This window comes from Notolepis coatsorum (genome assembly GCF_963971535.1).
Source record: "Notolepis coatsorum genome assembly, chromosome: 14".
Classification (NCBI taxonomy): domain Eukaryota; kingdom Metazoa; phylum Chordata; class Actinopteri; order Aulopiformes; family Paralepididae; genus Notolepis; species Notolepis coatsorum.
Genome location: NC_140178.1, coordinates 50,810,351 through 50,954,529, shown reverse-complemented (window position 1 = coordinate 50,954,529; position 144,179 = coordinate 50,810,351). Strand labels below are relative to the sequence as shown.

General features: G+C 43.6%; 2 protein-coding genes across 2 annotated transcripts in view; both read left to right on the top strand.

Annotated features, from left to right (window-relative positions):
- card11 (caspase recruitment domain family, member 11) overlaps nt 1–30,185 on the top strand; it is a 217,199-nt gene extending 187,014 nt beyond the window's left edge. Inside the window, exons 15-25 of the mRNA XM_084329390.1 lie at nt 2,855–2,978; nt 3,564–3,765; nt 6,233–6,359; nt 8,136–8,379; nt 9,551–9,635; nt 10,810–10,905; nt 12,495–12,612; nt 15,234–15,416; nt 25,640–25,761; nt 26,380–26,495; nt 29,717–30,185. Of these exons, the coding sequence (XP_084185516.1) occupies nt 2,855–2,978; nt 3,564–3,765; nt 6,233–6,359; nt 8,136–8,379; nt 9,551–9,635; nt 10,810–10,905; nt 12,495–12,612; nt 15,234–15,416; nt 25,640–25,761; nt 26,380–26,495; nt 29,717–29,921 (1,622 nt within the window). The 3' untranslated portion in view covers nt 29,922–30,185. The remainder of the gene's footprint in view (nt 1–2,854; nt 2,979–3,563; nt 3,766–6,232; nt 6,360–8,135; nt 8,380–9,550; nt 9,636–10,809; nt 10,906–12,494; nt 12,613–15,233; nt 15,417–25,639; nt 25,762–26,379; nt 26,496–29,716) is intronic.
- A 16,720-nt stretch (nt 30,186–46,905) lies between these two features.
- Nucleotides 46,906–141,946, top strand: LOC311239971 (carbohydrate sulfotransferase 12-like). Its single transcript, XM_084328439.1, has 5 exons — nt 46,906–46,943; nt 135,481–136,169; nt 136,782–136,934; nt 140,581–140,760; nt 141,153–141,946. The coding sequence occupies exons 2-5, from the start codon at nt 135,792–135,794 to the stop codon at nt 141,699–141,701; spliced, it is 1,260 nt and encodes a 419-aa protein (XP_084184565.1). The 5' UTR covers nt 46,906–46,943; nt 135,481–135,791; the 3' UTR covers nt 141,702–141,946.
- The last annotated feature ends 2,233 nt before the right edge of the window (nt 141,947–144,179 follow it).

The window sequence follows — 144,179 nt, the reverse complement described above, 5'->3', positions numbered from 1 at the left end:
GTTAATCCAAAAAAGGGAGTAGGGAGTTTATATTATATTCAATATAAAAGTGAAATGGCTACAAAACATGGTGTTCCCAGCGTGAAATATCTATCGACCGTTGTTTTTGTGGTTGGGTGGTCTCTCTCCCTCCCGCAGCATCCACCTACTGTACTGAGCTGTGCATAACGTAGTTGACAACTTTGAGACATTTGTGTGGATGCTGATTGGCCAAGACTTGACCTCCCACCTCATCAATACTCATTGCCAAAATGAAGGACAAACGGGGAGTTTGGAGGGGCCGTTGTCTTTTGTGCGATTGCGATGAATGCGAGCCGGGTGGAATTCCTATTTACCATAGGAATCAGCCCTCATGTAATATACCGTTGGCTCCAGAATTTCATTGGCTACAAAGGTGGTCAATCATTTTGCCATCACTTGTCCGAATGGCTTGTCAAATGACGCTCATCGGGTGTTTCGTCTTGTAACTCGAGACTGGACGCACGCATGAGGTTGTGCACCTGGAGCACCTCACTGTCCTGCAGAGCAGCAGCAGCTACACCTACAATGTCTGCTTCCCACCATTTCGATTTTGACGATCACATGTATTTGGGAACTTTATTATTAATAAACAAACAAACACAACCTAACAGTAGCTTTGTCCCTGCAGCTCTCTCCTTAGTCGTTAAAAACATTATTGATGTCCCTCCCCCATTTTGGCCACTCCCTCAATTTCATAAATAACGCACAGTCCCTTACCTTACCTTACCTTACCTTACCTTAGCTTAGCTTAGCTTTCCTTATCTTACTTACCTTAGTGTAGGGGAGATAGGGGTTGGTTGTCACACTTTTTACTCTAGTGTGAATTGCTCATTGTTAAAACATCTTTCAATAGTCATTCAATTGAGGCTTAAGACGTTGGCTTGAAATGTGTATCCCTCTCATTTTCCAACATATTGGGAGAACGTTTCCATACAAACCAAACAAAAACAATCATCTTCATCTGATGAAGACTCCTCCTGTCTCTTTCTTTTCTGTTTCTTGTTCTTGCTGGCTGCCTTTTCCAGCTGGGGTGGAGTGCACTGGGATGTACTAGGCTTGGCAGGTGGTCTAGGCTGGGATGTACTAGGCTTGGCAGGTGGTCTAGGCTGGGATGTAATAGGCTTGGCAGGTGGTCTAGGCTGGGATGTACAGTACTAGGCTTGGTAGGTGTCATGGTTTTTTCCTTATTTCACCTTTCTGTGAGGGACAGCTGTCTATTTTTGCTTTATTTCACCTCTCTGTGAGGGATAGCTGTCAATCCCTGTTCCCTGTGGTTAATTGCCTCATGGATCGGCAGGTGTGTGGGCTTGATTGCACCTGATGCAGTGCAGCTGTGCCTATGGCCATGTGGAGTCTATTTAAGTTTGGAGATCGCAGTGTCAACTGCTTTTTCATTTCCTAGTGTTGGCTGTCCTTTTGGTCACGCTCATTATATTGAAGTGTAGTCTGATCTCTGATTCAGAATTGAGCTTTATGGTAGTCATTCTTATTTTAGGCTACTCACGTGATTCTACACATAAACTCCCTTAGTGGAGGTTTATTGTTTAACTTTTTCCAATATAAACTCCTTTATTAGGAAGTGTCCTTGTGGCTTATTTACTTTTATACTATACCTCTTTATTGAGAGTAGTCCTGTTTTTTGGGACTTGATTTATTTTCTTAATTACTCACTTTGAGATTTCCACCTGTAAAGGTTGTTTTCTGTTGTTTAATTTTTTCCCTCCTAAAATATCTGCGTAAGCAGTCTAGTGGTTGACCGTTTCACGGATAACTTTAAGAGTCCCTGTTATCTGCTCATGACCCACACACACACACACACACACACACACACACACACACACACACACACACACACACACACACACACACACACACACACACACACACACACACACACACACACACACACACACACACACAGCCCTCACAGTAGGTGGTCTAGGCTGGGATGTACTAGGCTTGGTAGGTGGGCTGGGGTGCATTGGGCTCTGCTCGGTCTGTCCTCAGCTCATCCATCACCTCCTCCAAGTTGGTGAAGAAATGGCCCATGTTGTGCTCATTAAAAGCACTGGCATGTGCTTGTCACATGTGACAACCAACCCGAAAAAGAATGTGACGACGAACCGCAACAGGAATGTCTTTCTAGTATCAAGGCTAACAACCATCTAAAAATGAGTTAGTTAGCCAACAACAATCTAAACTATAGCTTTCCCTTCACAGTTTTTAAGGGGAATAATTGTTTCATTATAAACCCATTGTGTAAAAGCCTAGAAGAAAAATACTGAGGAGCAGAATATTTACAATTTCATATGAAAAACACAAAAAGTCCTCTCACCTCAAGTTCAGCTGTCTTACTCCAAAGAAGACTATGTAGGTGAACTCTGACCCCAATTCTGGAAATGTCCATACCAAAATATGGGAGACAGCACTTTTTGGTGGTGAAATATAATGAATGTGACAACCAACCCGTGTGGCAACCAACCCTGTTCTCCCCTACCTTACCTTACCTTACCTTACCTTACCTTACCTTACCTTACCTTACCTTACTGTACCTTACCTTACCTTACCTTACCTTACCTTACCTTACCTTACCTTACCTTACCTTACCTTACCTTACTGTACCTTACCTTACCTTATCTTTGCTTAGCTTTCCTTACCTTACCTTACCTTAGCCTACCTTAATTTTTATTTTCTCTCTCTCTCTCTCTCTCTCTCTCTCTCTCTCTCTCTCTCTCTCTCTCTCTCTCTCTCTCTCTCTCTCTCTCTCTCTCTCTCTCTCTCTCTCTCTCTCTCTCTCTCTCTCTCTCTCTCTCTCTCTCTCTCTCTCTCTCAGAGGATGAGGTACAGTGTGGTCCTCCCTCTGTCCACTCATCCTCATCCTCCCATCAGTCGGAGGGGATGGACTACTACGACCAGGAGCAGGTCAACAACATCTTTAGGAAGCTCTCTTTTGAGAGGTACACACACACACATACACACACACACACACACACACACACACACACACACACACACACACACACACACACACACACACACACACGCCTACACACACACACACACACACACCACACACACACACACACACACACCTACACACACACACACACACCTACACACACACACACACACACACACACACACTCAGAGACACACACACACACATGCATACACACACACTCAGAGACACAGACATACACGCATGCACGCACACGCACACACACACACACACACACTCAGAGAAACAGACACAGCGACACACACACAAACACACACATGCATACACGCAGAGCTTCTTCAGAAGTATAACGAGTTTGTATTTGTGTTTATGTGTGTGTACATGTGTGTGTTTGCATGTGTGCACATGTCTGTGTGCGTACGTGTGTGTGTCTGTGTGTCTGTGTGTGTACGTGTGCGCGTGTCTGTGTGTGTACGTGTCTGTGTGTGTATGTGTGCGTGTGCCTGTGTGTGTACGTGTGCGTGTGTCTGTGTTTCTGTGTGTGTACGTGTGTCTGTGTGTGTACGTGTGTGTGTGCGTGCAGGCCGTTTCGTCCGTCCCTCTCGTCCCTCTCCAGTATCAGCTCGTCTCTGAAGCCGGTTCAGGAACTGTTGTTGTCAGGAGACCACCTGCTGAAGGACATCGCCCTGGTGGGCGGGAACGAGAGCGGAATCTTCATCTCGTCCATCCAGTCAGGGTCCAGCGCGGAGAAGGCGGGGCTACGAGAGGGGCACCACCTCCTATTGGTAAGTAACACTATGATGTCACACTCATTGGGTTTTAGGTTTAGCACGTAACAAGTCAGGATTTAAAGGCTTAGGGCTAGATCCACAAAGAATGGATTGCACGGTGCTAGTTGCACCCTACTTACAATTCATTATGAATTGAAAATGGGGGACCCTGGTGTAAACAAGATGAAAGACTTTCTCTGGTCTGCATCCCTTAACAATTGTGTGTATTGAGCCGTACTGTATTGTACCTATTCTGCAATCTGTTAATAAAATGTTCATTCAATCAATCTGCGCGGTAATGAATTGTAAGTAAGGGTGCAACTAGCACCGTGCAATCCATTCTTTGTGGATCTAGCCCTGAGTCTGTGCTAACCGAATATAGAAGCCATGTTCGCTGTATTTTGGGGGTAAACAATATATTTTACCTGTATTTGTCCCAGTGGTGTCATTTCAGTAAAAGCCAAGGTGTATTCTAAGGCGGGAGGGTGGGGGGTGAAGGGGGGGTTTCCCCCCTCTTGGTAGATTTTTTTGGTCAAATCAGTTGTGCAATAGTCACTTTTGGTGAGTTGTTTCTATACAATTCACTTATATGACATTTAGGTATGACACAGGACTACAAAAGCATTTAGTATAGAAATGTGCACTGTCAACAGACTAAAGCAGGGAACCACAATATTTTGCATACAAATTATGCTGAGCAGAATGTAATATCATAACTGTCTATTATTTTTCTTGCAATTGAGCCAATTTTCCTTAGGTACAGTTTTGAGGTGTGTGTTCAACAGAATGTAGTATCAAAAACATGTTCACAAAAAGTATGGGTTACTGAATGCTGAACTGCACTTATATAATCACTAAGCCATTGTAAGACCATACCTGTGTCCCTGTATCAAGTCTTGTCTCTGCTGCCTAAAAAACGTCCATACTGTATGTCCATTTTCCTTTTTTTTTTTAGCATATTTGAGATAATTGACAATATCAAAACATGCTATAGGCTGTACCGAATCTATCATTGCATTGCACATGTCCAGAGTTAATTATATTGATTTGTTACATTGTTTACACTGCTTTTTTATTCTATTTTATTTGTACTTCTCCACTGTACTATAATTATGTCACCTGTACCATGTCTTATACTACCTGTACCCCCCCCCCCCCTCCCCATGCTGCTATGATGCCTGCATTTCCCCAAGGGGATCAATAAAGGAATATCGTATCTTATCTTATTCATCATAGCTTAAAATGACAAGAACAGCTACAGTAGCTAAGTTAATAATATGCTCAAGTCACCAACAGTGTTTATGAGCGTTTGAAAAGCAAAGTGCATATTTTTAACAAAATGAAGCAATGAGACTAGACGATTGCATGTTAGTGTGAAAAACATGATAATTGAGTGTCCCTGTCCTTTACAGTTAGCTAGCTAGGATAACTGAAAATAACGTGAGACCTAGCTAGATAGCTAATGTTAGCTGGAGAGTTTTAACTATCTCACACATTAATTAAGGCTATACCATTACTAAATAAACAGTAGCTTTTATGCTCTACTTACCACTGTATTTCTTTCTTTTATCCTCAATCTTTTTTCTGCTCCAGATGGATAAGTCTTCTTCATTTTGCTTGTTTATTATACATAGGTCCTAAGTTATTGCTGGCTCAACGTCATTTTCATGCGAAGATATATATATTTTTCAAACACAAGTGTCATGGGGCCCCTAAGGGGGTTTTCTACTGTCGTTTCATTGCATATCATCCATTTGAATTGCTGTCGCTTTTGTTCAGTACAGTCATTATGTCAGCCCTTGGGGGGGTCCCTACTGGCGGGGGCTCCAGGCTGCTGCCTGTCGTCTTCACAGCGGGTAATGTAGCCTTTTTAGTAAGAAGGCCAAAATACGGGAAATTTACAGGAAAATATTGAAACGGGAGGACGGTGGGAAAAGGGTCAAATAAGGGAGAATCCCGGGAAAAACGGGAGGGATGACAGTTATGCTCATATCTGCTTATTTTCCCAACAACGTGAACAGCACAAATCACATTTTCAATTCTGATTTGAGCCACTTTCATATGTGGTCCTAAATCAGATCCAGGTTTTTTGCAATGCACCTCAGTCTGAACAGTCAGAACTTTTATTATCTTTGTTATTGTTCATTTGCGCATGCAGGTCAGTTCAGGAGTGTGACCAGTTCACACTGGAATCTGATATTGGCTACATTTAAAAATAAATACATATAATGTGAACAGCCAAACAAAAAAATCTGATCTGAGCAATACATCTGAATTTAAGGTTTGCAGTGTGAACATTAACAGTCCCTTAATTCAGCCATTGAAACATCAAGTAAACCATCAGTATCGTGCAGAAACCTTGTGTGAGAAAACGTTGCAGGAACCCTTTAGATTGAGGCTCAAGATCAAGACAATAGAGGAAGTGCACAGCATCCTATGCCTTAACCATTTGATTTGCCTTTGAATGTGATTGGTGGGCCAGCTGGAGGGGTGCATACGTGGGGAGAACCAAAAGATCTCGCTGGATACCAGCACTCAGGAGGAAGCCCATTGGACGCTGCAATATTGCTCTGGACCAGTTCAGCTGCACTATCGAGCCAACTATGACGGTGATTCAAATGTCCAACACTGTACAATGTCGTGTACAACGATACTTACGTTTTTTAGGTGATTTGACAAAGTTGTTGTAGAGTTGTGATATGCCATTTTCTTCTGGCATATCTGGCACTCAGCTTTTTGGGCATTGTCTTTGCATATTTTAAAGTGTAACCACACGTCTGATGACTTCTTCGTCGACATGTCTGCTGCACATGTCCTTGTTGTTTTCAACACAGATAATCTCCACGTGCTTGTTGTAGAGAGGTGGAGTCGAGGCGCCGCTTACTTTCGTTTCATTGGATGATGCAAGATTTTGGAGGCAAAAAAAAAAAATAAAAAAAAAAAAAAAATTTATTATATTTTTTTGTAACTTCGATATTTTTTTTTTATGTTCGAAGCTTGTGCCATCGAACGAAGCTTCGAAGCTTTGAAGTATTTAAGACAGCCCTAGCTTCAACACAAGTCTTTGTTTCCCTATATGTTAAGCTCATAGGGATGTAATGATAACACACATTTTTAGATTGAGGTTTCGATTCGATTTTCAATTCCTTATGTGTTAATGAGATGAACCTTTTCAGGCTATTTTGCTCATGATTAATGATTGGAGGAGGGCTTAAAACTTCAATATTCATTATTTCACAAGGAAAAAGATATACCAAAGTTCATAAACATGATAATGTGTTTGTATGTTTTCTCCTGAACCTCCTAAATCATCTTGCGACCCTCATTTGCATAAATAATAGGGCAAAAACACAGGTGAAAAGACAATAAAAACAAAGAGAGATACAATTTTAAACAGTTACACACGGGTAGGGAGGTTTGTGATCATGTTTTTAAATGATCCATAGGATAGTGGCGTATTGATTTTTAGTGTGAGTTGAAGATCATTCCAGGAAGCTGGCACATTAAAACAAAAGGCAGACTTACCAAGTTCCAACTGAACTCGTGGGACCAGGGACGTGCACAGGACTTTAGAGGGGCAGGTGCTCAAAGGCTGAAAAGGGCACTATACCTGTGTGCGTTTTAACCAAGCGCGCATAGTGTGCAAGCCCGATTTTTAAGGGCCATTTTCGGGTGGGGGGGCCCCCTTTTTATGCTTTTTGGGGGGTTTTGGTGATCAAATATTGAATATTGAACTATAATAATCAGTGCAGGAGCTCACTTATCCTTGAAAGACACTTTTATCACTGACTTAAAAGGCCCATACATCTCCATAAATGTTCAGGGGGGAGGGAATAAGTGCTTACCCTACAGACCCCAAGAGGTGCTGTATATTCTGTATTGTTTAATATAAATGCATTTTTTATTCCAATCCCGATTTGTATTTGAGATTCCCAAATCCCATCGGACTTGACTTCTTCGTGTCCCTCAGTGAGTGTAATACCAGCATTCAACTGTATGCGCCACAGCGGTTTCTATCATCATTTATCTATCATTACACCTTAAGTGTAAGCCAATAGTTTGAGGTTTGAGCCTCTCTGATAGAGAGGCTCTCTGATAGAGAAGACCAACCCACCTTAACATACAGGATGCAACAATGAGTGGCGTGACTATCACCAGTAATGAATCTAAGAGCAGAATGATAATAATAATATACTTTATTTGTATAGCACCTTTCATACAAGAATTGCAACCCAAAGTGCTTCACAGCATCAACATATTATGTGCATAAAATATAAAAAATAAAGTCTTTCTTCCCTGTTAGATGATCATAAAGAAAACACATTTGAAAACACACCGTCATGCGCCTATTATCTTGTGTTAATCTACATCTTTGTGCGCTCCAGCCTACCGGCGGCTCCAGAGGGACCTGGCAGATGGGACGCTGGCGTCCGGCGACTCCTTCTATATCCGGGTCAACCTCAATATTTCTGACCAGACGGACAGCTGCTCTCTGAGCGTGCTCTGTGACGAGGTGGTCCACGTCTTGGACACCAGGCACCAGGGCCGCTGCGACTGGCTGTGCTCCCGCGTCGACCCGTTCACTGGCGCAGACCTGGCCGACCGCGGCACCGTACCCAGCAACTCAAGGTGGGCCTAGTTTTTATTCACCTGGGAATGGTTCAATGAAGAGACAGCCACATACTTTCACACGTGGGAGCTGCCCAGAACCACCACATCCTTCTGTCGAAAGCCTCTGAGACATTCTACTGAAGCACTCTGGGAGTTAAAAGTCATTATCATTTTAATCATCTGAAATGAAAAAAATCAAAATAAAATTAAAAAACTCTACCCCTAACTAACCTTACTGTCCTAATATACTAACCTACACTGTAGCACTCAACACTTTGATGAACATTGTTACTCAGCTGATTTTTGTGAGTGAGACTGACAATCAAAAGCATCTAATTACTAAATATTGCAAATCAGATTCCTTTTTTTAGGAGCTTTTTAGCAATGATGTTACATTTTGAAAAGCCTGTTTACTATTTGGTTTGACTTTTCGCTTAAGTGTGTTGCTCAATTGTGCATTAATAAGATGGTGTGTGTGTGTGTGTGTGTGTGTGTGTGTGTGTGTGTGTGTGTGTGTGTGTGTGTGTGTGTGTGTGTGTGTGTGTGTGTGTGTGTGTGTGTGTGTGTGTGTGTGTGTGTGTGTGTGTGTGTGTGTGTGTGTGTGTGTGTGTGTGTGTGTGTGTGTGTGTGTGTGTGTGTGTGTGTGTGTGTGTGTGTGTGTGTGTGTGTGTGTGTGTGTGTGTGTGTGTGTGTGTGTGTGTGTGTGTGTGTGTGTGTGTGTGTGTGTGTGTGTGTGTGTGTGTGTGTGTGTGTGTGTGTGTGTGTGTGTGTGTGTGTGTGTGTGTGTGTGTGTGTGTGTGTGTGTGTGTGTGTGTGTGTGTGTGTGTGTGTGTGTGTGTGTGTGTGTGTGTGTTTGTTTGTTTGTTTGTTTGTTTGTTTGTTTGTTTGTTTGTTTGTTTGTTTGTTTGTTTGTTTGTTTGTTTGTTTGTTTGTTTGTTTGTTTGTTTGTTTGTTTGTTTGTTTGTTTGTTTGTTTGTTTGTTTGTTTGTTTGTTTGTTTGTTTGTTTGTTTGTTTGTTTGTTTGTTTGTTTGTTTGTTTGTTTGTTTGTTTGTTTGTTTGTTTGTTTGTTTGTTTGTTTGTTTGTTTGTTTGTTTGTTTGTTTGTTTGTTTGTTTGTTTGTTTGTTTGTTTGTTTGTTTGTTTGTTTGTTTGTTTGTTTGTTTGTTTGTTTGTTTGTGTGTGTGTGTAGGGCCCGGAAGTTGCTCCTGGTGAAGATTCAGAAGTTAGTGTGTCGGGGGGGGAGAGAGGAGAGTGAGAACCACAGGAACTTCAGGGTCAGTCAAGATTTATCAAACTGCACTCAACTGCTGTGGTTCTCAATGTGGGGTCCAGGGACCCCAAGGGGTCCTTGGGGGGGTTCCAGAGGGTCCCCTGAGAATTGAGTAACAGTTCATTTCACTATTTCATTCACTAGAAGTGAGAGAATATAAGAGATTATTCTGATTATAGGTTTCTCTTTCTCCACTGCTAAATCCTCAACTACAGCTCAGGGCAGCTCTGGCTGCAATTGTAGCTTACCACCACCGGTATGACTGTGTATGAACGAATAATGGACTCTGTGAAGCGCTCTGGGTGTCATGAAGAGCGCTATATAAATCCAAGCCATTATTATTATTATTACATGAAACAGTTATGGAATTCTGGATTAAATGGTCTAAAGGGTTTAAACAAGGCTAAATGAGAGCAACACGGCATGCGGAACAACAATCGTTTTATCTCCATTATCTTGTTTTCATGATTGTGGGAAGTCAAAATTGTAATTGAAATTGAAACCTGATTAATCGCCCAGCCCTATTTTTTTATCCACTTTTTCTCCCCATTTTCTATTTTTCTCCCATCCCAATTTCGTATTTCCAATTCTTCCCTCCCCTGTCTTGAACGTTGCTAGACTATGCCTCCCACTGGTCGGCTGTAGTGAGGATAGAAGCCTTGCATCACGTGTCCCCTCCGGTACACGAGGAGGCAGCCTGTCGCATCTTTTCACCGCAGTGGCGAGGAGTAACGCGTGGGATGCTCACGCTGCCCCCGATACTTCCTGTTTCCGCCGCACTGGTAGCAATGCCAAGAGCTGGGCTCGATACCAGCATCTCCTGCGTTAGTGGCGAGCGCCTTGCCCACTGCACCACTCAGCCGCCTATCGCCCAGCCCTATGAAGTATGAACTTGAGTGTGATGTTGCTTTTATATAAAGGTTTTACAATATTGCTATTATCACGTGACTTGATTCAGCTCTGCCAACAAATATAGGTGTTGTGTGGGTATAGATGAGGGGTTGCTACTGTTGGGCTCAGGCTCTGTCAAGAGAGGTCTGTGGAAATTCACCCTATAATAAGTTACAGGCTCCTTTGCCTAGAGGTCGCTGTTTGACGGCATTACAGGTTCTATCTTTAAATGATTAACTGGCTGTGTGTGTGTGCTGGTGTGTTGGTCTGTGTGTTTGTCTGTGCAGAACTCCTTACAGCCAGAGGAGGCCAGCCCCTCCCCTGACCCCAGAGCCAGCCCCCGCATGTCTAGAGCCAGCACCTTCATCACGCAGATACTGCAGGTGTTGTAATACAAATACACACACACACACGCACACACACAGACATACACGCACACGCGCACACACACTTGCGTGTGTGTGTGTGTGTGTGTGTGTGTGTGTGTGTGTGTGTGTGTGAATGTAATATTTGTGTGTAGTTTGTGAGCAGGGTGCATAATATAATGGATCCATGTGTTTGTGTGTAGTTTGTGTGCAGGGTGGATACTATAATGTTTGTGTGTGTAGTTTGTGAGCCGGGCTGATAATATAATGTGTATGTGTGTGTGTAGTTTGTGAGCAGAGTGGATACTATAATGTATCTACTGTATGTGTTTGTGTGTATTTTGTGAGCATGGCTGATAATATAATGTATCTGTGTGTTTGTGTGTGTAGTTTGTGAGCAGGGCTGATAATAGAATGTTTGTGTGTGTAGTTTGTGAGCAGGGCTGATAATAGAATGTTTGTGTGTGTAGTTTGTGAGCAGGGCTGATAATATAATTTGTGTGTGTGTAGTTTATGAGCAGGGCTGATAACATAATGTGTGTGTATGTAGTTTATGAGCAGGGCTAATAACATAATGTTTGTGTATGTAGTTTATGAGCAGGGCTGATAATATAATGTTTGTGTATGTAGTTTATGAGCAGGGCTGATAACATAATGTTTGTGTATGTAGTTTATGAGCAGGGCTGATAACATAATGTTTGTGTATGTAGTGTATGAGCAGGGCTGATAACATAATGTTTGTGTATGTAGTTTATGAGCAGGGCTGATAACATAATGTGTGTGTATGGGCGGCTAGGTGGTGTAGTGGGCAAGGCACTCGCCACCAGTGTGGAGACGCTAGGATTCGCGTGTTCGAATCCAGCTCTCCACATTGTTTTCAGTTTAGCTGGTCGTCCGCAGTAATACACATTGGCCGTATTACGGGGAGGGAAAACTGAAGGGTGGGGATCGAACGTTGTGAACAAGCGACTCCTACAAGTCGGTTGGTGCGCCTGCGCAGTAGAATCAGGAAGTGTCGGGGGCAGCGTGAGCCTCCCACGCGTTACTCCTCGACACTGAGAGATCGAGCTGCGCAGGTGAAAAGATGCGACTGCTGTTACCTCAAGTACCGGAGGGGACTTGTGCTATGTATGACTTAGTCCACATTGCAGCCGGCTTGTGGGAGGCAAGAAACAGCGTTCGTGACAGGGGAGGGTTGAATTGGATGATACGAAATTGGGATGGGAGAAAATATAGAAAAATGGGAGAAAAAGTGGATAAAAAAAAACATAATGTGTGTGTATGTAGTTTATGAGCAGGGCTAATAACATAATGTTTGTGTATGTAGTTTATGAGCAGGGCTGATAATATAATGTTTGTGTATGTAGTTTATGAGCAGGGCTGATAATATAATGTTTGTGTATGTAGTTTATGAGCAGGGCTGATAACATAATGTTTGTGTATGTAGTTTATGAGCAGGGCTGATAATATAATGTTTGTGTATGTAGTTTATGAGCAGGGCTGATAACATAATGTTTGTGTATGTAGTTTATGAGCAGGGTGGATAACATAATGTTTGTGTCTGTAGTTTATGAGCAGGGCTGATAATATAATGTTTGTGTCTGTAGTTTATGAGCAGGGTGGATAACAAGTATAAACGTATGAACAGCAACGAGCGAGTGCGGATCGTCACCTCGGCGAACACATCTCTACCCAGACAAGGCATTGAGGCTCGGAGACCAGAGGGTGAGTTCCATTGTTTCTCACCCTCAAGGGGGTCGCAGGAAGATACAACATCTTGTTTATAATTCTTGGTTTAGACTTTCTTCTTGTGAAATAAAGAATATAGTCCTCCAATCATGAATCAAGTAGCAGGGCTTTTTGTGTCAAAGTTCACCATTCTGTCTGATGCTGGACTATGTAGGGGGTCTGCAAACAAGTATCCCTCTTTTAGAGCTGTGCCCGAAGCCTGTTTTTTTTTTAATCATGCAAAAAGTGTGCTCCTAGGCACCAATGCAAGAGGCTGCGGTCTCGACTCCCGGAGTCAGCATTGCCTCTGGCTTTGGCTGATCGCTATACTAACCCGTTTGGCTGGGTTAGGGGGAGGGAAGTTACGGGTGGGAATCTGGCGTTGTGGACAGCGACACCTACAGGTCAGGTCTGGGCGCTTGCTCAGCGGAGGCAGGACTTGATGAAGGCAGCGTGACCTTCACCAATAAGAGTCCTCGCTGCCAGGTGAAAAAAGAGGCACTGGCTGTCGCCGCGCGTGTCGGAGGAATCGTGCGGAGGACTTCAGGTTTCCCTTGTACCGACCAGTTGGAGAACATGCGCACAACAAACAGGTAGGGGAGGGGGGAATTGGCACAACGACTAAATTGGGACGGGGAGAAAACTGAGAAAAATCTGAGAAAGAGAGGATAAAAAAAATAAAAAAAAATAAAAGTGTGCTCCTAAATACTTTTTTTCTCGTTCAGTACTGTCGAGTCTTGACTTTAGGCACATAGTGCAGATTCACGCATAACGTAGCTCATATGCGCATATTGCTGCAGTTAGTTACTGGTCACGGGAGGCTTCAATATAATTTGGATGGTAATCCATTTTGTGAATACATTTGTTGAAACAACATCTTTGTTGGCCGATGGCTCCTGCTATCTTAACATTAGCAAGCTAAAGGGCTGGGAAGTTCAGCATCACTGCATACACTTGGTTTAATCCAAACGTCCATTCGAAAACATTGTATTATGAAATAAGACGGGTGAGTGTGAGTCAGTCAACTCTTTTTCGCATGATTGATTAATTTCCTGATAATGTATGACGGTGACGACGGTGACCCCTCCTCATCCCGACTAGACTGTTGTTGTCCTGTGTTCGTGCGTGACTTTCAAATTATTGTAAACACAACATAGTACTGTGATATTCTGATATATATCACATTCTGATATATATTTTTCATATAAAATTATTATTATAATTCTTTTTACAATAAAAATAAAAATTCAAAAAAGCGGAGGTTCGAACCCATTCATTAAGATTCGAACGCCAACATAACGAACAAAGGTCCGAACGTTCAAACGTTTGGGCTCAGCCCTACCCTCTTTAGGGTTCTTGAACCAAAAAGGTTGAAAGTTACTGCTTTAACAAACACACACACTACTTTAACCTCTTAAGCCCGATCAGCCCGGTACCGGTATGAGATTTATTTCATGATTTCATCAATAGATCAATACAGTCCGTATTAAGTAATGTTGCGTTTCTTTTTCAAATGTAGCCAAGAGTAAAGACCGTAACCCTATCCAAACAGCAGTCAATGTGTATATTTTCAGCACCACGTTTGTTTATCTATGATTAGTATTATTAGCTAAATATAAGCTTGTAAAAATATCTGCACATTGCACCGGAAAACAGACGATTTAGACGCGAGAAGAAGCACTCATGAAATCGTAGTCCTAAGAAAGAGCAGACCCACGGCATTCAATGGACATCGACATTTCATAAAATAAAACTACACTACCCAGCTCATACCATATATTGTTTCTTTACCTTTCTGTGAATGTCTAGAAAAAAACTGCGTCGCAATCCGGCCAAAAATGGCGGAGCTATGGACACTATACAAAAGTAACTGTACTTACAGTATATTTCATTCACGGTCTTTGCTGCCCTGTAACGGGCACCTGGTGGTACTAAATCCAGATTTAACTCTGCCATTGGAAAGAGGAGATTTGGCCCGATCCATAGATGTATGACTTGGCCATAATAAGGTAATTTATAGGCCTGATATTCTATATTCTATATTAATTTCCAATTGCACGTGTCTGGATGGCAAGATTCAGTACTGTATCTACAAAAACCCCTGTAAATCATTTGCCCTTTGTTAATTTTAAATGTTTCACTTTTGGTCAATGTTAGCATGGTGTTATTCACCGTCAAAGATGGAAAATATATATGGCTAGGGCTTAAGAGGTTAACAAACACAAACGCAAACACACACACAGACACACACAGAAAGAAGGGCATCACGCATATTGAACATTTGAACCCACATGGGAATATCTCTCTCTCTCTCTCTCTCTCTCTCTCTCTCTCTCTCTCTCTCTCTCTCTCTCTCTCTCTCTCTCTCTCTCTCTCTCTCCATCCATCTCTCTCACTATGTCTATGTGTGCCATGTGTGGCTCTGTGTGTATCTGTGTGTATTCATATGCATACTTCCCTGCATGCATAATATACACATGTGTGTGTGTTATTGTGTGTGTGTGTTATGTGTGTGTGTGTGTGTGTGTGTGTGTGTGTGTGTGTGTGTGTGTGTGTGTGTGTGTGTGTGTGTGTGTGTGTGTGTGTGTGTGTGTGTGTGTTATTGTGTCTGTGTCCAGACACTGCAGACCCAGACAGCGAGCTGAGTGGGAGTCTGAGTTTGATTCCCTACAGCCCCGTCACCCCCCAGAAGACCCAGAGGAGACGACCCGTCCTATTCACCCCCACCGCCCTGGCCAAGACCGTCATCCAGAAGATGCTCAACATGGGAGGAGCCATGGACTTCAACATCTGCAAACCGGGTCAGTTGTAAATGAAGGGATGAGCATGCATGTATGGCTTGGCCCCTGGAAAGGTTCATAGCACATAGTAGCACACAATATGTGACACATCATTAACACATCCTGTTCAACATGTGCTTCCTGAGAGTATGTGTGTGTGTGTGTGTGTGTGTGTGTGTGTGTGTGTGTGTGTGTGTGTGTGTGTGTGTGTGTGTGTGTGTGTGTGTGTGTGTGTGTGTGTGTGTGTGTGTGTGTGTGTGTGTGTGTGTGTGTGTGTGTGTGTGTGTGTGTGTGTGTGTGTGTGTGTGTGTGTGTGTGTGTGTGTGTGTGTGCGTGCGTGCGTGCGTGCGTGCGTGCGTGCGTGCGTGCGTGCGTGCGTGCGTGCGTGCGTGCGTGCGTGCGTGCGTGCGTGCGTGCGTGCGTGTATGCCCTGTTTGTCTGGAGGATCAAATCAGAAACCTGTGAGAAGAGGCGAAGCGAGAGAGAAAGGAGAGCTGAGGACAACATAATCAGAGAGAGAGGAGGAGCTATAGCAGATAATGAGGGAGGGATGAGAGAGGGAGATAAAGAAGGTTTTACTGGGATCCAGGTCAGGTATTGTCCTACATTGTGGTGTAAATGTTAGACTGTAACCAGAGAGCGGGAGGGAGGGAGGGAGGGATGGAGGGAGGGGGTGAGAGAGAGGAATAGGTATAGGGCAGAGAGGGGGGCAGAGAGAGAGAGAGAGAGGGAGGAAGAGGTAGAGGGGGAAAGGGAGAGAGCAGGGGAGAGAGAGGGAGATAGAGGGAGAGATAGAGGGAAAAAAATAGCAGGAGAGAGGAGAGAGGGATAGATAAATAGAATAGAATATAAATATTTTATTCATACTTTATTCACTTCATTCCGAGGGCAATTTGGTACTACAAATCACTCACAGTAAACCGTAAACATTTAGGGAGACAAAAACAAAAAGTCGCGAATACGAATAAAAATAAGCCTAACATTTAGGGAGACAAAAACAAAAAGTCGCGAATACGAATAAAAATAAGCCTAAGAATTAAATATGGTCCGGGATATACATTTCCTATGTTACATTCTAATATAAAATATACTAATATAAAAGGTCCTATGTTACATTCTAATATAAAATATACAGTAAAAATATCCAGAATACAGTAAGTCTAAAAGTAAAAGTCCAGGGCCCTCATTCATCAACGTGTTCTACGCACAGATCTGTGCTTACCCTGTGCGTACGATCATTTCTAAGCAAAGAGTGGGATTCATCAATTTCAACTTGAACTTGACTTCGTGCTTACATCTACGCACAGTTCAGACCTGGCGTACCTAGCGCCCAGTGGTAGAATATATTATTACAACAAGGAAATGAGCTTCTGTGCATAATAACACTGGCACGTTCTGTACGAACCGTAGTTCATTATAGTTCATTGTAAAATAGCAACAGTAGTGTAATTATGGTCAAAACCCTATAAATAGCATTTGGAATAATAGATCTTTCTCTCAGAATGAATGCAGCATGGTTTATATAGCGTTATCGGAATATACGGGGTGTAGGCTACTGACTGACTGCGCTCCGCGTAGCTTGATTGATTGATTGATTGAAAAGTTTATTAACAGATTGCAGAATGGGTACAGTACAGTACAGCTCAGTACATACAATTGTTAATTGGGGATGCAGACCAACTTTCGTCTTGTTTACATCAGGGTCCCCCATTTTCAATTCATCATAAATCATAAAGCTCAACTCGTTATTATTCTGCGCAGACCGCAGAAACACGGGAACGTTTTGATTATATTTAAAAGGCTTTACGTTAAACGAAACAAGTGGAACTTCGAAGCTGTAAGCAGAATACAAGTCATATGAATATAGTGTTCTTCCCCCTTTTTACTGTATAAGAAAGAATAGAAAACGCATTGCAATGACACTATAGTGGACAGACTATGTATATGATGGGATTCAAGTTCGCGTTTTTGTTGCTCATAGGCATGCTGTCAGAGTATGATATCTTAATCAAACATTCTAGAACATTTGTCGTCACAGATCATGTCCTAATAGAACATAGGCTATGGCATGGATCGTGATATTGTGTGGACTGTTATTATTACTGTACACCGGTACCACCCATTGTGACAAGAGCCTTGTGAGTCCCGCACACAAACATGATGGAATTCAAGTTCATGTATTGAAAGGCAGGCTATCATACATGCAGTGAGATTCATTGTTCTTGTATATGCTCTCGTATTATATTGTTTATATAGGCTACCCAATACTGACATCAAAATAGATTGTAGTATGCCTCTAGAAATCATATGCAGCAGGTAGAAAATTTACGGGAGATCCATCGCGATTTGGAATAAAATTGAGGAGAACTTTAATCCCTGGGGTATTAATCAAACAACACGGGAAAAGGCAGTCATATTCCAGCGCGGTCTTTATTAGCCGACAACAAAATAGATGCATCTAAAAATCATATAGCCAATCGAACACAACTAATAAAGGCATTCATATTACAGCACGGTTATAATGACACACAACCAACGCCAAACAGTGGTCAACGAACGGTCTTTATTAGTATTTTGAGCTGTCCAGGCAGAATTGCAGCAATGGTCTTAGGGAGCCGTTGATATCTGACATCACCGTTTACGAGTCCGCCTTTTATTTATCCCACAATACGCGATAGTGTCTTCTTGGTTCGACAGCAGTGAACAATCTTCGTGGAGTTTCTCAGGGTTCCGCTCGGGTCCGTCCATTATTTCACATCCCATGGGGGGTGTTTCCTCATTTTCATGACCATATATGGATAATCATGCACGAGCATTGACGGTAGAACAAAGTGGTATTCATCAACACGGAGGACCATAGAGCCTGCGTACGCACATGTGATGAATGCCGACTTCCCTGTGCGTACGCTAGTTCTACATTCCGTGCTTACGTGTGGAAGTAGGTCAAGTTCTACGTCCACGTTGATGAATGAGGGCCCGGGGCCCTCATTCATCAACCTGACTTACGCACAGATTTGTGCTTACCCTGTGCGTACGATCATTTCTAAGCAAAGAGTGGGATTCATCAATTTCAACTTGAACTTGACTCCGTGCTTACGTGTACGCACAGGTCAGGGCCCTATTCCCCGTACCTGGTTCAACTAAGTCGATCAAGAGTCCCATTATCCAGATTCAGTTAACCCGATGTTTGAAGCCGGGATTTTCCTGTTCCTCGAAGGTGGATTCAGTCTCGTTAACTCAAACCAGACTTGAGACCCAGGATAAGTGCGCGCGGCTGCTTCAGTTGAAAAGCCATCACGTATCGATAGCAGAAATCCTGATTTTCTAACGGCATTGATTGATTAATTGATTTAAAACTTTATTAACAGGTTGCAGTACGGCTCAATCGCCTCGCCGACAAGTTAAATGCGTTATCTATAGGCTAATTTTAAGTCCCTCATTACCCCAATCAATCAGATTATATTTCTTTAAACTTGCCTGCTGGCAGTAGGTTTATGGAATGGATAATCAAATGAGATCTTGCTAGCGAAAATAATTAGTTAAACTGTTATGCAGAATAAGGATACGGCTCTCTTACCCATTGATTGATGTATGGTGGATCTTTTACTTATCTACACTGTGGTGTAATGGTTTCTGCTTTTGACTTTCACACAGGCGGCCCGGGTTCGAATCCCACTTCTCCTAGTCTTTTCCTTCTTTTTGCAATGTAGGAATAATTCAATTTGGTGCACGTTGAGAGCTATATAAAGAATGACATCCTCAATGCATGTAGATTTATAATATTTTAACTTAAAACTAGGCTACTTTTGCGTATAATCATTAATATTATATTCCAAAAAAATTATATTGGGAACGCAGGGTTTCGAACACCGGTCGCCCGGTTGCCAGGATTCAGCACTAGCCGCTGCGCCACTGTGCCAGACGTGATATACTCATTGTTTATGCATTAATGGACGAGAGACCCGTGTTTAGAATATTTTTCTTACCAAAAAATGAAGTTTTATCTCTTTATTCTCAAATGCATTAATGTGACGTCAACGGCTCATTCAATTTCTCAAATCCGTCAAACAGTGCATCTCATCAGACATTTTAATCCCAGTTACAATATCACACAAAAACCACAATCCCCGCATAGACACTTCAATTTTATGCTTGAATGAAACACAATCCGGCGCTCCGTTAAGCAAATCTACAGCGGAGATTAATATATGAAACTAATCAGAGCCAAACGGCCGATAGGTTTCATTCATTAAAAATATCCCCGCGGGATTCACATTTGCAATGAGCCGTTATTAAAATAACCACATGCAGCGTGTATCGCGACTCCGAGCGCCGTATATGACGTGCATTATTTTATTTAGGACAAAGTAAATCTATAGGCTCAATATGATTTATTATCAGCATTTAGTTCTATTATTATACATTTCAAAAGCCCCCTCTAGGAAAACGAAGCACAGAAACGTAATTCAGAATGGTATAATGCAGATCCTAGACTGTGAGAATCATTTCAGGAAACAAGCTGTCACTTCTTTGCGGGGGCGTGGCCATGGTTCATCCGGCTAACTGAACTTAAGCCTGCTCTCGACCAGGCTCAAACTTTTTGATCTGTTGTCATGGTGATTTAGACAATCCAGCTTCGGGGAATGGGAAGGTCCGGCTTAAGTCAGACTTGACCGAAAGTTATCCGGCTAACTCAGTTATCCAGGTACGGGGAACGGGGCCCTGGGCCCCGTTCCCCGTACCTGGTTCAACTAAGTCGATCAAGATGTCATTATCCAGATTCAGTTAACCCGATGTTTGAAGCCGGGATTTTCCTGTTCCTCGAAGGTGGATTCAGTCTCGTTAACTCGATTCAGACTTGAGACCCAGGCTAAATGCGCGCGGCCGCTTCAGTTGAAAAGTCAGCACGTATCGATGGCAGAGATCCTGATTCTCTAACGGCATTGATTGATTAATTGATTTCAAACTTTTTTGACAGATTGCAATACGGCTCAATCGCCTCGCCGACAAGTTAAATGTTAGGCTAATTTTAAGTCCCTCATTACCTCAATCAATCAGATTATATTTCTTTAAACTTGCCTGCTGGATTGAATAATCAAATGAGATCTTGCTAGCGAAAATAATTAGTTAAACTGTTATACAGAATTACGATACGGCTCTCTTACCCATTGATTGATGTGTGGTCGATCTTTTACTTATCTCCACTGTGGTCTAACGGGTTGTTCTTTTGACTTTCACGCAGACGACCGGGGTTCGAAACCCTAGTCTTTTCCTTCTTTTTGCAATATAGGAATAATTCAATTTGGTGCACGTTGAGAGCTATATAAAGAATGACATCCTCAATGCATGTAGATTTATAATATTTTAACTTAAAACCAGGCTACTTTGGCGTATAATCATTAATATTATATTCAAAAAAATTATATTGGAAACACTGGGTTTCGAACACCGGTCGCTGGGTTGGCAGGCTTGAGCACTACCGCTGAGCCACTGTGCCAGATGGGATAAATTCATTGTTTATACATTAATGAACGAGAGACCCGTGTTTAGAATATTCTTTATTTTGAATGAAGTTTTATTTCTTTATCCTCATTCATTAATGTGACGTCAACGGCTCATTCAATTTCTCAAATCCGTCAAACAGCGCATCTCATCAGACATCTTAATCCCAGTTACAATTAAAATAACCACATAAATGTGTACATCGCACCGAGCGAGCGCCACGGTATATATAACGTGCATTATTTAGGACAAAGTGAATTTAGTATCAGCATTTTGGGTCTATTTTACATTTCAAAAGCCCCCTCTGGAAGAATGGAGCACAAAAACGTAATTCAGAATGGTATAATGCAGATCGTAGACTGTGGGAATAATTTCAGGAAACGGGCTGTCACTTCTTTGCGGGGGCGTGGCGATGGTTGATCCGGCTAACTTGAACTTAAACCCTGCTTTCGACCAGGCTCAAACTTTTGGATCTGTTGTCATGGTGATTTGGATAATCCAGGTACGGGGAGCCGGAAGTCAGACTTAAGTCAGACTTAAGTCAGACTTCACCGAAAGTTATCCGGCTAACTCAGTTATCCAGGTACGGGGAACGGGGCCCTGAGCACACTTAGCTAACGCCCAGTGGTAGAATATCGTTACTACGCATAAGCACTCCTCAGTTCTGCATTAGTTTCAAGGCGGAAATAAAGACACTGGCGCGTGTTCTGTATGACCCCGTAATCCATTATAGTTCATTGTGAAATAGCGATATTAGTGTAATTATTGTCAAACCCTAAATAGCATGTGGAATAGGTCTTTCTCTCCGAATGAATGCAGGTTTATATATATAGCGTTATATTTATATGAGAGAAACCCCTCCCTCCCGCCCTCCTCCCCGAGAGATAGAACACCCCCATATCGTGGTCCACCATGCACGGAGCCGAGCACCCAGAGCCCCCACCCGCCTCCGCCAGGCCCCCGGTCCACGAGAGCCCCAAGCCCAGGTCCGCAGAAGGCCTAAGCACCACGCCTCAATGGCCCCCCGACCCCCCGCAACCCCAAGCCCGGTGCCCCCCCGGCCCGGAGACCAGACCGCCCGGCCACGACGGCCGAGGACCCCAGGAAACCCCACCCCCCCACACCAATCCCACAACACGCAAGGCCCCCCCTCCCCCGGGTCGAACCGCCGGAACGATGGCCCCTCCCCCCGACCCCACTGAACCCACTGTACCTCCCATGTCACCGACATCACCGCATACATTTATGAAATTAAAACTAACAACACAATAAGAAAAAATGACATGGATATAAATGGTTATATGGTTCGCACTCTTTCCCCGGTTGGCGGTTTGGAGGGGGATCAGCCCTCCCACTGGAGAAGCCCCCCCCCCCAGAGACGAAGATACCCCCCGAAGGAGGCTCTCCAAGCCTCTCTTCATGTCCAACATTTTGAATTCTTGTCCTTCATATTTGTCCATGTGCACATTTAAAGCAACTGCTATTCTAACATAACTCTGAAGAAATAATATAAAAGAAGACTAAAGACAATTGGCACTTCCCAGGTAATTCCTTTTAACCCTGTTTGACCCCTGTTGGCAGGTTGGAGGGGTAAGGCTCTCCTGGAGAGGGCCCCTCCTATAACGACGGAGATGTCCCCTGTGGGGGTTCTCCAATGTCCCTATTATTGTCCAACATTTTATTTGAATTTTTATCTTTCATATGATAGTACATTCCCAGAGCTCCCGATCAGGTCTCTGAATGTGATTCCCCATGTTCCCCGTCCTCTTAGCTGTGTGTCCTGTGTGTTAGTGTCTATAGTTTAGCCTAGTACGTATTATTTGTATTATATGTCCCGAGTCAAGTCTCCATTTCCCCAACTAATGTGTTCACCTTGTCTGTATTCCCAGTGGTCTGTGTGTTGTCTGCAGTATGTCTTGAATCATTGCCTCCATTCACTATCTAATTATATGCATATCTGGTATTGAATCTTGGTCGGTGTGTATGACCTCAGTGCTCGAGTCCTGCTTGGTGTGTGAGACTTCGTTATTCGAGTTCTGGCTGGTCCGGTTGATCTCGGTTGGTGTGTGTGGCCTCCGTGTTCGCATCTTGGCCGGCCCGGGCGACCCCCGCGCCTGCATCTCGTGTGCGGATGGTCCGGCCGACCTCGGTGCCCGAGTCCCGGTTGGTCCGTTTGTATCCAGGGTCTCCCTGTCCCTCCCCCGGGGACCGTCTGTTTCGCCTCTCCCGAACCAGCCTCCATGTTCCTCCGAACGCCCCACCTTGCATCGAGCATCTTGGGAGTCTTAGTCTAGCACCCGTCCAATATTTCGCCGTCGACTAAAGACGCACTTCTTCAATCATTATCTGAAATTTTAAAGAAATTAATAAATAAGCTCTAACCCTAACTAACCTTACTGTCATGCACTGTCATCCTAATATACTAACCAACACTATAGCACTCAACACTTTGATGAACATTGTTACTCAGCTGATAGAGTTGTACCCTTCCTGCTGTCTTGTTGTACAAACTTGTAAGTCGCTTTGGATAAAAGCGTCAGCTAAATGACAATGTAAATGAACATGTTCCTTCTGTCAGCCAAGTCTGTGTATAGTGGGTGGGAGGGGTGGTCCCTGATGGCATGGAGCTTAGCCAGACTCCTCCTCTCCGTCACCACCGTTAGAGAGTCCAGCTCCACCCCTACCACATTACTGGCCTTCCTGACCAGCTTATCCAGCCTGTTTGCATCCCCCGCTCTCAGTCCGCTTCCCTAGCAGGTCACAGCGTACAAGAAGGCGCCCGCCACCACCGACTCGTAGAACATCCTCAACATCCTTGTACTGACGTTGAAGGATCTCAGCCTTCTGAGGAAGTAGAGTCAGCTCTGGCCCTTCTTGTAGAGTGCCTCTGCGTGTTTTGACCCGTTCAGTTTGTTATCGATGTGGACTCCGAGGTATTTGTAGTCCTCAACCATGTCCACATCGACCCCCCTGATGGAAACGGGGGTCACAGCCAGGTGTACCCCTCCTCCTCCCCAGATCCACAGCCAGTTCCCTGGTCTTCGTCACATTTAGCTGGAGGTCGTTCTTATCGCACCATGTGACGAAGACCTCTACCAGTTCCTGGTATTCCTCCTCATCACCGTCCTTTATACATCCCACTATCGCAGAGTCATCAGAAAACTTCTGAAGGTGGCAGGACTCTGACCGATAGTGGAAGTCATTGGTGTAGACGGTGAAGAGGAAGGGAGAGAGGACTGTCCCCTGCAGGGCCCTGGTGTTGTATTGTACTGCTCTACTCTATTCTGTTCTACTGACTCTGTTCTACTCTATTCTGTGCTGTTCTAATCACGGCAGTGGCGGCCGGTACATTCTTCTCCATGAGGGGCGCTATACCAAACATTTTGCAAACATGTACCAAGCATTGGCGAATATTTAATTAGGTACAACTATCACCATTGCCATCAATCAATATATGATCACAGTCAGTCAAATGCAGCCACGCTTCCAATATGCCCTACACAATCAGAGAGAGAGTGAGAGTGAGAGAGAGAGAGAGAGAGAGAGAGAGAGAGAGAGAGAGAGAGAGAGAGAGAGAGAGAGAGATATCGCAACTCTCACTTGTTAAGTTGAAACGCACAGTGGTCCAGCAGGCAGAAGGGCTTGATAAAGTATATCCACTGTCCAGACTGTGTTGATGTCCATCCATGTCCACTGCATCCATATATAGCTTCTTGTTAGCCTTTGTTGATGTCCATCCATGTCCACTGCATCCATATATAGCTTCTTGTTAGCCTTAGGCAACAAGTACTGTGTGAGTGACGAGCTGTGTCTTTGCCCATTTCCGCGTCAAACAGCCTGCAAACTACCTGGCGTTCCTATCGCCCTGCTCTAAGACAAACTCTAACCTTAACCAACTTTGAAAGAGTGCCTAAGCTTAACGGTCGAAAGAACTTGCCGTCACGCTCTAAGACAAAGTGTGACTGCATCACAACAACACAACAGCTAGCATCGAGTAACTATCTACTAACCAGAAACTGACGTCGGCCAATCAGAGAGAGCATCTCAGAGAAATGCGGCTACGGGAAAAACTGACGTCGGCCAATCAGAGAGCGTCTCTGAGAAATGCGGCTACGGAAAGTCTCGACGCTGCTGCTTAGATGATAATAGATCGCTGGGAAAAGCTCCCGGCTTCCATCATAATACATCATATTTCAACGCACAGCGCGTTACACACTGATTGGCTGTGACGGATACAGCGATGAAACCAGTGCACGGCATGCACGCCCACTGTAAGCGATATTGCGTCTAGCCCGAGAGAAATGCGGCTACGGGTTGCCAGAGAGAAATGCGGCTACGGAACGTATTCTCTATCCGACAGTCACTTCCTGTTCACGAAAACAATTATTTATATTTGATATATTAACGTTATATTGTGCATTGGAAACACAAACATACTTAAAATGAGTAAATATTATTCATTTTAAACATGTTTATATTATTTATAGGGCTATAAAATTTTTTTAAATATTTCTTCTTCTTCTCTCTTTTAAGCAGGGAGGGCGGCGCTATAGCGCCCCCATTGACCAGCCGCCACTGAATCACGGTGGAGTTCAACCTAACGCCAAATAACACCAACCTGGTTGTGTGGCAATAAAGGAATCTTGTATCTTGTATCTTGTAAATGTAGAAAATAATACATTGAACAAGGTCTTATATTTTATCATATTGCATTGTATTGTATTCTACATCCTATTCTCTAGACATTCTGACCAAGGAGGAGTTCCATTTGAAACAGAATGTGGAGCCATTCATCCATTACAGAGAGAAACAGGCCACATTTGAATGCATAACCAGAGAAAACATAGAGGCTGTCGCTGCCAAGGTATGTGTTATTGATTCATTTATGTGTGTGTGTGTGAGAGAGAGAGAGAGAGAGAGAGAGGGAGAGTGTGTGTGTGAGAGAGAAAAAGATAGAAAGACGTGAGAGAGTATCTGTATGTGTACACATAATATGCATAATGCACACAGTAAATAGCTTTACTATGGCTCTTTGAAAAACACTGCATGAGTGTGTGTGTGCATGTGTGCAATCCCATTTGCATACATATAGATGCATATGTATCCTTATATACAGTATATCATATATATATATATATATATATATATATATATATATATATATATATATATATATATATATATATATATATATATCTGTATATATCCCTTACATACTCTTACTAATCATACTGCTGGCCTGACCTACTATCATAGTGTCTTTATACCTTTATCACTGTACATAATAATACTATAACACTGTACTTACATCTGATTATCACTATTACTCAGTAGTACTCTTTATATATTGTACTTGTGCTGTATAATGACAATACATTTGAATCCAATCTAATTTAATCTATTATGTAAGCAGCTGTGTGTGTGTTAGATGGTTGTACCATAGCTCTGTCTAAAGTTCTTAACCCCCCCCGCCAATCATCAGGGGAGACACTGTCTCCTGGAGGCGGAGCTTAGCTGTGTCAAAGACCTTCTGAGGAGAAATATCTACCCCATCATCATCTACATTAAGATCTGTGAGAAGAACATCAGGAGGTTACGGTAGGCTTTATCTCCTTTACGTCCTACTCCTTTCTGGGTGTCATATTTATGTCATTGCTATAATTTTGTATCTTTTTTTTTCTTACTGAAAATGTGCTGTATGTGTTTTCTTATTTTGTGTTTTATTTGTTACATGTTCGCAATCAATCAATCAAAATCAATCCATATCAATCAATCATTTAAGGTAACAAGTCATATTAATACTTATACAGAGCACCTATATTTCATTTTATTGAAATATAATACATTTTCCTCCTCTGTGAGTAGTAAAATAATTGTATCTTTCTTTCTGACATTTTAACATCTGTTTTGTATTCGATGTTAGTATTGAAGGAAGTCTGTGATACTGATTTTAGCCTGGTATCAGCCTGATATTTAACACCAGGATTACTGTTTTAGCCTGGTATCAGCCCGATATTTAACACCAGGATCACTGTTTTAGCCTGGTATCAGCCTGCTATTTAACACCAGGATCACTGTTTTAGCCTGGTATCAGCCCGATATTTAACACCAGGATCACTGTTTTAGCCTGGTATCAGCCCGATATTTAACACCAGGATCACTGTTTCAGCCTGGTATCAGCCCGATATTTAACACCAGGATCACTGTTTCAGCCTGGTATCAGCCTGATATTTAACACCAGGATCACTGTTTTAGCCTGGTATCAGCCCGATATTTAACACCAGGATCACTGTTTTAGCCTGGTATCAGCCCGATATTTAACACCAGGATCACTGTTTTAGCCTGGTATCAGCCTGCTATTTAACACCAGTGTTGTGAAGGATCAGATTAAACCGAATATATATATTTATTTATGGATATATATTTAATAGTATTTGTATATCGTTTGATATCCCCTGTATATTCCTTGTACAATATGCACTGAATATCCCTTTAGTCTACTAAACAGCCCATAATAGTTTCATTCTACCATTGGACGAGAACCTGGCGCCAGCAGCCATACCCCTAGGTTCAAGTTCAATCGTGCCGACCAACATGTCGTGGCAAGCCCGGTTCCGCGTAGGAATACGTCTGGCGAAATACGAATGGTACTATTTGTTCACAGCGCATATATATATGGCGCAAGTAAAGTAGAACTTTTTTTAGTCCATTAGTTCTTTACCCTCCAACCGAGTAACAGACGCGAAGCCTCACCCACGACGCACGTGTGGTGTAGTAAGGCCTACTTGGCCTCAGAATAGGCATTGAGATATCGTGTGGATTAATAGTTGAATTGTCATAGTTTGGCACTATACCGTCGAGTTGGACGTATTTCTATTAAGCTAATAATAGTCTATTATGTATGGTGCATCGTTCGGTTAGAGTTATAAAGTGAGCAGCACCCCCATCGTTCCTGACGTTATCTGGAGTCTTAACCAGGCTGGGCAGACCACTTGTGGTGCTTGCATCCGAGGAGCTCCGGGCCAGGACGAGTGGACCTGTACATTGGATTACTTTACCCGGACGACGGCGAGCCTTCCACGGCTTGGATTATCTACATGCTTTGGGTGCTTTGATTATTCCATGGATAACGGCCAACACTGCTGAGTGTTGGAACTACCCCCCGGAGAGGAGTCCAGGTGAGACGGCGCTCTACACCAGTGAGGTCGCCTCACGTCTCTCCGTTGTGGACCGGCAGCTACCGTCCACCAGAGGGTCCAGCTGTATTCATCTGCGGACCGAGGTTCTGTGGGCATCGTGTTCAGGACTCTGAATTCTCCCAAGAAATCGTCGGCAAGATGGGATACCGCCAGCGGCTCTTCTAACCCCCCCTCCTACTGTCTTACAACCAGCGAGACCCCCCCCCCCCTTAGTGTATCCAGCTATAATCATTTAAGTACCATCGCTATAGTTCCCTAAAGAACCGGGTTGTATACTTACTCCCTGCGTAACCAGAGATTGGACATTCAATGTTGATTTACCTACGAATACTCATTTGCCATACAAGTGCATTTCAAATCATAAATGTCATCAAGTGAACGTTGTATATACCCTTTGCTATATAAAATATTCGATTTGTACATTTGTGTGGACTTCGTTTCATCAGGTGGGAAAGTGTTCATCATATCTATATCATGTACTGGATGGCCAGAAGTTAAAGTACAAGAGGTAGTGGTTTAATAATACCATACTTATCAATACAGTCAGGGAATTGTACCCCTCAGTTACAACCAGGATCACTGTTTTAGCCTGGTATCAGCCCGATATTTAACACCAGGATCACTGTTTTAGCCTGGTATCAGCCCGATATTTAACACCAGGATCACTGTTTCAGCCTGGTATCAGCTTGAATACTATCGTCACTATATTGACCTACAGTATCTCAAACCCAGCCCTCTTTTATTTGATTTTTTATTCTTTTTGGGGGGGGGGCTTTCTGTATTTTTCACCCATCCCAATTTAGTCGCTGTGCGCATTGCCCCACTGTCGACCTGGGGAGGGTGTAGAACTACCACATGCCTCCTCCGATCCATGTGGAGTCGCCAGCCACTTATTTTCACCTATTTTTACCAAGCCGGAGCCAGGTACCGCTGACAGCTGAATTCGATCCCAGGGTCTTTGCGGTGGTAAGCGAGTGCTTAATCCACTGCGCTACCCAGCCGCCCAGCCCTCTTTTCTTGATCTTCTAATCACAACTGTTGCTTCAGGGAAAACGCCTAATCACCTATCATCATCACCCATACCATCAAACTAAACTCCTCTCCTGTTAATACGCTTGTATTGCCACATGTCCCATTCAGAGTACTAGATCATTTTCACAAACGAGCGTCTAAGAGTCGCAGACCAAAGGATTCGCAACCGAATATTAAAAATATACTTTATTTAAGTTGTCCTGGACAAGGGGACTATGTATGAAAAAATATATATAGATGTAAACACTCTCAGATTAAAGCTGAAAGTCTGCACTTTGACCTTTTTCATTCAATCTTTATTTCATCTTGAAAGATCATTGAGAGCGAGTTAAGTATAGTCATTGTTCCGTTTCAAATCCAACGTGCTGGAGTTCAAAGCCAAAGTTTTGCTGGACTCTGCCTGCGCGGCAGCAGAGCACGAGGGCTTCTGCACGCATCCCGCACCCCGTTGCATCAGCCAACCAGTATGTGTAGAGAGAAGCTCACAGACCCCTCTTGCAGAGAGCACACTCATACACTACCAGGGCGGGGGGTTACAAACATACAGCCACCGCAGTGTCACTTCCTTCCTGTTTCCTGTCCACACAGAAAGCTGCCTCTCAGTGTGGGTTCGGAGGAGGAGTTTGTGAGGTTGTGTCGGTCGAAGGAGAAGGAGCTGGAGGGCATGCCGTGCCTCTACACCAGCATAGAGCCTGACTCCTGGGCCGGGGCCGACGACCTCCTGAGGGTCATCAAGGACAGAGTACTGGAGGAGCAGAAGAAGACTGTCTGGGTAGAGGAGGATCTGCTGTAGGGAAGGGACATGGACGCACACACACATACACACACATGCACATGCACATACACATATACTGTACACACATGCACACACACACACACACACACACGCACATACACATACACATACACACATACTGTACACACACACACACACACACACACACACATGCAAACATCTATGCACACACACAGACACACACCATGAAAATTAATTAAAACCACCTTCATGTATATAATTTAAGCTCATAGTGAACCACAAACATGTGTACTAGGCCTGTGCTCCAAATGTTATATAAGATCCAGTAAATGCATTACATTCTCTTTGTAAACGTGTGCTCTTCATTTTATTTAGCTAAATAAAAAAGATTCCAAACATCAAGAATTTTGTTCTTTTCACTTTAAGTCAGAACCCTCCCTCTTTTTGTCCTTTAGTGGCTAGAGGGATGTTGTTATAGATGGTAAATGGACTGCATTTAATAGCGCTTTTTATCCATAGTGCTTTACAACTTAATGCCTCACATTCACCCATTCACTCACACATTCACACATTCACTCACACATTCACACACTGGAGCGTAACAGTAAGAAGCATTTTGTATGAAAGTATTCTGTACTTCTGTATGACAACTATTAAAGAAACTTGAAACTTGACGGCGGAGGCAACTGCAAGGTACCAACTTGCTCTTCGGGAGCAGTTAGGGGTTAAGTGTCTTGCTCAAGGACACTTCAACACGCTGCCGGGAGGAGCTGGAATCGAACCTGGAAACCTTCCATTTACCAGATGACCTCTCTACCTCCTGAGCCACTGTCGCTCCACAACTTGTAACCTAGTGGGTAAAGGTAAATGTAAATGTAAAGGAAGGTTGATATGACCCCTGCCTCTACAGCCTGGTATCACAATTACACACCTTCTGAGTTGTTTCTCATCCAGTCTGTGGAGTCTCAGCCTCCCTGTCTCAATAAGGAAAATACCTAATTTACGGCTGCTATTCTATCAGTCAGGTCTTAAAAAAAAGAAATAATAGAAAAAAGTTGAATTTACATTTAGCAAACCCAACTCTACATTTTCCTTATTTTACACCACAGTGCCCTCTAGTGGCTCTGCATGCTGAAAAGACATCCATGAAGAATAGAATAGAATAGAGAATACATTTTCCTGAGCCAAACTGTAAAGCATTCCATGATAAAACCAGAAATAGGATTTAACTTATAGAGTTCTAAATAGATAAACATAATTATAGAATAGAATAGAGTAGAATGGAGGCATGCTGAACGTTTGTGCACCTTATCAAGCAGTACAACATGCACATGATACACAAAACACACAATGTCTTAACCTGTTACGCTCTACGGTCCCCCAATTGTTTCATCATAAATCGATCAATACAGACCGTATTAATTAATGTTGTGTTTCTTTTTCAAATGTAGCCAAGGGTAAAGACCCTATCAAACAGCAGTCAAAGTGTATATTTTCAGCACTACGTTTGTTTACAGATGATTTTAAAAAAAAATTATACGAATTTCTCGGAATAATGTGAATTCTATCGCTCTTTTATTGGAAAACGCGAGGAAATGACTAAATCCTTCTGTTTAATCATCTTCCCATTATTCATTTGCTTAGAGTTTTTGTACACTTGATCTCAAGAAGGTGCTGAATGAGCTCAGTGAGAGAAATCTGCCCAACCACAATGTTAGCATGGTGTTATTCACTGTCAAAGATGCAAAGAAAAATGATCATTTATATTCTCCTTTGTTTCATTACGATTTACTCAACAACGTCCATAGATGTTCCTAGATGCCAAGACCATGCGAAAATTGACCTTGTAGAAGTGGAGCAATCTTCCATTTACTTGGGCATGTACTTTTAGGTGGATTTTCTGAAAATAGAGCTTAACAGGTTTTAAATGTTGTTTTAAAAAGGATGGATGTGACACATCACAAATCACCTCAGCCAGTCCTTCATGCCAGTAGCCATCAGACTCCACAACCGTGGGCAGGGACTGCTGCCAATAGTTAGAGAACTAATGGCTGGAGAACATGAGAACTGTCTGACTCTTAATACTAAACACTGCATGGACTCTGGTACAGTGTGCTACTGCAATATATACCATGTATACTTGTCACAAACAGAGGTCTATAAATGTTGAATATAATTGTGTATATGTTTTATAGACGTGTGAATTTACACTATTATGGTAACTGGACCGGGTTGCCCGTCCAGCAGGTGCTTTTAGCACGGGTCCCGGCAGGAAGAAATAATAAAGACGTTTTCCAAAAGTAAATGGGTGTTTTATTTATGCATCCCAAAAGGAAGGGGAATAAAACCCACAACCAAAGTTGACACACAAGGGGAGGGGAGAACAAACAGGGAGAACAGCAAAAACAAACAAACAGTAAACAATAACCCTACATTACTAACCTCATCAGGATGGGGGGAGAAATAAGGGTAGCGTCACCACGCCGCACAGAAAAGCATACAAGCCACAGTACTCCTAGGCTATTTAAACCCCAACACATGGGAAAAGCACAGGGGAACCCTGGGCACATACAGTATAGTGACCCAGCGTCACAGTAACATATCGAGACACAAACAAGTATGGTTGGTAAAACCGGGCAAACCACCCAGCACACAATACCTACACCACAGGCTATTCACCACACGCATATGAACCCTCACGGTTCATATGCTCACTTAATTTGGTTGTTTGTTTCTCTCTGAATCAATCAACTGAGTTCACCCCTGTCATAGGAGGGTGTGAATCTAGCAGCTGGTGGATTTTCTCCTGCTAATTAGTCCAATCAACTGTCAGAGGCCAGGCTTGTGTTTTAAAAACTCATGCCTGAAGCATATGCACACTGACCTTTTTCTGTGAAGAGAGAGACGTGCATGCCAGGCTGAGAGAACTCGTCGTGGCTGGTTGCCTAACAGAAAACAAACTGTAGCAGTAAAATAACCCGGCTCTCCTGCGGACATATTTAAAAAAAAAAGTTAACAAATAATTAACTGTAGACATTTGTTAATGATGAATAGGCTTCACTTCAGATTAGGGCACACAATAGCATCTGCAAATGATTTATAGATGTTTTATGAATGTCTTAACAAATCATTTGTTAAACAAGAAAAGACAAGTCTGGTAATTGCTTCGTGTGTATTCATAAAAGTCCACAAATAAACAAACTATTAGACATTTGTTAATGATGAATATGCGTCACTTTAGATTAGGGCACACAATAGATGATGAACATATGATGAATTGAAAATTGGGGAGCCTGATGTAAACAAGACGAAAGTCTTTCTCTGGTCTGCATCCCCTTAACAATTGTGTGTATTGAGCTGTACTGTATTGTACCCATTCTGCAATCTGTTAATACAATTTTCAATAATCAATCAATCAATCAATAGCATCTGCAAATGATTTATAGATGTTTTATGAATGTCTTAACAAATAATTTGTTGAACATGAACAAATAAATGGAGGTATGTAACGTTTGGGCTTTCTACCTCTCACAGGAATGGAAGCCCTACTGCCATCCTGGAGTACTTCACCCTGTCTCTGCACTTATCTCTGATTGTTGTCACCTGTGTGTGTGTGTTGTGTCACTGATTACTGTGTGATGTATGCTGGGTATTCTTGCCCTTTATAGTAATCATCTGTTCTCCTCTCTGTTGTCGGTTCTTCAACAGTGTTACTGGAAACAGTCGTCCACAGGCAGAAGTGGGATATCTGGCCCGGTGTTATTCTTTAGTTTTGTTAATAATTTTTCACGCTTGAGAAGTCTTTCCTAATTACTCTCAGTTGTAGCCTAGCTATATTTATGTTTTCATGCTGCATTTATTATCGCTCAAACTGTTTCTGAAAATAAAAGGAACATCATATTTTGAGAAGAGCAACACCATCTCCGCCTCCTTCTTGCCTTCTACTACTGGACTCAACATTCTTACATCGATCCATAACAGAGGTACAGTATAGTAGTTTTTTCATATGCATTTTTCAAAGCATCCACAAATGTGTTACTACTCATTAAACAACATTATTTAATGATGAACAAATCAAGTACAAATAATGTAGAACTAATTTGTAAATGTTATACAAATATAGTTATACATGATTTAATAATAATTTACGAATGTATATAAATGGTTTGTTCATGATTAGTTCATTATCTACAAATACCTTATAAAGGTCTTCCTGCACCCCACCAATACACTGCACACCTTTACCCCCTTGGGACGTTTTCTGTCCCAAAGGGACTTACATGTGATTTTTATATATTTTTTTATGAAAACATTTTATTAGTTTTTTTTAAATCTCTTTATTAACTTCAGTCCTCAACATACATATCAAATATTCATTCATTTTCAGGATTTTAACCCCTTAAATACCAGTTTGTGTGATTTGAAGCGTGGCTTATTTTCAAGACAAAAACACTAAGGGTTAATTATTTTCCATTCCATAAATGCTAATGTAATTTTTTTTGGGGTGGGATTATGAGAGCCTGGAGTGTCGAAGATTGGCAAAAAATATATAAGTTTGATACATAATTTTTTTTGTGCAGTGACACAGTGTATAAAACACTGCACACCTTTACCCCTTTGGTCAAAAAACATCCCTATTGACTCCCATGTTAAACAAGTTTTTTGAAAACGACGCCATTGCAGATTTTCATCTAAGCCCCTTTATGGGCATTTACATATGCATGATTACTCATTTCTTTCAAGATTTGCGTCATCTATTTCCGGCGGCCACAGCTTGTGTGTTTACTGCTTATATTCTGCAATGCCGTTCTAAAAATATTTTTATCTAAAATGATTTGAGAATGTTTTATGGAGGTCTTAGTGTGGTGTGCATGCGTGTGTTGAGAAATTAATGTGTGTGAGGGCGGCTGATTGGCGCAGTGGGCAAGGCGCTCGCCTCTAACGCAGGAGATGCTGGGTTTGAGCCCAGCTCTCGGCATTGCTACCGGCTGGCCGGTCGTTCATACTAACTCAATTGGCAAGTGTTAGAGGGTGGGAAAGCCGGTGGGTGGGGATTTGACGTTGTGGACAGCGACTCCTACAGGTTGGTTTGGTGATGCCGGTGCGACGGAAGCAGGAAGTAGAGGGGGCAGCGTGAGCCTCCCACACGTTACTCCTCGCCACAGAGTTCGAGCTGCTGCGGTGAAAAGATGCGACAGGCTGCCTCCTCGTGTACCGGAGGGGACACGTGATGCAAGGCTTCTGTCCTCACTACAACCTTCATTATCTACAAATACCTTATAAAGGTCTTATAACTGAGTGTTATTATAAAGTGTTACCAATTTTCCTATTGCTAGGTTTTAGTGAGTTTTTATTTACCTTCGCGTGGGGTATGTCTGGCAGTGTTGCATTTATTTAATTTATTTTAAAATGTTTGGACTTTATGGTGTTTTTGTGTTCTTGATTTATTGTGATGTTTCTTCTTGACTTGTTTAAAGAAGACGTGTCCGGCCCATGGGGACATTAACGTGTGTTGTCGGGCCTTACAAATAAATTGTATTTGATTTAATTTTATTTCCACACCACAGTGGAACACAACCGACACAACAATGACCGATCTCATGAATGGCAAAAGAGGGGTGCAAGGTGCAAGCATAGGGAGGGGGGGTTTGGACATTTAGGGGGCCAGTTTCGAATTGCAGCCTCCCGTAGGTGCTCTTTGAGAGCGGTTTTGAAGGTGGGTAGGGATTCACATTATTTTACAGCTGTGGGTAGGGCGTTCCACATTGTTGTGGCATAATTACGAAACGTGTTTAGTCCCTTGTTTGAGCCGAATCTGGGTTGAACATGATTTGTGGAACTTTTCGACATGTACATGGGTACCTTAGTGGTGTAGTGTATCTTGTAGACCAGGCCCATTGCAAGTTGCTGTACTCTGCCGTCTACTCTAAGCCATCCTAGGTTGTCAAAATGGGCAGGGGTGAGGTGGGTTTTAGGAGTAAGGTCAAGCAGTAGTCTGACCAGTTTGTTTTGTGATGTTTGTAATCTTGTTTTTAGTGCCTTTGAGGTGCTTTGGTACCATGAGGTGCAAGCATAGTTGTAATACCCTTGAATGAGTGCTCCTGTTAGAGTCTTCAGGGTATTCTTGTTTACCAGGGAGGAGATCCGGTACAAGAATCTTGTTCGTTGGTTGACTTTTTTGATTACATTGGTTGCCATTTTGTCACAGGGAAGATTTGCCTCTAGGATGGAACCCAGGTATGTAATTTCATCTTTCCTTGTGACAATATTGTCACCCACTGTAACAGAGAAGCCGTTGGCCTTGCTGGGTTTGTTATTTGATCCAAAGAGAATGGACTCTGTTTTACCCAGGTGTAATGATAGTTTGTTATCAGCGAGCTAGGTGCAGATTCTGCCGAGTTCAGAGCTGAGGGCTTTTTCAACCTGCAACTTGTCCCTGTCAGAGACCAGCAGGGCTAAATCGTCTGCGAACAGGAACAAGTTGCAGTCACAAGCTTATGACATGACATTTGCATAAATTAGGAACAGTAACAGTCCTAGTATGCTTCCTTGTGGAACACCACAGCTCACTGGGAGGGGGGGGGACAGTGTACCGTTTACCTCCACCATCTGTTCTCTCCCCTCCAGGTAGGATTGCATCCAGGTCACTGATGAACTATCAAAGCCAATTGCTTTTAGCTTGTCAATGAGAATGGAGTGATTGACAGTGTCGAATGAAGGACCCCTCAACCCCAAAGGTTGCCAAACAATTGCCTGTTGAAAAATATGAATATGGCATCATATCCAATTTTGGGACAAAATCCTTTTGTTTAGGGATCATTCAAATTATTATTACTTTTAGAATATCACACTCACAAGTAGACACCTGAGTTGTCAATATGTAGTTAAATAACAAATGCATTACTTTTCTTGTTTTTATTCAAAATCAAACTGAAATGTTCGTGGGACAGTCACACCATATGAGCTTTTACTAATTTGGCTGAAATTTTAGAATAACTGGAACAATATTAAATAAATGCTCTGTGCATTCATATAAAACAAATGTTCTGCGCAATATAACTACATATTCTCATATATTTTTTGATTATTATTATTTATTTATCTTTGACTCTAAGGACTCCAAAAAGGCCATGTCACATCAACCACCCAAATACGAATGGAAATGTGTTTTTATTCTCAGCTCTTGGCCCACAATGATTAACACCATCTGGACAACAGGTCAATGTGCGTTTCTTTATTGTATTTGCTGTATCTTGTGGCTGTAAAAGATTTGTTTTGCATTGGTAAAACAGTAAAGAGTAAAACAGATTAATATTCTGGTTTATATTGGGTTAAGAAAGTTCCAAAAGGCGTCTATTCGGTCTAGTACAGATCAAACTCTTCAAGAATTCATGAGGATATAACCCACACTTCTATGGTAATTCAATAAATTAAATTAAATATATCCCATATTTATATGGTAATTAGATACATTAAATTAAATTGACTTGACTCAACAACTTGACTGAGAGAGTGTCTGGAGCCTCTGGTCATCGTCGTGCAGGGTGATAAATTGGGATTAAGTTTAATTCCTTTTATTCATGAACTCTATTCATCATTGTCAGATTAAATGTGGCAAAGTGCCCTTCCTACTGGCAGCTGATCCACCCTACCCTGAAACACCCAGCAGATGACACTGAAACGCACGCACGCACGCACGCACACACACACATACTCAGGAAGCACATGTTGAACAGGATGTGTTAATGATGTGTCACATATTGTGTGCTACTATGTGCTATGAACCTTTCCAGGGGCCAAGCCATACATGCATGCTCATCCCTTCATTTACAACTGACCCGGTTTGCAGATGTTGAAGTCCATGGCTCCTCCCATGTTGAGCATCTTCTGGATGACGGTCTTGGCCAGGGCGGTGGGGGTGAATAGGACGGGTCGTCTCTTCTGGGTCTTCTGGGGGGTGACGGGCTGTAGGGGATCAAACTCAGACTCCAACTCAGCTCGCTGTCTGGGTCTGCAGTGTCTGGACACAGACAGAATAACACACACACACACACACACGTACACACACACACAGATGCTGTAAGAAATATGTCACCATTGTTCGTCCCCTGAAAACCTATGATTACACATTCTACACACGCACAGACACACACACACAGAAGCACAGAGGCTGAACGTAACTGTGTCACCATCATCCTTCTGGCCTGTCATGCTATACAGCAGCTGGCGTTAACAGTGTTAGGGTTGGATTTAGACCTGCTGCACATTGGGCACTGACAGTATCAGATGAGTGGATCCCAACCACTGTATTAGTCAGTCGCTTGCTGGAGCCAAATAGCATTCAACAGTAGGATGCCTGCCTTAGGAATATGGGACAGTGTTGAGCGAGTTGTATTTTTATTTTAGTTTAGTGAGTTTAAAGTTGGCTGCAGCTCTCCTGGCTGTAATTCAAGTGTTTATTAAATGGATTAAATACACGTTCTTGCATTACGGATTGTTGTGTGGTGTGATTCATCATATGGTGTGACGGCATATCATTTGGTGTGACTTTTCACAATTATGACATTATGATGGCTTTTTGGTAAGAAATGTTAAAGTCATCAGACTGTACAACAGCGTAATATAGTGCGGGGGACCTTGACCTCTGACCCACACACCTGTTTTTACACCTGTTTTTATACACTGTTTTTTTTAATACACCTGTTTTTACACACTTGTTTTATACACCTGCTTTTATCTCATCGTGCTCTTATTGATATTGATAGATATGATTTAATTGAATTTTATCATGTGCTTATTTTTTATTCATGATGCAGACATAACATGAAACAACTGAATGAGAACTGTCAATGTCTGTATACTGTGTGAGCTGCGAGATACCCTGAATTTCCCCAAGGGGATTAATAAAGTATCTATCTATCTATCTATTTATCAATGGGACAGATGAATAACTGTCACCAAATGTTTCTAGCATTTTGGTGTTTTTATAAGGTTTGCCAAAATGAATTAGAAGTACATAGTAAAATGTTGTGCAATCGTCTTACCATGAGTTTTGATTACGATAAAGAATGCAAAATGTAACTAATTTGCACAAGGAAGAGCTAGAAATGTGTATAGTAGTTATGAGGAATAGTGCTTGTAAATAAACATACATAATTAAAATACACCACTTTTACATTTTGTACAGAATAACCTTCATGTCACGCCATATGACAATTTTACTCACTAGCACATTATACTAATGAAAAAAAAATTATTATTCAAAAAAATCTACAATACCACAAATATTTTTAGAAACAGAAGGGGTGCTCCAGTAGCACACTATGTATCGCGCTGCGTCACGAAGCGGCCGTCCTGGGTTCGCTTCCCACTCCCGGTGACTCCCATTTGTCGCATGTCCTCCCCGTCAGAACTGAATGATTTCCATTCCATTACTCATATCTGATATTTTCTTTAATTAGATTTTTTTTAAACTTTTTTTCAGCCTAAAACGTCATCCACCCATTTGCTTCTTTTCTGGTCAGAGCCGGCCCTAGCACATTTGGCGCCACTGCATTTTCTTTGAATAATTTTTTTATGTCAAAATATTGGTTGCAGATAGAGGGGGGCGCAAAGATTGTGTTCAGCTAAAAAAAAAACTGGGCACAGTTTTTGGCGCCCCCCTCTGGGTGGTGCTCTAGGCAACCAACTATGTCGCCTGTAGGAAGCTAAGCCCCTGTTTCTGGTGGTGGGGCTACCATGTGATTATGTTTAGATCACTGACTGGGGCTTTAACATGCATTTCACAAAAATAGGAAAGTGACAATGGCCCCAAAATGTTGAGGTACCCCTACCGAGGTAGAACAAAACACAACAGTATATTCTCTCCTGTGTCACACAAACACCGTCAGTCGATCACTGAAAGTGTCTGTGAGCATATATCTACATGTTTAGTCTTATAAGTATTTTTATTGCACATTACTTTAGTTACATTCCATAATGATGCACACATGCAATCTTATTTTCTTCTTGTTCAAAAACGATTGTACAGCGGCATATAACAAAAAAGATTCAAAATAAAAATAAACATTCTTTCTTTCCTTTGGCGGGTCCATACATACATATAAACAGGATAGTTAAATAAGCTAGATTTTAGCTGGGAAATAAAAAAGAGACCAACAAAATAAATAAAAATCAGAGCATTAGAAAAAGGCCAAAAGCCAAGACACAGCAGCGAATATACCTTCAGTTCAGACATTACTGTAATATGAGTGACATTTTGAACTTATATTTCATTTTATATATCATTAGAAAAAGGCCAAAAGCCAAGACACAACAGAGAATATAACTTCAGACATTACTGTAATATGAGTAACATTTTGAACTTATAAATATCCTCTTCATCCTCCCTCAGACCCTTTAAGTAGTCCAACACCGGTCCCTATGTCGTATCAAACACCTTTCTCCGTCCTGTATTTTTAAATCTAAGCCTCTCTAAGTAGAGGGTCTTACCCAGCTCTCTCATCCACATTTCAAATGAGGGTGCTGCATCAGACTTCCAAAGTCTCAAAATGAGCTTTTTAGCCAACACAGCACCTAGATATATATGAATTTAGTTGTTGAGAGATTATTTTATCATATTGTGGCAGATCTCACCCCCCCTCTCATGGATATGTGAAGGATGGGAGATACTTTTGCCACGGAAGGAGTAGAGACAATTAGGTAGCTGATTAGTAGGGATGTCCGATATTATCGGCCGACCGATATTATCGGCCGATATCGGCAGTAAAATGTGATATCGGAAAATATCGGTATCGGTAAATTTTTTTTTTTTTTTTTTTACATTTATTTAACCTTTATTTACCCAGGCAAGCAAGTAAGAACCAATTCTTATTTTATTTATTGTCAAAAGTATGCATGTTGGTTTAATTCAACAACAAGAGATATGTAATGTTAATTTTTACTTTTTTAATTATCATATTTTGCACAGATAATGCTTACATTTAGAAAGCCTTTTGAATGCATCCAGTGAAATTATTAATTACCTGAAATTATTCAGTTTTTTTGGGGGGAAACCCTGCATATATCGGTATAGGTTGATATCGGTATCGGTATCGGTATCGAAATTAAGAGTTGGACAATATCGGAATATCGGTATCGGTAAAAAAGCCAATATCGAGCATCCCTACTGATTAGTACTGATAGAACACACCTGCGCATCATTAGTCCACCCACATCTCACATGCACACGCCCAGACCCACACAACAAATCCACTAGGTTAGTGAGGAGTAAGTTGAGCGGAGGTGAGGTTGGAGTGAGAGAGAGAGAGCGATTGTGTTATACAGAGTTGTGAAGGTGAGGTAGTGAGAGGAGAGGTGAAAGCGAGCAGTAGGTGTTCATTGTGTACTGGACCCTGGACTGGCAGAGAACCCCCCCTTGTGTACTGACCCTGGACCGGACGACTACCCTGAGTATTGAACAATCCCTTTTTCTGTCGGCGAGCCTGTTTTGTGTTTTTGACCCTCAGACTGGATCATGACCATTATTTTGCCTTTCCTGCACTGGATTCTGCCTTTAAGTCAATAAATACTTGTATTGATTGATATTGCTCTTGTGTGGACATTCAAATTTGTTTGTATTTGAACCGTGGCGAGTCTGAACCCCACCAGGCTCGTCACAATATGTATAATTATGCAGCACCGTCGTTTGACGTATTTACTATTTAGCGTGTTTTGGAGACCTTGCTTTCTCCCCTTTGTTTTCCCAGATTACTGTGTTGAGTAGCATATGTATTGTGAATCATATTTAGCATGTTTTGGAGACGGAGATTTCTCCCCTTTTGTTTATCCACCATTGTGTGCGTGTTCATTCAGCTACTCGAATGAACAGTGTACATAAAGACCCAGTGCCTCATCCGTAGCTAACAGTGTATTGCACTATCACAGGACCTAGCATGTTTTACCATGCTCTGTAAAAATGCATGTACATACCGATATGCCCTACTTTGATTACTTGTATTATTGCACAATGTCGTTCTATTGGATTCTTATTATATTATTATTATTATTATTATTGTATTATGCACAATCGTTGCGGGCAAGACCCCCCGCATTTCACTGTATACTTGCCGTGACAAATAAAACTATTGACTTGACTTGACTTGACTTGATGAAAGACATAGTGCTTTACTTGAAAATCAACATCTGTCTCTCGTCGTGTCTGTTCTGCACTGCACCTGGGTCCAACACACCTACCAAACCGTAACAGATCGACTGACCATAATGGACCCAGCAGAGGCAGAGCAGATTTGGGCGGTGCTGACAACCCAGGGGGCTAAAGTAGCCTACCAGGAGCGCACCCAGCAGGCAATGATAGCCGAAATCCAGCACCTGACCTCCGCCATTACCAGTCTTGACGAATGCCCAGGGCAACCACACGTCACCAGCGGCGATGACAGCAGTAGGAGCAGTTTCTCCTCCAATGCCGATGACCACTCGGGAGCCCCGACCTCCTCCTCCGGAGCGCTACAACAGGGGTCCAGAGGGCTGCAGAGAATTTCTCACCCAATGCTTGCTGATCTTCAGTCTACAACCTCTGACCTTCCCTACCGAGCAGTCCAGAGTGGCCTACATCATCACCCTGTTGACGGGCCGTGCCCCTTTCCTGGGCCACGGCCGAGTGGGAGGGCCAGTCACCGGCGTGCGCCAACGCTACAACATTCACCCGGGAGTTATGCAAGATTTCCGACACCTCCCGGCCTGGGTGATATCAGTCGGCCGACGGCTCACGGCGTGTCGGCAGGGGAATCGCTCGGTACCTGACTGCCCAGGGACCTCGGGGAAACGCGGCAGCCCGTTAGTATCGGGAGCGGTACTAGCGGGTGGGGATCTACACTCGGGGTTTAACGACCCACGAAAATCTTTTTGTGTCACTGTACGGTGGGGCCGTTGTATCAGGCAGATTCAGGCTCTAGTTGACTCAGGAGAAGCGGGTAATCTAATCAATGAAGGCCTAGCCTGGGGGTTGGAGGAACCTGTTCCTGTTCGGGCTCTAGACTGTCGACCTTTAGGTTCAGGTACAATTACTCAACGCACGGCGCCAGTGCGTCTTCAAGTGGGAGGGGGACAGTGGGAACAGATCGTTTTTCATTGTAACCTCACCAGAGTGCCCTATTGTGCTAGGTCACCCTTGGTTAGCTTAAAATAATCCCAGATTTGACTGGTCGACAGGTCGGCTCTCGCTGGGGAAGGGTTCCGGGTCAGTGTCCAGCGAGTTCCCGCCTACCAGACTCCCATTTCCCTCACAGCCCAACTTAGTGATTGGGTCTGCAGGTCCCTCCTCCCTTTCCAGTCCCGACCTGACAGGTGTACCCAGCATGTACTGGGACCTAGGGGAGGTGTTTAGTAAAGCTTGAGTTAAAGCATTGCCTCCCCATAGATCTTATGACTGCATGATAGATCTCTTGCCAGGTACCTCACCACCTCTGGGGCGTCTGTTCTCCCTCTCTCGTCCAGAGATGTTGTCTATGAATAGCTACATTGAGGAAGCACTAGCCGTGACCTATACATGACCTATAATGAACACATATACCTAAAATAAGTGGACATGCAAAAAATTCTGATCTATGCTGAATGTACTCATTTACTCTGCCAGGGATTGTCATAAAAACACCAGTGAGGGCTTGTTGGACAGGTGTGGTTGTGATGAATCAGGCAACGTGTGTAGATGTGTGTAGATGTAGTAGATGAAAAGTACTGATGGCAATACATAATGTTAATATATTGATACATTTCATATTCATATATGGAAACATTAAGATGAAATTGAAATAAAACACCTTTATTGAAATATGTACAGTACATCCACTTTAGTTCATCATTACGGAATTTTTAAATAGTGTTTGTCGTGTGATCATAAATAATGTGAAAAGGAAATGCTTTTCACTACAAGGAGAATCTTCAACAATAATATATCACATCATACTGTATATCATTGTCAGGTTAGTTGTGATACCTTGGTATAATTACAATAAACACACAAGACCATTGCTGAAACAACTGGTAGTCCAATTCTCATGATAAGACACATTTCCCATAATGCCCATGACTTGCTGTTGCAAAGGAGAAACTACCTGTGGGGTGGAAATAAGCACGTGAAAGTAAGAGATGTAACCAATCTCCAATCTCACAATCTCCAATCTCTCATCTCTCATCTCTCAATCTCTAATCTCTAATCTCTAATCTCTAATCTCTAATCTCCAATCTCCAATCTCACCATCTCCAATCTCCCGGTTTAACAGAATGCAGCAGCTTCTTGACTGTGAGCATTCTGAATTCCCTCAATGCAATCAGCTGGTTGAGCGAGAGTAGGTTCAGGATTTGTCTCATCCCTCCCGTTTTCTTGGGAATCAAATAATAATATGCCCCTCATCCTCTCCTGTGAAGGGATGATAACAGCTCCTGTATCTCGGCCAACAAGGCAGCTGTCTTCGTCTGGTCTGATAACACAGTCTGTTTCACTCTACTGAACAGAGGATAAGGGCTCTTGAATAGCGAATTTGTGACCTATCCTGTCTAACCATGGTGGTAGACTGCCAAGATCTCGCCATGCTGTGTAAAGTTCTGAAGGCGAGCCGCACTGCATTGAAATGGCTGCCCTGGCTTCACTGCTGTGTGTTTGTGAATTTCAATGAAATATTGCTCCTTCAAGAAAATGTAATGCATTCGGTCAAACACCATTTTTTATTAACACAACAGAAACATGTTGTGGGAGCCCGACTCCCTCAGCCAATCACTTGCGTGTGTGTGTGTGTGTGTGTGTGTGTGTGTGCGTGTGTGGTGCGTGTGTGTGTGTTTGTGTGGGGGGGGGGGGTTGCTTCAGGAAGGAGCCAATTTTTGAGACTTGGCATCTCACAGATGGAGGCTGGGCCCGTGGCTGGTTGGCTGGAGCACTGGTGAGGGACGCAGCAGTCAAGGAATCAGAGTTGCCGGGGGAAGGTGGGTGGGCTGCTCTGTGAGAGAGGCTTCTTCTCCCGGATGAAGCCCTGTTGGCGTGAGACTCAGCTGGTCTGTGTTGAACGTGGAGAGCTAGGCAGGCTCTCTCTGTCTCTGCTGCATGGAAGGCATCGAAGTGAGGCCTGAAAAGACCTGAGAGGGGACTGGTGAGGAGCTTGGGGGGGGGGGGGGGGGGCGGTGCCACTGTCATCCTCATCGGAGAGACCAAGCTGGCTAAGGACGCTCTGGATCTCCTGGTGCACGTGTGGGAGTGTCTCGCTATCTTTTCGTCCCTGGAGAAGACAGTGTAGCAACTGCATTCATCTTAGTCCAAGGCTCTCAAGGCATGGGGATCACCTAAGCATACCAGGCAGCCGAGATGGAGATTGCCGGCATTCAGGACCACCGGACAGGAATCATATCTACGGGCCATGGAAAAAGCTGTTGGGACATCTCTGCATCGCTCTTCGTTATCTTGAAGTCACCAATGAGGAAGAAGCATTATTCTGTGTGTGCAAACCAATGTGTTAAAGGAGTGGGTCAGTGTGATTGGCAGTGTTTACCTTCTATTATAGCAGGTGAAGGGTAGAGTGCTGGTAGGTGATTGGTGCACGTCAAATTCTTTCAGCGTGAGCGTGTACGCACACAGAAGGTCCAATAGGCAAAACAAGATGGAAAATTTGACTCTCTCTGTAGTATTGTTACTTTTACTTAGTTGAATTTGTCCGTATATTCTTCTCACCCCAGATACTGGGTTGTGTTAGAGTGGAGCTGGCTGCTATTTGTCACATACATTTTCTTTGGTTTGGGACACTTAGTGATTTAACCCCATGTCTCTGCATACTACAATCCTGCATTACCGAACTCCAAACCTGGATGACTCACAACTTTCTCAAATTGAACAGTGACAAAACGGAACTTCTCATCATTGGCACAAAAACCACCCTGGCCTCACCAGATCCGGACCCATCACACTCACCATCAATGACTCCACCATCACCCCCTCCCCCCTAGTCCGAAACCTTGGTGTCCTCCTCGACCCCACCCTCTCATTTGACCCCCACGTCCGCTCCATTGTAAAAACATCATACTTTCACCTCCGCAACATTGCTAAAATCGGTCACTGCCTCTACCCCCCTGCTGCTGAATCCCTCATACACGCCTTCATCTCCTCCCGCCTGGACTACTGTAACTCCATCCTCACTGGCATCACCTCCCGCTCCCTCCATAAACTGCAAATGGTCCAAAACTCAGCCGCCCGCCTCCTCACTAACACCCGGTCCCGTGAACACATCACTCCTGTCCTCCATTCTCCACTGGCTCCCGATCAAACACTGCATAAACTTTAAAACACTAATCCTCACCTTCAAAGCCCTCCACAGCCTGGCCCCCCCCCTACCTGACTGATCTCCTTCTTCCCTACTGCCCCACCCGTTCCCTCCGGTCCTCCTCCACTGCCTCCCTCACTGTCCCGACATCCAAACTCAAAAACATTGGTGATCGGGCCTTCTCTCGCACTGCACCCCGACTCTGGAACTCCCTCCCTCAGTCCATCAGAGACTCCCCTACACTCTCCACCTTCAAAGCTCGCCTCAAAACCCACCTGTTCTCCTTCTCCCTTGCCTTCAACCCCCCCCCCCCCCCTCCAACCCGATTGATGTCTGTCTCCTGTCGCTCCGTCTTTTTGTGCTATCCCATGCTGTCAGAGAGAGAGAGAGAGAGAGAGAGAGAGAGAGAGAAAATAATCCCTGTCAGTCTGTGGTGGTGGTGGTAGGGTAGGTGGGGCTATGCCGCTATGGTGTGTGTGGGGGTAGGGTGGAGAAAGAGATCTGTAGGCCATACAGATAAATCATCCCTGAGAAAAGAGAGCATGTTTACTACGATGACCCAGAAAAGTGAGAGTTTTACTCTAATCTCACTCTGCTGTTGGGAGACCTGATCATAAACTCTCGCGACGTCTCGCGTGCTCTTGCTCCGACCTGTCTCAAAAAAAAAAAAAAAAAAAAAAAAAAAAAACAGGCTGCTCGCGCATCTCACACGGGCTCAGCTGACGCGGCGGGGAGAGCTGGCGGGCCGCGAGAGAAGGTGAGAACACGCTGTCTTTATTTATCATTACGGACCAATATCGTCATGAACAATGTTGCATTTGGAACTAGCAATCCATCTCCATAAACTTTGACTCGGTCTCGCAGCTCCAGGCTCCGCTCTGTCTAGAACAGACACCGCTAGACACGACCAGGCAGTGCAGACTGTCCGGAAGCTTTAATGTTTTTTCTTCTGCTTAATCACAGGATAGATTCATTAATTAATTTCACGTTAATCTCAATAAATTCGCTATTCACCGACACGCTCGTGTTCTAATAAAGAACAAGCCGTTCCCACGCGATATCCGCACGGCGTGCCAGCGTTAGTTCTCGCCGTGAAAGGCTACATTGTATCCGCCACCACTTGACTCGAGACGGTCTGGCTGCCCGTTAGGACGGTGGTGATGTATCTGTACGAGCTGCTCTCTCGCGCTGCGTTTTCAACTGCGTTTTAATGGTTTTAATTGTTCTGTATTTATTCAGCTGGGTTTGACCTGGACCTTATGTTGACCCGGGGGTTCTTCTGAGTGAGGCAGAAGTGACGAGTCTTCTATACAGTAAAAGTGTCATGCATTTGCCATAGGGGACCACTGTCCAGAATGCTGTGGAGAAGTAGAGAGAGAGAAAAGAGGGAAGTGTAGCCAGTGTGGAGAGAGAGAGGGGGCACTGGTGTTTTTTCATTCCGTTTATTCAGTGTTCTCTCCCTCTTGGCTTCAGGAAAGAGGAAATAATATGGAGACTGTGTTGCGAGAGCGTTTCCATATTTAGAATCTGTGGGAATGGAAACATGACGCGCCGTGTCTTTTACAACACACAGTGGGATCGAATGTTTGTAATGATGACCCGCGGTCATAATAACAGATTTATTTGAGCCTACTGCAAGCTGTTTTGAGAAGGCCTCTCCAGAGTATGACCTATATGTGAATGAATAGGTGTATGATTTATGAAATGTAGCTGCTTAGTGCAGGCATTTAACAGGTACCTGTGATTTGACAGTTTGGAGTCAGTCAGGTCAAGTTGGTTAGGAGACACTGAGCCTGCTGCACTGTTGGTCTAGTCCACCTCCTGTTAACGTGATGTTTTCATGATCATAAGAACAGAATTATCCCCAGCTGGAATTGCTCACTCTGAAATAATTTCCTGTGTAGGCTACTTTGACCAAACCTGTGTGTGTGTTTGTGAGTGAGAGAGAGAGAGAGCGAGCGAGCATGCAAGTTTACATGAGTATATGTAATGACATTTACATTTAGTCATGTAACTGACATCTTTATCCAAAGCAACTTACAAGTTGTGTACAACAAGCACATTGTAGCTATTCTAATTCTTACCTAGCCACAGCAGTGTACCAGGATGTGTGGCCGGTTCGAATTGGCTTGTCCTGAGCGAGTCTCGAACCCCGGTCTCCCGCACCGCGGGCGACATCGCAGACCACTATACCAAGAAGTGAATATACCTCTTGGTATAGTGGTCTGCGATGTCGCCCGCTCTGGGCAATCCCTTAACAGGGGTCGAACTGTAACACAACGCAGAGATGGCAATACGAGACCGGCTACAGTGGTGCCAATAGACCTGGATGCCCTGGGTGGAGTGAGTTTAGGGGGGTGAGAGTAACGGAGGTACCGCGAGTATATCCACAGTAGGGGTGGGCGATATATCGAGTATACTCGATGTATCGCGGATTGTTCTACCCGAGATGTAGTACTGTACTATATCGCGAACATCGAGTATTTAGTTTATATGGCGCCGTCCGTGGCCGAGAGACACTCTCAGTGCTTTCCTCGAGAAGGGACGGCAGAGCTATAGGCTAACGTTAGTGTATTGGTCCCGAGTGTAGCAGGGACGGCGGAGCTATAGGCTAACGTTAGTCTAGTCAGGGCTGTACAGTGCGATATAATGTTGCGGTTGTAATTTCATTAGACAGACCAGCGCGGACCTTTAATAACATGTAATTTAATTGACACGAGCAATGAGCTAACGGTAGCTGCTAACCAAGGTATCCATTAGGATTATGCTAAGCTAACTAGCGATAGCTGCTAACCCTGGTAAACGGTCAAAGCGGACTCTACAAGACTAGTTCCATTCGTGAGGAAAGGGGGTGGGTTATATTGACAACGCTTGACAACAGCAGTTTTTTTTGGATCCACTTTTTCTCCCATTTTCTATATTTTTCTCCCATCCCAATTTCGTATCATCCAATTCAACCCTCCCCTGTCACGAACGCTGTTTCTTGCCTCCCACAAGCCGGCTGCAATGTGGACTAAGTCATACATAGCACAAGTCCCCTCCGCAGGGCTGTAGGTTAACTTTTTTTGCACATAGCACTGGTGCTACAGAGGTTGATCGTTTTGTAGCACAGGCCAAAATCTTGTAGCACAAGTATAAAATGTGTTATATCTGTAACAGTCACAAATGTGCCTATTGTATTTGTGTTATTTAGTTGCAGTGCCATGTTTGGCTGTCATTTTATGCTGACAAGTTGACGTCACACAGCCAGACACGTTACGTGTAAGGAATTATGGGATTTGGTGTTGGGTGTATGGACTCTACTAGGGGTGGGAATCACCAGTTTCATCACGATACGATACGATATAGATTCTTTGGACAACAATACGATATTTGCTGATATATGCCACGATATGATACGATGCAGGTGCCTGCAATCGATATGAGACGATATCATAACATAAGCCCATTTAACACAATCAGTAACATTTAAATCAACTAAAAAAAGGCAACGGAAATATCATTTGACATTTTTATTTTTGACCTCTTCCAGACTTTTAAAGGAAAAACAATCTATTGTTTTTAATACACATAGACCTCCTGTTCACTGTAAAGTGCCACGTTTTGATATATTGAGCTTTAAACTTTAAGTTAAATGTTTTTGAACTCACAACACGCAACCGTTTTATGTTGCATGATCATGAATACATTTATTTTGTATTGTATTTTTTATGTTTAAATATCAACATTATCTGTCCACCCTCAGTACATTTACTATCAATATAATATACTTGTCTGACTTCATGTGATCTTTCCAAACGCACACACACACACACACACACACACAGAGAAGGGAGAATGTCTGCCCCCTCCTCCTCACTCTGCCCATCTGCTGTTCTCTCTATATGGCTATGAACAGCTTGTTGTTAGCTCATGCTAACGTAACGTTCATTTCGGACTTTATGACGCGAGGATTGCAAAGCATGTTATATGCATTTGACCCGTTGCCGAATAAAACAGCAGGGATTTGTTTTGGGTCGCGACAACACTATCCACTAGCTCTGTTTCAATGTCCGCGTTCCAAACGCTGCTGTGTTGTGAGCTGAGCCGAGCGGATATGAGTCACTGCTCGCAACTCGCGGGGATATTGTTCGCTAGGGATTATGGGATTTGGTGTTTGATATATGGAGTCTTACGCAGAAGGGACATTGTATTTAATCCAGGGTTTCCGTTAGAAAAAATTGTTGCCGGTCTCCGTGACCTGCAAGATTTCAATCTACCGGACAAATGAGATTAATTCCGGTCATAGTTTATTGAGCTTTAAAACAATTGATAGGCAGGCTATATAAAGAATGTCATCCTCAAGGCATGTAGATTTATAATAGTATTACTTAAAACTAGGCTACTTTTGCGTATACAGTCATTAATATATTCCAAATAAAATAAGTCCCTCGATACTCCGTGCTGCTGCTGACTTGAAATAAAATAGACCGCGTATGTGGGCAGTCGGTCCGACACTAAACAGCAGTCTGTTATAATCACATTTTTATGAGCTAACGAATTCCGTTATATTGGACATTTGTATTAATTATATCAAGCGAAGAACTGAGAAAGCAGAGAGACGGCAACATTATCGTGGTTTGCGTGACGACTCTCTCCACCTCGCAACGACTTATTTGCAAAGAGTATGGCGCTGCAGAGCAGCTGATCCAGCTGTTATTGGCTCTTTTCTGGGGACCGCACAGCAGCGCCCCCCACCCAACATTGGCTGAAAATGGCTGAATTGGAGTACTGCTGGAATACTGCATTGTGCTGCTGGTGCTATGGCTCTGCAGCTTCACAAAAGTTCGCACACCCAGCACTAAGCTCTCGCTCAGACTCGCTGACAACGTCGTTGTCATTATTAGAAGAAGCAACGAGGAAACAAATGTAATGATCGTTTCGTTCATCGCATAGGCTATTTAATTTTAGCCTATTTTAATACAATTCAAATAATCAAATTGTGCTTAGACTCAGGGAATTATTTTCACCGGACATTAAGACCGGAGAGATGAAATATGTCGGACTTCAACAGATTTTGCCGGTCAAATACCGGTAATTACCGGCTAACGGAAACGCTGATTTAATCGCACAAGACTACAAGTACCAAGTGGATAGCGGGCCATCGCGGGCCATCGCACCAGTGCTATTGAAGTCAATCCTTTCATCGCACAGACTGACGTCAGTGTCACACGTGCGACATATATGTTGCACTGTACAGCCCTGCCCCTCCGGTACTTGAGGTAACAGCAGTCGCATCTTTTCACCTGCGCAGCTCGATCTCTCAGTGGCGAGGAGTAACGCGTGGGAGGCTCACGCTGCCCCCGACACTTCCTGATTCTACTCCGCAGGCGCACCAACCGACCTGTAGGAGTCGCTGTCCACAACGCCCGATCCCCACCCTTCAGTTTCCCTCCCCGTAATACGGCCAATGTGTATTACTGCGGACGACCAGCTAAACTGAAAACAATGTGGAGAGCTGGATTCGAACACGCGAACCCAGCGTCTCCACATTGGTGGCGAGTGCCTTGCCCACTACACCACCTAGCCGCCCTTGACAACAGCAGTTTAAACATAACTTCATATTTATTGGTTATTCGTTTCTGTATATCATTCAATTTCCATCTCCGTGTGTCTCCATCTCCATCTCTTCCTGTTTACATTCGAGTGTGACGTCATCACCTACGGCAGCTTAGACTAGTGTGTCAGTAGACTACTCTTAGTACATTTTCATTAAATTATTTTTTAAAGCATCTTCATTGTTTTATTAATGCAAACATATGTTGAAGGGACTTATTATAATCATCATATTGGCGTGACTGTCAATGTTCCCTCTAATTATTGTTTGGTCTGAGCAAACACTCAAACCTCCTGAGCAGACATCAGCAACTACTGAGCAACATACGTCACCTGCCGATTAACCGGTTAGTTGATATGCGGCGGTTTGTAAAAAATCTGAGAATCTTAATTTCCCTTAATGTCTAACATAAAAATATATACATGTTGCTGATACACAGAGAAATAATACAAAAAGGCATATTATATTCCTTAATCAAATATTTATTTGACCATTGATTGACGATACAGAGCTGAGCATAGTCCTTACTTTGGCTGGGTTGGCGGCGGCGGTGTGAGTCGTGTCACTAACTTTTGTCTTTTTAGGAGGCTGACTCGTCATTATTTTATTAAGTGAATTATAATGCGACTTCAAGGGTGACCATATTGTGATTTTTTTTAAAGAGGACACTCTGCCTTCAGCCTCAAGATACTTAATCAAAGTTTACTCAAAGATGCCTTATCATTATAATATATTTAAAGTATACCTCCTCTGTATGGATATAAAATTATTGTTTATATTATTTTATATAACAAAATAATATCTCTCTATAACCAAAGTTACTCAACATGCTGTATTATGCCTAAAGTAAACTATCTGACAAATCGCAAGAAAATAACTAAATTAACCTATGACAAAATAATATATATTTTCAAGTCTTACTGGACAAAATAAATAACAAGAAAAATATGATGTAATGTTCTAAATAATACCTCTTCTGTATTAGAAAATCCAGCTTTAAAAAATATATCTTTATCTTTTCAATGTAATGTAAATTATAAAACAGTAACCTCACAAAGATACTAATTTAAAAGTGCACTATGCAGTTTCAGATTTGTTGCAATTAGTGTACTAAACAAATTTATTACACACATAATCCTTAGAATGATTGTATCATAAGCATCTTATCAAACCAAAACATAATTTTGAGGCATCAAAATAGTTTTAAATTATTTTCTTTCTCTCTCTGTATAGCTGCATTCTTCAATCATCTGTCAGTAATGTTTTTCTGTGTCCATGTGAGCTTTGAGATCGCCAGCACCTTTATTAGACACATAAACATATGGTCAAGCTTTGCACGCGTTGCACTCCGCTTCCAATTAGTCTCGACCGGGATGATAAATTGGAAGTTTTCTCTGCAGTTCATCTGTAATGTACATTTTCGCGTTTGCATTGTGAGGAGCCAGCAATGCTGGTCGGATCTGTCCACTTCCTCATCTGTTGTGTGTGTCTGTGTGAGCGTGCAGTAGCGCTGCCCACAAAGCACTGAAAGCGGGGCTTCTCTTGGTAACGTCACACGCAACAGGGTTAGGGATGGTTAGGGATGTCCCGATCACATTTCTTTGCTCCCGATCCGATCCCGATCATGTGATTTTTGAGTATCTACCGATACCGATCTTTCCCGATCCGATCAAAAAAATATATATATATATATATATATTTTTTTTTTATCCCAATTTCTCACATTACATTCACCCTGAATGTTGACGTTATCCAGGTGAAAAGTTAACTTCATTCAAGCGAGGCATTGCAATCCTTGACATAAATCATTTGATGTATAATTAAATCAAAGGAAATGCGTTTGGGTCTGAGAGTGTGGCTGGTCTGCCGTTCTGATGCTGGATACTATTGGTTTGTTTTGGCAAAATTCTTCTGCTCTGTGTGACAATAAATAAATGAATGATGATATGCAATTTAAAACCAAAACTAAAGCCTCAGTATGAGTTTAAGACGTGAACATGGTCATGTTTGTTGAATAAAAAAAAAAAGTAAAAAAAAAAAAAAAGAAAAAAAAATTGTGCGACTGATTTCAGATGTGCGCGGGAGCGTTTTGCCATGTGCGCGCACGGGCGCACCTTAGGGGGAACATTGGTGACTGTATGCATCAAAGGGTTAAATCAAGCATTTTTAAGTGATTTAGAGGAAATGTCAAAATATCGCGATATATATCGTGTATCGCGATATGGCCAAAACATATCGCGATATCATTTAGAGGCCATATCGCCCAGCCCTAATCCACAGTCACGATGGACTTCAAGTGTTGTGAAGTGACTGTGGACGTTAGCAGTACTGCAAGTTAAAACTCACTCCCCCTTAACACTTTCTGTGCCAGCAGGGGCAGCCAAAAATAGCGCTCGAGTTCCAGCGCTGTAGTCAATGGGAGGGCGATCACATTTGCGAACGCATAAACTATATCTTAAATTATGGCTATGTGTCTAATACGCCCGTCGCTTATCAATGACTTGTTTGCAGTCAACATTGTCGAAACGGATTGTTTTTTAATCTGTTAATTTCCGTTTTATACCATTTTGAAAAACGCTTGTTTTTTTAAACTGCGCTGTAGTCAATGGGAGGGCGATCACATTTGCAAACGCATAAACTATATCTTAAATTATGGCTATGTGTCTAATACGCCCGTCGCTTATCAATGACTTGTTTGCAGTCAACATTGTCGAAACGGATTGTTTTTTAATCGGTTAATTTCCGTTTTATACCATTTTGAAAAACGCTCGTCTTTTGAAACTTCCAGAACAAAAATAGATTCTGCAGGAATCGCGCTTTACTGTAATACACAAAACACGTTGACATTTTTCGGCCTATTTATGAATAATTTTCAAATAAATGCTAGATTATTGATAGTATATGTCTACTTATGCACACTAGAGAAGCGGGCTGAAAAATCTATTATCTTATTTCCTGATCAGCACACACACACTCACAGCCACACACATATATGGGACACGCTGAGATATAGGTGAAAAGAGCTCTGATTATCCCAAGACTGGTAAAATAGATTCCTTACCTCAGATCAGATGTTCTCCAAAAAGATTATTCCAATTCCCGATCGCCATTCCAAATATCGATCGCGTTTATTGATCCAACGCTGGGTACTGGAAATATCGATTCCACGCTGTTCTGCGGGTCGGCGAAGACTGCAATCGGCTCGGATTACATGCCTGACAAGTAAAATGTGGATTCCGGACTTTCTTTTCCCCATGCGTTTTTCATTCAATCCAATCCAAAGGGTGCATTACCATCTGGCAGACGATAGGGGGCGGTATTTTCCTTGTTCAAACTCAGACAGAGTCCCAGTGGTAACGTGAGCAGGGACCGAAACTAAAGCCCGCCGCCCGCCAGGGGCGGGCTGTTTTTACCTTTGGCGCATGACACTTAGAGGGCTGCCCGCCGTGTGGCGTGTAGACGTGTAGTTCATAACTTCATAACGATACTCTTGTGCGAGTACAGATTATAGCCGCTCGTCTTTTTTTTCTCCGCCGCGAGATCGTTAAAAAACTACAAGTCCCACATCGCACTAGGTCCAATCACAGTAGAGTGACGTGACTGGTTTCATGAGAAAAAAAGCAAATGACCAATCAGAAGCTATCATTTGGCTTGTTTACTTCCATCTGCTCTAGTCTATATCGGACCTCCAAGAGCTAATGTTACTGTTTAAACAATGACCCAGTCAACTATTCACTTTTAGTTTAATACATGACGAGGCATTGTCTAACGGTATCTAGCTGGCTAGCTACTGATAGCTGCTGATATCAACAAATGCTCCAGCAATAGTCTACTCGAGTGCATAATACCTCCGGTCCCTCGTTAGCTAGCTTAGCTAGCGCACGTTGATCCATCTGTCCCAGTAAACTAAATTGTCTTAACGTTATCTACCGGGCTAGCAGTAGCTACAGATAGCTCCTGATATCAATGTCTTATAACATTGATTGAATGCGTATTCTAGCTGAGGGCATGTTGAATGTGATTTGACAAAAGAACGGTAACGTTATAAATAGGTCCAGCTGCATCGCCGGAGAATCCTTGCATGCTGAATGTAGGGTCTAGCTGAATATAGGGTCTAGCTGCAGGGCCGGAGAATCCTTGCTGGAGCTGGAGGCTACTCAAGTATACACACAGACAGTGGAGCTGTTTGCAGATAGCAAGCATTTTGACTTATTGCGTGGTGGCGATGTCTCGCAGATAATACAACTACAAGTATGATTATATAATATATATTTTATTAAAAAAATTTTTTTATATAAAATATATATATATATTTTTTTAATCAATTTTTTTTGGCAGGTAAGAAATATGCTTGGCGGGTAGACTCTTCCCATCTACCCGCCACTGGCCGGTGAGTCAAAAAGTTTATTTCGCTCCCTGAACGTGAGGCTAGATTGATGAAAAATGAATGGAAATCAATAATAAAAAAAAAAACGATTAAAACCGAGATTTCTCGTCGGTTGGCACTCAACGCATGGCATGAACTAACGAGATTTCTCGTGGCTGGCACTCAAAGTGTTAACACATCTTGCGGCAAAAATAAGTTTACTCGTTATTGCCCACCAATCGAATAGCGCCAACAACGAGTTTCAAGTTTCTTTATTAGTTGTCATACAGAAGTACAGAATACTTTTATACAAAATGCTTCTTTCTGTTATGCTCCAGAGACTGTGCTAGACAAAGGGATAAGTATAAAATAAAATAAGTATAGCAAGTATAAAATAGAAGTCACGTACGTAGACACAAGTGTTCAGTATGTACAATGTTCAATGCAGAGTAGAAGTAACTGAGTTACCATACAATATACTATACACTATACTAATTACAATACTATATAGTGCAAAGCAGAAATGGGATGAGGTACAATTTAGGTACAATTTACAGTAAGGTGTACTGAGGTATGGGTTGTAGTGCAAATTCTTTGCCAATAAATATAAAGTGTGTTTAGGTGTTCTAAAGTGTGTAGAGTGGGTGCTGCAGTGAGTTGTTTGTTTAAAGTGAGTGTGTGCGTGTGGATATGTGTGCTGTGAGTGCTTTTGATGGTTGTTGCATAGTGTTATTGTTCGTTGAGCAACCTGATGGCCTGGGGATGGAAGCTTCTTCTGAGTCTTTCTGTGCTTGCCATGAGACTCCAGTATCGCTTGCCTGACCGCAGCAGTTCAAAGAGGCAGTTGTTTGGGTGGCTGGAGTCTTTGATAATTCTCTTAGCCTTACCCATGCACCGCTTGTTGTAAATGTTCTGGAGAGTGGGAAGCCCCCCTCCAATGGACCTATCTCAAACCCTGCCCTCTTTTCTTGATCCTCCAATCACAACGATAGGTTATGTAGATAACCTAGTTATATTAGTATTGGCTGAGCGTCCCGCTCTGAGCCTTACGAGATACTTCTATCTCCTGTGATACTTAATGTATCTCCCACGAATAAAAAACACATGCACCCCACCTGTATGGGGCCCCGCCCCTTACGGTGGCACCACCCATATAACCATGACTCTGGTCATGAAACACCCTTCCTCGTCAAAACCCGTCCCAGGAAAAGATCCCTCAAGAGGGAACTCAGGGCCGCGCAGAGCGGGACGCTCAGCCAATACTAATATAACTAGGTTATCTACATAACCTATCGTTATATATCGTATTTGCATCGCGTCCCGCTCTGAGCCTTACGAGATAATGGGGAAGAGCGGGCGCGAGACCCGACAGATGTACCCCCTGAGGACCCGTAAGCCCACATCAAGGGGTGCGGGGAGCCCTGTCACCCCATCCTCCCTAATGAAGGGGGGGCGCAGTCAACTCCACCTGAATGCGAACAAGAGGGAAACTAGAACCCCTTGAACACACCGTACAGGCGGAACCACGTGTGACTCAACACACTGTGGCCCATACCCATACACTCCTGCTACCCGACCAAAGGACGGGAAGCAGGAAAGGCCACAGACCCCAGAACCGCCTGGGAGACAGAACCCCCGGTCATGTCCATGAGGAAAAACCTTACAAAGGAGCCCGGGGAGGACCATGAAGCTGCAGCATAGATGGCCTCCACCGAGGCCCCACCCAGGAGAGCGGCAGAGGCAGCCACCCCACGAGTGGAGTGCGCCCTGACGCCCCCAGGGGGATCCTGCCCAGCCAACGTGTAGCAGCGGGTAACACCCTCGCACAACCAATGGGACAGGCTAGGGCTGGGCGATATAACGATAACGATAAATATTGCGATATATTTTAATAATCGATATCGAATATCGAAATTAAAAAGAAATCAAAAAATCGTTTTTTTTTTTTTTTTTTTTATAATTTTTATTTTTTTTACCTGCAACAGGGCAGTTTTAAAACCAGAGACAGTGGACAGACTTGTCTTTCTTGCCTGCAACTTAAAGTAATGGCTTTGCTTGTCCAAATGACAATACTGACCAAATTCAGATTTCTTTTTCTCTTGTCCATTTATTTTGTTTGCTTTCTAATTTAAAATACATTTTGAAACCGTCTGTACACAGTAGGCTAGGCATGTGTGCTAGCAGAACTAGACTCCAGTCACGAGTCACAGTGCACATGTTTGTCCACCAAAAAAGCGCCAAAAGATAGAAAATAAACTAGCAGAGCCAGAACTGTTCAACTCCTCTGGAGCCACAGCCAGCAGAGAAGCCGGTTTACTTTAGCTTTTAAACCAGCTGCAGCCTGAGAACTGGAGTGTGAGGGGATGTAACACTAAAGATGGCAGCAATGACAAAGAATTGCTGCAAAATAAACATACATCTGTTGTTAAAAAAAAAAAGAAAAAAAATGTTTTTTTTTTTTTTTTTTAATTTTTTTTATACTTATAGCAATTCGATAATTATCGATATCGAGAAATAAAATATAATTATCATATCGTTATCACGATATGATTTTTTTCCATATCGCCCAGCCCTAGGACAGGCGCTGCTCCGACAGTGCCTTACCAGCACGAGCCCCACCGTAACAGACAAAAAGCTGGACGGTAACCCTGAAATCCTGAGTACGGCTGAGGTAAATCCCCAAGCACGGACTGGACATGACAGGTGAAGGCCCGCATCTAACTCACTAGTGTGAGGAGGAGGACGAAACGCCTGAACCACAATATCCCGGGAGCGGAAGGAACTCCGGATATTCTTAGGCACGAAAGCAAGATCAGGTCGCAGAGTGACACCGCAATCGGTCCGAAAAGACAGGCACTCTGGACGTACCGAGAGAGCACAGAGCTCACCTACGCGTTTAGCGGAAGTGACAGCCAGAAGGAACGCGGTCCTGAAGGACAGCTGTCCCCACGGCGCCTGCTCGAGCGGCTCAAACGGGGCCAAGGACAACCGACCGAGGACCAATTGAAGATCCCAAGTCGGAGCCAAGGAGCGTTGCACCGGCTTAACGCGTCGAGCGCCAAGCAGGAAACGCTTCACAAGAGGGTGGCTGAACAAGACATCCCCTCAAACCCCTCATGATAGGAGGATATAGCTGCTGCATATACCCTCACCGTCGAAGCCGACAGTCTATCAAGGAGAGACTGGAGGTAACCAAGGACAGCATCCAGGGGGCAGGAGACTGAGTCCCGGCCCCCCGCCTTACACCACACTTGGAACATACGTCATCTGCCCGCGTAAGCGCGACAGTGGAGGGAGCATGCGCATTCCAGATGGTAACACCATCAGGATCAAGAACCTGCGCCCCTCAACGTACCCGTCCCAACAACTGACCTAACAGATGTATGGGGAAGAATCCCTGGCGGCACGGCATCGGTCCCAGACCTGCCTGGCCATGTCCAGACGCAATCCTCACCGTCAGGATGAGGGCCGCCCCGCGACAGTACACCTGCACCCACATTCTCCCTGCCGGGGATGTGGGGAGCCCTCAGGCCGCGCAGATGGAGGACGCCCATAGCCAGCCGCCCGCCGCCTGGTGCAGACAGGGGGAGCGTACTCCTCCCTGTCTGTCGATACACGACACTGACGTCGTATCGTCCGTCCTGATCAACACCATTTGTGGACCAGAAGGACCGCTTTCAACACCAACACATTGAACGTAGCGCAGACCGGGCAGCATGGTTTGCCAGCTGCCCCCTACTGCGTTGGCCCGACGCATCACCAGCGAGGGAGGCGTCGGTGAAAACGCGACGTGAGACAGCGCCGCAACCGTCCTAGGACGGAACCTCCCGAGCGTGTTGACAACACGCTCTGAGATGGATGCCCATAGCCCCCCAACCGTTGACTGGGAAGAGGAATACTCTACAGCCAGTCTACAGCAACCCCAGGCTGGTAGAGACCTGCCTGGTATGAGACCTGACGATCCACCTTGACCGCGAAGGACCAGAACGTCATCAGGGCAGAACACTCCGTAACCCCGGACGACGCAGAGGCCCCAGTGCGGCCTCCACGCACTTGGTGAAGATGCGGGGAGCCAGAGAAAACCGAACGGCAGCCTCTGGTACTCATACGCTAACCCTGCAAAGGAAGCGTAGGTAAGCCCTAGGATGGAAGATCGGGGATGCGCATACGCATCCTACAGGTCTATGGAGGAGAACCAGACCCCCACCTGACAGTGTTCAACAGGTAGGAGACGATCCAAAAAACGCTGAACCTTCCCATGGGACAGGTCCAGCCTGGGTCTTACACCCCTCCCTCCCGACTTCTCGGGCTGAGAACACCGGGAGGAGAACGCCACGACGATGGCTTGCTTCGTCCACAGAGATTGGATCTCGTTGACCAGAGCTGTCCCTGCTGGAGACCCCGACAACAGGGTCTGTACCAAACCTGAAAACGGGTGGGGTTGTGTAAACACAAGTCCCCGCCTCACCGTTCTCTCCATCTACCTCGACATATGGTACTGCCGTAGTCATATGTGACGACACTCCCAACGCACCCGCCGTCACGTGGCGCAGGTCCGCCAGGAACTGTAGATAGTTGGCCCAATCCCCCCGCTGTGCGTAGACAACCCCGGAACCGTGCGAGGAGCGCGTTCCGTGTCGGAACACCTGACCCTGACACACCCACGAGGCAATCGCACCCAAGGGGGAACCCCGACAGAAAGGGCCGATCTGATACGGGGGGCTTCCGATGAAAAAAGCCCCCCCACTGAACACCCCTCCAGAACATGCTGAAGGAGTTGTTCTGCAGCTGGACATGCAAGGTGTAAGGCCCCCATGGGTTCCTACACACCGTAGCCCTGCAGTGATATTACTACCACCCCAAACCATGTGAGCTGCGACCACTTGCCAATATTTCAGGAGTGGGAGGCACCAACATGATACCTGGCCTGGCGAAGGCGAGGCCGGGGAAGCCCGCACTGTGTGCCTCAAAAGGTTTCGAGCCCCCCTGCTGACAACACTTAAGTTGACAGACGTAACACCAGGCTCAACCAACACAGTTCAAGGTGTGGGAGCCGCTTGACAGCACAACATTCTCACGGACAGACCCAGACTCAGCCATCAACTGGGTGTCAGCCCCTGTCCCCATGAGAAGCGAAAAAAGGGGGGCCGCCCGCGCATCAACGAAGGCACGCGGCCCGCAGCCAAAGGAAACAATCAGAGCCCACTTCTTACGCTGGTGTTGGGGAAGGGAGTGATCGGAGAGCGGGCTGCTCGCGGCAGGACGGTGACGGCTTGTTTGTTCAAGCCGAACCCATCCTACATGGCCGATCCCTCGGCCGCCAAGGCTGTCGGCCTTGTGGACACCTGTCGAATCAACGCCCAGGATACCTCTGGCGGGGGAAAAACATGGCCGCCTGTCGAGGACCCCGTCATCGCCGCTGACGAGGCCGTGCTCTCTCTTCTTCTGGCTGCGCGGTGTGAGGCGGTGTAGGGCCTAGGACAATACCGCCCGCGCTCCAGCAGAAGACCAAAATCCCCTGCGGAGAGGGGAACCCTGAGCGGTTATAGCTTGCGGCTGGATCAAAGCTAATAACGTCAACAACCTCGCGCAATGTGTCGACGTCGGCTGGCCCTCAAGGCCCCTCCACCAGACACCATTTTTTTTATAGAAAAAACCAGCAATTCGAACACAGTTCTAATCGTTGCCAATTCCATACCGTGGCGGTACAAGCCTTAACAGCCCACCAGCCACTCGCCAGGCCGACCCACCCATGGGCATTGTTTCAATATATCAAAAACAAAGGACTGATGTTAACATGGAGCACCAGTGGTGATTGCAAACAGCACCCTCCACTGTGGTGTGCACCATGAAAGGGTTAAATGAATAAAAGAGCTAAACCACAAAAAACTGTAGAATGAGCAAACCCATACACACAAAGTTTAAGGGGAGACGGACCAGACCCGTCTTCATTCAAAATATTCACAACAGAACACCAGCCCTAGTTTAGCCCATTTACCAAAAAAGGTAAACAAAGCCCCCCCCCCGCACTACTCCCCCAGTATACCGATTGACCGTCAGTATGAATGGTTTGAGAGGAGAGAAAGCTGTAGCAAGACAGACCTTCTCATAGCAGAGTGACAAAACGAAACAATAGCCCCCTACACAGGGCCGCCCCAGGAGGTGGGGGGCCTCGCGTCTAAAAACGCACAGGGCCTCACATTCCTCCCAGGCGGCCCTGCCCTTATACTACTGCAGCCTAACGCCAGGCAATGTGGGACCCAAGACAACAATTGCCTGTGCACAGACACGCAACATGTTTATCATGTCGGCTGGACCCATAGCCCCACTACCCGACGCCAACCCAGATGGGAACACCGTTCAACAAACCCCGCCGGAACACAAGGTAAAATACCTGGCTAGGAACCTAGCCACGACCTACCCCGTTGACAACCCATTTACCCGAAAAAGGTAAATAGAACTCAAAAAGCCCCACAACAGCTACCGACTGACCTTCATTGATGAACCGGGCAAGAGGCGGGAGAGTGACAACATCTCACGGCGGAGACATTAAAACAGCATAGCAATTAGCAGTAGTAATTGCATGCGGCAGTAGCGATAGCATGTAGCATAGCTTCAGATGTTTTAGCAGCACGCCCAAGACAGCTTGGAAAACCGTTCCCTGCAGAGAACGTTCACCAAACCATCCTGCCCCCGGCGCCAACACACAACATGGTTGTGTTAACAAAACAAACCAGCATTACTAACACTAATACCCATGCCTGAAGACACAGGGCCTACCTGAGTACAAGCTGGCCCGACAGCCAGCCTTGTACAGCTGAACCTCGATGTGCAGTCATCAAACGAGGAACATCAACACAGGCCCGTCGTGTCGCCGAAAACATGCGTCGAAGATGCCAGGGGCCAGCAACCTCCGGTAAGCTTCCAACATGATTAATCTTCCTTAATCTTTTCATTCCGCTAGTCTCGTATGGTGCACGCATCCAATACGCTGGGACGAAAACAGAGGAAGGGTGTTTCATGACCAGAGTCATGGTTATATGGGTGGTGCCACCGTAAGGGGCGGGGCCCCATACAGGTGGGGTGCATGTGTTTTTTATTCGTGGGAGATACATTAAGTATCACAGGAGATAGAAGTATCTCGTAAGGCTCAGAGCGGGACGCGATGCAAATACGATATATAACTGTCGCTTACCTCGGACAAGGTAAGCGACAGTTGTGATTGGAGGATCAAGAAAAGAGGGCAGGGTTTGAGATAGGTCTAAGTGCGTTCGGCTGAACGGGCCACTCTGTAGTCTGCTGCGGTCTTGTGCGGTGCTATTCCCAAACCAGGAGGTGATATTGCCAGTCAGGATGCTCTATTGTGCAGGGCTCTACGCTAACCTTTTTCACTAGGGGCACAGGTGCTCCTAAATGAAAAAAGTTAGGAGCACACAAAGAAATTTAGGAGCACCCAAAAATATTTAGGAGCACAGTGAAAATATTTCAAGTAAAATAGTTTTTTTTTTTTCAAAAATAAATGTATATTTGTACTGTGCGTGCATGTGTGTAAATTAGCTCTTGCTACAACCCTGCATGTTTACATTTTGTATTTTGTACTTGATGTTCATTAACATGTGCTGTCCCTATCAAATAAACTATCAAATCAAACTACTGCTACAAAAGTAACAGTCACTTAACTTTAGCTTTTGCCCCTTTTATGCATACAATGCCTATGTTTTGGCTGTGTTGCTTTTCTAGAGAAATAATCCTTTCAGGGTTGCCTATTGAAATACTGTACACCTCCAGTACAGAAACATTGTTTATGCGATACCAGTGCATACATTAAAAAAAAAATGTTTAATTAAATTATATAAATTATACTTTTTTTTTTATACAGCTACTGTTTTATATATACTGTTTTTTAGTAATAACTAGAAAGTAATGGTATTTATTCAACAACAGGTGATTGATTATGATACTAATACAAATCTATACACTGAGTATGGGGCTGCAGCACTGCAGATATACCCTACTCCAACGATCCACACGGACATTACACGGTGTTGCACTCGTTACCAAGTGGCTCTGCAGATATACCCTACTCAGTCGTCTACAAGGCTCCGTTGGAGAGGATCTGTTGTGATTTTTGCACAATAAATATTCAACATTCTCTTTTGAGACTCCGCCTCAGACTCTTATCATTTGGCACTAAAAGCTAAACATTGTCACCGATATGGCTGTCCGCAACATGTCATTAATTGTGTACGCGAGGTTAGGGCTGGGCGATATGGAAAAAAATCATATCGCGATAACGATATGATAATTTTATTTTATTTCTCGATATCGATAATTATCGAATTGTTATAAGTATAAATTTTTTCTTTTTTTTTTTTTTTTTTTTTTTTTTTTTAACAGATGTATGTTTATTTTGCAGCAATTCTTTGTCATTGCCGCCATCTTTAGTGTTACATCCCCTCACACTCCAGTTCTCAGGCTGCAGCTGGTTTAAAAGCTAAAGTAAACCGGCTTCTCTGCTGGCTGTGGCTCCAGAGGAGTTGAACAGTTCTGGCTCTGCTAGTTTATTTTCGATCTTTTGGCGCTTTTTTGGTGGACAAACCACCGCACATGTGCACTGTGACTCGTGACTGGAGTCTAGTTCTGCTAGCACACATAGCCTACTGTGTACAGACGGTTTCAAAATGTATTTTAAATTAGAAAGCAAACAAAATAAATGGACAAGAGAAAAAGAAATCTGAATTTGGTCAGTATTGTCATTTGGACAAGCAAAGCCATTACTTTAAGTTGCAGGCAAGAAAGACAAGTCTGTCCACTGTCTCTGGTTTTCAAACTGCCCTGTTGCAGGTAAAAAAAAAAAAAAAAAAAAACGATTTTTCGATTTTTTTTTTATTTCGATATTCGATATCGATTATTAAAATATATCGCGATATTTATCGTTATCGTTATATCGCCCAGCCCTACGCGAGGTGGTTCAGTGACGACGCTAACGTGAGCTAGGTTAGCTAGCATGGAGCTACCGGCAGATGGAAAGACTGTAACTTTACTGGTGAAAATGTGATTTACGTTGGAATACTCCTTTGCCAACTTGCTGTACTTTGCTTGCAGGTCTGCTGGATTATGAATAGTCCCAACTTTAGCCAAGGTAACGTTAAGCTAAAACTAGCTCTTCAGCTAATGCTAACACCAGCAAGCGAACCCATCAGAGCTCCCCGTCACACTGCTCTGTTGGGAGGATGGCATTTAAGAAAGTATCTGCTGTTAAAATGACAAACAGCATTGACACTTTAATTCACGGTCGGTTAAACACACGTTTGTTTTATAATGCTCACAGCAGACCGCAGTGTTGTTGATAAATTACGTGGGGCCGGGGGGATTTAAGTTCCGCAAAAAAAGGTTCCGCACCGTTGCAATCGTACGGTGCACAGCCCGTACTGTACCGGAGGACCACATTGACGCGGTACAGTACGTATCCGCGTACCGTTACACCCCTACTAGGCATGGTCACCAAACACTCTTCCTCTATTTCGTTTCCATCATAACGGTCGCAGTGCGCCTTATGTAACTAGTTGTTATGAAAAGATTAGAGAAATTGCGTAATGTTGAAAGCTTACCGGAGGTTTGCTTACCCCTGGAATCTTCGGGCATGTTTCAGCGACACGTCGGGCCTATGTTGATGTTTCCTCGTCTGATGGCAGCAGACCAAGGAGCAGCGTACAAGGTTTGGCTATCGGGCCAGCTTGTACACAGGTAGGCCCTGTGTCATCAGGCATTGATGTTGGTGTTAGTAATGCTGTGAAGTGTGTTTCGGCGCCAGGGCCGGGGTGGCTTGGTGAACGTTCCACTGCAGTGGACGATTTCCTGGCTATCCTGGAGCATGCTGCTTACACTAATGCTACTAATGCTACTGCTAATGCTAATGTTGATGCTGAAATGGGTCGTTGTTCTAATATTCCCCGCCGCGGGACGTTGCCGCTTTTCCCTCCTCTTGCCCGGTTCATTGATGGTCAGTCGGTTGCTAATGTGGGGGGTTTCGCTGAGTCTTATTTACCTTTTTTACGGGTAAAAGGGCTAACAACAGGGTGCAGGCCGAGTGTACCGTGGCTGCGTAGCCAGGTAGCTTTGATCATGTGTCCCGGCGGGGATGAACGATGTCCCACCCGGCCGATGCTTGAGAGCGAATCGGCTCGGAGGGTGGCAGTATGGACGGATGAGTGGTATACTGCTGCAGGATGGTTTGTAGCGGCGGCCAGTGTTATGGCTCAGCTGGCTAGTTTCCTATCCACATTGGCGTCGGGTAGTGGGGCTATGGGTCCAGCCGACATTGTAAACATGTTGCATGTTTGTGGTGTTATAGAGATATCGCAAGCTATAACTGCAGGGAGGATTAGGATGCTATCAACGGTTGTTGTTAGGCATGTTTGGTTGGAGCACTAGATTGGGGAAGAGGATAGGTTTTCTCTCCTCACGACTCCTTTTTCCACGGAAAGTCTTTTTGGTCATTCTGTGGAGGCGCAGGCGGTTGTTGATCTGGGTCCCACACTGCCTCACGCTGTGCAGCCAGAGGTGGGAGCACGGCCTCGTCAACGACTGTGGCGAGGCCCTCGACAGGCGGCCATGTTTCCCCCGCCAGTGGTGCCCTGGGCGGAGAGTCAACAGGGATCCACAAGGCCGACAGCCTTGGCGGCCGAGGGATCGGCCATTTTGGGTGTATGCGGCTTGGATAAAACAAGCCGTTGTCATTCTGCCGCGAGCAGCCCGCTCCCCGTTCAATCCTCTCTCTGTTACCCACAGAAGCGGGGCTCTGATCGTTTTCCTTTGGCTGCGGGCCGCGAACCTTCTTTGAAGCGCATGCGGCCCCATTCTTCACTTCTCATGGGGACAGGGGCTGACACCCAGTTGATGGCTGAGCCTGGGTCTGTCCGTGAGAATGTTGTGCTGTCGCGTGGCTCCTGCACCACACGGTGTGTGATGGGGGAGCCTGGTGTTACGGCTGCCACTAGCTACAGTGGTCAGCAGGGGGACTCGAGGCCTCTTCTGTTGAATGCACAGCAAGGGTTACCCCGGCCTCGCCTTTGCCAGGCGGGGTATCGCGCTGATGCCTCCCACTCCCGTGAGAGCGGCAGTGGTCTGCAAAGAAGAGGCGAGCGTGATTTGGGTGATAGCAATATCACTGCAGGGCTTCGGCGTGTAGGAGCCCATGGGGTTCTCATGCCTTGCGTGTCTAGCTGTAGAACAACTCCTCAGCATGCGCTAGAGGGGTGTTCAGCGGGGGGGGGGTGTGTCAACCAGTTTGATGACAGCTTCTCCCGTATCAAACCGGCCCTTTCTGTCGGGGTCCCCCCTTGGGTGCGTCGCACAGCGGGAGGGACCGGGCCAACTATCTACTGTTCCTTGCGGCCCAGCGTCAGTTGACGGCGGGTGCGCTGTGGGATTATTTTCACATATGGCGACAAGAATGCCGTTTGGGGGGGTGGATAGAGAGAACGTTGAAGGAGGGGCTTGTGTTGCAGTTCGCGCAACCCCAACCTCCGTTCTCGGGTTTGGTGCCGACCCTATTGTCAGGGTCAGAAGCAGTGACAGCCCTGGCCGACGAGATCCAATCTCTGTTGGCGAAGCAGGCCGTAGTCGTGGTCCCGAGAGAGGACGCGATGTCAGGCGTCTACTCCCGTTATTTTATGGTGCCCAAGAAAACGGGGGGGGTCAGACCTATACTGGATCTGTCCGCGTTCAATCGGTTGATTGTAGCGAGACCGTTCAGGATGTTGACCGTCAAACTCCTTCTGCTTGCTGTCAGAAGGGGAGACTGGTTCACCTCCATAGACCTGAAGGATGCGTATTTTCACATCCCGATTTTCCCTCCTCACAGGAGGTTCCTGCGGTTCCTGTTTCAGGGCGTAGCGTACGAGTACCAGAGGTTGCCGTTCGGCTATTCTCTGGCTCCCCGCACATTCACCACGTGCGTAGCGACTGCGCTGGAGCCTTTACGTCGTCGGGGAATACGGGTTCTGTTCTATCTCGACGACATTCTACTCCTCAGTCGTTCGGAGGAGGTTGCCAGGTCTCATATCAGGCTGGTGGTGGAATTCCTCACCAGGCTGGGTTTTGCTGTAAACTGGAAGAAGAGTACGCCTTTTCCCAGTCAACAGGTGGAGTACTTGGGCTTGACGTTGAGGTCAAGGCCCATGATTGTAACCCTCTCGGAGCAGCGGCGGGTGTCTATCCTTCGCACGCTCGGGGGTTTCCGTCTGGGAGGGACGGTCACGGCGCTGCAAGTGATGCGCCTGCTCGGTATGATGGCATCTGCTCACACGGTGGTTCCTCTTGGCCTCCTCTTCATGAGGAGGATACAGAGGTGGTTTTTCTCTATGGGAATAGATCCGGTGAGGGACAAATGGAAACGGTTGACGGTTCCTTTGTCGATATGGGGAGATCTCGCCCATTGGAGGAGGCTGGGTATCCTCACCATTGGGGTCCCCATGGGCAGCAGGCGCTCACACGTCACGGTCTTCACCGACGCCTCTCTCACGGGTTGGGGTGGGACGTGTCGGATCCACGCAGTGGGGGGCAGCTGGACGAAGGTCCGTGCTGGCCCGTCTACCCCGCACATCAATGTGTTGGAATTGAAGGCGGTCCTCCTGGTCCTCAAATGGTTCGACCACCTGGTGGTAGGCGAGCACGTTTTGGTCAGGACGGACAGTATGACGGCAGCGGCGTATATCAACCGGCAGGGTGGGACTCGTTCCATCCGCCTGCACCGGGCGGCGGTCAAACTTTGGCTATGGGCATCTCGCAGGCTGCGCAGTCTGAGGGCGCTCCACATCCCTGGTGCAGAGAATGTGGGTGCGGATATGATGTCTCGGGGCGGTCCTCGTTACGACGAGTGGGAACTCCGCCCCAACATAGTCAGACAGATCTGGGATCGTTTCGGGGAGGCCTCGGTAGATCCGTTTGCGAGCCGACGCTCTCACAAGTGCCCCTTGTGGTTCTCGGTCAGTCGAGCAGATCATCCCCCCTTGGGGGTGGATGCCTTCTCGATCTTTCCATGGCCGCCCGGTCTTCTGTACGCCTTTCCTCCTGTACAGCTGTTGGGTCAGCTGTTGGAGCGGATACAGAGGGAGCGCAGGACGGTGATCCTGGTCGCGCCGGACCGGGGCACGGCAGTGTGGTTTCCGGTCTTGATCCAGCTACTCGTCGCTCCGCCTTGGGTTATTCCTTGGTCGGCGACGGCCCTCTCTCAGCAACACGGGTCGCTGTTCCAGTACCCGGTGTTGTGCCAACGCCTGTCGGTGTGGCTGGTGGGAGGGTAGGTCTGGAGAGGATGGACCCTTCTGTGGTTAATACCATCCGGAATGCGCATGCTCCCTCCACTGTTGCGCTTTACGCGGGCAGATGGCGTATTTTCCAAGAGTGGTGTAAGGCGGGGGGCCGGGACCCAGTCTCCTGCCCCCTGGATGCTGTCCTTAGTTATCTTCAGTCTCTCCTTGGTAGACTGTCGGCTTCGACGGTGAGGGTATATGCAGCAGCTATATCCTCCTATCATGAGGGGTTTGAGGGGGATGTCTTGTTCAGCCACCCTCTTGTGAAGCGTTTCCTGCTTGGCGCTCGACGCGTTAAGCCGGTGCAACGCTCTTTGGCTCCGAGTTGGGATCTTCAATTGGTCCTCGGTCGGTTGTCCTTGGCCCCGTTTGAGCCACTTGAGCAAGCGCCGTTGGGACAGCTGTCTTTCAAGACCGCGTTCTTGCTGGCTGTCACCTCCGCTAAACGCGTGGGTGAGCTCTGTGCTCTTTCGGTACGTCCAGAGTGCCTGTCTTTTCGTTCCGATTGCGGTGCCACTCTGCGGCCTAATCCTGCTTTCGTGCCTAAGAATATCCGGAGTTCCTTCCGCTCCAGGGATATTGTGGTTCAGGCGTTTCGTCCTCCCCCTCACAATAGTGAGTTGGGTGCGGGCCTTCACCTGTCATGTCCGGTCCGTGCTTTGGGAATTTACCTCAGCCGTACTCAGGACCTCAGGGTTACCGATCAGCTTTTTGTCTGTCACGGTGGTTATCGTGCCGGTAAGGCACTATCGAAACAGCGCCTGTCCCATTGGTTGTGCGAGGGCATTCCCCTCTGCTACACGTTGGCCGGGCTGGATCCCCCTGGGGGCGTCAGGGCGCACTCCACTCGTGGGGTGGCTGCCTCTGCCGCTCTGCTGGGTGGGGCCTCGGTGGAGGACATCTGTGCTGCAGCTTCATGGTCCTCCCCGGGCCCCTTTGTAAGGTTTTACCTCATGGACATGACCGGGGGTTCTGTCTCCCAGGCGGTTCTGGGGTCTGTGGCCTTTCCTGCTTCCCGTCCTTTGGTAGGGTAGCAGGAGTGTGTGGGTATGGGCCACAGTGTGTTAGGCAGTGATGCCACAGATTACTTGTAAAAGTAATCTGATTACTGATTACTCCTTTAAAAAGTAATCTAAGTTACTTTACTGATTACTTGATTATCAGAGTAACTTAGTTACTTTGAAAGTAACTAGGTTACGAAGTCGTTGTCGTTCCCCCAACAGTTTTTTTTTAAACGCTTTATTGAAAGTGCTTAAATTGTTTTTAACTTGTTTCTCTGCACATAACGTAAATTGTTAAACTAGTGCTTCAGCTTCTGTACCATCAAGTATGGTAAAGCAACAGTCTATGATGCTCACAGCATTAGAGCAGCCAGCCAGTGGTTTTACAAAACCAGTGTATCACATCTAACAAATGCAGGCTGAACTATTCAATTATATCAACTGTAACTATTAAATTGTTTTTATAAATGTCTCTCTATAAACATACAATCAGTCTCTCTTTAACATGTAAATTAACTGTAAATCTGGCAAATAAGAGCTTTTGCTCTGCCACCATCAACCCTCCTGTACCTAGTCGAAGCATCGGCTAGTGTTGTGATTCCAGATGCTTTCAATGCAATTGGATGTGCTGTTTTTAGCGGTAGACAGTATTGTTTCCTCCGCCGTGAAGTAGTGACTGAGGCTACGTTTAGACGAGCGTTTTGGGGTGGAATTCTGAACAGAAACCGCAAAAGTCATCTTGCGGTTTCACTTTTAATTTTGCCAAGCGTTTTGGGGTGGAATTCTCCGACGACGGAGCCCTGCTGTCACACGATTGGCGCATATGTCACATGACGTGCTGTGAAGACCCGCCCTACTCTGCCTCTGATTCGCAGACTGTGTATGGGGAATGTGATTGGATCAAAGCAGAGTCACTCACAGACAGAGGGACCAGTCACGCCGCGGGACACATTCTTGTATTTAACCCTTTCACTGCCACACCACGTCACTCCCAAATAAGAAAAACAGCTCAAAATGTATTTTTGACTGTCGAAAACGAAATAAAATACTGCATTCCGCCTGCATTATGAATTTATGATGAGATAGTAACGAAATAGTAATGCACAGCCACTTGGACAAGTAACTGCAATCAGATTACTGGCTTTTAAAGATTAACGCGTTAGATTACTATTTTCGGGGAAAAGTAATCAGATTACAATAACGCGTTACTTAGTAACGCGTTACTGGCATCACTGGTGTTAGGTCACACGTGGTTCCGCCTGTGCTGTGTGTTCAAGGGGTTCTAGTTCCCTCTTGCTCGCACTCAGGTGGAGTTGACTGCGCCCCCCCTTCATTAGGAAGGATGGGGTGACGGGACTCCCCAACCCCTTGATGTGGGCTTACGGGTCCTCAGGGGGTACATTTGTCGGGCCTCGCGTCCGCTCTACCCCATATCTCGATAGGCTTAAGAGCGGGACGCGTACCAGTACTCATATAACTAGGTTATATACATAACCTTACGTTATGTTCAGGGGAGGAAATTAGGCCACTTTACTGGCCAAATGCTAGTATTTTTTACGTTTGGCTGGTAAAAAAAATCAGATACCCGCCAGTTGGCTGGTAACCAAAAAGTTAGTTTCCTCCCCTGCTGGCGAGTATACAAAAAAATAAAACATTCTGCAATCACTGCACTGGCAAACGGTGCGCGTCTTCTGAGTGTTCGCTTTAGTTGACAGTGCCACGAGAGCACTGCACAAGACCACCCGCGGACATATAATGTTTAATAAACGTTTGCGCAGTACTGGCCAACCCGCGGACATATAATAATAAAAGTCCCGCGGTACTAGGCTAGCCATCAGGAGCACTCGCAAACAGATAACGTTAAACACAGCAGAAGATGGAAAACAGACAGACTGACCAACGGGGAACTGCATCCAACCCTAGTACAACCCTCGAGTATAAGTTACTAAGGACACATTTAAATCACAGAGGTGTAATGTTAGTCTACTGGAACTGTATACAGTGGTTAGCTTCTAGTTAGCGTTTTAGCTATAGCTGCTTGCTAGCTAACGTTAGCCCCGTGTGCTCAAAGCAGCCAGCTAGGTGTATCTGTTATGACTATAATGTTTCCAAAAAAGCACCGGACTACGACGTAAGGTTAGACATTTTATTTCATGCTTAAAAGCCCCTGGCTTGCACATCGCAGTCACGAAAGGGGCTAACTCAACCAGTGCACTGTGCACAACAGCACACCAACCCAACTGACGTTACCACAACACTTGACGGTACTTCACAGCACTGTCGTAAGACCACCGTGCTGTCTTAAAGGCACAGTGTGCCTACCCAGATGCATACACAACATTGACGCGGCTTGACATACAAAGAAGTAATTATCACAATTAGCGATTTTTTTTGTCTGGTAAAAAATCTGTTTGGCTGGTAAAAAAAATCAGATACTCGCCAGTTGGCTGGTAAGCCAAAAAGTTAGTTTCCTCCCCTGGTTATGTTGTTATCATGTCCGTTACAGTCAACACAACGGCATACGCTACTGCACAGCCACGTTGGAACTTTAAATCGGTAGGGGGTGCTGGGGGGTCGCCAGATGAGAAAAAAATCAATTTATTTTTTTTCTTTTTCTTTTTTGCTGTCAGGCCACTGAACTTAGAAGCAGGCCAGGCCAGTGTTTCTAGTTGCACCAGCGCAATAGTTAGATAACCTAGGTGGGGAACAACCAGGAGATCACTGCAACTCTCACAAGTTGGAGAACTATCTCTCTCTCTCTCTCTCTCTCTCTCTCTTGCTCTCACACACACACAAAGGGAGCCGCATGTGATTGGTGGAGGCGGGATCCTTACGAAAAACTGCTAATTATTGACACATGCTAGCCTGTAATAATCCCCCCCAGAAAAATGTACTTTGCATTTGATATATTGCAAATATATGCCATCACACACACTGGCATTTAAAGGGTTAGAATTATAAAATGAATATGTGGTGTTATGATCAGGGCTGAAGTTGAATAAAATATTGTATTTATCAATTACAAAAAACTGAAAATCCATAAAAATCTGTGTTGTTGCTAATCATACATATGCTAGCCTGTTTTTTAACAATAATTTGTGATGCCATCACAAACACTGGCATTTAAAGGGTACAAATAAAAAAAAATCCTGCACCAGAATGCAGGAAATGAAGTCTTTGTAACAACCCCTGCTTAAAAAGTGGCCTGACTGGGGCTATATTTCCTGGCCTGAATGATTTCCCCAGTCCGGCCCTGGTTAAAAGCCTCCAATGCTTATTAGTGTGTGTGCGTTTGAACGTTTGCATGTTTCAACCATACATTTCCGTTTTCCTTTTTTTTTACCTCCTATAATAGTGGGGGTCGCGGCTCTCTGACACCGTTTTTTTTGGGTCGCGGCCTGAAAAGTTTGGGAACCCCTGGTCTAGCCTGTACCCCCCCAGACATGTTGCTGGCCCCGTCAAAACAGTATCCTATCAGCCTCTCCATGGGCAGGTTGAGGCGTAAAAGTATTTTATACACAAAAACAGCGTCTCTGCTGTTGTGTCTGGGCCGGGCATTGTAAAAACCCCAAAAGAAGTTCTGAGCTTCCAAGTTGTCATCGGCGAACTGTATATTACATGAGAATTGTTCTTTTCCATTGAGTGACATCAGTGGTTCCGTCAGCGCTCAAGCCAAAGAATGGGCTTTTGGATGCTTTGCCTCTAATTTGTCGCTGAATAGCATGGGCAAACAGCTGTAAGATTTCGTTTTGGATGTTGTTGGACATAGGGCTGGGCGATATGACCAAAAACGTTAGCGCGATAAAATTATAATTATTTTCATATAACTCTATATCGATAATTATCGTCGATATAATGTCTGTCAAGTTTAATTAACTTCTTATGCTGCTGCGAATGTCTCGAGTCGCGTTGATGTCGTCATCAGTCCGCGCACGTTAGCAGTTAGCCGACAAGCGGAGTATCTCATGACAATGTAATAAATATGACACTAAAATACTCTCTTCCGCCACAATATATTGAAACGACGTCCACTGTATACCCCACACTACTATAAACGTGGCCTCAGAATTCACGCCACACACATACTCGGCACGTAAATATATAAAACAGCGCCGTGCAAGCTAGTTATCCTAGCCAGCCTGTTGTTTCTAAGCGGTGTATTCCATGACAATGTGCTAAATATGACACTAAAATACTCTCTTCCGCCACAATATATTTAACGTTGAGGTTTGTTCGACCCGTGAGATATAAACACTACATTCCAGTCATTGCTTGTAAGACAAAAAAAATATTCCTTCCTTTGTCGGCGACTGGTGTGAGCTGCGTAGTGTAGTTTTATGAAATTTAGATGTCCTCTTTCTCTGGACTACAACGATTTCATGAGTGCTTCCTGTTCTTTCGTCTAAATCAAATGTTTTCCGCTGCAATGCGCAGAGATTTCTTATAAGCTCATATTTCGTTAATAACACTTAAAATCATTGCTAAACAAATGTAGTGATGAAAATATACAATTTGACTGCTGTTTTGATACGGTTAGCATCTTTACTCTTGGCTACATTTGAAAAAGAAACGCATCACTTAACACATCCTGCACCAAAAACAAGTTTACTCGTTATTGCCCGCCAATCTAATAATGCCAACGAGTTTACTAGTTTTTATGATCGTTATTTCCTTTATTCGCTATTGGCATTCATAATTCATCCAGGAAGGCTCCGGGAGCCAGCTGGACCCTGTCTGATATTTCAACGCCTCAATACCGCCGCCTGGTGGATTTCGGGCGAGTTGCACTCCACTCAAAATCGGATGTGGCGCTCTGTGCATCGGGGAAAATCCTCCGGCAGAGATATCTTGTTATGTTGATCAAGGCAAACACTCGAGTGCATTTGATCGCTTTCGAGACACAAGAATCAATATGCTTTCGGCGTTTATTGCGTCATACAAACGGAAAATGGATCTAGCAGATCGACATCAAATAATTGGAAAAAAAAATCTCCAGACGCATCGGTCACAGGTAAGAGGAATCTAACGTTAATTCCAGCTCGATTGTCCATTTATTTCATTGCAATCTATCCGATCAACGTATGGTGTCGTACTAAAGAAAGCCGTTAGTGACAATCAAGGAATCATAAACGACCCCCTCCCCCTTTCCTTCACGCATGATGGAGCATAATGTATAGCGATCATATGCATTTGAATTTTTTAATATAGCGTGTATAGGAACGAAACGCCAATCGCTTATGTGTATTGCAGGTAGGGATGCACCGATATGAAAATTGGCCGCCGATACCGATTGTTCAACTAACACTATCGGCCGATACCGATACCGATATTTGTATATAGTGATGCACGATATATCGGCCGCCGATATAATATCGGCCGATATGGCCGTTTTTTTACACATCGGTATCGGTCCGATATCAAGATAGGGCCGATATTTAAAAAAAAAAAAAAAAAAAAAAGGGTTTTTTTATCTTTTTTTTCTTCTTTTTACATGTTTTGGCCTTAAATAGTTTCAAAATATCAGTCATTTCTGAAAATAAGTTACAAAAGTAAAAAAAATTATGCGTTTTGGAAAATAGCTCTATTTGATTATCATAAAAAAGTGTTTTCTATACAGAGATATCGACATCGGTAAATATCGGTATCGGCCAGAACAGCAATATTAATATCGGTTATCGGTATCGGCCACAATTTTCACATCGGTGCATCACTATTTGTATATTTGTATATAAGTATTTGTAATTTTTTTTTTTTTTTTATTATTAATATATATATATTTTTTTAATGAAACTACTGTATATTTGTATGTGTATGTTTGTATTTGTAGGCCTCTTTACTTACTTAAAAAAAGGAAACATCAAGAAATATGTTTATGGTATCACTATCTCTCTCCCAGTATCGTCTTGCGGCCTGCAGAGGGATACTATTTTCTCAACCAGAGCTTTCAACCAATGCAATGGAACTATTCTTGCGGCCTGCAGCGGGATACTATTCTCTCAGCCAGAGCTTTCAACCAATGCAATGGAACCATTTTGATTGACAGTCGATTCGGCCAATTACGCCACACCGCTAGCACCCACCTCCTGCTGTCCTTACCACCAATCGGCAAGCGTTTATAAAATTTTCTACTTCCGGGCATGCCGCCATTGTTCTGTTTGCGAGAGCACTGCAGAAGAACACACTTAACGTAGCTACGTTAGCTGCCCGGCCCGGCGCCCGCCGACCGGCGCTCCACGCATGACCAAATGAGACATAATGATTTTACTGCAACAAATGTTATAATAAAACAAAGCCTTTCTATACATTTGTCTGGTTGAAAACTTTATTAACAGATTGCAGAATGTGTAGTTGGGTACGGAATGAGCAACGGAATGGAACCGAGCTATGAACGGACTAACGGAGTAATGCCTTGTTTACTGGCAATTACTGCTATCTTCGGGTAAATAATATGCTTGTTATTGAACGTGTAACACTTCATTTTAACAGCAGATACTTTCTTAAATGCCATCTTCCCGAGAGAGGGTGTTGACAGGGAGTTGTGTTATTAATAGCATTGAACAGCTAACCGAAAGCTAGCGTTAACTATTGTTAAAGATTTAGCCATAACGTTACCTTGGCTAAAGTTGGGGCTATTAATAATGCAGCAATAATGGCTGCAGACCTGCAAGCAAAGTACAGCAAGTTGACAAAGGAGTATTCCAACGCAAATCACATTTTCACCAGTAACGTTGGTCTTGCATCTCCCGGTAGCTAATGAACGGACAACGCTATGGGTAATAATAATATGCTGATGTTATTGTCCGTGTAACACTAACTATATAACGCTAATGCCACAAAACGAATGCCTTGTTAATCATAAGTACTAGTTACTTTGATGCAGTAGCTTGTGTGGGGGACGGCGGGCGTTGTGCACTGCAGGTAGGTCGCGAGTGAACTTTTTTTTTTTGCCTTTTGACGCTACACAAATTGATGGGTATTTATCGGCGACTGCTATCGGCACATTTGAGCTTATCGGCCGATAGGCCGATAGCAGTCAACAAGGCACTTATCGGCCGATACCGATACCCGACCGATATATCGGTGCACCCCTGATTGCAGGGCCTATAACGCGCATTCTAGGAATTACTGCTATACACTCTAAAAACACTTATATTCATGACGATACTAACACGACAATGTATGAATGGAAAAATATAACGTTCCCACATCTGGAACGATAGATACCCGATGTTGAATGGGCCATAGTAATGTCGATATAGCTATAATATTTAAAAAGTTATAGCCCTGCAAAGAAGGTGAGCCACTAGGGTTACAGCACTGGCAGAGAGTGGTATAAGATGGGCATACTGCGTGGCGCAGAATGTGTTAAAAGGCATATAGATACGTTACCAAGAAGTGAATAGACCTATCGCTAAGCCACGCCCCCTTTGAAAAGTCGGACAAACAAAGTCGACCGTGAATGACTGTTGACGATGGCCACAGGTAGCCCCTTTCCTGACTGTGATGCAAGCCTTGCTTCACAGTCACGAAAGGGGCTAGGCCACGGGAGATTTACCACAGCAGGTAATAGACCAGTTTTTTAAAGATAACACAAATATTTCATCTAGAAGCAGACAGAGAGGGTTACAATATGCAGTGGAAAAGTACGTTCATGAGATACACATTTACCTTAGACCTCCATGGTGATGCAAGCATTTGCTACAGTATATATAACGTTAGCTAGCTACTCTCAAGCATTACTTACAGTTGACTTGATTGAAGATTACAAGAACTATGACGATAATCCATGATTACTACTATTGCTGATACATTTTAGTGGAGAGGGGAGCTATATTCAAGTAGCAGCTAGTACGAGCAGTGTTCTCAAACAGTAGCCTATTTCTTTTCTCCCCTTCTCATGTACAGTTTAGACATTTCTCGTGCATAAAATGAAGACACTGCCTCCTGTACAAGTCGGCCACAGCAGTGGCATAAACCCAGAGGGAAGAAGGTAGCAGGCCAGCCTATAACCTCTGCAGTGGTGGCAAAAGTGATCCCCACCTACACTCCTAACAGGTAGTTTCAAAGCACAATAAAAACACAGATACATTTGGTAATAAAGGCAAAATGGTGCTCATTCAGTTTATTGAAAAAAAATGTTTGCACCGTCATGCAGTTTGATGTGAAAGAATAATAGCCCATTGGTTGTGGTTTGAGCTATCAGGTAATGGTATTCTTGGCTGGAAGTTAGACAGCAATATAACAAATAACAAACTCAGCAAGACCGAGGGCTTCTCAGTTACAGTGGGTGACAATATTGTCACAAGGAAAGATGAAATTACCTACCTGGGTTCCATCCTAGAGGCTAATCTTTCCTGTGACAAAATGGCATCCAATGTAATAAAAAAAGTCAACCAACGAACTCGATTCTTGTACCGGATCTCCTCTCTGGTAAACAAGAATACCCTGAAGACTCTGGCAGGAGCACTCATTCAAGGGTGCTACGACTATGCGTGCACCTCATGGTACCAAAGCACCTTAAAGGCGCTAAAAACAAAATTACAAACATCTCAAAACTAACTGGTCAGACTACTGCTTGACCTTACTCCTAGAACCCACCTCACCCCTGCCCACTTTGACAACCTAGGATGGCTTAGAGTAGACGACAGAGTACAGCAACTTGCAATGGGCCTGGTCTACAAGATACACTACACGACCAAGGTACCCATGTACATGTCAAAATACTTCCCAAAGGTCAGTGAATACCACGATCACAACACCAGAGGGAGCTCCACAAATCATGTTAAACCCAGATTCGGCTCAAACAAGGGACTAAACACGTTTCGCAATTATGCCACATCAATGTGGAACGCCCTACCCAAAGCTGTAAAGGAATGTGAATCACTACCCACTTTCAAAACCACTCTCGAAGAACACCTACGGGAGACTGCAATTCGAAACTGGCCCCTGTAAATGTCCTAACCCAACCCCCTCCAATGTACAGTAAATTACCCGTATGGTTTTGTCAATATTCCAATGTACAGTTTTGCTTAGTTGTACAGTGTTCCCCACCCACCCCTACCTACCTCCTACCCAACCCCCCCCAACCACCTCCAATGTACAGCCCCCCCACCCACCCAACCCCACCCCACCTACCCAACCTCCCCCAATGTACAGTTTTTACGTCAAATGTATATACCGTACTTTTTGCACTATAAGCCGCACCTGACTATAAGCCGCAGCAGCAAAATTGAATGCTGTGTACATATATAAGCCGCACTGGACTATAAGCCGCAGGTGTTTTAATGTTTAATTACCATATGTAAGGGTTCGTGCACAGAGGGGATTGTCACAATACTGTCGGACAAATAACAAGAATTAACTCATTTACAAGTTGTATTAAGTTTAGCAAATAAGGGAACAGATAAATAACATTTCAATGCAGTAAAAAAAGCAATATTTTCGGGTTTGGTCCACATATAAGCCGCACCGTTATATAAGCCGCAGGGTCGAAAAATGGGGAAAAAAGCCGCGGCTTATAGTCCGAAAAGTACGGTACTCTCTTTTCTGGACTCTTTTTGTATCACAAACAGTACTGTATTTGCAAATCTGGTATGTCATAAATGTATAGATGTAGCAGTACTGTCTATCTGTATGTCATGTATGTCATATATGTCCTGATGAATTGAAAATGGGGGACCCTGATGTAAACGAGACGAAAGTCTTTCTCTGGTCTGCATCCCCTTAACAATTGTGTGTATTGAGCTGTACTGTATTGTACCCATTCTTCAATCTGTTAATAAAGTTTTCAATCAATAAATCAAAGCATGCTCACAACATACCATATCTGGTTGATGTTTGTCAACCTTATGTAATAGGGATCCTCTCTGACACAATTTTAAATTTCTTTATCTTTGATATAGCACGTTCAACATGTGTCCTGTGTGCAGCCACTTTTTTTTGTCAGGCAGACATCTGTAGAGGGCATCTGCCTTTTTCTTCTGACGAAGGGTGGGATGTTTATTTCAAGTCCAATTTCTTGTAGGTCATTTTCAATAAAAAATCCTTTATCTACCATAAGCCCATCCCCATCCTGCAGATAGCCATGTTTAAGCAGATTTTTCATTAGCTTAATAAAGTTGCTCTCCCTAACTATTTCTTTGTCAGACATAGATCCAGTGAAAAGAGTTGAACAAAATATTACAGAACCTCGTGGATCACATGCTATGAGGGATTTCAATGTGTTTGCAGACTTGTAGGTTGAGTAGCTTTGGAAGTTGGGGTTTGAATTTTTAACTCTGTACAGTCTAATATTGCCATTGTTGTAGAAAATTCCTCTCTGTACTTTCCTTCCTGGCATTTGTGCCATTATTATGTCTCTATGAGGCCATGCGGGTAGTTCCCCTAGAACTGTGAACATGCATAGTCCACCCATGCATTGAACAAAGTACCAACACTTCGTTCATCAATCATAAATCTAAATGCCAAATCTTTTAAATCATGATTTTGTCTCAGTTTCATAAGAACAAGCAAGAGCTGCACACGCAGGGGCATTGTGTTAATTTGCCAATCACTTCTGCTATATGTCAATGGGACTGAAGTTTGCTGTGCTGTTTCACTGCTAGGTATACTAAACACAGTACATAGATTATTGAATTGATCATAAGTGAATCCAGTGGCATATTTGAAATAGGCTGGTACACGGCTGTTCTGCAAGACCTCTGGTGTTAATCTATTTGGTACTTGATTATGTCTCAGAACAGTATTTATACTCGTCAGTGATTCGATTTGTGCTTGTTGATTTCTCAATCGTTCATCTCGCTCCTCTTGTCCACCTTCTTCCATTTGGCTCCACAGGCCGGCAGAAGTGCTTTGAGGGGAAAAGACAGTTGGCAAACGTTAAGTTAGCTAAAAACACCAGCTAACTAGCGTGGAAGAAAAGTCAGACAGAAAATTAATGACCGCAAAGTTGATGTTGATAACACTGTAGCTAGCTAGCTAGGATAACACCAGCTAGCTAGCTAGCTTGCAGCTAACGTTAGCTAACTAATAGTTTGGTCTACGTTTCTAATACATGCCGTCAAATATTATGTCTTTATGAATTGACCTTACCTTTGAGCAAACATAAGTGTCCTTGGAAATGGTCTTCACATTCAGTTGTGTATGTGGTCGACGACACAGTATAATCCACTGCTTGCATTTGCAGAGTTTTCTTTTGGGCTTCGGAAAAGGTACAAAATATACTCCTCCATCCAGTCTTTCAGGGTACCTGGTGTCCGAATTACAGGTACCCCATACACAGCGTTTCACCATCAGATATTAGCTAGATAATAAACATAGAAACTGAACTCTTCACAGTGGTTTCGATCACAAACGTTTGGTTTGATGCGCCCTACAAATGGCTTTTCTGTTGATGTCCGAGTTTTCTGCCAGCGAGGATTTTCGCTGTGGGGGGGGAAATCCAGTTTCCTCATTTTACTTCTCCGACAAGCCATCCGAAGAGATCCAAGTCATTGCCGAGCCGCAAAACAGCGTGGAATACATATTTCCAGTACCCAGCGCTGAATCAATAAACACGATCGATATTTGGAATGGCGATCAGGAATTGGAATAATCTTTTTGGAGAACATCTGATCTGAGGTAAGGAATCTATTTGACCAGTCTTAGGATAATCAGAGCTGTTTTCACAGAGATATCAGCGTGTGCCATATGTGTGTGTGTGTGTGTGTGTGTGTGTGCTGATCAGGAAATGAGAGAATCGATTTTTCAGCTTGCTTCTCTAGCATGCATAAGTACACATAATACTATCGATAATCTAGCGTTTATTTGAAAACGATTCATAAATAGGCAGAGAAATGACAAATGTTTGTGTATTCCAGAATATTCCAGTAAAGGCCGTTTATCACAGAATCTTTATATTTTCCTGAAACTTTCAAGAAAACGAGGGTTTTTCAAAATGGTATAAAACGGAAATGAACCGATAAAAAAAAAATCCGTTTAGACAATGTTGACTGCAAACAAGTCATTGATAAGCGACGGCCAGATTAGACACATAGCCATAATTTAAGACATAGTTTATGCATTCTAGGGCTGACCTTCGAAGCTTTTTTTGGCAATCGAAGCTTCGGGGCCGAGCTTCGATTTTAATTCGAAGCTTTGAGAAAAAAGATATATATGTTAATTATAATATATATATATATATATTTTTTTTATCTTATGTTGTGGGACTTGTACAGCACTTTGGTAAACGTTGTTGTTTTTAAATGTGCTCTATAAATAAAGTGGATTGTATTAATTAATTTAGCCCCTTTCGACAAGGTTTCACTTGGCTGCGCTGCCTGGGTGCAGTGGGGCTGCTCTCACAGCCAACGACATGACATTACATAATTATGTTGCAACCTTCGTCTATCAAGCAAACAATTATATTATATTTAATTTATAATTTATAATTATATCGGACAATGCACCTACAAAAGCAGATGATTACAATTAAATTAGCCAACTTGGTAACACATTAGTCATAGCAGCATAGGCATAGCCTTATTAATGTTTTGTGTGGCGTCGCCGTCGTGTACAACGATACTTACGTTTTTTTAGGTGATTTGACAAAGTTGTTGTAGAGTTGTGATATGCCATTTTCTTCTGGCATATCTGGCACTCTGCTTTTTGGGCATTGTCTTTGCATATTTTAAAGTGTAACCACATGTCTGATGACTTCTTCGTCGACATGTCTGCTGCACATGTCCTTGTTGTTTTCAACACAGATAATCACGTGCTTGTTGTAGAGAGGTGGAGTCGAGGCGCCGCTTACTTTCGTTTCATTGGAATGGAGGCGGGAAGGCGCCGCTTACTTTCCTTTCATTGGAATGGAGGCGGGAAGGCGCCACTTACTTTCGTTTAATTGGAATGGAGGCGCAAGATTGGAGGCAAAAAAAATTATAAATCTTGCCATCGAACGAAGCTTCGAAGAATTTAAGACAGCCCTAATGCATTCACAACGCTATCATTGAAGTGGGTGCTGGCATTCAACCATGTTTTGAGATGGGGAGGTATGGCATCCAAAGTGTTAACAGGGGTCGAACTGTAACACAACGCAGAGATGGCAATACGAGAACGGCTACAGTGCATCGCAGACCACTGAATGAATGAATGAATGAATGAATGAATGAATGAATGAATGAAACTAGGGATGCTCGATATTGGCTTTTTTACCGATACACCGATATTGTCCAACTCTTAATTTCTGATACCGATATATGCAGGGTTTCCCCCCCAAAAAATGGAATAATTTCAGGTAATTAACATTACATATCTCTTGTTGTGGAATTAACACAACATTATGTATACTTTTGACAATAAATAAAATCAGAATTTGTTCTTACTTGCTTGCCTGGGTAAATAAAGGTTATATAAATGTAATTTAATTAAATTTTTATTTGAATTTTTTTATAAACCGATACCGAAACGTACCGATATCACATTTTAATGCCGATATCGGCCGATAATATCGGTAGGCCGATAATATTGGACATCCCTAATGAAAACTTTATTTAACAGATTGCAGAATGGGTACAATACAGTACGGCTCAATACACACAATTGTTAAGGGGATGCAGACCAGAGAAAGACGTTTGTCTTGTTTACATCAGGGTCCCCCATTTTCAATTCATATAGACATTTATGACATTCACAACATACATGACATTTATGGCATAGGGACATACAGGTATTTAGTACTGATAAATTTGTGACATAAACGGTATTCAAATATACAGTACTATTACCCATAGATCCTGACAGAGTATATACATATGATGGGGAGGGGACGCGTGAATACTTGGGCAACCAACATGTCCTTCCGCGTTTCTCTGATTGGCCAGCGATCGGCCATCCCTCTACGCTCGTTTTCCCCCTACGTCGGTAACGCGCGCATGCGCATTTTCTTTTTGACGGCACTCAAACACCAAACGAGGCTAATCGCGGAAATGTAATGTTATGTTCGAATCCGTAGAATACATTTATCAAAACAACATATTTATCAAAACAACTACCAGATTCACTCATAACGTTATTTCGCCAACACAGCCCAGCTGTCAGAAACTGTACATTGTAACGTTATATAACATAACTGTAACTGAGGGGTTACAAAACCCTGACTGTATTAAAGATTGTGATATATTAAACCACTACTAGTTATGTACTTTAATTACTGGCCAAACAGTACATCAAATATTGATGGTGAACACCCACACAAGAATACGGCATTGACACATAAATTATATTGGAGGGTTATTTATTATTATTAAGCAACGTTAGGTTACAGATTGAGAATTAGGCTCGCGCTTGTATGGCGAAGAACATACGTAAAGTCAGTCAAGAGCATAAGTCAATGAGAATAGTAGGAATACTATGATGGGTCTAAGCTGACGCCACCTGTGGTATAGCAATTATATGGGCCACACCGGTACCAACTGGAGACACTGGGTTCCCTCCGGGGTGTAAAGCCGGGAGGGGTAGAGGAATGTTCGGGTATCCAGTCTGGGTCAACGAGGAATAAAGAGGCTCCAGATACAGGAGCCGGTGCTTGTACTCCCTTGATCAGCAGACAAAGCAATAGTTGTAATCCAATATGCTCGACAGCATTGACGACAGCTAGCCAGCCCCTTCCACGAGGCGGGCCCGAGTGGTGATCCTCACGAGGTTAAATCCCAAACGACAGTGGAATCAACGGTGCTCTTCTCCGGTGGTCACGGTCCCAAAGCAATATAATCCAACCAGAAATGGTTCTGCATTCGCCGGTGCCGATTCTCCTGTGTACATATCCAACGGTTCTCGCCTAGGACTCCTCGGGTGTGGGCACGGATTTAGGCCGCACAGCCTGGATAAGTGCACTAGCTAAAGACACGACGAACCGATGGTAATGCTGGTCACGGAAGAACTGTAGCCGCACGATATACAATAAATGATCGACTATTACTTCACATTAGATTAAGTCGAACTCAACGTTACTGCGTTAAACTCTGACACTTTTACATTCTATTCGCACGCGGTTCTCAATGCTCTATTTAGATGCAAAGTTGCTCACTTCACTGCACGTTGACTCGTGGTGAAGGCTTTACTAGGTTTTGGTAAGGTACTGCCGTTTACACCTGCGCCGTATTTATACGTAAGTGAATATCTAGTCCCAACCTCAGTTCTTGTCTCGTATTACTACGCAGACTCTGGGCATGTACTGCAGGGTGTCCGCGGGACCTTAAAAAGTCTTAAAAAGTCTTAAATTCAACTATCAACTATTAAGGCCTTAATTTGTCTTAAAATGTCTTAAATCCGACTTTCGGAGGTCTTAAAAACATGCCATGTCATCTTATGTTTCATTGTGAAATCTGGGGGTTAACTATTATTAACGGGAGATAAAGTCAGGCTTTTTTTTCTCTTTCACGCAAACGGTACGCAGTGGGGCGGAACCAATTTATGGTCCTTAATGTGTGTCGCCGTCGGGAGCTATTTCAGAACACCGGAGCATAGGTAACACGTTATTCAAGCCGTAGCGATAACGCTGACGTTTAGTTTCGTTTAATTGATTTGTATTTATTTGCACTCGTTAATTTAACATGGGAAAGTGCAAATTTAATGAGAACTGGCTCGAAAACCCTCTGTTTGCACCGTGGTTGGTCCCAGTGAAAGTACGAGGCCCGCTGCAAACTCCGCAAAAAGGATTTTAAACTGGGAACGATGGGAATAAAAGCAGTCGAGTCACACATGCACAGCGCTAAGCATGTTACATCTGCAAAAACCCGCCTGCAGACAACTTCAATATCAAATTTCTTTTCGACGCCGTCCACATCAACTGCTCAGGGACAGGTAGGTCTACCACCAATTACATCTGCACCTGTCCGGGTAACGTTCGGCTCCACGCCAACCCTTGAAGCTGAGGTACTGTGGGTTCTAAATACGGTCGCAAAGCATCAGTCCTACAATGGAAATGAGGGACTAGGAGAGGTGTTTCAAGCGATGTTCCCTGACTCTGTTAGGATCTATGCGTAACAGTACTGTATATTTGCATATCATGTATGTCACAAATGTAACGGTAATATATACCTGTATGTCATGTATATCCCTATGCCATAAATGTCATGTATGTTGTGCATGTCATAAATGTCACTATGAATTGAAAATGGGGGACCCTGATGTAAACAAGACAAACGACTTTCTCTGGTCTGCATCCCCTTATTATTGTGTGTATTGAGCTGTACTGTATTGTACCCATTCTGAAATCTGTTAAATAAAGTATTCATTCAACCAAACCACAAAAACAAAACAACTGGATGAATGAAAACTTTATTTAACAGATTGCAGAATGTGTACAATACAGTACAGCTCAATACACACAATAATAAGGGGATGCAGACCAGAGAAAGACGTTTGTCTTGTTTACATCAGGGTCCCCCATTTTCAATTCATATTGACATACACAACATAGAATAGATGGAATAGAAATACTTTTATTATCCCGTGGGAAATTTGACACTGCAAATCGCTCAACATTTAAACATTTAGACAGGACAGGTCACGAATTAGAATAATAACACAAATCAATCAAGTTGCCTAGGATAAGAGTAGAGTAAAATAGAATAAAAATGAAATAAAATATACAGAAATAAATACAGTAAAAACATACATGACATAGTACTGTTCTGTTACCCAGAGATCATAACAGAACATATTATATATATATGATGGGGATGAGACTGTACATTAGGAGGAGGGGGGGGGGGTTGGACATTTACGGTGGCCAGTTTCGAATTGCAGCCTCCCGTAGGTGCTCTTTTTTTTTTTTTACTTAATTTTTTAGCGTTTATCGCTATTCTGGTCAAGCATGACCGACAGTTGTAGGGTGAAACGGGAGAGAGAGCAGGGGGAGACATTCGGCAAATGACGGCGAGTCCGGGAATCGAACTCGGAGTCAACCAGATCCGTGACGCAGCACGGAGTCCCGCGACGCAGCGCGGTAACATGGTGTGCTACTGGAGCACCCCCCGTAGGTGCTCTTTAAGAGCGGTTTTGAATGTGGGCAGGGGTAAAGTGGGTTTTAGGAGTGAGGTTAAGCAGTAGTCTGACCAGTTTGTTTTGTGATGTTTGTAATCTTGTTTTTAGTGCCTTTGAGGTGCTTTGGTACCATGAGGTGCAGGCATAGTCGTAGTACCCTTGAATGAGTGTACTGAGAGTACCCATGATTTTTGCCATTTTGTTATCGTGAAATTGGTATTAAATTTAATTCTGAGTGGCATTAAAAAGTCTTAAAAAGCCTTAAATCTGACTGGGCTAAACCTGCAGATACCCTGTACTGACATGCCCGGAGTTGCCTTTGAACTTGCCGTTGGGGGCTTGGTCGTTGGCGCCTGGGGCCGCTGTCCAATAGGAGAGCGAATATTACTCTGGTTTGTACGCAGGTAAAGGGATATTCCGTGTGTATATATATATAAATAATATACAAGGTATATCAAACGATACATATATATATTCAGTTTAATCTGGCCCTTCACAACAATAACGTTATATAATGTTATTTTGCGTTTTATTCATAACGTTATTTCCCGTGACAACACAGCCCAGCTGTCAGAAACTGTACATTGAGGGGGTTTGAATCACTGTACATTGAGGGGGTTTGAATCACTGTTTACACTCCCCACTTACTGTACCATGTTCTACATATAGAACCTCATCTCATGCACCGGTTTGAATCAAAGCCCTATCGAATGTACTCAATCTCTACTGTCTTTAACTATAAATGTTTACACTCCCCACTTACTGTAGAACATGGTACATGAGTATATAGTATATAGGGATGTTGCACTTGAGCACCACAGGTTTCACAACGCAATTATTGTTATTATTATTTACAAGACTGGGCATTTATTTAAAAAACATACCCTAACCACATAACTGATATTTAAAAGGTAATTAACAGGCATGTTCTGCAACATATATCCACTCTTGAACGAACATGGTACAGTAAGTGGGGAGTGTAAACATTTATAGTTAAAGACAGTAGAGCTTGAGTACGTTCGATAGGGCTTTGATTCAAACCGGTGCATGAGATGAGGTTCTATATGTAGAACATGGTACAGTAAGTGGGGAGTGTAAACAGTGATTCAAACCCCCTCAATGTACAGTGATTCAAACCCCCTCAATGTACAGTTTCTGACAGCTGGGCTGTGTTGTCACGCGAAATAACGTTATGAATAAAACGTGAAATAACATATAACGTTATGTTATATAACGTTACAATGTAAATATATATATATATATTTTTTTTTTTTTATTAAATCTTTTCCATCCTCCTTTTTCCTCCGATTTTCTCCCATCCCAATGTTAGTCGTTATGCCAATTCCCAATCCCCTATCTGGTCGCTGCGCACTTACCCCCCACAGTCGGTCTGGGAGAGTGGAGGCTATCACGTGCTTCCTCCGACACACGTCTAGCCAATCAACCGCTTCTTTTCACCTGGCAGCGCGGACTCTCACTGAGAGCGTGTAACGTTTGGAAGGATCACACTACCGCCCTTAGATCCTATCCGCGCTTAGCAGGCGCCCCGACCGAACTGTAGGAGTCGCTGTTTACAACGACCCGGACCCACCCCGCCAGCTTCTCCCACCCTCTAATACTGCCAATTGTATTAGTGTGAACGGCCAGCCAAGCTGGTGACAACCCCGGAGCTGTGAGCTGGATTCGAACAGGCGAATCCAGCGTCTCCGGGGTTGGTGACGAACGCAATCTCCGCTACGCCACCTGACCGCCTACAATGTACAGTTTCTGACAGCTGGGCTGTGTTGGCGAAATAACGTTATGAGTGAATCTGGTAGTTGTTTTGATAAATATGTTGTTTTGATAAATATGTATTCTACGGATTCGAACATAACATTACATTTCCGATTAGCCTCGCTTGGCGTGAGTGCCGTCAAGCGTGTATTAACCTGGGGAAGCCTCATGCGCATGCGCGGCAACGAGCACTTGGGGGGAGCCTCATGAGGGTAAACGAGCATAGAGCGCTGGTATTCACGCGCTGGTATTCACGAGCGCTGGCCAACGCTGGCCAATCAGAGAAACGCGGAAGGACATGTTGGTTGCCCAAAGTATTCACGCGGAGGGGACTGTACATTAGGAGGGGGTGGGTGGGTGGGAGAGAAATATACATACGGTGGGGTGGAGACTGTACATTTGGAGGGGGTGGGTGGGTGGGAGAGAAATATACATACGGCGGGGAGAGAATATATACATGCGGTGGGGAGGAGACTGTCTATTAGGAGTAGGGATGGGTACCTTTCACATTTGAACCGATACGGTACCGGTACCTGTGAATCGATACCGGTACCCAACGGTACCTTTTTTCGGTACTTTAGTCTCAAGAAATTAAATTTACGTACCTCAGTCGTGAAAAAAAAAATCCAAACTTCAAATAACTACAATTTCGACAGTTTTCGGCTTGCCATTGCTCCGACTGCTTTGTTGTTGAATCAAGTCAAATCCTAGGTATATTGTGCGTGTGAACGTTGACATGAAAAGAAAAAAGGTAGTACCGACGAGTTTCGGTTCGGTACCTCAAAAGTACCGAATTCGGTACCCATCCCTAGTTAGGAGGTGGTGGGGCGTTTGGGCATTTATGGTGGCCAGTTTCCAATTGCAGTAGGTGCTCTTTAAGAGCGGTTTTGAATGTGGGTAGGGATTCACATTCCTTTACAGCTTTGGGTAGGGCGTTCCACATTGATGTGGCATAATTGCGAAACGTGTTTAGTCCCTTGTTTGAGCCGAATCTGGGTTTAACATGATTTGTTGAGCTTCCTCTGGTGTAGTGGTTGTGGTATTCACTGACCTTTGGGAAGTATTTTGACATGTACATGGGTACCTTAGTCGTATAGTGTATCTTGTAGACCAGGCCCATTGCAAGTTGCTGTACTCTGTCGTCTACTCTAAGCCATCCTAGGTTGTCAAAGTGGGCAGGGGTGAGGTGGGTTCTGGGGGTAAGGTCAAGTAGTAGTCTGACCAGTTTGTTTTGTGATGTTTGTAATCTTGTTTTTAGCGCCTTTGAGGTGATTTGGTACCATGAGGTGCAAGCATAGTCGTAGTATCCTTGAATGAGTGCTCCTGCGGAGGGTGGAGCTAGGCGATCATGGAGTAGACGTGTTTCACGTGAGCTCCCTTCTATCGTGCGAAATATACTTTTCTCCCAATTAGTCTTTATTTTATTTGTATTTGTTATTTGTCTGCTTGTTGAGTCGTAGAGTTTCAACTACTGCGATGTCGGTGGTGGAGACCAGATCCATGAGCGCCCCAGCCAGCAAACTGCCACCGGGCCTGACCGCGACGTCGCCCCGGTATCAATGAGATAAGCGAAGCTGTACTCTCGGTCATGACCAAACTCCATGCAGACTTTGAGACACGCTTCGCTGAAACACAAAGAAAAGTGCAGGCGGAATTTTTTGATAACCTTCATCGAGAGATGTCAGAGGAAATTAGGTTGGCGGTAGACCCGTTGAGAGACAAGATGGAGTCGCTGCACGTTGTCTCCTCGGCTAATGCTAACGAACTAGCCACGCTAACGACCGAGGCCTCACTACAAGGCGAGAGGATAGCGGGTCTGGAGACCTTCCTGCTGGCTAGGCAGGCTGAAGTTGCCAAACTACAGTCGGTAATTGTGGAAATGCAGTCCCGGGAGAGACGCTACAACATCAGGATTGTTGGTGTACCGGAGGGCAACGAGGGAGGCCGTCTCTCGGAGACCATGCCGGAATTGCTGCAGGAAATACTGGGGAAAGATGTCCTCCCCACCCCTCCCGTATGTGAGTCGGCCTACAGAGCGGGCAGGACCAGTCCTGGAGTGAACAAAGAGCCGAGGCCCATTATTGTCAAGCTGAACAGGCTTCAGTAGAGGGAACTCATCATGCGGTCGGCCCGTGCCAGAAGGGGTAAACTAAGTCTTGGCGATCACAAAGTGGCCATTTTCGAAGACTTTACGCCGGAGGTTCAAGCACAGAGAGGCGAATACAAAGTGGTCATGTCCAGGCTATGGAAACTAGGCCTGAGGCCTACGCTATTCGCTCCCGCGAAATTATCTGTGCTGGGTAAGGACGATGATCGGTGTTCATTTTGGCCGTTGGCTAAAGCGAATGAATATCTCGAGGGGATAGCCGAGACTGTAGCTTGATATCTATGTCGGGTGAGTGACTTGGCGATGTGAGCCTGAATACATTGATAGGGCCGACTACTCACAAATGCTTGCTGTCATGCCCAGACATGCTAACTGTCCACTGCCCATCCAAACTAGCGGGGCTTCCCAATGACTTCTGTTACTTTCTAATGCTGACCTCATGGTCGTACTTGTGTGTCGCCTCTATGAAAGCTAGCGAGCTAGCTGAACAATGTACATAACAGATTCTAACGTGCTAGCCGGATTCATCACTAGCTTACGCGCTAGCCTCGGGCTAGCTAGCAGGCTGTGTCTATCGCCTGCGCCGAGACATTCGAGACCCGTTAATGTTTACGTATTTTGGTTGTTGTTGCTGTTTAAGTGACATCGGTTTGCACAATTCAACAGTGATCGGGTCCTTAACTAACTTCTTGTATGCTTTTATTTTTATATCCAGGCTGTTTTGAGCTTTGGGCTCCAGTAGTAGAAGGTCGGTTGAATATATATATACAATATATGATAACAGGTTGTGTCAGGTATAGCTTATTACTATCCCCGGGTTAATGAAGGTGTTTAATTCTATTCTTACATAGGTTATGTCATTCCAGCCGTTGTGCCTGATCAGAGGGGCTGTTACATGCGTGCACTTTGACCATAACCCCCTTTTTTCCCTTTCTTCTTATTGTCGATGTTTAAATGACATCTGTTTGCGCAATTTACCTGTGATCCGATCCTGCCTTATAGCCTAGTGACAATGCCCCCAAAATGTTGAGATACCCCTACCGGAGGTAGAACAAAACACAAGCATGTTTTTCCTCATCTCTAAGGTCTCCCATATATGAAATGGATTCTTGTATAAAAATATTTTACTGCAAAACTTGTTAAATTGATAGATATTGTTATACACCCCCAAAGGAAAAAATAATCAAAATATAGCCTGGCCGTATGGGAGTTGATACATATAAACTCATGTAGATTAATAATACAAGCTCCAAGAGCTTTCAAATTTGACATGCTACCAGTCAGACAGTTGCTTAACATAATAGAATAACCTGGATGGGAATATCTTTATGCATGTAGGAAATATATACCTATGTACACATACTTAAAATAAGCGGAAATAAAAAAAATGAATATCTATGCAGAATGTTCTCATTTACTTTGTAGTAGCTCTGCCATGACTTGTCATAGAAACACAGATGAGGGCTTTTCCGGAAAGGTGTGGTTGTGCTGAATCCAGCAATACCACATGTGTAAATATAGCATGCATGGTCAGGGAGTTACATCAGTAAATGTATGAGGTGTCCTAAATGAAAGAAAATTAAACATTGACATAATGAAGTCTTCAGTCCAAAGCCCATTATCAGTGGTGAGAAGCATGTTGACAAATTCAATGTTACTGCAAAGTAAAGTCACTTGAAATAATGTTCTGGTTTATAATGTTAATATATTTATGATACATTTAATAAATTTTATCATACATTTTATGATACTTCATATGGAAACAAAGATCCAATTGAAATAGAAATAGAACACTTTTATTTCAATCTACTGCGTTCTGAGTCCCCTGCTGTATTTACTGTACACACATGACTGTGTGGCCAGGTTCAGCTCCAACTCCATAGTGAAGTTTGCGGACGACACAGTGGTGGTGGGGCTGATCTCTAACAATGACGAGAAGGCCTATCGGGAGGAGGTTGATGAATTGGCACACTGGTGCCGGGACAACAGCCTACTCCTGAACATTGGTAAAAGAATACAGCAGGGGACACACACGTCACTGCGGATAAATGGGTCTATCATGGACAGGGTGAGCAGTTTCAAGTACCTGGGAGTCCACATCACAGAGGACATGACATGGTCAACACACATAGATTCTGCGGTGAAAAAGGCGAAACAGCGCCTCTATCACCTGAGACAGTTAAGGAAGTTCAGGTGCAAATCCAGAGCCTGCAGAATAATGAAAGACCCCCACCACCCCAACAACAGCCTGTTCAAGCTGCTGCGGTCAGGCAAGCGCCTACGTACACACGCTACTAGCACAGAGAGACTCCGGCTCAGCTTCTTCCCCCAGGCCATCTGAACACTGCCAATTGGAGTGATTGGACTCCAATCACTCCAAGTACACATGAGCACACACACACACACACACACACACACACACACACACACACACACACACACACACACATGCTGCAACCGCTTTAAACAATCACTTTAAACTAAATGGAAAAGTAACTTTTTTTTTTAAAGGTTTTATTTATAGCATTTTCAGCTTTTTTGGTCAACGCAGGACCTTTTGGCCACGCAGGACCGACAGTGGCCACGCAGGACCGATAGAGGAGAGAGGGTGAAACGGGAGGAGAAGAGGGGAAGACATCCGGCACGCGCTATGTGGTGTGCTACTGGAGCGCCCCGGAAAAGTCACTTTAAAGGAATGAAGAATATAAAAGTAACTTTAAGGAAAGAACAGTTAACATTTTATATTGTATAGTAGTGTACATAGGAACCAGTGCCTTCTCAGGAATTTAGCATGTCTATTTTTATCATGCACATCTTATGTCTTACCTGTTTTTTTTCTATGTCTATTTTATTATTGTATTATTGCACAATCGATGCGGGCATGACCACCCGCATTTCACTGTATGCCCTGGTATGTATGTGACAAATAAACCTCTTGATTCTTGATTCTAGCAACACATCACCGTCACTCATCCACATTATCATCAGTGACTAAATGGATCATATTTGGGCAGTCAGGGAAGGAGCAAGATCAAAACGCAGTGCAAGTCAAGCCCACTGAAAGACATTGGCATTTGCTGGCATCATTGCAGCTTCCATCTTTACAGTACAGGTGGGTGATGTCTCGAACTTCCTTAGGTGCCGGTGCTTTCTGGAACATCACAGGTTCAATGGTCCCATCTTCTCTGAGCCTCCACCCTCTACCAACTGGGTTCCAGAGAAGAGGCTTGGCCAGATGGCTGTGACGCCACACTGCTGTTTGGTACGCGTGTTGCTTTATGACAGGTCATGAGTGCAAGAATGTGACAATTTGACCATGTGACCGCGGCAACGCGGGAGAGCGGCAGTGCGGAAATAGGCTGTCTCTAAGACAAACTCTAACCTTAACCAGCTCCTTAACAGCGCCTAAACTTAACCGTTCTAACCTTAACCAACTCCGAAACAATGCCTAACCTTAACCTTAACCATGCCTAACCTTAACCATAGAAAGAATATTGCCATTCTCTTTGACAAACTCTAACCTTAACCAGCTCCTTAACAGCGCCTAAACTTAACCGTTCTAACCTTAACCAACTCCGAAACAATGCCTAACCTTAACCTTAACCTTAACCATGCCTAACCTTAACCGGCGAAAGAATACACGTTAAAAAAAAAATCACGTTAAAAAAAAAAATTCATGGGATTCGAACTCGTCAACAACGAACCGCAGGACCGCGGACCGCTGCTATGCCAGGTGAGCTGAAGCGCCGAATGAAAATCATGGCGGATTCCTGTGGCGGTTACCTAATTCCGCTCGCGCTCTGCCGCTCCGCTCGCTCTGCCGCTCCGCTCGCTCTGCCGCTCTGCACTGCGGTTGCCGCGCCTGCCGCGGGGCATGGCGCAGCCAATCAGGGAAAACGCGGAAGCAAAAGCAGCACTCATGACATGTCATTAAGCAATAGGCGTTTGGTACAAGGCTCTCAACACATGTTGCTGGAAGGCATCTTCTGTTGGGGGTAGATTTGCAGCTGATGAATCTGTGGTAGATGCTAGTGTGTACCTCAGCTCATCCAGGTTGGTGCAAGGACGTCCATTCTCCATTTTCTTTTGGCCATACAGGAGGAGGGCATACATTCTTGCCACAGGAAAAGCCTCCTCTAGGCTTTCAGACAGTCTAAAATTGGCCATTTCTTTTAACTCACTCAGATGGGTCTTCAGTCTTGTGAATGCAGTGGTCTTCCCAATTCTGTACAAGCTGCTTGTGGTATCGCAACCTGTGAGGGCGTGGCATGCAGGTAAACACTCACAAAGTGCTGCTCCAAGCTTCTGATCGATGGATCTTTTCTTTGGGCCATGTCCAGACTGCATGAACACTGTTGAGGATCCACACATCCCTTTGCTTAAATAGTACACAAGCAAAACCAGTACATCTGTATCATCACATTTGACAATGAGATGAGAATGTGACTGTGCAAGGTGTATTGCATGTAACACCAATCTTGTGTCAGCCTCCTCCTGGTCACTATAAAGATCTGTCAAGCAGTCAACGCCTGACTTGCTAATCGTCTTAACCTCCTCACCATTTTCAAAGCCACCTGCCAAGATGACTGTGTTCTCTGAAGAGATGCTCTGTGGCCCTTTCAGACATACAATGATCTTGGTGAGTGTGTCCCATTAGCAACGTTAATGGGAAAGGAAGGCATCAACTGCGATGTTATAGTTTTGACAGATATGACCATCAACACTCAATCAAAGACCTTGAAAGGCAAAGAAGAGGCACCATCCAAACCAGCAGACCAACACATTATCACAGGACAATCAAGTGTTCCTACAGGAAATACCTGAGGATCAGTGGGAACAAGGCTGCTATATGTAGCTTTGTCAGCAACTACATAACCAATACAGGGCCACAGAGAATCTCTTCAGAGAACACAGTATGCCCTCCTCCTGTATGGCCAAAAGAAAATGGACGTCCTTGCACCAACCTGGATGAGCAGAGGTACACACTAGCATCTACCACAGATTCATCAGCTGCAAATCTACCCCCAACAGAAGATGCCTTCCAGCAACATGTGTTGAGAGCCTTGTAACAAACAGCAGTGTGGTGTCACAGCCATCTGGCCAAGCCTCTTCTCTGGAACCCAGTTGGTAGAGGGTGGAGGCTAAGAGAAGATGGGACCATTGAACCTGTGATGTTCCAGAAAGCACCTAAGCCCTAAGGACGTTCGAGACATCACCCACCTGTACTGTAAAGATGGAAACTGCAATGCCAATGTCTTTCAGTGGGCTTGACTTGCACTGAATTTTGCTCTTGCTCTTTCCCTGACTGCCCAAATATGATCCATTTAGTCACTGATGATAATGTTGATGAGTGACGGTGATGTGTTGCTAGAATCAAGAATCAAGAGGTTTATTTGTCACATACATACCAGGGCATACAGTGAAATGTGGGTGGTCGATTGTAGAAAAAAACAGGTAAGACATAAGATGTGCATGATAAAAATAGACATGCTAAATTCCTGAGAAGGCACTGGTTCCTATGTACACTACTATACAATATACAATTTTAACTCCGTCATTATGTATTACTTACTATATCTAAACTATACAAGAACCACATCTGTTCTTTCTTTTTGTGTGTGTGTGTGTGTGTGTGTGTGTGTGTGTGTGTGTGTGTGTGTGTGTGTGTGTGTGTGTGTGTGTGTGTGTGTGTGTGTGTGTGTGTGTGTGTGTGTGTGTGTGTGTGTGTGTGTGTGTGTGTGTGTGTGTGTGCGCGCGCTCATGTGTACTGAGTGGAGTGTTCAGTGTTCTGATGGCCTGGGGGAAGAAGCTGAGCCGGAGTCTCTCTGTTCTCGCAGCGTGTGTACGTAGGAACTTGCCTAACCGCAGCAGCTTGAACAGGCTGTTGTTGGGGTGGTGGGGGTCTTTCATTATTCTGCAGGCTCTGGATTTGTACCGCCTGTTATATAAGACCTGCAGGGGTGGTAGTGCAATACCCGTAGTACGCTCTGCTGAGCGCACCACTCTCTGGAGGGCCTTCCTGTACTGTGCCGTGCTGTTTCCAAACAAGATAGTGATGTTTCCAGTCAGAATGCTCTCTACAGCCCCGGAATAGAAGGAGTGGAGTATCTTCCCAGATACTCTGAACTTCCTTAACTGTCTCAGGTGATAGAGGCGCTGTTTTGCCTTTTTCACCACAGAATCTATGTGTGTTGACCATGTCAGGTCCTCTGTGATGTGGACTCCCAGGTACTTTAAACTGCTCACCCTGTCCACAATAGCCCCATTTATCCGCAGTGACGTGTGTGTCCCCTGCTGTTTTACCAATGTTCAGGAGTAGGCTGTTATCCCGGCACCAGCGTGCCAGTTCATCAACCTCCTCCCGATAGGCCTTCTCGTCATTGTTAGAGATCAGCCCCACCACCACTGTGTCGTTCGCAAACTTCACTATGGAGTTAGAGCTGAACCTGGCCACACAGTCTCCTGCCCCCCGACTCTGGAACAGCCCCCCCCCCACATAAGATCTGCCCAGAGCCTAGAGGTTTTTAAATCCTTGCTCAAAACACACCTCTTCTCCCTGGCCTTTGACCAGAGCTAGCCCAGCATCTATACATGACGTTCGCTGTCACTCTGCACTTTTTATCTAATTTTCTTGTCTCTTACTTTGAATATTTTTTGTTATATGCCGCTGGACAATTGTTTTTGAACAAGAAAAAAATAAGATTGCATGTGTGCATCAATATGGAATGTAACTAAAGTAATGTGCAATAAAAATACTTAAAAAAAAAAAAAAAAACATCTTGTCTCTTTTATTGCACTTTGCCCTTGCTGTATTCTACCTTTTTTGTAATTTTAGTGTATTTGTATTGCATTGTATGTGTTTTTACCATGTTGTGAAGCACTTTGGTTTGGCTGTTAGTCATTTGTAAATGTGCTATATAAATAAAACTGACTTGACTTGACTTGACAGTGAATACAGCAGGGGGCTCAGAACGCAGTAGATTGAAATAAAGGTGTTCTATTTCAATTCCAACCTGATCTTTGTTTCCATATGAAGTATCATAAAATGTATCATATGAAATGTATAATTTATTAAATGTATCAAATATATTAACATTATAGACCAGAACATTACCTCAAGTGACTTTACTTTGCAGTAACATTGCATTTGTCAACATGCTTCTCACCACTGATAATGGGCTTTGGACTGAAGACTTCATTATGTCAATGTTTAATTTTCTTTCATTTAGGGCACCTCATACATTTACTGATGTAACTCCCTGACCATGCATGCTATGTTTACACCTGTGGTATTGCTGGATTCAGCACAACCACACCTTTCCGAAAAAGCCTGCATATGTGTTTCTATGATAATCCATGGCAGAGCTACTACAAAGTAAATGAGAACATTCTGCATAGATATTAATTTTTTACATTTCCGCTTATTTTTTATTTTTTTTATTGATCTTTTCCCCCCTCCATTTTCCTCCGATTTTCTCCCATCCCAATGTTAGTCGTTATGCCAATTCCCAATCCCCTTCCTGGTCGCTGCGCACTTACCCCCCACAGTCGGTCTGGGAGAGTGGAGGCTATCACGTGCTTCCTCCGACACACGTCCAGCCAATCAACCGCTTCTTTTCACCTGGCAGCGCGGATTCTCATTGAGAGGGCGTAGTGTGTGGAAGGATCACACTATCCGACTCAAGTCCTATCCGCGCTTAGCAGGCGCCCCGACCGAACTGTAGGAGTCGCTGTTTTACAACGACCCGGACCCACCCCGCCAGCTTTTCCCACCCTCTAATACTGCCAATTGTATTAGTGTGAACGGCCAGCCAAGCTGGTGACAACCCCGGAGCTGTGAGCTGGATTCGAACAGGCGAATCTAGCCGCTCCGGGGTTTGGTGACAAACGCAATCTCCGTTACGCCACCTGACCGCCCCCTACATTTCCGCTTATTTTAAGTATGTGTACATAGGTATATATTTCCTACATGCATAAAGATATTCACATTCAGGTTTTTCTATTAGGTTAAGCAACTGTCTGACTGCTAGCATGTCAAGTTTGAAAGCTCTTGGAGCTTGTATTATTAATCTACATGAGTTTATATGTCTCAACTCCCATACGGCCAGGCTATATTTTGGTTATTTTTTCCTTTGGGGGTGTATAACTATATCTATCAATTTAACAAGTTTTGCAGTAAAATATTTTTATACAATTTTCATATATGGGAGACCTTAGAGATGAGGAAAAACATGCTTGTGTTTTGTTCTACCTCCGGTAGGGGTATCTCAAAAACTAAAGCCCTTTTTGACAGTTTGTCACAGCACTATTAGACTATCTGCTGGTATGCTTTAATTTAATTTTGTTTTGAATTTTCCTTTATCCATTTATGCTATAACATTGCGACATTAATACGCAGACTCGGAAGTAGATGGTTACAGGGTTGATGTTGAGTTATTATATAATAATGGCTATTTTTTCCATTATAGTTGTCTCATGTTAGGGCCAAGGCTCACGGTGGTTTTCGACCGATATCTTTATTGAATTTAATTTTAATTTGTGTTTATTGGACTAGTGGGGGTTTAATCAGGGGTTTATCTAGAGGGGGGTCGGAGTGGAGAGCGTCTTATTGGATCCATGACTCCAGTGGGAAATGATAGGAAGATGACCATCCTTAGTGGATGGGGCATAGGGAGGGGATTGGAGAGTGGGTATAGGAGGGTTTATAATAGGACGGGTGGGTTAGGGTTTAGAGTAGAAGGAGGGCGGGTTGTAACTGGGGTGGTATTTTTCTGTGTTTTATGTACTGTTGTCTTATATGTGTGTAATTGTTCCTCCTCTGAACTCCTGGGATTGACCGTCTGGGCCCGCCTGGATCAGCGCCTCTGTACTCAGCCTGGCTGCACTGGTATGTTCTCTACGCATTTAGACAAACTCGACCATGGCTAAATTGAATATTTTAATTTGGAACGCAGGGGGTCTTAACGCCCCACACAAGCGTGCCAGTGTCCTTTGGTTATTGAAGAGAAGAAATATTGACATTGCTCTCCTTAGTGAGACGCATTTATTGGTGGGTGATGTGTCAAGGCTAGCAAATCGACTATCACGTTATCTCCTCATCCTCAGCCGATGATAAGACGAAAGGAGTCGTCATAGTTACAAGACGTAACCTTGATATCAAAGTCCTGGATGTATGGTCGGACACGGAGGGAAGGATTACTATAGCAAAAGTTGAGTTCTCTCATAGGAAGATGGCAATAATAGCATTGTATGCCCCTAACACATTTGATTCAGAATTCTATAATACAATCACGAAGAATATGTTGGAACTTACTGGATACGCTCTCATTGTGGGTGGCGATTTTAATGCGTGCTGGGATGCGGAGATGGATAGGTCCGGGTCCTCTGAAACAAGCGACCAAAAACGGTCCTCTAAGGCCCTCAGGATGTGGGCCCAGGACACGGGGCTCGCAGACCTATGGCGCTTATCCAATCCCACCCTCAAGGATTACTCTCACCTGTCAGCCAGACACACAACCTTCTCTCGAATAGACTATGCATTCGCATCCCCTAATATGTTTGATAGTTTCGACGTCTCATTGGTTCCCCTGGCTCTCTCGGACCACAAGGGGATTTTCCTTGTGGCAACCTTTGGCAGGCTCTCCACGAGAGCTCCCAGGTGGCGTTTTAACTCAACCTTATTAAAGAACGATGATTTCTGTTAAGAGTTCAGGAGTAAACTAGCTGAATTCTTGCAGATCAATGTTGGCACGGTCGATGACCCCAGGGTCCTATGGAACGCATTGAAAGGATTTATCAGGGGTCATGTCACACTTTTCGCCTCCAATTTGCGTAAATCCCGGTCAAAAAAACTAGAAGGACTGGAAACATTATATGCGGACCTATACGCATCTTTGCAAACTAACTATAGTGAACGACTAAACACACAACGTAAGATAGTCGAGAAAGAAATAAACTCCATACTTAAACAACAGTCTGAGTTCTTGATACATGGGACAAGGCAAAATTACTACTTTCACGGCTCCAGGCCTAGCCATCTATTGGCAATGAAAATACGCTTGAATGATCATTTCTCGGATATCCCCTCGATCAAGACGCGACAGGGTACAGTCACTACTGATTCGAAAAAGATCAACAACACTTTTAAAGAGTTTTACTCACAGTTATATAGCTCAGAGGTTAATCTCGACGACTCTAAATTTGAATCGTTCATTGGCGGGCTTGAGATACCCCACATTTCTGAGGAAGAGGCTAAGGAACTGGGGAAACCGATCACTCTTATGGAACTAAGGGAGACGATTGCTGAAATGCAGAGGGGTAAGGCACCAGGCTGGGATGGTATTCCACCCGAGGTGTATTTAGCTTTCTGGGACCAACTGGGTCCATTGATGCTCGATATGATCAATTACGCTATCGAACAAGGGGAGTTCTCAAGAGATGTCAACATGGCGTTGATTTCTTTACTTCTCAAGAAGGACAAAGATCCCAATGATTGTGGTAGCTATAGGCCCTTGAGTCTTCTTGGGCCGATTTAAAAGTGTTTGCCAAGGGGCTGGCCCGCCGCCTGCAGAGATTTATGACGGTATTGGTACACTGCGATCAAACTGGTTTTATCCCGGGGCGCCTGGCTGCAGATAATCGTAGGAGGCTGTTGCATGTAGTCGATAACAGTAAAGACAATACAGCTCCGTCCACAGTTCTGTCTTTGGATGCCATGAAGGCGTTTGACAGACTAGAATGGTCATACCTGTGGAAGGTACTTGAGGTCATGGGTCTTGGAAAGAATTTTATTCATATGATTAAAGTCCTGTATGCCTCGCCGTCGGCAATGATACGGATACTGATAATGATACTGTTCCACACTTTTCCCAGTCTCCAGATCTTCTAGGCAGGGTTGTCCTCTGAGCCCAGGACTATTCGCGCTTTCCCTCGAACCATTGGCCCAATTTATTAGGCAATCGGAGGACATCGTCCCCATAATGATCAATAATACACCACACAAAATTGCTCTCTATGCGGATGACCTACTGATTTTTATGGACGACCCTTCCCGGTCGGCCACAAAATTATTGGGAATAATCGAAGACTTTGGTAAATTGTCAGGCTTTAAGATTAACTGGAACAAATCAGCCTGCCTACCTCTTAATGAACTGGCCAAGGCGGTGCGACTACCAGCTGATATCCCCATAGTGGAACATTTTAAATACTTAGGCATAGAGATATTCCCCACGCTGAGTCAAACTACTAAGTACAACTTCACGGGTACTTATGATAAAATATGCCAGGATCTAGACAGATGGTCGTCCCTTCCTAACTCCTTACAAGCCCGGGCTTCCATAATCAAAATGAACGTCCTGCCTAGGATACATTCTGTTAGCTCAATGCTCCCCCTGCCCCCTCCAATAGACCACTGGCGCAAGGTACAATCGATGGTATCTAAGTTTATCTGGAATAACAAACGCCCGAGAATCAAAAGAGCTACTACTCAACGTAGGAAACAAGATGGGGGCCTCGCAATCCCTGATTTTAAGCTTTATTTCTGGTCCTTTTCACTGAGACCTCTGATGTGCTGGCTAGACCCTGTAGATGCTGTATCTTGGCGCTCCTTAGAAGCGGCGGCGGTCTCACCGCTAAGATTGCAGGATGTGGTGTACTCCACTGTCTCTATTTTCGAAATGCCGGCTGAGGTATGGACCGATCTAACATTCTGTTAGCTCAATGCTCCCCCTGCCCCCTCCAATAGACCACTGGCGCAAGGTACAATCGATGGTATCTAAGTTTATCTGGAATAACAAACGCCCGAGAATCAAAAGAGCTACTACTCAACGTAGGAAACAAGATGGGGGCCTCGCAATCCCTGATTTTAAGCTTTATTTCTGGTCCTTTTCACTGAGACCTCTGATGTGCTGGCTAGACCCTGTAGATGCTGTATCTTGGCGCTCCTTAGAAGCGGCGGCGGTCTCACCGCTAAGATTGCAGGATGTGGTGTACTCCACTGTCTCTATTTTCGAAATGCCGGCTGAGGTATGGACCGATCATAACTCACGTGATCCAAACGTGGCGTAATGTACAGAAGTCGTGTGGGGTTAAATGCCCATGGCACCTGGACTCTCCAATTTTTAATAACCAGCAATTACTTGTTGGGCACAAGCCGGTTAATATTCCTCAATGGCAGAGGAGGGGAGTTCATACTCTGGAGGATATTTATGATAAGAACGGCCTCCGTGCGTTTCAGGACTTAAGAGAATTTTATGATCTTCCCGGCGAGTCCTTCTTTCTTTACCTTCAACTAAGGTCAGCGCTGACGGTGCATGGCGTGCCGTGGGCTCAAGCTTTGCACCCACACCCCTTCCTCAGGCTCATAGTGGACAGGTCGACCTCCAGAGGGTTTGTCTCAGACTTTTATACGCTCTTAATTCAATCCACGTATAAAAATGTATCATTGGATACAATCTGGCGTGTGGATATCCCGGAGTTGGACCCCGAGTTTGACTGGGATGATGTTTGGGCAAATGTGGCATTGTCTTCCCGCAACCCCAATCACCAGCAAATTAATTTTAATTATATTCATAGGACCTATCTTACACCTAGGAAGCTATTTGCTATGGGACTGATAACCGACTCTCGGTGCACTTTGTGCTCTCAAAAGGCCACTGGCACTTATATGCATATATTGGGATTGCCCACCAGTGGCCCGCTTCTGGAGGTCAATAACGGACAAACTTTCAGATCTGTGTGGCTTAACTATCCCATTCACAGCTGTTACGCTACTCCTGAACGATATAACAACACTACCCGCGTCCGTACAACTGAAAAGGGTTGTCCTAGCGGGCGTCACAGCAGCGAAGAAGCTAATAGCATTGAGGTGGAAGGAGCCTGAGAAGCTCACAGTGATTAACTGGTCCCTAACACTGTTGGATGTGATTTATCTTGAGATATCCACGGCGCGGGTGATTGGGGTGGGGCAGGCTGGGATTGACCTGTGGTTCCCAGCAGCTGAGAAGGTCAGGACCGCCGTGTGCGGCTGAGCGGGGTTGGGGTGCTTGTTCGGGGGAGTCCGGCGGTCTCATGGGAGGGGGAGGAGGAAATGTCTTGTCTGTCTTGTCTTTTGTTATGTCTTGAATTTAACTGGGGATTTTATTGGGGGGCAGCTATTTAGCTATTTCTTCACTATTTGGTCATTTATTAGATAGCACCCCTTGAAATTTAAAAATTTAAAAAGGTTGAACTCTATTTTCTTTTCTTTTTGTCTTTATAATTTATAAATTGTTATTTCTGTATTATTATTGTTTTTGTTATTTTCCTGTGAAGTTCTGTGTATTGTGATTGTGGTTAATGTGTTGTCTTGTTTCATGTAATTAATAATAAAAAAATTTGATCAAAAAAAAAAGTGAGTGCTCCTGCCTGAGGCTCCATGGTATTCTTGTTTACCAGAGAGGAGATCCGGTACAAGAATCTAGTTTGTTGGTTGACTTTTTTTTATTACATTGGATGCCATTTTGTCACAGGAAAGATTTGCCTCTAGGATGGAACCCAGGTAGGTAATTTCATCTTTCCTTGTGACAATATTGTCACCCACTGTAACTGAGAAGCCGTCGGTCTTGCTGAGTTTGTTATTTGAACCGAAGAGAATGGACTCTGTTTTGCCCATGTGTAATGATAGTTTATCAGCGAGCCATATGCAGATTTTGCCTAGTTCCGAGCTGAGGGTTTTTTCAACTTGCAACTTGTTCTTGTCAGAGACCAGCAGGGCTGAGTCGTCCGCAAACAGGAACAAGTTGCAGTCACAGGCTGACGACATGTAATTTGCATAAATTAGGAACAGTAGCGGTCCTAGTATGCTTCCTTGTGGAACACCACAGCTCACTGTGAGGGGGGGGGGGGGGGGGGGGGGTAGAGTACCGTTTACCTCCACATCTGTTCTCCCCTCCAGGTAGGATTGCATCCAGCTCACTGATAAACTATCAAAACCAATTGCTTTTAGCTTGTCAATCAGAATGGAGTGATTGACCGTGTCGAAGGCCTTTTGTAGGTCCAGCATGACCATGCCGCAGTATTTGCCTTCGTCCACCTCTTGTTTGATGTGGTCATTCAAATAGAGGAGGCATGTGTCAGTGGAGTGGGACGTTCTGAAGCCAGATTGGAATTCGTAGATTAGATTTTTTTCCGCCAGGTACTTTTCGACCTGTTCGTAGACTATTTTCTCCATGACTTTCGAGATGGAGGTAAGAATAGAAACAGGGCGGTAGTTATGGATGGGTATCGTTAGGATTTTATCGATACTGCTTAACGGTTCGGTACTTTATCGATACTCATCGGTTCTTTTAGATTATTTAAATATATATATATATATATTTTTCTTTTTACAATAAATTATTTGAACGGCTTAAGGCTATATCTGTACTTGATATTTGTTTGTTGTGTTGCATATTTGAAATAAACTTAATCAAATCAAACCCCCCCTCTTAAAAAACTAAAACCTGTGTTTAACCTGGCCATCTATAAAACATCATGCTAAAACTGAAACAAATGTCCTACTCCCCTAAAGAAAGAAATACATAGCAAACATGACTCAGTTATGCAATAGTGCTGCTGCTTTTTATTTTGTTAAAATCTTTTAGTTAATAAGACAAAAAAATTACTACAACGATTTCATGACGGCTTCCTGTCCTCGCCGGAAGTGCGTTGGATACCTACCTTAACACTTTGATCGCCATGGTTAAATTCATAATTTACCATCCCTAGCCAGCTCTATTTGTCTATGGAGAAGTTCCCCTTCTTTGCAGGGCTATAACTTTTTTAATTCTATTGCTAAATTGACATTATTATGGCCCATTCAATGTCCTATATCCATTGTTCAGGGTGTAGCAACGTTATACTTTTTCATTCACATATTCATACTAAAATATGGTCTAAAGTATAAGTATGTTTTTATCGTTTTCTGCAGCTTTCTCCAGAACTTGATTTATAGCCCCAAATGCATTATATTGATGATCAAATACAGTTTGATAGCAATCGGCGCGAGATACAAAATTTCAACTGGACGTGGTTCTAGAAGTTACTACGTATCATCTGATGTTGACCGGATGGGCGGGGGGTCGTTTATAATTCCGTGGGCAACGTTATATCATTCACCTAGTGTGGGTCATATGTAGAGCTGCCGCGGTATTGATATTTTCCTTACCGCACAAATTTGCGAAATAATTCCTACCGCCGCGGTTATTACCGCACAGTGCGCACAAAAAAAAATAAAAAATTTGAATGCATTTTTTTTTGTAGTAGTCTACTCTTTATAGCATATAGCCTGCCTCTAGTCTAATGGCGCTTTTCCACTGCATAGTACCTACTCGACTCGACCCGCTTTAGGTACCTGGTACTTCGTTCCTTTTCCACTGCAGCCAGGTACTACTCCGTTTGTCTCCGTGTGGGGATGCAGGCGGGGCCGCTTGTGTACACTGAAAGCTCTGTGGGCATAGCCATGTCCGAGGGCTTGCAGCAAGCCAGAGTTTAACACAGTTTCAATCAATCAATCAATCAATCAATCAATCAATCAATCAATCAATAACAACATTAACCAGACTCTCGTTGTGTCTATTGTGCTAAAGCTAACGTTACCTCATTGTGTCTATTCTACCAAGCAACCCGGGTTTAACGTTACCTCTCGTGTATATCTGCTGACGTTAGTATTAGGCTAATAACAACAACAAACTTAACACATCAGCGATCTTGTTGTGACACTAAACTCTCCGCTCGGTGGTAAATTGGGTTGATGTCGGTTATGTTTCATCAATAAATGAGGCAGAATACACAGTGAATCCATCCTTTTCTGTTTATTACACTTGGTGCTGTCGCAAACAAATCCTGAATGAAATACATCCTTAGCGAGGCAGTAAAGATGGCGGCTTTCTGTTTTTGTTCAGAGACTCCAACGTGTGACGCGTCTCTCTTCTGGCCAATCAGTGGTCTGCAATGTTTCACATGACTTTTCTGGTACCACTTCTACCCAATAGGGTCGCTTGGAACCGAGTAGGGTATATCTGCAGAGCCGCAAGTCCAACGTCTGGGCGCTACTTTATTATTATTAAAAAAAACAGCGGTGATGCGGTATTCAGCCCAACTCTGCGGTGGGCGTGATGCAACAGCGATACCGCGGTAATGCGGTTATCGCGGCAGCTCTAGTCATATGATCATCAGAGCAGTTTTATGGAACACGTTAGAAAATAATGCTGGATCTTACCGTATCTTCCTCCCGCCGTTGGACGATCAGCTTGGAGTAGACAGTTTTCGATTATGGGATGTTGATCTAGATGAACCATTTCCAGGTTGTATAATACTATATACGTCCAAATAACGTTGTTTATTGAGTTAGGGCGAGCGATTGATTATCCAGTGTGTCAAGATGGAGTCCGGCTAACGATCGCGAGTGCCACGAAATATGGATGAGCACTTCCTGTTTGGCGCGTCACTTCCTGTTGGCCGATCTGCCACCAGATGGCGCTCTTGAACCGTTAGAGAGTTGAGTGGAGATCAGCAGTATATCTCAGGTCCCCGGAGGAGAAATATGATTTCGATCACAGATTTTTGAAATATTGATATCAAAGACGTGTTACGGCGTCTTCGGCAGAATGAGCATGGCGAGCAAAGACGAGTTACGGTGTTCCCGGCAATTAAAGTGATAACGTTAAATTTGCAACAACAGAACAGATTGCTGCTAATTAAACACTTCATGGAAACGGAGTAACGTTAACGCTATGTCGAGTTCATACGTGTAGTGTAGTATGAATGATGAACTTGGCATAACGTTAACGTTAGTCAGTTTCAGTGTTGCTGGATGGTACACTTAACTCTATTAGCTCTGTAGCTAACGTAGCTAGCCACGTTAACGTTACATTTAACAACGGAACAGATTGCTGCTAATTAAACACTTCATGGAAATGGAGTAACGCTATGTCGAGTTCATACGTGTAGTGTAGTATGAATGATGAACTCGGCTTAACGTTAGTCAGTTTCAGTGTTGCTGGATGGTACACTCTTATTAGCTCCGTAGCTAACGTAGCTAGCCACGGACAGGCACCTCCCTACCCGTGTATGTCAGTGTGAGCGGCTCGCGACAAGTGTGTGTAATGGCTTGCTGCCTCGCTTCTCATGCAGACAGAGAGAGGAGAGATAGTTCGCAACGTTTAAATTCCTCGAAAAAAAAAAACTCATAATAATAATAATTTCTCGAGTATCGATAGCAGTACCGATAACGTCGGAGCTTATTAATACTCAGTTTTTTTTCGAATTTAGTACCGGTTCCCGTTTAGAACCGGGTCCGGGGGGCAACCCAAGCGGTAGTTGCCTGGGTCTAATTTGCTGCCCTTTTTGTGCAGAGGGGTCACTCTCGCAACTTTGAAGTCCTTGGGGACGTGTCCCTGTTTTATAGAGAGGTTTATTATGTGTGTGATGACTGGGGTGATGGCGGCTGCTGAGGCTGGAGTTACACCTAGGCTGTTTTTCGTTTCGTTTTTCAGGTGAGTTTCGCAGCCGAGTTTCGCAGCCGAGTTAGACATTCGTTTTGCACCTTGAGCGCTTTCGTTTTGTCAGAACAAGGCTTGGTCAGACCACAACGGATCTCGTCTCGAATTCAGCACTGAGCATGCGCGGGGAGGTAGTTACTCTCCCTCGACCCCGCTGTCGTCCACACTCAGCTGTGAGACAATTGTTGAATAGATACACAAATGTTCTAGAATGTTTGATTATGACATCATACTGTGACATCACAAATGTTTTCGGGCATTCATAACATTATTTCGCGCGATTGTACATTGTAACATTCAGGGCCGCCTGGGAGAAATGCGAGGCCCTGTGCGAGATTTAAACGCGAGGCCCCCCCCCCCCCCCCCCCCCCCCCCCCCAAGGTAAAAAAAAATATATATATATATATAATTTGTTTTCATACAGTCAACATATTCTTAAACAATAGCGCTGCCCGAGGCTGGGCATGATACAGTCAACATATAGCAAGAGAGCGAGAGAGAGCTCCCGTTCTACAGTCAATATACAGTGTACAGAGAGAGAGAGAGAGAGAGAGAGAGAGAGAGAGACACATTGGAAAGAAATTGAAATGCTATTTGGCCCTAAACAGAGAGTACACAGTGGCAGAATACCTGAGCACTGTGACTGAAGATCCTTGACTAGGTACAGACTCAGCGAGCACAGCCTAGCCATCGAGAAAGGCAGCCATAGGCAGACTGTGTGTGTTAGAAAGAGAGAGAGAGAGCATGTGTGTTTGTCTTGTGTGTGTGTTAGAGAGAGAGCATGTATGAGAGAGATAAGCAAAGATGAGCCCCTAAAAGGATATTCAACTTTTAATGGAAGAACAAAACAGAAGGAAAAGATAACTTCACAAAGGCAACATGAATATACATAGATCCAAAAGGACAAAGATCAACACTTAAATCCAAAGAGAAGAGGGTCTATACCAGAGAAAACAGCTAAACAGCATTCAGCTAAATAGGCTAGCCACGTACTGACACCAGGCCAGACACAGCTTTGGCCAACGGCCCAACGCTACCCAAGCTACACAAACGACCAAGACAATTCACACACAGCACATGTCGTATCTCCAAATGTTGTGAAGTAACATGTGTTTTGCCTGGAAAAAAACATCGTTATTAACAAAACATTCGGGAGGGGAAGGAAGGAAGAGTGGGGTAATGTCATGACATCTTACCTGCACGAGGAACGCAGGGCGAAAGGCCGCAACACAGGTCTCCACGTTGACGAAAGGCCTCTCGCTGGCGGGACAAAAAGAAGCTATGGCCGGAGCCTTGTCATGGTGCAGGCCCGACTACATCTTCTGTCAAAGATGATGTCGTAGTCAGAGTGCCAGAACCCCCTGCTATTCTCACGGCTAATGTCAATGGTCGTAGCACAAGCTAACAGCTAACTCTAGGCTAACTGATAGCATCAAACTAACGTTCCCAGCCGAGCGCAGCCGGCAGCTAACGTCGTAGCTAAACAGCTAACTGGCTAACAGTTAGCTCAACCCGGCTATCGCTAACCATTAGCTAACGCAGAAGCAAGCTATGCGGCTACCACTGAAAAACTATACAACATGAGAAAAGCAATACAGGTGCTGACACCAGGCCACACACCGTTAGCTACTAGTACTACAACAGCTAGTCGGCCAGTTTGGCTCCAGAGAGAGAGAGAGAGATATCCACGGTGGCATAACCTAGGCTCCAATGCTGCACGCGCGAAATAGTCAGACGCTAGTGATGGGTCGGTCATGAGCGACTCGTTCATAAGAGCCGATTCATTGCCGTGAGCGTGAGTCGAATCGCTCACGTCTGGCAATGAGTCGGTTCACGCCCCCCCCCCCCGGCACGCACACAGACACACACAATGAACTCAACAGACGCTACCTTACCTGGCTGTAACCCCTCCCCTCATTGAAACCAATTCTGCTGCCTGCAGAGCCTCAGAGTCAGGAACGTGTCTAATGTGAAATATATAAGCATATAAGCAAAACTAGATTTTAGGTCTGTGATGAAAAAGGGCCTCGCGGGAAGGGGGGCCTCGCAATTTTTTTTAATTAAAATAATTTTTTTTTAAAGATTAAAAAAATAATAAATAAAGATTTTTTTTTTCTTTGTGCGAGGCCCCCCTTCCCGCGAGGCCCTGTGCGACCGCACTGCTCGCACACCCCCTGAGGCGGCCCTGGTAACGTTAACACAGCCCAGCTGTCAACTGTACTTTGTAATGCTATGTTATTTCGCGCATTTAATAAGGTTATTTCGCGGGACTGTACATTGTAACATTAACACAGCCCAGCTGTCAACTGTAGGCTACACAATTTAGCGTTTTCAGTAGGGCCACAACGTATCCGGCAAAAACGGCATTTCTATGTAAAAGGGACAGCAAACGTATTCAAACGTATTCAAAAAACGACCACAAAAACACTAGTCTAACCATGGCCTGAGTCTCTGAGGAATTTGGAGGGGATGTTGTCATGGCCAGTGGCCTTGTTAGGTTGGAGGGCGCTCAATTTTTTGAGTACCTCATCGGTTGTTACCATTTCAAGTTTGAAGTCGTCTTTGCGGACCCCTAGGTTTTTGTAGTATGCTACTATGTGTTCTACCCAATAATGCCCTGAGTGGGAGGGTAGTTTGTTTACCAGTGTTGTGGCTATGTTTGTGAAGAAGATGTTTAAGTAATTGGCTACATCCAGTTTGTCTATGATGAGCGTGTTGTCCGTCTTTATGTTTATGTTTGAGAATCTGTTTTTAAGTTTTTTACCTAGTTGATTATTGAGTAATTTCAAGTTCACGTGGTTTGTTTTTGTTTTCCTCAGTTTTGTCATTGATGAAATTTCTTTTTGCGGTTTTGATCATGGTGTTTACGTTATTTCTTAGTCTGTTTCTTTGAATTTTTTGTTCAACCACGTGGGCTTGGAGTTCACTGTTTGAGCTTTTGGAAAGCTTTGTCTGACTTTTATGAAGTTCAGAGCATTTTTTATCTCTGTTTTTCATAGCGGCCAGTATTTCAGTGTGCATCCATGGCTAACCCTGGTGGTTCTTAGGGGTGCCATGTTGTTGAGTATTGTTGTGAATTTGGTTTTGAATTGGTTTGTTTCTTCAACCTGTGTACCACTGAGTTCATCTGACCAGTCCATGCTCCCCAGTTCTTGGTTAAAGGCCTCTCTAGAGTAGGTTTTGAGGTCTCTAGATGTGACTGTTTTGTGATAGCCGGCCTTCTGTTTTAGCTTTTTGCGGGTACAGAAAATCATATAATGATCACTTAACCCGCATGCTATCACCCCTTTATTGGAGATCATGGACTTGTCAGAGGTCAAAATGAGGTCAATGGTGGTTTGTGTCGAATCACATACCCTTGTGGGTTGGGTGATTAGCTGCCTGAAACGGTGCAGATCAGAAAACCTACTGAAGGCCTTGAAGACGGGTGCTGCTTTACGCAGCATATCAGTGTTCCAGTCCCCAATAAGATTTTTTTCTACACCCTCCACCCCAGCTAAACACCCATCAAGTGTGTCATAGAAGCCACTCTGTTCTGGCGGTCTATAGATTGTGCCTACTAGTACTGGTTTCGCCCTATCTAATACGATTTCAATCCAAACAGTTTCAATTTCGTCATGGTTAAGTGTCTGTATGCCTTTTAAGGGGGAGTGAGTTTTAACTTGCAGTACCACTAACGTCCACAGTCACTTCACAACACTTGAAGTCCATCGTGACTGTGGATATACTCGCGGTACCTCCGTTACACATGCTATCTGGGCTGCAGATAATGTCGTACAATTTCCCTATGAGAGCTTAGGAGTTTGCTCATATTTTATGAAACTCGTGACATGTAATCGCACACCAAGCACAACTACTTGATTGTTTTAAAATGCTATATAGTTTGGTTAGGAATGTGAGAAGGAAAACTCACCCCAACCAGTTTACTTCCATTATTACCTTCTTCTGATGAATCTTCATCAATGTGCTACCATGGAAACTGCCTCTTAGTTCTCCACAGCAGCTTCGTCAAACAAGTCAACTTTTTAACAACGGATGACAAAAGTAGATTTTTACAAAGCTGGGGTGAGATTTCCTTTTTGCATTTCTTACCAGACGATATACTTTTAAAACAATCAAGTAGGTGTGCTTGCAGGGGAGGAAACTAACTTTTTGGCTTACCAGCCAAACAGATTTTTTACCAGCCATAAATAAATCGCTAATTGTGATAATTACTTCTTTGTATGTCTTTGTCTAAATAGATTTTCAATCATAGTAATAATCACACTGTGTCTCTACTCTTTAAAATATTTATTACCATAAAACATTAATAAGTGTCTCTACTCTTCACACTATTAGCATAAAACATATTAATCACACCGTCTCTACTCTTCAAAATATTAGGATATCACATATTAACATGAAAGAGGGAACTATTCTGGACTGAGTTGGGCTGAACTGGGCAGTGAAAGATGCTGGGCTGGACTGGGTTGGGCAGGGAAAGTTGGGCTGGTCTAGGTTGGGCTGGGCAGGGCAGTGAAAGAACCAAGCATTTCACTGTAATGTAATAGCTAAATAAAACAACTTGAACTTGACTTGTTACATTTGCACTCTGGTTGGATGCCAAACGTATTCTGGTTGTACTGTACTTGTGCTGTATGATGACGATACATTGGAATCGAATCTCATGTCAACGCTAGGGGTTCAGCAGGTGTATTCTGAATGGCAAGCAGTGGCGGCTAGCCACTAGGGGCGCTCGGGCGCCGCCCCCCCCTGGTTAACCCTGGTTAAAAGAAAGAAGAATAAGAAATATTTTTTTTGTTTTTTGTTTTATAGCCCTATAAATAATATAAACATGTTTAAAATGAATAATATTTACTAATTTTAAGTGTTTGTGTTTCCAATGCACAATATAACGTTAATATATCAAATATAAATAATCGTTTTCCTGAACAGGAAGTGACTCACTGTCTGATAGAGAATACGGTCCGTTACCGTAGCCGCATTTCTCCTAGCCGTATTTCTCTCGGGCTAGACGCAATAGCGCTTTGAGTGCGCGTGCACGCCGTGCACTGTTTCATCGCTGTATCCGTCGCAGCCAATCAGTGCGTAACGCGCTGTGCGTTGAAATATGATGTATTATGATGGAACACGGGCGCGTTTTGAAGCGGTCTAAGCAGCAGCGTCTATAATTTCCATAGCCGCATTTCTCGGAGACGCTCTCTGATTGGCCGACGTCAGTTTTTTCCGTAGCCGCATTTCGCGGAGACGCTCTCTCTGATTGGCCAACGCCAGTTTCTGTTGTAGCTGTTGTGTTGTTGTGATGCAGCTATTTGTCTTAGAGCGTGACGGCAAGTTCTTTCGACGGTTAAGCTTAGGCACTCTTTCAAAGTTGGTTAAGGTTAGAGTTTGTCTTAGAGCATGGCGATAGGAACGCCAGGTAGTTTGCAGGCTGTTCGACGCGGAAATGGACAATGTGACTTCACTCACACAGTACTTGTTGGCTAACAACAAGCTATATATGGATGCAGTGTGGACATGCATGGACAATGGACATCAACACAGTCTGGACAGTGGAGTGGATATACTTTATCAATGCTAACAAGCTAATAGCTGGATGCAGTCTCGACCACGTAAACAGTGAGTTAATTCGGTCTCTCTCTCTCTCTGTCTCTCTCTCTCTCTCTCTCTCTCTCTCTCTCTCTCTATCTCTCTCTCTCTCTCTCTCGCTCTCTTTATGCTGTGTTTTTGTTTGAATGGTAACTTGTTTAAAATGACAAGTTATACAAATGTGTTTATTATTGTATTGATCAGAGAGAGAGTGGAGTTTCTTTTGGATTGGAAATAAGTGGATTATGGCTTGTTCAATATCGTCTATGTTTGAATGAATGAATGAGAACTATATTTAACAGATTGCAGAATGGGTACAATACAGTACGGCTCAATACATACAATTGTTAAGGGGATGCAGACCAGAGAAAGACGTTTGTCTTATTTACATCAGGGTCCCCCGTTTTCGATTCATATCGATAGTTTAATAGCTAGCCTTGGCTCGTTTAACAATATGCAAAATATGTGTACAGCCCTGTACTCATACTGAAGTTATTCTTGGTATATAATACTACACATACACTAGGTCTGATTGTGTAACGAATCGATTCCACGTCGCGCTGTGTGTGAGAGAGAGAAGCAGAGATAGAGGGGGATACTAATTAATTCCGCCCCCCCCCCCCCCCCCCCGTGAAGAATTCACGAGCCGCCACTGATGGCAAGTATGACAACATCACCGTTGTGAAGGGCATATGGGCGAGTGGTGATATGGGGGGGAAACCCGGTAATAATTCGGTAATAATAAAATGTCACTCGGCTGCATTGAAAGCTCGGTGTTGCTAATAAACATTTAAAATCACTGAGCTAGCCTTGGCTAAAATGGCTGCTTCCGCATTTTCACGCAGGAGCGCTGTGATTGCTGGCTGCTATGTCACGTGCCTGGTGCGCCCAGCAATCACAGCGCTCCTGCGTGAAAATGCGGAAGTGTGTGAAACCCTAATGCAACGGTGAGTACCTTTGAAATGTATATCTGATATATTTTGGACCCACCGCTCGTCTTTAACCAGTGCTTGATGTGCACATTAACATGGCTAGTAACGTGGGAGCCAGTGACTGCGTATCGCAGTCACAAAAGGGGCTATGGAATCGTTAGCCTCACGCCCACTTGTCATTCTCATCCGACTCGAAGGAGACGCGTTGCGTGCTGTTGTTCGCCCCCATGTCAGACCGCACTGATATCCGAAAGCGATATTATAATTATAATTATTTTCATGATTTGTTTTTGTCTACATTGTCAAGCCGGTGACAGGAGTCTGTAGGTCCGCATGCAGTGGTCTTTCCACTTCCCCTAGATGGGCGGCATCTTCTAGAAAACGAGTGTTCATTGGAGGAGCTTAGAGTGCAACGATGATGTTAATTGGTTATGGATTATTATGAGGCGCAAATGGGAGAAATCATAAGGGGGGAGTCAGAGTTCGGCTTGTGCCAGTGAGCGAATCAGCAGATTTCAGAATGATTTTTTTTGTTTTGTTTACTACTTGCCAGTGTGGCGAGTGCTCTTCATGAATCACTCGCCAAACATAAATAATACTCTCATTTGGCGAGTAAAAGGGCCTAATTTCCTCCCCTGTGTGCTTGGTGTAAACTTGCACAGGGAAATTGCATGACATTATCTGCGGCCCAGATATGCGCTAGCAAGCATTGTCGCGGCTAACTCTTATTGACATGATACAGAACCAAGCTTTGACTTTATCTATGTTAAGAACAGATTTAAAGGACAATTCTATTTATTTTTAACATCTGACGTTAGGCCAATAGATTCAAACTTAAAAACCATAATGAAAGGGTAGGTTCAGAATTTTGGAGCCCTAAGCCCAGCAATGTCACTAACTCCCTCATAGCCCTTTCACACTGCATGCCGGTTCCCGAACCTAATCTTGAACCGGCCGTCGCGTTCAGACTGTAAATAATTGGTTCGGAACCTGAAAAGTCTGTTCTCAGCTGGAACAAAAAATAGTTGGTTTTCCCTTGCTGACATCCAGTGGGCGTGTCATATTCTAGACTGTCAAGACGAATGAAAACGGCGAACAGCAGAGGTTCTGCATTGCACTCAATCGATCCATTCAACAGTAAGCGATTTGTGACTGATCCCAAAATGAGATTAGATTCATTAGTTATTATACAGCACAAGTACAATACACCATCCAACCAGAGTGGATAAATAAATACTCCAGAAATAAATAAATGCGTGGAGAATAATAAATAAAGGCTTAGTGAGGCAGCCTCAGTGCACGAGCGCACACACGTACTGTATACGTGCAAAATGAATCGTTCAAGAAAAGTAGGCTTCTATTATTCGAATGACTTATTTTATTGGGTATTATAGTAGTAATTCCTACTGTAGAATATAACATATTGGCATGACATCTCTCTGAGCGATAAAACGATAACGATAACTATCGCGATAAATTATTTCCTCGAAATAAACATGAAACGTGGTCGCAAAGTTTCGATATATCGAGCACACGCACTAACAACCAATCAGTGAAGGAGATGGCCGACAGCGGAAGAAGACCCGGAAGGAGACCTGGAGGTAGGACTCAACAACAAGGCTGGCTAGGCTATTTAGCTTGCACGGCGCTATTTTATATATTTACGTGCCGAGTGGGGGTGTGGTGTGAATTCTGAGGCCACGTTTATAGTAGTGTGGGGTATACAGTGGACGTCGTTGCAATGTATTGTGCGGAAGAGAGTGTTTTAGGGTCATATTTAGTACATTGTCATGGAATACTCCGCTTAGAAACAACAGGCTGGCTATGATAATTAGCTTGCACGGCGCTATTTTATATATTTACGTGCCGAGTATGTGTGTGGCGTGAATTCTGAGGCCACGTTTATAGTAGTGTGGGGTATACAGTGGACGTCGTTGCAATGTATTGGGCGGAAGAGAGTGTTTTAGGGTCATATTTAGTACATTGTCATGAGATACTCCGCTTGTCGGCTAACTGCTAACGTGCGCGGACTGATGACGACATCAACTCGACTCTCGGGACATTCGCCGCCGGACATTCGCCGCCGGGCATAAGAAGTTAATTAAACTTGACAGACATTATATTGAAGATAATTATCGATATCGAGTTATATGAAAATAATTTTATCATTTTATCGCGATAACGTTTTTGGCCATATCGCCCAGCCCTAACATCTCATTTATTAATGTCAATACTGAACGACTGCGCAATTGGCCCTTGACAAGTGTAAACTGGATTTGTCGGTCGCAGTCAACCAGCACCTGCTAAGGGGTCGGATCCTTTAGCTCAACTGGTTAGTGCGGCTGCCTGTGGATCCTATGGTCACATGTTCAAATCTCTCGGTTACAGGCGGCTGGGTGGCGTAGCGGAGATTGCGCTCGTCACCAATGCAAGAGACTCCGGTCCCCGAGTCAGCGTTGCCTCCGGCTTTGGCCAGTCGTCATACTATCTCAATTGGCAGCAATCGCGAAAATTACATCACCATGGGCTTCACTGAGGGACCAGACAAACGACCTGAGTGTGTGATTTGTGGAGAAAAGTTGGCAAACTCGAGCCTGAAGCCCAGCAAGCTGAAGAGACATCAGGCGTCTAAGCACCCAGAAACCGTTGGGAAGGATCCAGACTTTTTTTGGAGGAAAGAACAGTCTCTCAAGGCGAACAAGCCCGTTGATGTTAGAGTAGCGTGGAGCAGGGGTGGCAGTGATTTACAGAAGGCTACCGAAGCCTCCTTTGAGTGTTCGCTTTTAATTGCAAAAGCAAAGAAACCGCACAATATTGGTGAGCAGCTCATCAAACCAGCCTGCATCAAAATGGTTTAGAAACTGTGCGGCCCACAGGTGGCGGATAAACTAAAATCAGTACCACTCTCGAACAATGTAGTGAAAGACCGAATTGATAAGATGTCAAGTGATTGCGAGCAGCAGCTGTCAGAAAAGCTTAGAAAGGGTCCATTTGCCATATAACTTGATGAAACTACAACTGTCGCAGACGAGGCTGTGCTCATCGTTTATGTGCAGTATATCGAAAATGAGGATCTGAAGCAGGACATTCTCATGTCAGTCAACCTTACTACCACCACTCGAGGTGAGGATATTTTTACTGCAGTGGATTCTTACTTCATTCAACATAAATGCAAACCGTTCACCATTAGGGCCTGATTTGAGAGGATGAATACAGGATTTGAATATTGGCCAACATTTTGAAATACATATGGTGCAAGATGAGATTTGTTGATTGAAGGCACAAGTCAAAGAAGCATAGTGGGTCTAATTATGCCTATGCCTGTGTATAAGCAGTTTGTTATTAAAATGACAAAAAAAAGTATTAAAATGACAAAAAAAAAGTATTTTATGGTATTTTATTAGGAGGGGGGTCCAGGAATTTCATCAGAGATGTTTGGGGGTCCCTGGGGGAAAAAAGGTTGGGAACCCCTGATCTAGAGTATAAATATGTTTTTATCGTTTTCTGCAGTAATTCCTAGAACGTGAGATATAGGCATAAATGCATATATACCGTAATTCCTCTAATAGTAACCCCGGCTTGTATTTGTTTCAACTGTAGCGGGTACCAGGCTTGTATTAGGAGGAGGCCTGTATAAGAGGGAGGCCTATATTTCAAATTTTCAAACGGATCATAATGAATAAATCAACATTTTGTGTCAGTTTGAACCCAGTAAAATGTACTGGGTTCATTTATTGAAACCAAGTACTGTATGAAATAGTAAACAGTGCAATTACAGGTGGTCACTGGTCATTTCAACGTTTTCAAAGTGAAATCAAGTAACTAGCTCAGTATGCAGCTCAGTATATTAGTAACCCGGCTTGTATTAGGAGGCCGGCTTATAATTGCTTAGCTCAAGAGCGCACCCGGCCATTAATAGAGACCCGGCTTGTATTTGAGACCCGGTTACTATTAGAGGAATTACGGTAGATTATCAAATGCTGTTTGGTTCCGATCCACGCTATATTAAAAATGTCAACTGTACATGGTCCTAAACGTTATGACTGATCATGCGCGGGTGAACGGGGGGGGGGGGGGGGGGGGGTCGTTTATAATTCCGTGATCGTCGTTAAATGCTTCATGTAGTATGGGTGATATATAGATCAGAGCAGTTTGTATGGATAATAATAAACACTCACGCTGAAAATAACGTCAGCCTCCTCTTACCGTTGGACGATGACACTGGAGCAAAAAGATCCCAGTTATTTTGATGGGGATCGAGTAGATCCATTTCCGGTTTGTATAATACTAATACACGCCCAAATCATGTCGATTATTGAGTTATGGCAGCGATCCATATCCACGGTGTGTGTCTTGAGTCCTGCGACGATATGCGAGTGGCCGGACGGATTTAGGAGACGCACCGATATCCAACCGGCCACTTCCGGTTTGGCAACTCGTCGATCATCCACCAGGTGCAGAGTTGTGTCGAGTCCCACAGCATCAGACAAGGCTCCGTGAGGGAAATATGAATACCATGGCGAAAATATGAAATATGATCAAAATAACGTCGTACGCCGTGATCTGGCAGAATTCGCATGAACTTGAAACCCGTTGTACGACGTTTTTGGCGCAGAAGTGTTAAGAGAATCTCAAATACATAATTTTATTTAAGTGTATAGTTACATTATTTATTTTTTACAGTTTTTGTATTTTTCTGACATAGGGGCTCAACAATAAATGACAATCAGAAATGTCAAGTTGCATGTTGTTATTCTAACCAGCTTTAATTCTGTTGCATTTCCAATTAATTTATTTAAATTATAAATGTATCAGGGATCGATAAGGGAATCGATAAAGAATCGGATCGATAAGCAGAATCGATAATGGAATCGTATCGATAAAATCTTAGCAATTCCCATCCCTAATTGTGTCTGTTACTATGTTTGAGTAAATTGTAGGGCTGACCCCGATTAGTAGAATAGTTGACTAATCAATCGAAAGGAGCCGTAGTAGACTGCCAACCTCTTAGTCGAATGCAAAAATTATAATTATAATATATATCTTATTTTTATTTATCGTTCTTTCCAAAAGAAAAGAGGCCTAGAAGCGTGGCTAATGCTAATGGCACGCATACCAGAGGCTAACTGCCTAAGAAAACGGGCACAGATGCACTGAAAGAGGATTTCACCCATCTAATGAACACACTAGACAAATATCAAGATATATCCATCAGTGGACCAATTGCATACTTTCGCAGAGGACAAGAAGCCTTCCATCGACTCCTTCAGACATTAACACATTGAGTGCCAGCCATGCGGAGCGCTAAAAGGCTCCGTATGCCAGCGTCCACTTAAATGATAAGAGCTCTCATATTTGCAAACGCATGAACTATGTCTTAAATTATGGCTATGTGTCTAATCTGGCCGTCGCTTATCAATGACTTGTTTGCAGTCAACATTGTCGAAACGGATTGTTTTTTAATTGGTTCATTTCCGTTTTATACCATTTTGGAAAACGCTTATTTTTTTTGTTTCAGGAAAATATAAAGATTCTGTGATAATTGCCCTTTACTCGAATATTCTGGAATACACAAAAAACGTTGTCATTTTTCGGCCTATTTATTAGGCTTGGGCGGTATGACGGTATTAAGGTATACCAGGGTATTTAGAAATACCTACGGTATTGATTTTCAATACCGTCCGTCACCGTCAAAATCACAGATGCGCTTCAGTTTCTATAACAGTGAAACGGAGTTTTGAGTGTAGTGCACACACTGAGTGTAGTGCACACACGCGCCAGCAGAGGGCGAGACCGCTCTAGTGGAGCGAGTGGGTCACAACGGTGTGTTCACGTTTTACGGTAATGTTGCGACAGTGCTGTGAAAATACCGTAAAGCGTTGTGACGAGAGCAGTGTTGTTGTGGCGCAATCCGTCGCCTATTATATGTGAACTAAATTATTATATGTGAACTAAAGAGTACAAGGTTTACACAACAGCCCCCACCCGCCTTTTTATTGTATTTGTACCGTCCTGTACTATCCGCTGTCAGCTGTTTATCTCTCTTTGTGAGCTACTAGCGTTAGCTCACGTTAAGTAGCGTTAGCTCTGCGGCTAATCTTAGATTACCCTGAACTAAATCAATGACTAGGTTATAAAGCATTCGAGTAGTTTTCACTGCACATAGAAGTAGCCAAACAACGGGAGCATTTCGGGAGCATATGACCAAAACCCAGGCAATTTCTAGCCCTTAAGGAATCAAATAGTCTGCCATGGCTATAGGCTAGATGCTAACGCTAAAACGGTGCGGGCTTCTACCGGTGCGGGACTACCGTTCTGAAAGCTGACGATGATTTGTTTACTTGGTAACACGTAACCCCACCCCCCCCCCCCCCCGCGGATGAAAATGAAAGTCATACCGTCAAATACCGTGCACCGGGGTATTATAACATAAAGGTTTGCCGGTTTGAAAATAAGGATACCGCCCAAGCCTACTATTTATTAATCGTTTTCAAATAAACGCTAGATTATCGATAGTATATGTGTATTTATGCACGCTATAGAATCTAGCTGAAAAATCGATTCTCTCATTTCCTGATCAGCACACACACGCACACACACATAGGGCACACGTTGATATCTCTGTGAAAAAAGTTCTGATTATCCTAAGACTGGTAAAATAGATTCCTTACCTCAGATCAGATGTTCTCCAAAATGATTATTCCAATTCCTGATCGCCATTCCAAATATCGATCGCGTTTATTGATCCAACGCTGGGTACTGGAAATATGTATTCCACACTGTTTTGGGGCTCGCTCTGCAATGAATCCGATCCTCTCAGGTGACTTGTCTGAGAAGTAAAATGAGGAAGCTGGATTCCCCCCCCCCCCCCCCCATGTGTTTCATTCAATCCATTCCAAAGGGGTGCAGTACAACAGGGAGAGACGATAGGGGGTGGTATTTTCCCAATGGAGCTCAGAGAGAGTTTGCAGCACTAACGTGAGACTAGATTGATGAAATATGAATTCAAATCGCTAATAAAAAATAATGCGAGATTTATCATCGCTGGCACTCAACGGTCGGCATGAACTAACGATAAATCTCGTCGCTGGCACTCAAAGTGTTAAGCACCCCCCACAGCCCAAATGGAATGATACAAATATTTAAAAAAAATAAATCATACTTTTTTTTTTCTTTTTAAATTCTGGCGACTACAAGTCGACTATACAAATCCTTAGTCGGGGACAGCCCTAGTAAATTGTAATGAACCAAATCCTTTTGCTTTTTTATGCTAACATTAGGGCTGACCTTCGATTTTTTTTTGGCAATCGAAGCTTCGGGGCCGAGCTTCGATTTTAATTCGAAGCTTCGAATTACATTTTTTTTTTTTTTTTATAATTTTTTTTTTTTTTTTCTTATGTTGTGGGACTTGTACAGCACTTTGGTAAACTTTGTTGTTTTTAAATGTGCTCTATAAATAAAGTGGATTGTATTAATGAATTAAGTAGCCCCTTTCGTGACTGTGACGCAGCCAACACGGCTGTGTGATTTAATTCAAGGTGGATCGCTGTTGTCGTTTGAACAACTTCAGATTTCATGGGAACTACCAATCCCCCAAATCAAGAATGTTTAACACTTTGACTGCCATGAAACGTGTTTAGACGTCATTGCTGGCCATGCTCAAGTTGTACAGCGTCCTTATATCAATATTTCAAAAATCTGCGATCGGATTCATATGTCCCCTCCACTGGCCTGAGATCCACCAGCAGGACCCACTGAGCTCTCTGGCGGTTCAGGAGCGCCATCTGGTGGCCGATCGGCGCAATCGCTTAACAGGATGTGCCATAGAGGTTGTGCTAGACGTCCGTAGTACTTCCGGGCACTCGCTATAGGTCCCGGGACTCTGGCTCGTCACGCTACACAGTGATCGATTGCCAATAACTCGATAAACAACATGATTTGGACGTATATACCATTATACAAGCTGGAGATGGACCGGGTAAATTTACATCCCATAATGATAAGACTTCTACTCTACGATGATCGCCCAACGGCGCGCGGAGACTGGGGTGAGTTTCAGCGTGTAACGTTACCGTCTTCGATACTAACTGCTATTATCAACATTTGACCCACATTAGATGATTGGTATAACGCTGCCCACGGAATTATAAACGCCCCCTAGCCCATCCGGTCAACATCAGATGACGTGTAGTAACTTCTAGAAGTACGTCTAGTTGGAATTTTTTATATCGCGCTGATTGCCATAAAACTGTATTGCATCATCAATATAATGCATTTGGGGCTATAGATCACGTTCTGGAGAAAGCTGCAGAAAGAGATGAAAACATACTTATACATTAGACCAGGGGTCAGCAACCTTTTTGACATGGAGTGCCTGTTTGAAATATAGTTGTAACTAGTGTGCCTCAACAATATTCCATGCATCGTAATTATTTTTTCTGATAATCAGGTATTTTTAATGATAATTTTTACATTATTACATCATTATTGCTATTGTTATTATTAACAATATTATTATGATGGTTGTAGCAACCCTAAATCTGAGTTGGGGGGGGGGGGGGGGGGGGATGCAATGCAGACAAACAGCTGCATACAGTGCGACCATTTCACTCACATTTGCCCATTCATTTTTGGACACATCACACACATACTGTGTGCTGTCATAGCTCCACCTACATGCCTAATGGAGAACACCAGGAGAACACCAGGATGTGAATGGAGGGTGAATGTGAGGTATATCGTGTAAATAAGTTTTGATTGATCGCAAGACTACACTGTAAAAAAAATTATAATAATAAGTTACCAGAACTTAAAAATATTGAGTTCAGTTACTGTGCATTAAGGTTTTCAGTTTTCAATCCATAATAAGTTAACAGAAAAATAAGTACACAACCACATTATTTAGTTTTAAGAACACAAGTTGACTTGGTAATACTCACATTTTGAGTAAAAGAAAATGGCTTTTAACATGTGCAATGTTCAATGAAATAGAAAAATAAATAATAAAAATTGTTGATTAATCCCACTGGTCACAATGGTGACCGTAATAATGTTTTTGTTATAAGGCTCTGCAAATGTTACTGAATGATGTAGCAATGTATTTCCAGCTAAATTGAAATAATAAACAAATAAAGGGTCTCAATTAAATATGTGGTAGTAAAAAGAACCTGTGGGAGGATTTCAACAAGATAAATGCGACAACAGTGCAAAATATTTCACTATAATATTTCAGAGCAAAATAAAAAAAATAAAATTATATATATATATATATATTTTTATTTTATTTTTACTGCTGCCCCCTGTGCCTATGCAAATGCGCCTAGGGTTGCCTACCCCTGCATTAGACCATACTTTACTATGAATATGTGAATGAAAAAGTTTAACCTTGCTACACAATGAACAATACATATAGGACTTTGAATGGGCCCTAATAATGGCAATGTAGCAATAGAATTTAAAAAGTTATAGCCATGCAAAGAAGGGGTACTTCTCCATAGACAAATAGAGCCGGCACCCTATGGTATATCATGAATTTAACCCAAGGCAACCAAAGTGTTAAGATGAATGAAGTAAGATTTTGATTATTTGAAATATGGCCTGTGTAGACTAAACTATGCACATAATTATGTCAGTCTACAAGGTCCGGCAATGTAGACCTTGTAGACTCCACTACAGACCAATTATCAGTGAATGTTTATGCATTTTTAAGAAGGGCTACTTCCACAAAAAAACAAAGAACTCACCAAAACATCTCAGTAGCACCTTATCTAAATGTTCTATTTCATATATGGAGATTCATATTTATTTATGTATTGCATGCATTTCTACATTTTATTTCCTATTTTGTTTATTCATCCCAGTATCTTTCTTTCTTATGTGTGAAATTCTACAAGGCATTTACATTCACATTTACATTTAGTCATTTAGCTGACGCTTTTATCCAAAGCGACTTACAAGTTCTGTACGACAGGTCATCAGGAAGGATACAACTCTATCATCTGAGTAACAATATTCATCAAAGTGTTGCGTGTTACAGTGTAGGTTAGTTTATTAGGACAAGTGCATGACAGTAAGGTTAGTTAGGGTTAGATTTTTTTAATTTTATTTTTTTAATTTTATTTCAGATAATGGTTGAAGAAGTGCGTCTTTAGTCGACGGCGAAAGATTGGACGGGATTCGGCTGTCCTAACTGGGGTGGGTAGTTCATTCCACCATTGTGGGGCAAGGACTGAGAATAGGCGTGTAGGTGGTGTATATGGGTTTGAGGATGATATCCTTCAAACAGGCAATAGTGATGATGTAATTTGGGCAGTGCTGAGCTGGGTTACTTTCCTCCAGTGTATTTGTCCCCCGGCCCCACCCAATGGCCCCATGCACACACACATACACACACACACACGCACACGCACACACACACACACACACACACACACACACACACACACACAGTAAAAATAAAAATAAATGTTTGAAAAAAAATATTTGGTTCGATTTTTTTTTAATGTTCGAAGCTTGTGCCATCGAATGAAGCTTCGAAGTATTTAACACTTTAACTGCCGAAAACGCCGGAACTCATCATTCCCCGCCATGCTCAAGTTGCCGCGGACGCCGGAACTCGTCTTTGATATCAATATTTCAAAAATCTGTGATCGGAATCATATTTTCCATCCGGAGCCCTTGACACACAGTTCTGATCTCCTCTCAATCCTTGATTGATTGATTGATTGAATAGGTTATTGGTTTAGAATGGAAAATCACACATATACATTGGATCACAATATGAAAACAGGTATACATTTTCTCCATTTACCAATAGGATTTCATAAAAACACAATAAAGCCATAGGCTTGTTTCCATTGTGGTCCTTCATCATTGGTGTCAGTGGATTTATGTACTGGTGTGTGGACGTGGGTGTTTGTAGTGTCTGTATGTCAGGATGTGTGGTATAAAAACAAAAAAAAATACATACAATAATATTCCATTTTATAGACAATAAAAGAATAAAAAATATAAAAAAGGAACAACACATATTAAAACCCTTTGTTCACTACTCCCAGCTTCTGCTACTTATGATCCACCTCTTTATAGCTAATTTAAAAGTGGAGAAGGGGCTTATGGTCTTCAACTCCATTGGTAGGCTATTCCATTGTACTGCTGCTGAATATAGGAATGCGTTTTGGCCAATTTTCCTATTGCATCTCACTGGGACGATGTCTGTAGGGCTCCCCCTGGTGGCGTGTCCGTGTACATCCCTTACCATGTTAAAATATCCACTGAGGTACTGAGGGACAGTATTCCCGAGTATCCTATGTGTTATGTTGAGTTTTATTTGAGAGACCCTCTCCTCAACCCTGAGCCATTTGAGGCTGTTAAAATGTGTCTGTGTAAGGTGAGTCCTGGGATGGAGTTTTAAAATCATTCTAACTCATTTGTTCTGAGCTGTCTGTAGCCTACTGTGATGCCAGTGTACCAGGAGGAGCATGCATAGTCATAATGACATTGGATCAGTGCCCCTGCCAGGACTTCCATTGCTGACCTGTTAATATAGGTGGACACTCTACCGAGAAATTTTATTCTCTGATTGATCTTTGTGACCACCTTTTGTGCCATGCTCACCCCTGATAAGGTGTTGTCCAAAATACATCCTAAGTATGTGACTTCCTCCTTTGCTGTTAACTCGATATCTCCTACCACTACCTTGAACCCAGGAGACCTCTTAAGTCGTATGGCCGAGCCAAAAAGGATAGCTTCGGTTTTACCCAGGTGTAGGGATAACCTGTTTTCGACCAGCCAATGACTGATCTTGACAAGCTCTAGACTGAGTGACCTCTCTACTTCTCTTTTGTCCTGATGGGAGACCATGAGTGCAGCATCGTCCGCAAATAAAAACAGTTTACAATCACATGCAGTTTTCATGTCATTGATATATAAAAGAAATAAAAGTGGTCCTAAAATACTTCCTTGCGGCACCCCGCACGTCTGTTGGAGTGAGGAGGATATGGTCCCATTCATTTCCACTACTTGTTTCCTGCCTCTCAGATAAGACTCCATCCACCTTAAGGATATACTGTTAAAACCCATAGCCTTCAGTTTATATAAAAGTATGTCGTGGTTAACAGTGTCGAAGGCTTTTTGTAAGTCTATTAAAACCATCCCACAGAATTGACCTTTGTCCACCTCTGTTCTAATTTGGTCTGTCAGATATAATAAACATGTGTCTGTGGAATATGATGTTCTAAATCCAGACTGGAGCTCGTACAACAGGTTGTTTGTAGAGAGGTATTCGTTTATTTGATCATTAATGATCCTTTCTATGACTTTGGATATTGCACTAAGAATCGACACAGGCCTATAGTTCCCTGGGTCTAATTTATTGCCTTTTTTGTAAAGCGGAATGACTCTGGCTTGTTTGAGATCATAGGGAAACTGTCCTTGACCGATAGATAGATTTACAATGTGTGTTAAGCCGGAGGTGATGGACTCTGCTGCATCCCTAAGAAATCTAGCAGGTATCTTGTCCTGTCCTGTTGCCTTGTTAGGATTGAGCGCCCTCAGTTTTTTCAAAACTGTGTCCTCAGTCACTCGCAAAGGAGAAGGAATCTGTCTGGATACCTTTCTGTTTGTAGTACTCCCCTACCTGTTTTTCCCCATACATGTCAGTTGTACTTGGCAGTCTCTTAACTAGGGTATTCGCTATGGTGTTAAAAAACGTATTTAGACAATTAGCTATGTTCTTATTGCCTGTAATCACTGTGCCTCCTATGTCTAGAATCATATTTTTAGCTTTTGTCCTGAGCTTGTTTCCATACCCTGTTTGCTTTAAGCACTTCCATAATTTTTGTGGATTTGATTTATTCTCGATAATTTTGTCATTAAAATATTCAGCCTTGGCTTTCTTGATCATTCCCGTGACCTCATTTCTTTTCTTCTTGAACTCCTCATAATCCTGTTCAACCCTGTTTTTACTGAATTTCGAAAATGTGTCATGTCTGGACTTTATAGCTGCCAGGATCTCTGGGTTCATCCAGGGCTCTTGTCTGATTTTCGTTCTCATTGTTTTTTCTGGTGCACTTTCATTAATTGCCGTCAGAAACAAAGATTTAAAATGACCCCAGGCTTTATCTACGTTCATACTATGATATACTGGTGTCCAATCCATGGAATTGAGTCTGCTTTTTAGAGCTTCGCTGTTGTAATTTTTCATTGACCTTATCTTGACAGTGTTGTGGTGGCCAATAGCTGCCTTCACCATCTTTCGTGTACAGAATGTAATTGAGTGATCACTGATTCCACAATGTATTACCCCACTGTTGGCTATCTTAGGTTTGTCAGTCACTAATATCAGGTCAATGGTGGAACTGGAAGAGTTTGTTATTCGTGTGGGTCTATCAATTAGTTGTTTAAAATTGTGGTTGGAGCAAAGGTCCTGAAAGGCTTTGTTCAAGGGGTGGCCACGCCTTGATACATCAATATTAAAATCCCCAGTAATTATGGCTTCACCAGCGGTTCAAGAGCGCCATCTGGTGGCCGATCGGCAGATCGAAACCGGATGTCAACCTTTAACCCGGTAGGACTCACTCCATATGGGGTCCGGGCACTCGCTAATGCTAGAGAGACTCCGTCTTCACACAGTGAACATCGATCGGTGGAAATAACTCGAAAAAACAACATGATTTGGACGTATATACTATTATACAACCTGGAAATAGATCGGGTATTTCGACATCCCATAATGGAAAACTGTCTACTCCACGCTGATCGCCCAACGGCCCGAGGAGACTGGGGTGAGTTTTAGCGTGTAGTATTACCGTGTTCGATATAAACTGCTATGATGAACATATGACCCACATTAGATGAATGGTATAACGTTGCCCACGGAATTATAAACGCCCCCTCGCCCATCCGGTCAACATCAGATGACGTGTAGTAAATTCTAGAAGTACGTCCAATTGACATTTTTTATCTCGCACAGATTCCTACCAAACTGTATTTCATCATCAATATAATGCATTTGGGGCTATAATTCACGTTCTGGAGAAAGCTGCAGAAATATATGAAAACATACTTATACTTTAGACCATATTTTAGTTTGAATATGTTAATGAAAAAGTTTAACGTTGCTACTCCATGAACAATACATATAGGACCTTGAATGGGCCCTAATAATGGCAATCTAGCAATAGAATTTAAAAAGTTATAGCCCTGCAAAGAAGGGGAACTTCTCCATGTTAAATAGAGCTGGCAAGGGATGGTATATCATGAATTTAACCTCGGCAGTTAAAGTGTTAAGACAGCCCTAGCTAACATCGATCAAAAGCAAAAAGATGCTACTGAGCTCATTCAGCTACGTCTTGAGAACAAGTATAGTAAAAAGCTAAGCAAATGAACAAAGGGCAGATCATGTACATGGGTTTTTGTAGATGCAGTACTGAATTTTGCCATCCGGACACATGCAATATGAAATATGAATATAGAATATAAAATGCCAGGCCTATAAATGGCTCTATTATGGTCTTGTAATACCTCTTTTAACACTTTCAGTGCCACGAGGTGGCGCCAGAGTTAGCGCTTGAATGCCACCATCGGCGCCAATGTTATCGTTAATATCGCCTAATCTATGTTTTAAATTATGGCTATGTGTCTAATCTGCCCGTCGCTTATCAAAGAATCCTTTTCCAGTCAGTGCTGTCAAGGCAGATTGGTTTTTTATCGCTTCATTTCCGTTTGAGAGCATTTTGAAAAGCACCCGTTTTGAGGTAAAAAACAGTCCATTCTGAACCATTCTATGATAATCGTCTTTTACTGGAATATTCCAGAACGTTGATATTTGTCTGCCTATTTATGAATCGTTTTCAAATAAACGCTAGATGATCAATATTATACGTACACGCACGCCCATTCGAGCCGCGCACGGATAATCGCCGTGTTCATTTCCTCTTGGATTTTTACAGTGAAACCGATAGAGGACATTTCACAAAACGGCTTATATCTTCATCAAAATGAGTCTGATTATCCTAACACTGATAACATAGATTCCTTACCTGACATCAGATGGTATCCAACTGGTATATTCCAATTCCTCATCACCATTCGAAAAAATCGATAAGTGTATAGATCCAACGTGATACAGTAGAACACATGATTCCGCGGGGCTCAGATGCTCCAGAATGAACTGTGGTAACCCCGGCTGCATCAGTGGACTGGAAAATGTGGAGTACAGGATTTTTTTCCCCATCCATTTTCATTGAGTCCATTCCAAAATCCCTTATGTCATCTGGGAGACGATAGGGGGCGGTTTTTTCCACATCTGATCGCCGGCGGCGCTCGGGTAGACTAGGGTAGGCTCCATAGCTGTCAACATTGGGTTTTTAAAAAACGTGCAGGTTTTAGCCCTGCCCCTTCTCCTGGCCCCGCCCCCTCCCACCCGGCCCCGCCCCCTCCCAATGGAGCTGCCTCGTCGCTGCCATCTGCTGGTCAAAACCGGTATTATTTTGTTTTCCTACTGTGTAGAGTGTAAATGCTATAAAAATACAGTAAATTACCTTTTATCAAAATATTAACCATTAAATAAAGGTTGTAATCTGTAAATGCATTTGATTTTACTGTAATTTGACAGTATTTGGAAACCATAGATGCCAGACATTTAGTTTTCTTGCAGCTTTTTTTCTTACAGTCTACAGTCAGTGAATCCTAAATCTCCACTAGGCAACCACTTAGAACATGAAGAACATATTTAGTATAACAGCGAACAGATATAATAACTAATTGTAAGAATTCTGTGTTTAAAACTGTTTTGAAACAGTTTGTACTCTCCACAGAGGAGAGGTGGGGGGGGGGGGTATTTTTGCATCTGAATAGAGCTGCGCGTTGGGATTCAGATTAACTGAGCCAGGTAAAGGCATTCACAGAGAGAGTCATTAACGTTAACGATGGACGCATTCAGGTGAGGGTAGTTGTCCACGCCCCCCCCCCAAACTAGCTGAAGTGTGAAAATCAGAGGCATTTCCTCCCCTTGAGCGTTCTAGACAACAGACTGAGTTACAAGATTTAAATGAATACATGATATTCAAAACATTCTCAGATTTCAAAGTATGACACATCATTTGAAAGCTTACATTCTGTACTTTCACAACCTGGAAAAATCTGGAAAATGAAAATGGAGACATGTCGGCACAAACGCTGGACTTGATCACATATATTTTATGAGTTTAAAAAAAAAATTATATATAAAATTTTTTTTTTTTTTATTTTATTTTTTTCCCAAAAACGTGCCAATCCGTGAACCGTGAAAAGGGCGTGCAGAGGGTCGAAAAAACAGGAGAATCCCGGGAAAAACGGTAGGGTTGACAGCTATGGACTAGGCTCGCGTGATGCAATATGATTTCAGATCGCTAAAAAAAATTAAATAAAAAATCAGAGAAATCTCGTGAGTGGCTTTCAACGAGATATGAATAATTCCGAGAAAACTCGTGAGTGGCATAGAAAGTCTTAAAAGCCACGGACCTAGTCTATCTGATGGCATAGTTATATCTGGATTTAGTACCACCAGGCGCCCAGTAGAGGGTAGCATAGACCGTGAATAAAATCGACTGTAAATACAGTTACTTCCGAATAATGACAACAGTTCTGCCATTTTTTACCAGAATGAGCGGGGGATTTTTCCTAGATGTTCACAAAAAGGTAACAAAACAATATACGTTGTATTTTATGGCATTAACGTTGAGGTTTGTTCGACCCGTGAGATATAAACACTACATTCCAGTCATTGCTTGTAAGACAAAAAAAATATTCCTTCCTTTGTCGGCGACTGGTGTGAGCTGCGTAGTGTAGTTTTATGAAATTTAGATGTCCTCTTTCTCTGGACTACAACGATTTCATGAGTGCTTCCTGTTCTTTCGTCTAAATCAAACATTTTCCGCTGCAATGCGCAGAGATTTCTTATAAGCTCATATTTCGTTAATAACACTTAAAATCATTGCTAAACAAATGTAGTGATGAAAATATACAATTTGACTGCTGTTTTGATAGGGTTAGCATCTTTACTCTTGGCTACATTTGAAAAAGAAACACATCACTTAACACATCCTGCACCAAAAACAAGTTTACTCGTTATTGCCCGCCAATCTAATAACGCCAACGAGTTTACTAGTTTTTATGATCGTTATTTCCTTTATTCGCTATTGGCATTCATAATTCATCCAGGAAGGCTCCGGGAGCCAGCTGGACCCTGTCTGATATTTCAACGCCTCAATACCGCCGCCTGGTGGATTTCGGGCGAGTTGCACTCCACTCAAAATCGGATGTGGCGCTCTGTGCATCGGGGAAAATCCTCCGGCAGAGATATCTTATGTTGATCAAGGCAAACACTCGAGTGCATTTGATCGCTTTCGAGACACAAGAATCAATATGCTTTCGGCGTTTATTGCGTCATGCAAACCGAAAATGGATCTAGCAGATCGACATCAAATAATTGGAAATTTTTTTCTCCAGACGCATCGGCCACAGGTAAGAGGAATCTAACGTTAATTCCAGCTCGATTGTCCATTTATTTCATTGCAATCCATCTGCTCAACGTATGATGTCGTACTAAGGAAAGCCGTTACTGACAATCAAGGAATCATAAACGACCCCCCCCCCCCTTTCCTTCACGCATGATGGAGCATAATGTATACCGAGCATATACATTTGAATTTTTTAATATAGTGTGTATAGGAACGAAACGCCAATCGATTATGTGTAATATGCGTCGGGGCCTATAACTCGCGTTCTAGGAATTACTGCTCATTTTACACTCTAAAAACGTATATTCACGACAATGTATGAATGGAAAAATATAACGTTACCACATCCGGAACGATAGATACCCGATGTTGAATGGGCCATAGTAATGTCGATATAGATATAATATTTAAAAAGTTATAGCCCTGCAAAGAAGGTGAGCGACTCCATAGGCTTACAGCACTGGCAGAGAGTGGTATCAGATGGGCAAACTGCGTGGCACAGAATGTGTTAACACTTTGAGGACCGGGCCGGCGCCGTCTAATATGGTGCTGGAGGACCAAGGTTTGTCAACAAACCGATGTGACTTTGTACAGCTATATCTATACTTTATAGTATTGCTATCTGTCCATTCTCATTGTCACTTGAGTGCATAAACCGTGCCTTCATAATGGCTTAAAGAAGAAAAAAAATCCATCGGTTGGTTGTCATTTTATAGCGCCGTGAATATAAGGTTTATCGCACTTTTCGTCTCATATATTTTCTGGGAAGCTAGTTATGAGGCTAAAGGCTACTAACGTTATATTGAACGGCATTTCTGTTGTATATATTCGAATGAAATAAAACAAACTGCTTATCATCCGGACTATTCCAGAGCATCTATGGATGAAATGGGGGCGGCGGGGGACGCCGATTAGTATTATTAGGTCTTGCTCGAAAAAGAGATCTTTGATCTCAAGTGACTACCTGGTAAAATAAAGGTTAAATAAAAATAAAATAAATGATTGATTACCAATAGAGTGTCCGTGCAAGTAGCCACATTCACTGATCGATTGCTTGCGTTTCACAACAAGCTCCAATCCGGCTATAAATTAGGTGATAAAGATCTTACCGTCAGGCCATGTGATCCCCGGCAGCATTTCCCCGTTATCGACCGGCATCTGGTAGATCGATATGTCCATTGGTTGATGATAAATCCACTTATTACATTGTGAAAAATCCGCTTCGAAACGTGATCCACTGTGCATAGTGTCCAGCTGTGATCAGAGTAACATGATACTCTGTTTGAGGCAAAAAAATTATAATATTCCATTGCCCACAATGATACTGCAGTGGAGCGATGGCGCCCCTAAGAGGATCTGGCCGGTATTGCATGTCGCCGATTTCACAGAGGCGGGTAGATCTGCAGAGGATGGGGGATGTTGATTCGGTTATTAACACTTTCACTGCCACACACGAGATATCTCGGGTTTCCGATAGTTATGTTGAAAGCCACTCACAAGATTTCTCTGATTTTTTTTTTTTTTATTTTTTTTTTTAGCGATCTGAAATCATATTGCATCACGCGAGCCTACCCGAGTATACCCGAGCGCCGCCGGCGATCATATGTGGAAGAAAGCGCCCCCTATCGTCTCCCAGATGACATAAGGGATTTTGGAATGGACTCAATGAAAATGGATGGGGAAAAAAATCCGGTACTCCACATTTTCCAGTCCACTGATCCAGCCGGGGTTACCACAGTTAATTCTGGAGCCTCTCAGCCCCGCGGAATCATGTGTACTACTGTATCACGTTGGATCCATACACTTATCGATTTTTTCTAATGGTGATCAGGAATTGGAATATACCAGTTGGATACCATCTGATGTCAGGTAAGGAATCTATGTTATCAGTGTTAGGATAATCAGACTAATTTTGATGAAGATATAGGCTGTTTTGTGAAATGGGCTCTTTCGGTTTCACTGAAAAAGTCCAAGAGGAAATGAACACGGCGATTATCCGTGCACAGCCCGAATGTGCTTGCGTGCACGTATAATATTGATCATCTAGCGTTTATTTGAAAACGATTCATAAATAGGCCGACGAATATCAACGTTCTGGAATATTCCAGTAAAAGACGATTATCATAGACTGGTCCAGAATGAACTGTTTTTTATCTCAAAACGGGTGCTTTTCAAAATGCTCTGAAACGGAAATGAAGCGATAAAAAACCAATCTGCCTTGACAGCACTGACTGGAAAAGTAGTCTTTGATAAGCGACGGGCAGATTAGACACATAGCCATAATTTAAAACATAGATTAGGCGATATTAACGTTAACATTGAAGTGGACCGTGGCATCAAGGGGGTAAAAAGGAAAACCTGGCGTGTTAATATGGAATAAAACAATAACAACTTGCCACGAGTTGGTCCTCAACGCATGGCACCGAAACCCGAGTTAACTCGTGGCCGGTCCTCAATGTGTTAATAGTTAATATGTACTGTATTGATCTATTTGTGCAACATTAAATAAATCTCGGGTTTAAGGGGTTAATATCAGATTGGTAATTCTTTGTGTGTTCCCTCACTGCAGAGTGGTGCTGACATGGAGCAGAGGTGAGAGTTAACCTACATTCAGCCAATCAACACTCCCCACAGACACCATGATAGGCCTCCTCCGATCTGTCACCATGGCGATACTGTAGAGAACCCCCACGGGAACCCCAATCGGTTGCCATGGCGATGCTGTAAAGAGGAGACCGGAACTCCAATCTGTTTGCATGTTGGCCCAATAGAGAACCCTCGGAATGCCAATCTGTTGGTGGCCTTCCAAACCGTGGAACCTCTGTTGTCATGGTGACTCAGTAGAGAGAGAAACTCCGGAACTCCTGTAGGTTGGTCGCCATGGGAACGTCCCGGCTGTTCCGACTCTTCCTGGCACTCGGCTCGGCCTTCATGATCCTGCTGATCATCATCTACTGGGACGATGTCGGGGCCTCGCACCTCTACCTGCACACCCCCATCTCGCCCGGTCCCAAGACCCCCCACACCCCATCCCAACAACAACAACACCCCCCCCACACCCCCCGCACGCCCTCCTTCCTGTCCGACATCGATGCCTTCGTCAACCAGTTCCTGGAGCCGGGGACGGGGGAACCCACCGAGCCTGTCCCTGGCGCCGATACGGGCAACCAGTCGGAGCGTGCGGAGGAGCGGTACGTCCCCCGGCAGGAGTGGAAGGTCCACCTGAGCCCCGTGGCGGCAGAGCTCCGAGACAGACAGGTCTCTCTTTACTATTTAATAAGTTATGAATTACATTTTATATTTCATATTTAAATATCATATTTTACTCCTTTATTGTTGTTACAGGCTCTAGTTCAATTTAACTGAATTGAACTTGTATTGACTGGTGTGATATTGTATTGACTGTTGATGGGCCAAAAAGAGATACTGCCATATATTGTTGCACTTCCTCTTGCGACACGTTATCGATACACTGGCACCAAGTATTGATTATTTGAAAAAAATATATATACGTATATATATATTTTTTTTTCACCAGACAATCCCATTTACTGCAATAAAAGGTCGTGGTTAGTGTGTGTTAAAGAGGCAGTTGTACATTGTTTAAGTTAATGTACAATTGGCCAGTTTGTGATGCACAAGAATCTGACATCTTTCATGTCAATTCTGTGAATAAATACACAATTCCTGCTTTTAGCTTTTTTATGGATATTTTTTATATTGTAATGTATCACATATTATATTTCTTGCAATATATGGATTATCGTAGATATTGTGTATTGTGATATTATCGTTATCGAGGGCCAAATTCGGCACAGTATCGTATCAATGTATTGTATTGACGGGTGTCATCTTGTATTGTCTGGACAGGAACGGAGACGGAGGCTGCTTCAGGAGATGTGTGGTAATGACGGCATGGGGTTCCCTGGAAAGAACCGCTCTTTTGACGACATTCCCAACAAGGAGCTGGATCACCTCATAGTGGACGACAGACACGGCATTATCTACTGCTACGTTCCTAAGGTGCACACGCACACACACATGCACACAAACGCACACATCATCTACTGCTACACAAGTGAAATACTGGCCACTGCACTCCCTTCTCTGATTGCATGCTCTGACACACACACACACACGCATGATCTACTGCTACATTCCGAAGGTACACACACACACATACACACACCATCGACTGCTACACAGGTGACATTCTGGCCACTCCACTCCCCTCTCTGCTCGCAAGCTGTTACCTGTCCTCCCATCGTCTCCTCATCATCACTCATCCTGATCATCCTGAGCCTCTTCCTCTCTTTCTTTACCTTTTCTTACGTAGGTGGCCTATTTAATTTAATTACATTTTCAACCTTTCTTTTAGACTCAAATAATCATTGAGGTTGCCCTTGTTTACAATTTATTTCTTTTATTTATTATATACATATATATTATGTACTTGCAGACCTAATTATACAGTAAGCGAGCAGTAAACGGTAAGGGGCTTCTGGGTATAAAACAATTAGTTGTAGTGTTATGCCTGTTATAACGTCCGGCAGCGTGGCTACATGAGTAGAGCTCCGGACTCATGATCGGAAGATCACCGGTTCGAGCCCCGGAAAGTGGTGGTGTTGTCCAGCAGGGGGCATTTTGTCCTCTGGACTTGTCAGTAACAATGCCCCTGTTACGTGATGGGGACACTGTACAGCTGCGAGTGCTGTCCTTTGGATGAGACGCTGAACCGGGGTCCTGACTGAATTTGGTCGTTAAAGAACCCAGGACGCCTATCGTAAAGAGTAGGGGGTTCCCCAACGTTCCTGGCCAAATTCCCAATCAGGTCTCTGACATCAAGGCCACCTAATCATCCCTTCCCCTTAATTGGCTATCAATCCCTGTCTCCTGAGCCGTTCAGCCATTGTGTAGTGTGATGTGTGCCTGGTGCCAGTGTATGGTAGCCATTGAGCCTGTGTAGCCCAGGGTTGGGTCTGCTACCAGTGGTGGTGAAGGAGGCAATTTCCCTAACCCTACGTTGTAAAGCGCTTTAAGTCTGAGAAAAGCGCTATATAAATGTAATGTATTATTATTATTATTATTATTATTATTATTATTATTATTATTATTATTATTATTATTATTATTATTATTATTATTATTATTATTATTATTATTATTATTATTATTATTATTATTATTATTATTATAATAATAATGGTATAAATATTAGTAGGGCTGTCCCCTCTTGGTTGATTAGTTGTTTTGGTTTTACTTGACAAAGACTTTGTTAGTCAGGTAGTTGTTTTGTATGCTTTTTTTCCATGCTGAATACATTATTTCCTGAAAGAATTATTAGCACATATCTGGTAAGCAATAGATTTCCAAAGTTGATTCTGCATGTTGACAAAGTGATATAGTCCTTTGACTATTGACCATATTCACACGGTGGCCATTTTGCGCTGATGTCACGCTCAGGTCGGGTTCCTTTCCACCCTGTTCCCACCTTTGTCTGCATTTATGCACCAGAAATAAAGGCCTAAAAAATTGTCGTGCTCTATCAAATCCTTCCCCTCTGTTGTGCTGCTCGGTCCTGTTCCGAAGCAGCACCAAGACTGCCCACTTCAAACCTTTGGTGGGAACAGGGTGGAAAGGAACCCAACCTGAGCACGCCATAAGAGCAAAATGGCCACTGCGTGAATATGGTCAATTAGTCAACAAGAACTTCTTTACCCAAGGTCATCCCTAAATAATTTATTTCATTGCGCATCGGCTTCTTGTGATCAAGCAGTCTTGGTGCCTCTCAGGAGCAGCACTGAGCAGCACAACAGACAGTTTAGGCCTTTATTTCCGCCGCATAAACACAGACAAAGCTTATATTTCGATGCTACTGCATCTTCATCAGAGTTGAGGGACAGAAATAAAGGCCTAAACTGTCTTGTGTGCTCTGGCACGATCATTTGGGAGTGGTTTTGACTGCAGAGCAACGGGGAGGCCCTGGAAGGGGTCCATACAGCCTCAATCTGTGCTTGACATGGCCTCATTCAATTTAAGGTGCGTGGCGTGCATTCTTCAAAAGTCAAACTCTCTCAAATGTTCCCATGTGTAGATCCCACCTGTGACAGATGCAGTTTTTTGCCGGTATCTCCAGAACACTCATTCTGGCAGTGTCCAAAACTGACCAGTTACCTTTTTAAAACAATGTCGGATGTTTTCAAAAACGGAAATTCAACTAGATCCTTTTATAGTTATTTTTTGCCAGAGTAGGAGATAACAATGATTTAGTTCTCTGGAACTAAACTCCAAATAACAAAATGTGTCGCATTAGTAGCCATTTACAGAGAAACAGGCCTTGGGCCTTTGATTTTGGCAGCTGCCTGTTTGTTGAAGTGTCTATATATGTTTCTTCTTTTTTGTATTATTATATGGCTGTTCTGTGTTAAGAGTGAGAAAATTGTGACCCTCTTGGTAGTCTAAGAGTTAACGTGTCAAAAATGCAGTAAATCAAGTCACTTTGCTTAGATTTATGGCATGTTAGACATCTAAGTATAAGGGAGCGGCCACACTGATCAAGATAAAGAGATTAAACAGACGGAAAGTACTGTACTGCTGTCCGTTGGTTTATTTTTAACCTAGATAGCATAATCGTGTGTTTGCTGAAACAAGAGCTTTGCTAAGGATGGTGACACAACAATATCCATATTTTTCTGTCTGATGATGATGAATCGGGCAGAGACCGATCATCAGGCCTTAACAAATGGATCCTCCTTACTGAAAGATAATGACAGTCTACATTTGTTTGACAGCCATAATGGAGCAGTGTGGCCTGGGCCCTAACAACACACACATACATACAAATGCACTGGCACCAATGCATGTGTAAATACACGCACAGACTAGAGCTCCTGTGGTGTTGTGAAATTTATAATAATAATAATAATAATAAACTCATGACAACACCGGTATTACTGTCACACCGGACATTTTACATAATGACGCTCAATATCTGTAGAGTGCTTACTTTGATCTTTAACGTTATGCGGCTACATTGATCCGCTGTGTCTGTCCGTCTACATCTGTTTTTAATACATTTTCAGTGACTATTATCCATTTGTTGACGGAGTTGATGTTGGGTTCTAATTTAAAAATAAACCAATGGACAATACCTTCCGTAAATGTTCTATCTGACAGATCGATGTAGCTGCAACCTTACATCGTGCAAACATACTGTGCTCTTCTCCAGTCCAGCTTTCGCTCTTTCGGTTTAAATCCGAAAGATTGCCAAATCCTCCGTCATTGTTGTGTAAGATTGTCGTGTCGTCTCTAAAGTCTTCCTTTTCTCCTTCACGTGAAGTTAATCTACTCTCAAAGTGAAACTTAAGCTACTCTACTGTGACTCGGGCAGACACTTTCACTTCATAATGTTGTCTGTGTTGATGACACTTAGTATACAAATAATAATAAAAAGAATGATATATATATATATTTGAATGTGGGCACTGATATCTGAAAATGTAATAAATGGGTTTCATTTCTTTAAATTATTTAAAAAAAGAACACACAGGTGGCCAAGTAATGTACTCTGTGGAGCCTGAACACTGAGTATCACAGACACACGCACACATAACATTTGATCTTATCTATCAAATCGACAACGTTGTGTTATCCCTTACCCTGCCCCCAGGTGGCGTGCAGTAACTGGAAGCGGATAATGATCGTTCTGAGTGAGAGCCTGCTGCAGGACGGTGCGCCGTACGGCGACCCGCTGGCCATCCCCAGAGACCTGGTGCACAACAGCAGCATGCACTTTACCTTCAACAAGTTCTGGAAGCGCTACGGCAAGTTCTCACGACACCTCATGAAGGTCAGTTCAGTTCCCGTGACACGGTATCTCAATGATCAGGATTTCATCCAGATATGATCCCATTGAAAGACGATAAATTATCCTAGTGAATTATCCACCAGCCCTGCTGCGTAGTACTGCTGTGTTCAGAGATGTTTACTTGGGTTTAGAAATGAGTACTTATTCATGCATTCACAAGTTTTTATTTATTTATTTTCTTCACAAGCTTCTCAATAGCCTAGCATAATATATTTTTTGTTTATTACAATTTAATAAGTAATTGATAAACAACACTTTTGATCATCTGTTGAGAAATTGAAAAACTGTTAGTTTTCTTCACTGTCTCAACTCTGCATGATGATCACTCATGATGCCTCGATTAAACAATGAAGTCTTGACATGTTCTCGTCCAGGTGAAGCTGAAAAAGTACACCAAGTTCCTGTTCGTCCGGGACCCCTTCGTACGCCTCATCTCCGCCTACCGCAACAAGTTCGAGCTGCGCAACGAAGACTTCTACCGGCGCTTCGCCCAGGTCATGCTGCGGCGCTACGCCCACCAGCCCACGCCCCCCGCCTCTGTGGACGAGGCCTTCACTGCGGGCCTCCACCCCTCCTTCGCCCACTTCATCCAGTATCTCCTGGACCCGCAGACGGAGAAGGAGATGCCCTTCAACGAGCACTGGCGGCAGGTGTACCGGCTGTGCCATCCCTGCCAGATCCAGTATGACTTTGTGGGACACCTGGAGACAGTGGAGGAGGATGCGGAACACCTGCTGCGTCAGCTGAAGGTGGACAACGTGGTGGAGTTTCCCACCTCCCACAGGAACCTGACGGCCAGCAGCTGGGAGTCGGACTGGTTCAGCACGGTGCCCCCAGAGGCCCGGAGGGAACTCTACAAGCTGTACGAGCCTGACTTCAGGCTCTTCGGCTACAACAGACCCGACTCCATCCTCAACGAGTGACGCGCCACACACCCACACACTTAGACAAAAGTGTGATGGGGTGCTTTATGTTATATAAACATACCACACTCCCAAGAATGACGTCGCTCCTTCTCCTGGGCTTTACACGTGCTTTCGCCATTTTTAATGTCACTCCGAAACTATGCCTTTGTGATGTCACATTTCTATTGTGGCTGACGTGACATTAGGCTTGGGCGGTATCCTTATTTTCAAACCGGCAAACCTTTATGTTATAATACCCCGGTGCACGGTATTTGACGGTATGACTTTCATTTTCATCCGCGGGGGGGGGGGGGGGTGGGGTTACGTGTTACCAAGTAAACAAATCATCGTCAGCTTTCAGAACGGTAGTCCCGCACCGGTAGAAGCCCGCACCGTTTTAGCGTTAGCATCTAGCCTATAGCCATGGCAGACTATTTGATTCCTTAAGGGCTAGAAATTGCCTGGGTTTTGGTCATATGCTCCCGAAATGCTCCCGTTGTTTGGCTACTTCTATGTGCAGTGAAAACTACTCGAATGCTTTATAACCTAGTCATTGATTTAGTTCAGGGTAATCTAAGATTAGCCGCAGAGCTAACGCTACTTAACGTGAGCTAACGCTAGTAGCTCACAAAGAGAGATAAACAGCTGACAGCGGATAGTACAGGACGGTACAAATACAATAAAAAGGCGGGTGGGGGCTGTTGTGTAAACCTTGTACTCTTTAGTTCACATATAATAATTTAGTTCACATATAATAGGCGACGGATTGCGCCACAACAACACTGCTCTCGTCACAACGCTTTACGGTATTTTCACAGCACTGTCGCAACATTACCGTAAAACGTGAACACACCGTTGTGACCCACTCGCTCCACTAGAGCGGTCTCGCCCTCTGCTGGCGCGTGTGTGCACTACACTCAGTGTGTGCACTACACTCAAAACTCCGTTTCACTGTTATAGAAACTGAAGCGCATCTGTGATTTTGACGGTGACGGACGGTATTGAAAATCAATACCGTAGGTATTTCTAAATACCCTGGTATACCTTAATACCGTCATACCGCCCAAGCCTACGTGACATCATGCCGGCCTCTGGCTGTTCTAAAGAAAACCTTGTGATGTCGCAGAGCAACCCTGTGTATTTGTGATGTCACTACTGATGCAGTGGACAGGAAGTAGAAGATTTAGACTTTGGGGGCATTAGTTTATACAGTGTTATAGTGAATTAGTTTTGAAAGGTAGCAGCACTTATATTAGATAACTTATTTGGATGCACAGCGTGTCAGTGTAGTGTTTCTCTTATGGTAAAGCATGACATGTATTTTTATGTTGGAATTCTTTTATTATTATAGATATTTTTTTCACATACCAATGACGGTAGTCCAACACGTCCGTACACAAGCTAGCTCTGAAAGCGGTACATAATAAACAAACTATCACCAATAAAGTCAATTTGACTTACCGTGGTATTGTGTTGGTGTCTTGTTACCATGGTAATGTGTTGGTGTCTCATGCCGCAATGAATTCCTGCCGCTGTGATTACGTTAAAGTACAAGAAAAAGTATGATTCTCCCATTTATCTCTGTTACCAAGGCAACAGGCTTTCGGTGTGCACTCAAGGACGGGGGCAATGGGCATTTAGAATAGATTAGAATAGCCTTCATGAACAAGAGATGCCTTGCTATACTGTTGTTAGTACAGACAGAGAGGGGCATAACATGATACTTTTCCCTGTACTTTAACGTAATCACAGTGCCAGGAATTCACTGCAGCATGAGAGACAAGACACCAACACATCACCACGGTAACAAGACACCAACACATCACCACGGTAACAAGACGCCAACGGTAAGTCAAATTGACGACAATTTTTTTTTATTATTTACTATTTGTGTGCCGCTTTCAGACCCAATGGAGAGCTAGCGTGTTGCTTTCAGACCCAATGGAGAGCTAGCTTGTTGCTTTCAGACCCAATGGAGAGCTAGCTTGCGTTATGTTCCATGGGTCTGATGTGTCGGGCTACAATGACGCCAATCAACCTTTGAGACATTCTAGAATTATTCCATCTATACAATCAGATTAAGGATTTACTCACCAGTTCCATAATATGTTTTGAAACTGTTAGCTTTACCATCGATAGGAACTGAACCCCCTCTCACCCACAAATTCCTTGCTGTCTGGGACTTCACACATTACGTTAAAAGTAGGGATGCACCGATACTGATACTGGTATCGGATATCAGTCCAATACCAGGCTAAAATAGAATATTGGTGTCAGAGAATTTCCTCAATATTAAAATTCGATGCCAGAACGCTAAGCAAAGTGACTTGAATTACTGCATTTTTGACACGCTAATGGAAAAAAAGGTCCATGATTTCAAAATGACGGTCCAAGTCTATAGTGTTCATTAAAAGTAATGGATCGGATTGGTACTCTGTATCGGCCGATACCCAAAGCCCAGGTATCGGTATCGGGATTGAAAAGATGGGTGCATCC

Excerpts from the sequence above, each read along its gene's own strand:
- LOC311239971 (XM_084328439.1), top strand. The coding sequence starts at position 135,792 with ATGGGAACGTCCCGGCTGTTCCGACTCTTCCTGGCACTCGGCTCGGCC. Across the intron at positions 136,935-140,580 it reads TCTACTGCTACGTTCCTAAG|GTGGCGTGCAGTAACTGGAA; the intron begins GTGCACACGCAC and ends CCCTGCCCCCAG. Across the intron at positions 140,761-141,152 it reads TCTCACGACACCTCATGAAG|GTGAAGCTGAAAAAGTACAC; the intron begins GTCAGTTCAGTT and ends GTTCTCGTCCAG.